Below are 111788 nucleotides of genomic sequence, written 5' to 3' on the forward strand. Positions count from 1 at the left end.
CACCCTTTGCAAAACATACCATACCTACCATACAGTACAGACAAATCGATATACAGACAATCCCAGATATTATTATTACACACCTTACCATACTCTACAGACCAGACAGAAAATGCAATACATACTAGAGCAGAGAGTAATCCCAACACCGACGATACATACAAGTCACGGCAGTAAAACAGATACAAAAATATGACAAGAAAAAAAGATGAAGACGGTCTACACTTAAACCAAGATCCTCAAAAATAAAATGTCTGACATGCATTTCTTAAGGTCTTTCTCAATTTGAATCTCAGGAAGGGAGAAGAAAAATTTTATGTTTATTCAGGAGCACTCTAAGCAGCCCTTACATCATCAGGTAGCTATTTGCCTTCCCCTCTCACAGTCAGAACTACTTACTAGCATTTAATTAAGATCTTAATGCTTAAATCCTGCTCTGTTACTACTGAAAGGCTGTCGAAAAGAAAAATTCTAATCCAGAATGCACTTATTATTGCTGTTTCCTGTATTTCAGCTGCTTCCACAGTGAGTTACGCACCAGCCACACAAAACACAGGTTTTGGCCTTATCAGCCCCTGTTTCAGCAAGACAACATACTTAATCTCAGTATGTTTAGACAAAAATATTACACAGCAAATAAACATTTCAACTGCGTTTCAACATCAAGATCCTTCGAAGAGATTTTACTTAGTTGTTGTTTCACATCCACATTCTGGTCTAGATTGTGCTGAGACTGTTTCCCACTAATAAAGAAGAGAAGATGCTTTTGTTCTTAAGCAGCAAGCAAGCTTTGCCCCAAAACTTCATAAATTAATATTTACACCTTGAACTCGTTTCCTTTGTTACTTTCCTCACACTCCTGAACTCTGCCATTATAAAGGAGAGAAGCCATGGAAAGAAAGTTCTAGAACACATGCTTCCCATTTCTTCAGCTACCAATTCAACTCGGTTCCTATAGTAAGAAATACCAATACTCAGTCAACAGTGGACTCCACACTCCACCAGGCTCTTGTGGTGATGCACTCAAAGATAAACTTGGTGATGAAGCACTGCTGAAGAGACCTACAGGGAAGCTCCCCAAACAGCCCAGGTGGGGAATCACTCACCTCAGAGCACCAGGCCGTGAAGGAACCACAAACAGCCAGACAGCGAAGGACTCTAGAACAGCTGGCGCTGAACTGCTCCTCCAGGGCCACGGGGTGATGCGCTCCCCACACGCTTCAAAACTGTCTTGGGTGGTCCTAGAAAACAGCAGTGAAATAGTTATTTGCATTCTCATGCGGAAATTCCCAGACAACACCTGCACAGCATTCCTGTCACTTTTCCAGAGACAGTAATTCCCAGCAAGCTGCATGAAAGCTCTTGAATCCATCCCAAGTCATCGCCTCCCAGGGCTCCCTGAGAAATTCCCTGTTTCTCACTGCTTCCGCTGGGCTAAAGAACCACACGGCACATTCCCACAATGGAAATGCTGCCTGTGTTTAGACGGACTACACCCGATGGATATGTTACTGATTTTATTAACAACTGAAATTGTGTTTGATTTTAAAATAAGCATAGAATTAAGAGATATTTTAGTAAAAATCATTTTACATTTATTGTATTTTGAATCTAGCAACAGACTGCTACTCTAAAATCCCCTGTACAGCCCCGTACCAAGGCCGAAGGGATTGGTCATAATTGTTTAATAGGAACGGTTAGAACCTAGGTAACAAAACACGAGGTGATTTGTAAACTGATTTATAATACATACATAGGACTAGAAGAATGCAAGTAGTTGTCAAGGTCCAGGATTAATGGGAACTGAGGGAAGTAACCGTAACAGCTTGCAGGTACCTGCCAAGAAAACCGTGTCCTTAAGCAAAAGGTAATTCTGGCAGGGGGAGATCGTGACCACCGACTCATGGACCACCTACTCACATTACACCCCAGACCCATTTCTAGACATTTCTAATCTCTACTGCGCAGATTCAGAAATAGGAGGAGAATATGTTAATGATTTCTTAGAAGTTGTGTGTTTACGTATGAAGACTTCATGAATATGTATGAGTAAGTTCTATATAAGGTGTATGATTCTAGTGCTCAGCACGTGTTGTTGGTGAGAGCACTCCCCTACACGTCCGGCCGTCAATAAAGAAGCGTCTGCTTATCTGCATCAAATTGGTGTCGATAAGTTATTTTTATCCCGGATTTCGGTGACAGTTTCTGGCACCCCAGATGGGACCTCGCTGAGAGACCGGAGGAGTTGGGGACCTGATTGGTTCCAGCCGGCACCAGGGATTTCTCGGGGATATCCATCAATCCCCGATCCATAAGGCTCTTCGCGACGTCCCCTGGATTTTGGTAAGACACTTCACATTCTTAATGTCTTGTTGTAGCAAGTGGGTTCGAGTCCCACTAGTGTAAGTCTGCCTGTCAGATGTGGCGAAAGCTGCGCAGGGTTGGACTAAGTGTAATAGCGAAAGTCTGCCTGTCAGATGCGGTGAAAGCTGCGCAAGTTTGGACCAGAGGATCCTAGGGTAAAGTGTAAGCCTAGGCGTCTGCCCGTAAGACATAAGCGAAAGCTATTGCAGGGTTGGACAACAGCGTAGACAAGGGAACCTATATGCTATAGAGTTCTCAAAGGTAGTGCCTCTAACGAAAAGTTAGAAGTTTTTTTATGCACTTTATTGTGGTACTGTTTATTTCCTTGATTGAGTATTGTGTGGTAATTAAGAACTGTGTTATATTGTGTGACATACCTTTATTTACGGTAATAATTGTGGAAAGGTGTGAGTGTGTTTGTAAGTGTGAGACGTGCAATTGAGCACGAAGCGAGTGCGGAGTTCGGATCCGCGCTTCTGTTATCCTGCGAAGGGTGCAGCCGGAGAAGAATGAAGTGGAAAGCCTGAGTGATTGTATATTGTGTTACAAAGTAACTGAACCATGGCATCTAAGCCAACTCATTTGTTTAAAAGTAAAAGTATGTGTAATCTGGCTGCAAATGACAAAGTTCTGAAAACTTCCCTGTTAGGATGTTTGTTAGCACACTGGGGAGATTTGCAGGATGATTTGCGAAAGAGTCAGGTGACTGAATATCGTAATCACTGGTGGCCTCTGTATACTTTGGATGATCAGGAAAAATGGCCCATGAATGGGACACTGAATTATAATACCATTTTGCAGTTAATGCTGTTTTGTAGAAGAGAAGAAAAATGAAGTGCCATATGTTGGTTTATTTTTCTATTTAAGACAAAAGAGGATTGGCAGAAGGAATGTGAGTTGATTAGTAGGGATAATTTAGTAATGGCTATAACTTCTGACGATAAAAAGGTGAAAAAGTGTTGTTCAACATGTGAACTTGGAAAAGATTGTTTAAAGGAAAGAATTGCTTCTACTGAAAAGGATGAAGGGCCAGAATTAGATATATCCCCTCCGCAGAGAGAACGGCAGCGGGGGCGAGAACATAGAGAACAGGTAGAGGAACCTGAGAGTAGTGGAATAGAGGATGGGGAGGAAGGGCCGTCTGAGGTTGTAATTCATACCCCTGTTTCTCGAAGAACTCAGCAGCAGGTACAAACCATAGCTCCCCTGCGGCAGGGAGTTGACAATGATGGGCAGGTGTATGTGAAAGTGCCTTTTTCAGTGACGGATTTGAGGGCTTAGAAGCAGGCAGCAGGAGTTCCTGAGAAAACAGGCAGAGTAGTAGATACTAGCATCAGAACACAGAATATGGATTGAAGTGATTTACAGGTGATTTTAGCTAATTTGTTAAATGATACGGAAAAACAGATGGTATTAAAGGCTGGCAAAGCACAGGCAGAAGGGACTGTATTGAGTGGGACAGCAGGTGGAATATTAGAGCAGCATTTTCCGTCGGGGGATCCACAGTGGGGATCCAAATAATGTGGAGCACAGAGAAAGACTGAGTCGGTATCAGAAATTGATTTTATATGGAGTTAAACATGCCATGCCTAGGTTTCTGAACTGGTCTAAATTGTATGAGGTGAGACAAGATAAGAATGAATCTCACTACAGCGTTTCTGGAAAGAATAAAGAAGCTGCCAAAAAAACAAAAAACAACAACAACAAACCAAAACGGATTTGAGAGTAGAAACTGAGGCAGCTCAGATATAATTGGCTTTGATTTTTATAGGACAATTGGTACCAGATATAAGAAAGAAACTGACTGATAAATTTTTGAAGTATAAAATCTTGGAGGAGTGTGAATCTGAGTATAACACTCTCATTCTACCAGTCAGAAAACCATCGGGTGAATATAGGTTAGTGCAAGACTTAAGAGCAGTGAATCAAATAGTTAAGGATATATATCCTGTAGCAGCAAATCCTTACACGCTGTTAACAGCTTTAAAGGAGACTTATCAGTGGTTTACAGTGCTTGATTTAAAAGATGCTTTCTTTTGTATACCTTTGGAGAAGGAAAACAGAAAATTGTTTGCTTTTGAGTGGGAAAATCCACAAACAGGACGAAAGATGCAGCTGACATAGACAAGACTACCCCAAGGATTTAAAAATAGCCCGACGATCTTTGGAAATCAGCTGGTAAAGGAGCTTGAAACACGGAAACAGGACAAACCAAAACCTGGACATTTGCTTTTACAGTATGTGAATGACACACTGATTGCTACAGAAGGAAGATTTACCTACATACAGGTAACAATAGATCCTTCTAATTTTCTGGCACTGAATGGGTACAAGGTACCCAAGGGGAAAAGAGAGGGGGGAAAAAAAAAAAAAAAAAGCCCAAATAGCATGTCAGACTGTGATATATTTGGACTTTGAGATTTCAAAAGGGCAGCAGCAATTAGGAACAGAACACTGAGAAGCCATGTGAGCCGAAAAATATTCCTGAACTCAGAGCATTCTTAGGAATGACAGGGTGGTGCCGCCTCTGGATCATGAGTTATGGTCTAATAGCTAAACTGCTATATGAGGCCCAAAAGAACTCTCCTTTTACATGGGGCCCACAGCAACAACGAGCTGACACAGAATTGAAACGCTTTAATGTCTGCACCTGCCTTAGGACTTCTGGACATAACCAAAGACTTTCAGCTGCTTGTTCACGAAAGACAACGCCTGGCACTAGGTGTGCTGACCCAGAAGATGGGAAGCTGGAAACGACCTGTCGGATACTTCTCTAAACAACTGGACACAGTGAATAAAGGGTGGCCAAACTGCCTTCGAGCTGTGGCTGCAACAGTGATGCTCATACAGGAAGCTCGGAAATTGACTTTGGGAAGCACAATAACAGTCTGTGTCCCACACATGGTGGTAACTCGTTTAGAACAAAAGGGGGGACATTGGCTATCTCTGAGCTGAATGATGAAGTACCAGGTAGTACTGACTGAACAAGATGACATAATTCTGAAAACAACTAACCTGGTAAATCCTGCAATGTTTTTAAGTTCCACACCAGAAGAAGAGCAACTGGAGCAGGACTGCTTGGCTACTATGGAGTATGTTTATTCCAGTCGAGAAGATCTGAAGGATGTACCATTGGAGCAACCAGACTGGGAATTGTATACAGATGGCAGCAGCTTTATGGAGCAAGGAGTTTGATATATTGGATATGCAGTAATAACAGACACGACAGTTATAGAAACAAAGGCACCGACGAGTACCACATCAGCTCAGAAAGCAGAACTTACTGCTTTGATTTGAGCCTTAGAACTAAGTGAAAAGAAGAAAGTAAATATTTGGACAGACTCAAAGTATGCTTTTGGGGTGGTACATGTCCATGGAGCTTTGTGGAAAGAAAGGGGATTATTGTCCTCTCAGGGATCAAATATTAAGCATCAAAATTAAATTTTACAATTATTACAAGCAGTTCAAAAACTAAATCAGGTAGCAATCATGCACTGTAAAGCACACCGAATTAGGAATACAAAAGAAATTGCTAGAAGTAATTTGGCCAACCGGACAGCAAGAAAACGAGTATTCCAAATGGCATTAATTCCCTCCAAAACAGTAACCCCTCATAGACGAGTAGCAGTTCCACCTTTGTTAATAAAAGAAATAATGCAAACCAAACATCAAGGTTGTCACTGGGGAGCAGAAGCTTTAGTAACTTCTTTACAAAAACAAGTTATATCTGTCAAGATGATAGACATGGCTAAATTAATAACTGCAAAATGTAAAGTATGTTTGAAAAACAATCCAGTAACCAAGAAAAGAGTTCAAATGGGTAGATTAAAATCTGGTACAGAAACTGGAGATTATTGGCAAGTAGATTTTTCAGAATTACCTAGACAAAATGGGTACCGATACATCCTGGTGGGGGTTGATACTTTTACAGGATGGCCAGAAGCTTTTCCCTGCCGCACCACACAAGCCAATGAAGTAGTAAAGTGGTTACTACGAGAAATAATTCCAAGATTTAGAGTTCCTATTGGAATTTTGTCTGACAGAGGTCCACACTTTGTTGCAGAAATAGTTCAAAACGTTAGCAAAATTCTGGGTATCACTTGGGATTTGCATACTCCACGGAGGCCACAATCCAGTGGAAAAGTAGAAAGAATGAACCAGACTTTAAAAAGGCAAATAAGTAAGATCTGCCAAGAGACCAATTTAAAGTGGCCTCAAGCACTTCCATTGGCATTATTACGAAGCAGAGTACAACCAAAGAGTGGAACCTCAGTCAGTCCTTATGAATTGCTGTATGGAAAATCTTATGAGTCCCCAGAACCAAATCCAAACATGCATGTAAAAGGAAAACAGGATGTGTATAACTATTTGCTTTCTTTAGGAAAAACACTGACTGCGATTCGGAGTGCAGTGGTGTGGAAGAGACCATTATCCCTGGAAACTCCGGTGCATGACTTTCGACCAGGAGATGATGTCTATGTAAAAATGCGGACTTCCGAACCTTTGCAGGAGCGTTGAAAAGGACCTTTCCAGATACTGTTAACCACCTTCATGGCTATCAGGATTGCAGAATCAGATGCTTGGATACACTATACCCGAGTGAAGAAAGCACCTACTCCATGGAAAATTATAAGCTGTGACCCAAAGACTTTAAAACTGACTTTAAAACATGTTTAATATTTCATATCCATTTGTGATTGTTCTCCTTATATTGGCTTGGAAGGTGACGCTGGTGGAATCATGGGTTGATTTGGTGGCTAGGAACAAAAGGCAATCAAATACAGAGCAATTAACATTCCTAAAGGAATGCTTGAAGAAAATTTGATGTTAGTATTGATTAAGGGATTTGCCAACTTGCAGAATGTTACGCAAATTACTGCCTGTTTACCAATACCAAAAGCAGTAGGTGAATCTATTCCTTGGGGAATCTTAACTATAAATTTGACCAATTTGGAACATGAAAACAAGACTACTTATTGCAAACAAAAGTCAGGATTCAATGGTGTAAACAAGTGAAGGTTATTAGGAAACAATGGAAATCACCGGGAGGAAAAAAAAAAAAAAAAAAAGACTGTGACAAACTACTAAATTACGACTTTGTAACAGGGTCTCAACCTAGTGCTTTGGATCGAGTTCCCCTCACAGGAGGCCCAAAACCTAATCTGGGATGGTGTTCATATGATGAACAAATTAAAAACAATGTGAGCAGGAGCATCATGGAATGGCAGTGTAACAAAACTGGGCAAAGTACCCCAAAACAGGCACAGTGAGACTCTGTATGGTCTATGTCTATATTCTCACGGTTTCAGTACATGGCCAGAACCCCTTGGTGTTTTACTTGGGACAGTACCTGGATTAATAGAGTGTTTGCAATCCTTCCCTCGATAGTAGATAAAGGCACTACCCGACTTAAAAAGGAACATGTAGTTCCATGGTGGAAATGTGAAAAGGTATAGGATTGCAACAATGCAGATTTAATAATAGAAGAATTCTTCATTGGGCAGCTGCTTTGAAGTTTGGTTGTTATTTTCGAGGTTTTTATAATAACCTCACCATGACTAGCATCTTTACACCCAGAAGAGGATACTTTTTAGTTGTAAGAAATTTACCATTCAGAGTCCAGGACATTTAGTTTGGGCATTAAGTGATGGCACCTGGACAACCCACTTAGCAGTAGATGGTAAGGTGAAACAACTTACTTTAGGCCTGCCAACATTGTGTCCAATTTAGAAGAAATCACCATTCAAGGGATCCCTGGAAAATTTAAAATTACAACGAATTAAAAGGTCTGAAACAGATGAACCATCAACAGGAGTAAAAATTGGCTGGGCTTTAGAGTCTCTTTTAAACCCAGTAGCGTCCTATAGGAATAGAGAATGGCTTTATCACTTAACAGGACAAGTAGAAAAATTGGCCAGTGTTACAAGAAAAGGATTTAAAGAACTAAACATCCAATCACAGACAACTCCCTGAACAATACTTTAAAATTGGATGGCATTAGATATGCTTCTGTTAAAGGAGCATGGAGTGTGTGGATATCATTAGGACAGATTAGATCATTGCTGCATTCATATTCCAAATGTTACACAGGATGTAGAACATGATTTAAATCTGTTAGGCAAAATCGAAAAGAAACAGAAACAATTTGAGAAGGTATGTCAGAAGATTGGCTAAGAAAAATTTTTAGTGGATTAGGCTAGAACTTAAACTCTTGGCTTAAATCCCTAATCAAAACTCCATTTTTGCTACTAATTGTCCTTTTGATGATTATGTTGGTGTATGCCTGCCTTAAAAGACAGTTTACTAATAGGCTTGCAATACATCATAGAATTATGAGAGAAGTACCCACTATGCCACCAGACTACAGCCCGCCACCACCATCATCTGGCAAGACAAACTTTGGCTTCAAAGATGAAAATGAGGAAAAGTGTGAAAGTATTGAAATGATTTTCAACACTTTCAAAGGGGGGAAATGTTACTGATTTTATTAACAACTGAAATTAAATTGTGTTGGTTTTAATATAAGTATAGAATTAAGAGATATTTTAGTAAAAATCATTTTACATTTATTGTATTTTGAATCTAGCAACAGACTGCTACTCTAAAATCCCCTGTACAGCCCCGTACCAAGGCCGAAGGGATTGGTCATAATTGTTTAATAGGAACGGTTAGAACCTAGGTAACAAAACACGAGGTGATTTGTAAACTGATTTATAATACATACATAGGACTAGAAGAATGCAAGTAGTTGTCAAGGTCCAGGATTAATGGGAACTGAGGGAAGTAACCGTAACAGCTTGAAGGTACCTGCCAAGAAAACCGTGTCCTTAAGCAAAAGGTAATTCCGGCAGGGGGAGATCGTGACCACCGACTCATGGACCACCTACTCACATTACACCCCAGACCCATTTCTAGACATTTCTAAACTTTACTGCGCAGATTTGGAAATAGAAGGAGAATATGTTAATGATTTCTTAGAAGTTGTGTGTTTACTTATGAAGACTTCATGAATATGTATGAGTAAGTTCTACATAAGGTGTATGATTCTAGTGCTCAGCACGTGTTGTTGGTGAGAGCACTCCCCTACACGTCCGGCCGTCAATAAAGAAGCGTCTGCTTATCTGCATCAAATTGGTGTCGATAAGTTATTTTTATCCCGGATTTCGGTGACAGATACACAAACGCCCCACCTCCCCCCAGACCCTGCTATCGCACAGGGCTCACTCAACTCTGGGGCCACCCTCTCCTAACGCTTCTCAGAGAGCTGCCATCCCTCACAGGTGGCACCTGCGCAGGGGCACAACCCGCTGCTCGGCCTGTGAACAAACCTGCAGCTCACAAGTTGCCCTTTGTGGCCCAGATACAAGGTGGCCCCCAAAACATTCCCCTCAGCCCCTTCACATGACCCCCCCGCACAGCTCCTATTTCACCCGGGAGACACTTCTCTGCTCCTCTGGTCACTCTCCCCTCACCTTCGCTCTTTGCCCACTACACAACAGATACACAAGCAGCACAAATTCCACACCTGTGTCAGCTTGGGAGACTCTTCTGAGCTCCCGGGATGAAGCACAAGACATTCACACAGCAGAGACTCTGCACACGGACAAAAGGCTTTCGACTGTTTCTCATTCTCCAGCTGTAGGCTGAATAGAACATGACAGCGTATTTACTGCCCACGCTCGGAAAAGTTCTGCTGGGGTTTTTGTATCTGTGAGCGGGGCATTAACAAGAGAGCACCTGGTTTACACCTTGCTTAGCTGAAGCTCCAGTCATGTTTACATCTGATGGAGATAGCACATACTCTACACACAGAACAAGTCCTGCATTGCCTGAGTGAGGCCATTTTTGTCTGGCTGGATATAAAATACACACAGCTAGGGCACCATCCGGATAGATCTACTCATGCAGAATCTACACAGAAAACATGCAGCAAGTATCTACAGACTCTACAGGGACAGACACACAGAGATACATCTAAAGATGTCTGTCAAGTATCCACACACACCCTGACACAGTCTATACAGGCACTAACTACTCTGTCTCTGGCAAGAGAAGCCTCAGTTGATCTCACCTCTCTGAGGCCTTTCTCCCCTCTGTGTTCAGAAGATACATTATCTGTGCGTAAAAAAGGAAACAGCCCCAGGAAGCACAACCATGTCCTTCTACTTGTGGATGCACTCTGCACACAGAACACACACACGCTTTGCACATGGCACGCACGCTACAGAAAGCAGACAGACAGGTGAGGGGACGCTACGCTTCTCTGCCTTGCGGTTCAATAGATACAATCTCTGCATGGAACACAGGCACTCTCAAGGCCATGGCAGGAAGGGCATTCCTTTCTGTGGGTGCAGTGTATCCCGGCTGCACTCGGGACACGTGCCCGTCCATACACACACTTTACACGCAGGCGTACACAGAGCGAGAGGCAAGGCATTGCTTTTCTGGCTGGACGGAGCACAGGGACTGTCTGCACACAGGCTACAGCCATTCCGTACGCAGAGTAGACACAAACAGGTGAGGCAGGTTGTCTCTGCTTACAGAAGACAGCCTCTTTCTCAAGAAGACAGACCCGTACGGCAGCACTCTTCTGTCCGTACACAGAAGCGATCCGAGTCACAAAACACCGACAGGGCTGAAAACAGGATCACGTTTGTCTCTACAGAACACACTCTGGGTGCAGCACGTGCGCAGAGAGGAGAGGAAGGCTCTTCAGCCCATAAAGCACACAGCCTACCCATCTGAGGAACGTACACAGGCAAGGTGACCAGAGGCTTTGCTGTCTGCAGAGACAATAGAGGGGCTAAACAGAGACACCCCTAGAAAAGCCGTGCCTCACCTATCTCTGCATTTAGTATCTACCATCTGTGTCGGCACGACACACCAACTACACGGGGAGGCTTTTCTATCACTGGACAGAATACATACTGGCTTCCTCAAGACGACACCTGCACAGGCAAAGCCAGCCACGGTATGTAGCTCGTAAGAGGATATACTCTGCCTATAGAAAAGAGATGGTGAGGCTTTTGTCTCTGGGGTTAGGCTACGTTCCATCTGTACATGGACTGTACACAGGCAAAACACACCTTCTCTGTCTAGTCACAGGCTAGATACTGCCAAGGCAGGGCTTTATGGACTGCTTATACAGTGCACACTGGCTGTACAGAGAACAGAAAACACCAGGAGGGTGAGGCGGGGCAACACCTTCCAGTCACCATACAGACTATAAAAGGGCTGCACGGAGAATACACGTGGAGGGCACCGCGCGCCACTTTCCTGTCAGGACGCAGAATGAGTTCTGGTTACAGAGCAGAGATGGGCCAGGCAAGGCAGGGCTTCTCCACCCACCTCCAGGGGAAACCTGGGCAGACTGAGGGTGAAGGGGGACTCTCTGCACATCAGGCCCACAGAAGCACACAAACGGGGGAGGCGAGGCTTCCCTCTTTGCAGAGCAAAGACTTGGTGCACAGAGGTAGTGTAGGGTTCTCCCGCATGCCTGTGGAACACAGGCTGCCTATAGACCAGAGGGACGGCTCTGGACTCAGAACACACACGGCTCATCTCTACCACAGACCCGCAGAGTCTGGGGAAAGCGGGGCGCTCCTGCCCATACACTGCCAAGACCGTCTTTGCAGAGCACAGGCAGAGGGGCGAGGCAAGGCAAGACTCCTATCTCCATTTGCAGAATACACCCTGAGGGACTGGGGGAAGCACTACAGCCTTCCGCAACCCTTGCACAGGCCTGCAGGGAGCTTCTAACACAACCACCTCCTGCTGTGCTTTCCTCAAGTCCCCCACCCATCTCCCAGGCACCCAGATGGACACCAAGGACCAGTAACATCATCCCTTTCTCTGCAGGCAACAGGCTGATCTCGGAATAGGGACCAATGATGATGAAATGCACTGAGTGCAAGGGATTCTTCTCTTACCAATTCCTACTGCTGAGCCAGGAAGTGATGCTTTTCACAGAATCACCTAGGTTGGAAAAAACCTTGAACATCACACAGTCCAACCATTTTCAAAGCAATGGGGATTCTACAATAACCTGAGGTGCTGCTAAATTTCTCCATTTTGCACGTCCGGGTGCACAGACCTGTCAGACAGGCACCAGGGGTCAGGTGCCGCTACTCGGAGGATACGCACACAGGACCAGGGAGAACAGGCTACTCGTGGCTTCAGGCCAAGGCATCAAACAGCCAGCTTTGAAGGGCCAAGCGTAGCTCGGTGTGAACACCAGCTACCGCTACGCCAGCTTCTGAAATCCCAAGAAAGCAACGAGCAAGCCAGGGCACTTGAGCCCACACCCCACAAGACTTTCACACTCAGGAGGCCAGGGGGGCCTCTCTGAAAGCGAGTCCCCTCTCCCCCTGCCAGCAGCAGGGATGGAAGAGCAACGGGCACCCGCCCCACGAGCAAAGGCACACTGGTGAGGCTGCTCTGCAGAGAGGGCTCCGCACCACCTTTCCAGCCAAGCCCCAGGAAGCTGGCCAGCGCCGGATTAACCCTCCTGCTTGCTTCGGGGGTGATGCCCGTGGCCAGTGCCCAAGCCAGGACCCTTCTCCCCACGGCCAGCACAGAGAGGCTGGAGCTCCCCAAGCACAGAGCCCCTGGCTGGCCTCTGCCCCCCCCACTCCCCACAGGTGCAGCTCAGGGCTTGAGCCAGCCTGCGTTTATCCCGCACCAGTAACTCTGCCTGACAGACAGGCTGCAACGGGCTTCTGTGTAGGAATCTACGGACCGGCCCCTGTGTCAAAAAGCCACCAGCAGCTCTGGCAGTGCCGGGGCAGGGGCTGTCCCCATCTCTGCTGGGGGTGAGGGCCGACACCCGAGCTGCCCAGCCCCCGACCGCACGGCTCAGCCTCTGACCCGGAGGGACCTCACAGCAGGGCCGGCCACGGGCTCCGGACCGCCAGGCGGGCTGCCCGCCGACGGCTGCCTGGGGAAAGGGGCTTTGTCCCCTCACCGGAGCCTTGCACACGGGGCCGCGTCCCCAGCCGCCGTCCTCCTCCAAAGCGCCGCCGCCGCCCTCCTCCTCGCCCTTCCCCGCTTTCCCCTCACGGCGGCAGCGCCGCTCCAGCCGCCGCAGCTCCCGGCGCCGCCGCCGCCTCCAGCGGCCGCTCGCTCGAGCCGTTACCGCCCAACTGCCAGCGGCGCGAGCAACCGCCGCCTCGCGGGGCGGGGCCTGCGGGGACAGGTGCATTCTCAGCTGGCAGGGGCGGGGCCTCGGCGGAGGGACGCGGGCTGTAGGCAAGGAGGCGTGGCCTGGGCGGAGACAGAGACGCCCGGGGGCCAGAGAGGCAGCCCCGGGGACCAAGGGGGCGGGACAAAGGGGCAACGCCACCGACCTCAGCACGAGGCAAACGGGCATGGGCGAGGGCCAATGGGGGCGGTGCCAGAGGCCAAAGGGGGCGGCGCCATAGGACAACAGGGCGGTGCCGCCTGCTAAATGGGCAGCTCCACAGGCCAAACGGGATTTGCCCATTTGCAGAATGTCCCTCGGATTACTGCTTGTTTACCACTACCAAGAGCAGCAGGTGAATCTGTTCCATGGGGAATCTTAACCAAGAATCTGAGGTTTCCTACATCTCAGCCAAAAGTGATGCTTTTTGGAATCACAGAATCACCTAGGTTGGAAAAAGCGTTGAATATCACACAGTCCAACCATTTTCAAAGCAACGGGGATTCTACAATAACCTGAGGTGCTGCTAAATTCCTCCATTTTGCACGTCCGGGTGCAAACAGACCTGTCAGACAGGCACCAGGGGTCAGGTGCCGCTACTCGGAGGATACGCACACAGGACCAGGGAGAACAGGCTACTCGTGGCTTCAGGCCAAGGCATCAAACAGCCAGCTTTGAAGGGCCAAGCGTAGCTCAGTGTGAACACCACCTACCGCTACGCCAGCTTCTGGAATCCTAAGAAAGCAACGACCAAGCCAGGGCACTTGAGCCCACACCCCACAAGACTTTCACACTCAGGAGGCCAGGGGGGCCTCTCTGAAAGCGAGTCCCCTCTCCCCCTGCCAGCAGCAGGGATGGAAGAGCAACGGGCACCCGCCCCACGAGCAAAGGCACACTGGTGAGGCTGCTCTGCAGAGAGGGCTCCGCACCACCTTTCCAGCCAAGCCCCAGGAAGTTGGCCAGCGCTGGATTAACCCTCCTGCTTGCTTCGGGGGGTGATGCCCGTGGCCAGTGCCCAAGCCAGGACCCTTCTCCCCACGGCCAGCACAGAGAGGCTGGAGCTCCCCGAGCACAGAGCCCCTGGCTGGCCTCTGCCCCCCCACCCCACCCCCCCCACCCCACAGGTGCAGCTCAGGGCAGGAGCCAGCCTGCGCTTATCCTGCACCAGTAACTCTGCCTGACAGACAGGCTGCAACGGGCTTCTGTGTAGGAATCTACGGACCGGCCCCTGTGTCAAAAAGCCACCAGCAGCTCTGGCAGTGCCGGGGGCAGGGGCTGTCCCCATCTCTGCTGGGGGTGAGGGCCGACACCCGAGCTGCCCAGCCCCCGACCGCACGGCTCAGCCTCTGACCCGGAGGGACCTCACAGCAGGGCCGGCCACGGGCTCCGGACCGCCAGGCGGGCTGCCCGCCGACGGCTGCCTGGGGAAAGGGGCTTTGTCCCCTCACCGGAGCCTTGCACACGGGGCCGCGTCCCCAGCCGCCGTCCTCCTCCAAAGCGCCGCCGCCGCCCTCCTCCTCGCCCTTCCCCGCTTTCCCCTCACGGCGGCAGCGCCGCTCCAGCCGCCGCAGCTACAGGCGCAGCGCCCGGCGCCGCCTCCAGCGGCCGCTCGCTCGAGCCGTTACCGCCCAACTGCCAGCGGCGCGAGCAACCGCCGCCTCGCGGGGCGGGGCCGCGAGGGGAGGGGGCGGGGCCTGCGGGGACAGGTGCATTCTCAGCTGGCAGGGGCGGGGCCTCGGCGGAGGGGCGGGGGCTGTAGGCAAGGGGGCGTGGCCTGAGCGGAGACAGAGCTGCGCGGGGGCCAAAGAGGCAGCCCCGGGGACCAAGGGGGCGGGACAAAGGGGCAACGCCACCGACCTCAGCACGGGGCAAACGGGCATGGGCGAGGACCAATGGGGGCGGTGCCGGAGACCAAAGGGGGCGGTGCCATAGGACAACAGGGCGGTGCCGCCTGCTAAATGGGCAGCTCCACAGGCCAAACGGGATTTGCCCATTTGCAGAATGTCCCTCGGATTACTGCTTGTTTACCACTACCAAGAGCAGCAGGTGAATCTGTTCCATGGGGAATCTTAACCAAGAATCTGAGGTTTCCTACATCTCAGCCAAAAGTGATGCTTTTTGGAATCACAGAATCACCTAGGTTGGAAAAAGCGTTGAATATCACACAGTCCAACCATTTTCAAAGCAACGGGGATTCTACAATAACCTGAGGTGCTGCTAAATTCCTCCATTTTGCACGTCCGGGTGCAAACAGACCTGTCAGACAGGCACCAGGGGTCAGGTGCCGCTACTCGGAGGATACGCACACAGGACCAGGGAGAACAGGCTACTCGTGGCTTCAGGCCAAGGCATCAAACAGCCAGCTTTGAAGGGCCAAGCGTAGCTCAGTGTGAACACCAGCTACCGCTACGCCAGCTTCTGGAATCCCAAGAAAGCAACGAGCAAGCCAGGGCACTTGAGCCCACACCCCACAAGACTTTCACACTCAGGAGGCCAGGGGGGCCTCTCTGAAAGCGAGTCCCCTCTCCCCCTGCCAGCAGCAGGGATGGAAGAGCAACGGGCACCCGCCCCACGAGCAAAGGCACACTGGTGAGGCTGCTCTGCAGAGAGGGCTCCGCACCCCCTTTCCAGCCAAGCCCCAGGAAGCTGGCCAGCGCCGGATTAACCCTCCTGCTTGCTTCGGGGGTGATGCCCGTGGCCAGTGCCCAAGCCAGGACCCTTCTCCCCACGGCCAGCACAGAGCCCCTGGCTGGCCTCTGCCCCCCCCACTCCCCACAGGTGCAGCTCAGGGCAGGAGCCAGCCTGCATTTATCCCGCACCAGTAACTCTGCCTGACAGACAGGCTGCAACGGGCTTCTGTGTAGGAATCTACGGACCGGCCCCTGTGTCAAAAAGCCACCAGCAGCTCTGGCAGTGCCGGGGGCAGGGGCTGTCCCCATCTCTGCTGGGGGTGAGGGCCGACACCCGAGCTGCCCAGCCCCCGACCGCACGGCTCAGCCTCTGACCCGGAGGGACCTCACAGCAGGGCCGGCCACGGGCTCCGGACCGCCAGGCGGGCTGCCCGCCGACGGCTGCCTGGGGAAAGGGGCTTTGTCCCCTCACCGGAGCCTTGCACACGGGGCCGCGCCCCCAGCCGCCGTCCTCCTCCAAAGCGCCGCCGCCGCCGCCGCCCTCCTCCTCGCCCTTCCCCGCTTTCCCCTCACGGCGGCAGCGCCGCTCCAGCCGCCGCAGCTCCAGGCGCAGCGCCCGGCGCCGCCGCCGCCTCCAGCGGCCGCTCGCTCGAGCCGTTACCGCCCAACTGCCAGCGGCGCGAGCAACCGCCGCCTCGCGGGGCGGGGCCGCGAGGGGAGGGGGCGGGGCCGCGAGGGGAGGGGGCGGGGCCTGCGGGGACAGGTGCATTGTCAGCTGGCAGGGGCGGGGCCTCGGCGGAGGGACGCGGGCTGTAGGCAAGGGGGCGTGGCCTGGGCGGAGACAGAGGCGCCAGCAGGGACTGAGGCCGGGCCAGTATGGAAGAGGCGTGGCCGGGAGGGAAGCGGGCAGAGCACGCAGCTCTGGCAGGAAAGAGCCGCTGGGATATAAAGTGGTGTCCGATGCAGATCCTTCCTCGCGGGCAAAGGCTGGTCGTGATACCGAAAAGCTGGTTGAAGAAAAACTTCCTAAGACTCAGAATCAGAGCTTTAGAAAGCAGGCATTCTTTATTGAAGCACTGGGTGCACGGAGCATCGCTCCTCCACAAGCGTGCACACCAAGCCCCTTAGATTTACCACTTAAATGCAGGTACCTTATACATATTCATAGCATTGCACAACACAAACATACATATTTACTATTAAGGTGTGGTTAGTCAAAAAACTTTATCAGCAGTTTTAAAACAATCGTGTCACTCTTGTACCTGCGCATTGCCTCCAGGTGGCGGTCTTCGGGGGTCTTCAGGAGGAAGGCCAGTAGTCTTCCTCATCACCTTTTCCTCAATTTTGACATAGCCAGCCCCTAAAAGCCGGACCCCTCTGACTAAATCCTTCGTCGCTCACCTTATCTGAAGTGTGATGTCCGTTATCTTCTGTTGCCATTGTTCCACATCTTCTGTCCTTGGGGCCTTCATCTATGTTTATGTTAGTTTCTTTCTTTGTTCCTACAGCTTAGAAACTCCTTAGCTTCAACAGACAACTCTTAGGCCTACTACTACTAACCATCTTACTAGTTACGTGCCAAATTCTTTAACATTTCATATAGCAGTCAGGCAGCACTTGACTGCCATGGCCTGGCCAGGCTCAGTCCCACCCGTAGGCCAGCCCCAGCCCTGCGGCACAGGCCAGCTCTCCTCTGGCAGGATGGGATGGGCTGTGACTCGCCACTGCGAGCGGAGCTTCCCCCGGGGAGCCCCGTCACAGCAGCCCCAGCTGCCCACGGAGAGGCCCCAGCCTCCCTGCCCCAGGGCAGGGCCAGCAGCGGTGCCCCTGGTGCCTGCCCCGGCCTCTCCCTCTACGGGCTGGCCACCGCTGGGCGTGTGTCACGGTCCACTCGGTGGACTTGTGATGGTTCGTTTGTTATGATCTCAAAAGTGCAAAATTAAGGTGACCAACACCAAAGGGGATAGCAGTAATAAAACAGTGAAACTTTATTGTGTTGCCCGTGAAGCGGCACGCGATAGAGACGGGTGAAAGAGAGAAGTAAAGTTTTAGAGAGAGAGGGGAGAGAGAGTTTATAGCTACCACTGCTGATCTCATGACGTCCTAATGGTCCCGGGTCCAGCTGATGCTGCGTCGTCGATCATCGTGGTCCTTGGTGGGGAAGCTTCCAATTTTCGTTGTCCAGAAGTCATCCTTTTATGCTCAGTAACACACCTTGCTCCACCTCCGCCTCGGGGGTCTCCGCCCTTCTCGAGCGAGGCCATCGCACATGTGCAGGGAGGGGCATCCAAGGCGTGGTCAGTCTTGGAGGCGGGTAGCCTTCCACCAGGAGGTGTGTTTTGGTATTATAATGAAGCAAATTTCGTCTAAGGTTCATGATTTCTTCATCCATGTTATGGCAACAGTCGCAATCCATCTTTTTTGACAGTGGCTATGCGATTATCTCTAACAGCTCTGGCTAGGCCCAGGCACGGAATAGCACAGCACTCTTTGTACTGCACGGCTCAGGCACTGCAGAACAGCCCAGCACTGCCTGCACCACACAGGTCAGTGCTCAGGAGAACAGTACAGCTCTCGCTGTGCCACACAGTTCTGCATTCAGGAGCCTTGGCACCACGTTCCACTCCAGGGATCGACAAGGCCAAGCAGGCCGTTGTCAGGTACCTCACTGTCCATGTCCCTGATGACAATGTTGAGACAATGCTGATCTTCTGACTGACTCTTACAGCGTGTGACAACGGGGAGCACCCTGGATCCCCTCGCAGTCCCCGGTCAGTCCCTGTCTGCCCCCTTCAGCAGCACCGGGCCGCTGCCGCTGCCCACACAGCCCCGACACGGGGCAAGCAGGAGGGCTCAGGGCTGCAGGGAGGTCTGCGGCCACGCACAGCTTGGGGCAGGAGGGGCAAGGACCAGCCCATGCCAGGTTTGGTTCCCCCTCAGCTCTACCCCGAGAGGAGCCTGTTCACAAGACGACATACGAGCTGGTCAAAAAATACAGGAGGGGTGTTGTAGAGGGCACCAGGTCCACGACATCCTCCTCCCTGTTTACCAGGAGCCAGAGAGGACAGTGGCACTTTCACCCTGCTGCAGAGGGAGGGCATTCAGCAACCCCTGTAATGGTCTTCCACATCAGTATCAACAACAGTCATGTTGACTCCCTTGAGCAAAAACATAAAGGGACAAATTTGGGTTAAACTTGTGAAAATTCCTTAGTTGAGCACACAGAAATCTCTTCTTGCCCCGTGCAGACACAACTTTGGTTTGTCACAGCATGTTAGCAAAGAATTAAGAGTCAAGAGAAGCAACGAAAAATTAAACTAAATTGAAAATTCATTAATTTAAAACTTAAATCACATCATTTTAACTAAAGAGTTACATTTCAATTCCCACTCAAAGGCAGTCATTATTCCAAAGTTCCTGTGTGTTCAGGCAACCTCAACAAAAAATGAGAACAGAGGGTCCTGTGTGAAAGGAACAACAAACCTGTTTCCTTCTCTGACAGTGTAACACCCTGTCAAGGGTGGGTACTTGGATGTGACCCCCAGAAAGACCCCACACCCTCCCCTGATGCTCCCATAAACAGGCTGACAGGTCTGTCTCCATCACATCACTGATGGAAAACTGCCCCCAGGAGCACGGCTGGGCTGGGATCTCCTGGTAATTCTCAGCTGAAATGGTGCCCGTTTGTGGGGATCATCCTTCAGGAAGGATACACACCAATTAGGCAGCACCCAGGGACTACCACTAAGGAGGATGGGGGTGTCAGGTGACACAGTCTCAGACGATCATTCATAAGGTGAATGGACTTGTTTAACATCAGGAAGAGAAGGCAGGAGAGAGCTGGGTGAGGGCCTTTCACCATGGAAAAGGATGCTGCAGACAAAACGGGAATTAACTTCTCCCCCTGCCCCAAGTTGCAGGCGAGGAGGAGCAGGCTTTAAGTGATGCAAAGGAAATTAATTTGAGGTGCTATGGAAACAGAATGCAGACATGGTTTGAGAAATATGTGGTACCCTGAGTGAGAAGGAGGAATTACCCTTTGCACCTCCTAATGCAAGGAACAGAGAGCTCCCACATCTTGGCCATCTTACATAACAGATGGGTACCCTCTAAGGTGACAGCTGAAGCAAAGCACTTATTCACGTCATTTGAAGTGCAGCATTTCAAAATATTTTTTCGGGAGGAGGTGAAGATTCCACCAGTCTGTTTTTTTCAGAGCTAGTGAGGATGTATTATGGATTAATGTGTTGCAGACACCACATGGTGAAACGTTAAACTCTGTCTTTCAGAGGCAACTGGCATAGATGGTCAGAATGTGCCTTTTATTATTTCACTAATATATTTACAGCATAAACTACAGCCAGAGTGTGTGTGATCATAGGACTATCTCCAGACTCAGCCCACTAACTTGTAGTGCATCCCCAATTCAGTGAAAAAATATTGGGCAACTTGACATTTGAAGGTCTGCCAAGTGTCTGGGTAGTCTCATCTGTACCTCAGAGACGTTTCAATCAATATTCCAACATTATGGAGTTACAAGCTCATCCCTCCAGAGGAATAAAAATATATCCTGCTGTTAAGAATACAAGGAAATACACTCAAAACAGAGTTACTTCAATCTACCAGCACAGAGCAGCTCAATTACAGCTCTGACTTTCCCAGAGTGCTGCTTTGGTCATACATAATTTTTTCAGTCCTGATATATCAGTAATAAAACTTAGCCTGTCACGCAAAACCAAGAATTACTTCTAAATTTACTTTTGCGATTAGATGGCTTATAAAAGCCATTTCTACTTTCAAAGCAAAGGCTAGTAGCTCCTGAGAGCAGCTTAGGCATTCACAAGATAACGCTACAATACAGAATGCTTCAGTCTGAGTAAGGTTACAGTATCAGAAATCCTCAAGCGCTGTGAAAAACACCAACTAGATTCTTTCTGTAGGAAATAAGTTTAGCAAACAGTAAACCACTGGCTAACAGAAGCAGATGTTTTCCAAACTTGGAACAGTTGCCTATTGTGAATCTTTATATTTTCAGTATCTACAGTTTTTGAGAGAAGCCTCTGACACAGAACTGGCAAAAGACAACCCTGCATCCAAGAGCAGTCCAAGGCCAGTTTGCAGCAATGCCCATTTTATTTGAAGCAGAGAACATTTTGCCACCCTGCTGAAAAGCCTGAAAGTATTTGGATGTCTATTTTCCACCTTGACTTGGCAGATATTCCCAGGGGAGCCAGAGCCACACAAGCATGCTTTCCTTGCTGACTTTCAGGATTGTGTCCCAAAAAGTGCCCAATTCACACGGGTCCAAGCATCTGTCCTAAAACACATCGAAACTTTTTAACTTACTTTCTTGAAAGCTCAGGGAAGTTGTGAACACACTGAAGGAAACTCTGCCACCAAGTCTTTAGAAATTACAGACACAAAACCACGTTTTTCCCACAGTATGGTACAAGTTTAATTGTGCAAAAAGACAGTCATCAAGACTTCAGCTTCTTGTGAACTGAACACAGTTCCAGTGATGTTCAGGCAAGGAAAGAGGTACTACTGTAATTACAGCAGATACAGCATAATTGTTGTTGAGACAACCAAGCAGTTCGATACACTGAGATGCTGTTCTCAAGTGATTTAGACTACCTGTCTTTAACTACTGTACATCAACAGAATCAAAGAAATGACACCTAAAAGGAAAGCTAGTAGCAGACTGCACTAACTCTAAAGAACATTAAAAAAGGGTTTAGATGGTTTCCCCAGTGATGGCCAAGAATTAGTCTGCGGTACTGTAGGCGCACAGTGCAACTCCTCTGTTCAACACAGTACATATCGTGTTTCAGCAAAACAAAAGGCTTTCCCAATGCCAACATTTCTTTCAAGCACAGGAAGACAAAGCATTAACAACCTTTAAAATTGCATTTCAAACTATGACACACCAATGGTGTTGCAAAAGAAACAGATGAGATATAAAAAAACCCTAAAAACAACAACTTCCAGAGCTCAATGCTCTGGCTCCACCACTTAATAAAACAAAAACCCCTCCCAAAATAATACTTATAGAAAAGAAAGGCATTGCTGAATCCCCTTGTCCCATTAAAATCTTCCTGTAGTGTCTACATCACTGGGGGGGAAAAAAACCCCAACACAACAGTTTTCAAAGCAAATCCTCTCCTGGCGCATCCATGTTCTAACACACCCAGATAGATCATTTGCAATATTGTTCCCTGCAGCTACTTTTTGGTCTTCACAAATTTACGTGCTTCTTGCAAAAGCATTTCAACATCTTCATTATCCTTGTCTTCTGAACTGGGTTCCCAGTCAGAGTCTTCATCAGTAGGTTCGCACTCATCTTCCTCATCATCTATAAAGCCACCGTTAAGGTCATATTCATTTGGTTCATCATCATTGGCACCATCTTTCTCCACAGCCATTTTTCCTGTAGGGACAAGAAGATCATATATTCATGAACCATAAATACAGAAAGAAAGAGACTTTCCAGAGACCACCTGGTTAGTCCCTGTCCTCAAGAGGAGAAAGAACCAACTAAAGTCCTTCCAGCACTTAGAAAACATTATCAGGCCTCCTCTGATAACAACTTCTGATATTAGAAGAGAACAGTATCAGGTAACATCTTCTGATAACTCTCCTCTCCTTAAGGAGTGGCACACACAATTTTCCTAGTCATCTTCCTGCTACTTCTGAACCTAAACAATATACCTGTCTTGCTGTTTGCTATTGCCAGGTGGTTATTTTGACCCTGGATTTTCTGCCTTCATCCATACATACTTCCTCAGGGCTATTTTATACTCATACCCTCTGCAATCTGACATGGCTTTTCATTTCCATTCACTTCTTTCCTGAGCTTCAGATGAAAGAAGGAATCTGCTAGATCACTTGCCTCCTACGTTCTCAGTTGGGATCCCTGCTGGATAGTCTGTGTTTCCTTTCTGAACACGGATTTAGGAAACAACAACTACTGAACGCTTCCCTGAGCTGGGTGCAGTCTACCTGTTTTCCAGTTCAGTCTATTCTGTCACACTGCTTGCTAACCTGCTGTCCATCCATTTTCTTCACAACTTACATTTTGTGATCAAATTGTTGTCTGCCTTCATAGTATTTCACAATACTCTGTCTTGCCAGGAATCAAAGACTCAGAAACCTCTATTTACAAGAAATGGATGCTGTTCACAGCATGTTCCTAAACATTTTAGACAGCTTGTCTCGCAGTATTCTTTTAATTGCTCAAATAAGTTGGCACATTTAAACCAATTCCCAGAAGCAGGGTAACTGCTATCTGAAGAAGCCTGACTGGTAGTGTCTATACAAAGCTCCTGCCATGGCAGCTTTGCTTTCTCCTTTTATTGATCAGTAGCTGTGAACCTTTAACAAGTTTATTTCCCCTGCTTCCTGATTTTGCAAATGTGTGTAATCCTTGCTCCACAAGCCTATGCTATCTCCCTTTTTCTTACATGTCCACAATTCCTAAGTAGCCAGAGTCTGCTAATATTCCAATCATGGTTTTGTGCCCTTAAGTCATACTTCTGCATAAACACATATTCATTCCTCTTCTTCCCAGCCTCCAATTTTTGCATTCTTATCTCCTCTAGAGGTAACCTGACAATGACCTCATACAGAGAATTTATCTGTTGAGCAGTTCTTATCATCTTTCATATGAAACTATAAACATGTTTTTTTTTCTGAGCTGTACATAATCAGTCCAAATCACCAACATTTATACTAACCATAAGCATTTCTTAGCAACCTCTTGAAAACCCTGCTCAGAGCTCCAGGCACTCAAGCCATGCATGAGGTGAGGAAACAAGAACACCAGTACCTCATGTAGTCAGATCAATCCTCCACCAGTTACATTTTTCTACTCGTGGGAACGTTACTATTCCAGAATTATCTTATGGTCTGATTAACATTTTGTATTCTATAGCAACTCTCAGCCAAGGTTTTCAAAAGCACTTACAGCATTAGTTAAGTTTCTCAAAGATACACCACCTTATGAGTGAATTGTGCTACAGAGGCACCGAATGACCTCCTAGAATAATGTCAGCCACATGTGAGACAGACAATAATATAACTGAAAACATCCTATGGCTGCCAATTGATATTCTTTGAAGGACTGACTGTGCACCACCTAGCAGAAAATCCTGAAAATGCCAACTGTCAATTTGAGCTGTAATCTGCTATTAAACTTGCTAGTTTATTGCTTACCAGATTTCAGAGGAAATTAAATCACGTCCATGTTAACCCATACCAGCAGAATTTCTTATAGGAATCACAGATTATGGTCCTGCAGAATGAATTATGTCTTGGAGGGAAGAGGTCAAAACAAAGATGCTAAATGCAGTAAGAACAAAATCTCACTTCTCAGACTAAGCTTGTGAGAATAATAACCTCAAGATCCACTTAGCAAAGAAAAGCTCTTCACTTGCACAGCACTGTGGGTCATATTTTACAACAGAAGTTGGAATTCTGGCAAAATACTGATTAATTCCATATTCTTCTTACAAATCCATGAGGAATATACTATGGTTTTGCTCCCTGTACATCAATGCTTTTAGATTTCAGCAGTAAATGATGCACTTTTTTCCATGTCTTCCCACTCCACCTCTCTGCCATAGTTTAATTCAGCCCCATGGCCTTTAAAGCTGCTCATTAAGCACAATTCTGCCTTTTCCCTAGTACCATATTTATAAAGATGACCTTGAAACTTCCACTGAAATTATCTCCTTCATGGGGTGAGAAAGAGCTTGCTGACCACCTTTTCAAAGAGTTGTATTTGGAAGTGAGCTCAGCAGCTTGCTAGAAAACCTACAAGGAAGTGTGTAGGAGAATCCTTCATAATGAATAGTCCCAGCAGGTCATTCATCTAAGTAGCAACAATGTAGTGAGGTCATTCAGTAGTGACAATTTAATGACAGCATAACTGACTTTTTTCCTTTTTCTTTTTCTTCCTTCCCTACAACTATTCCCCTAGTAATTAGCCTTAGATTATTTCTCAGAACATGAACCACATTCTCTACAGGCAATCTGCAATCCCTCTGGTAGGAATTAGACTACAAGTGTCAAAAACTAAACATGTCAAATGTCATGTAGATGGTATCCTTTTTTTTCTTGGCTGGTGGAGTTTAAATACACTTGTACGGAAATTAACCCTGCTGTATGTAACGGTGAGTTGTGCCAAACAGCACGAAACAAAGGTTAACAGAGCCCTGAGTGGCTGTGTGACCTTGCATGGCTCGGTATCACTGCCTCAGATATGAAATTGCTGAGCCCAACCTTCTACAAGCTTTGCCCTCGAGAGAGCTAAGCAAGCCAGTTAACAAGACACTGGGGAAAAAAAAAAAAAAAAAACAAACACACAAAACACACCCCATCAAATATTATTTAATTAATTACTTCCCTGCTTTCCCCTGTGCATGGAATATCAATTCTTCCCTGGTTTGTTCTTAGTAAGAGGAGTTGATTTGACAGATTGACTTTCACTTTGGTGTTGGGAGTTTTACACACTCGCAAGAGAATTGCTTTTACATCCACAGTTGCGCTTGGCTGACCACCTGCCACGAGCTGCACACATGGGATCCACCATCCAGGTAAGGAAGGTGTTCGTATGAAAGGCACAGCTACAATTTAAAACCTTCAAGATTAGATTTAGACTGCAGATATGCACACAGTCCAGACTTCTTCATTATAAAATCTTAACTGCTCACTGCTCTTACTGTGCTGCTCACAATCCTCACCACACTGTAATACACATTTCAACAAGGGAGCAGGGACCAAGATGGGGCTAGTACTTGCATCATGGGATGAAACAAAGCATACAGGTAACAAACATACCTCAGAATATGCTAGCACACAGATACAACCATATCAGGCATTCAGTGATAGCAAAAGTGCACACGTACGTGATAAGGAAATGGGAAAGAAATTTCTCAGCAGAAAGTATAAAAGCAATCTCTTGCATCTACCCACAACAGAAATGGAGGTCAAAACGCTTCGCCTAGAAAATTAACTACAGCTACATGCACTCTTACTTGTTTTCTTTATAAGGCAGATCTCTCTATTTTGAGGATTTCTTTAGGAAATGCCCAGCCACAACTTGGTGATCTCAGCCAGTTCCCACTTCTACCTGAGACACAGCAGTTCCACATCCTCATGCCTTGTTCAGGTCAGTGAAAGTGGCGTATCATCGGATTTCAGACTGCTCTTTAAAGCTTGCTTTTAAATTATTTTAGAAGGAACAGGAAGATTCACATTTGGAAGCTGAGACTTAAATGATATTTAAAACTGGAGTCTATGCACCCGCTAAGTTAACACTGCTGGCAGCAGCAAAGCAAACTAGGTGTGCCACTGGTAACTGGAGGAGATATTCACACACAGTATTACAATTTACATCATCAAGAGAGACTACAGCTTGCCTGTAATCCTCACTGACAACCAGAAACTAAAGAAAGAAGGATACATATGCAGTCTACTGTGAAAACTGACCCTAACTCGAAGGCATTAACCTTCTTCTACACTTTAGTCCTAACAAACCAGTATCTTACCTGAAACATAGATATCTCATAGCAAGTATAAGAAAAGCTCATCAGCTCATGCACAGACATCACTTGAAAGTTATTTAAAGGTCAGTGTAATGCAGAAGGAGTATCTCAATGTTTCAAAAGCAATTATCTTTACAGGGCAACCTTAACTAGCTGTGGATGAAACACTGGATTCCTTTCATCCTGTTATGACTCCTGTGCAAGAAAGGAAGAATTGATTTAGCCATCTCTCCCTAAAACATTTGTTTGTTTTCTTGTCCACTTCCAGACAAGGACAGGTATGCTCATCCAGGAAGTGTGGCACAAATTCTATTTCAGCACTATTATTTGTAGAAAAGCAAACGGGGTTTTACTAAAATAACAACTACTTTCTCCTCAGTAAGTATTATCAAACATCTCCAGCACTACCAAATGCCCAAAAAGCAAAGCAGATCAGTTGCATCCTGTGCTGACATGCCCATTCATAACGTAAGAATATGCTCACCATTCTTTGAAGTTTGTTGTCGGGTTCTTCTTTCAGTTACTAAAGAAAGAAAAGTTATTAGTCAGGACAGAGTACAACCTACCATAATTGTTGCTACAATAAAAGACTGACCTATTAAAATAAATGCTGCAATGATTATGTATGTATTTACAATTGCAAGAACTACTCTCCTGCCCCTCAAAATCCCTTTTTTTTGTATTGAATAATTCCTGGGAGATTACCCAGATGAACTGTTCTTACAGTGTGTAGACCAATGTCATCAATACTGTTTGTTGGGGTTTTCTTAAAGCAGAAAATTGGAACATTTCAAAGTATTTAAATAATTTACATCGATTCCATAAATGTAATTTCTCCTTAATAATGTCTAATCCTGATTCTTTAAAGATACACTATATTGTCATTACATTTCCACAACTGAAGTATTGTTTATTGCACTGGGATTCCAAGTGGAAAAAACCTCCAAGTCCAATAATCAAGAAAAAGCACGAAAAAATGCAAAATACCTCTTTGAATTCTTTAAGAACAAAATGTAAAGAGTGCACCCCCCTGTGTTTTTCAACAGTGTAGTTAGTGGAGTATAAAAGACTAGCAATTTTTAGACTAGAAACTCAGATTCAGTTTTAATTATATTCCTCCAAGCTTCAAGAGAACAGACAAAATTATTCTCTCAGTAAGAAAATCACTGGTCAAACAAAATTTGAAATAAAATAAAAAAGATGACAGATGTGCTTGTGATGTTTGTTTTAGAGCATCACAAGACTTTAAAACTGTATGTTACATGAGGATTTCCTATCAAAATAAAAATAAGAAAAAAGTAAGTATGAAGTCTTAAGATATAAATCTACACAGTTAAAACATAAAACGTTTCTGTGTACACATTTTGCTGTGGGGACAGGAAAAAAAAGCTATAGAAATAATTTACTGCAGTATCCATTTGAAATGTTGATGAATACTTCAGTTAACACCTAAATATATTCCCTGTTTTCATTGTAATACTCCAGCTCTGAATGGGGGAATAGAGATCTGGTACTACTACGCTACACCATGTTCCATTTTCAAAAATTAACCTATTAAACTCACGAAAATAGCCACTTGCAGCATTTTCATCAATACGTAAGATACAAAACAGACAAACTCTATCAATGTCTGACCTAGCCCATCTCAATTCAGTTGAAAAACATTTGAAAAAGTGAGTGACTGTTTACAGCGGCCAAGTAACCTTCCTTATCACAGACAAGGACGAGACCTCGAGCTGAAGAGCAGCAAGGGCACAGGGCAGTACAGAGTAAGCTGCAAATGCAGTGTTACTCACTTACAGCAGCTGAAAGCAATTCAGTTCAAATTTTTGGTATTTATTCCTGGGGTTTGTGGGTTTTTTTCCCCTCAACACTTTGAGCTATAGTGAACAAGTTGGCTTACCTGGAGGTGCACTGTGCTTATATTCTAGCTTGTGCTGTGGATTCTTCCTACAAAGAAGAAAACAGTAAAAGCTTGATTTGCCACCTTGTTCCACACTTAACAAGCCCTGAACTCCTTTGTATTTCATGGTTAATTTTCATTTATTTTTAAAATAAAATTCTGTGACCAGTACCTTACTGCAGTGTCTCATCTTATAGAATGTAGGGTGGAAAAAAAAATCTGGTTAAATAAGAGTTCCACTTGCTTCAGCATTTAAAAAAAAAAAAATAGATGGTTGGTCAAAACCAGGGATGAGATAGTTTCCAAAGTTGCATGATAAGATGCATTTGCTCAGTGTAATAAGTAGTGATCCAATTATTTACTCAGACTAAAAATGAAACTAAAACATAACTTCTGGTGCACAAGTACAATGTATGCACAGTGCATCACAGGTCTGAGGTACTCAGGCATAGCATCCATATTCTGCAATGTAAGGCTACAAAATTAAATAGTTTGGGAAAATTAAAGAATTTTGAAAGCACTGCTTTTTTCAAAGGATCACAGAGAGAGGCTACAGATTGATTCTTCAGAGAGATTACTCATTTCTGCAGTACACTGCTGCAATCCAGCAAATTCAATTTACAAGTTTGTATGTCTTCTGTAAAAAAATAGCATCAAAGCAGTGAAAGAAAATTTAAAGTCAACATATTCTTGGATCTGCAAGACCTGTTCCCCTCCCTCATTCTGGCTGTGATTAACACGCTGATTTATCCACCCATACCCCCCTGTTACTCAAAACTGTTGCAACTCAATTTATTTTTGTGTAGAAAAATTTTTAAAATTCTGACTTTGGAAGAAGACCAGTTCAGTTGTCCTCATTTTTGCTTCTGAAAATAAGCAACAATTAAAGCCCACTATTTAAGAATGACATACCATGTGACATTGCCTGAAACTTGAGGCGAATTTCTGCAACTGCAGAAGTTTTTGTGTATTTTACAAAGTACCCTTGCTGTGAAGACTGCCTTGTAAAATCAGTTGCTTATTTAGGTTTTCTTATTTTTCGAAGAACAGAGTAATGCAGTGAGTCTTAAGTAGAAAAATCTTATTTTTATGTCAAATAATTTGTGACAAATTCACACACTTGAAGTTGATTTACAATTCTATAGCTACTGCTATTCTGAAGTACATTATGTGTGCATTAGAAGTGACAGTTACCTGAATAAAAAATGGAAATAGTTTCCTATTAAAAATACTGTACTGAAACAGTATATTTAATCGCTATTTCTGTGTTTTACTACTATCAGCAGCATCAGACCATGTGATCCCAACTCAAGGCACAGCATTTAGATCATTCAGCTACGTTCCCTTCAAGTAGTAGCCAAGAGATAAAGACAACAGAAAAACCACTAAAACCCTTCAAATTGTATCTGTTGCTTCATTAAAAGAATTACCATTGCTTCATGGATGCCTTCTTTCCTCTACCCCAAAGAATGAAACACAGATTAAGAAATTATCAACTAACACAGCACAGAGGTTGTCTTAGCTGAAAGAAGAGACAGTTTGGCTTTTGGGTAAAGCATCCATTGTACTCCTGAGAAGCATGTTGGCAATTTCACCACCAGTATAAATCCAGATTTCTGATCCTAAAATGAGAAATTAATCTCATAGATGTTTTTTAGAAGAGAAACACTTTTTCTGCATTAGCTGAATATAACATGGCTTTTTCTTAAAAGCTACCCTCATTTTGTTATATTTCATAGAGAACACGCTCTTTAGGATCACCACACTTTCCAGGAGAGAGAAGAAAAAGTTTCTACTCAGACACAATCTAGCAGGCATTAATTCCAATATGCCCATACAGAAGTGCTACTGCTTCAAAATATATCCTTTAGTGCATTGTTTCAATTACACAGCAGGCATTAAACTCTGCTAAATAAAAATGTAAAACCTAGACATTGAGAAACAAAATGTAATAAAATAATCTTTTGAAAAAAATCAACAGTGCTTAAAAGAAACTGTACTAGTCAGCCATAAACTGAATTTTACTGCTGTTACTTAAATTATACTTTCTCACAAATCAAATACCAATTAAAATATTTTTTATAAAATCTCAACAAATTTTAAAACTTAAACTAAGATTCACATATCTAAGATGTACATATCTACACTACTAAATCAAAATTTAAATTTACATATAAAGGACAACATCTGACAATAAATTACTCTTTTATATAAAGAAGAACAGTTTACTACATGCTGACAAGCAAAAAGGCATTGATCTCTAGGCCACTGAATAGGTTCCAAAAGACAAGTTTTCAGGTTCGCCCGCTGAAATCACTAACAAATATTTTGCACAGACTTTGATGCTTTATAGGTAGCAGTCTGTCCACAGTGCATTTCAGAAGGCTATGGCCCAGATTTAGTACCAAGAATTACCCATTATTCTATTGTAATTTTGCAGCTCTAGGGGCGAACATGCTTAACCTGTAAAACAAGAAAAGCCACTTTGTACAGTGTTTCTCACCTATAACAGGCCGTTCCATACGGACATTCAGGCCGGTTATCACTGTCATCCTGAGTTACTCTCTCTGTTTCATGATAATCATCATCATTAGGGTGACTGAACTGCTCAAAGTGAATGGGATTCTTCCTGCAAAATACAAAGAATATATTGAGAACTGACTGTTCCATCTGAACATGAGAAGTGGAAATCAGGTGTTACTGAATCTGTGATAACTCATTTTTATATGGAGGAGCTTTTAACGTTTAACTTTATGCAGAATGTAAGACCTACTTTCAGGATAACAGAAAAAAGTTTTGTCTCAGCACATGTGCAAAAAAGGCTAAACCAAGAATTTTCCTATTTGCCACCGGCTTTTAAGTTTCGGACCTCCAACACATACAGAACCTCCTGATGCAGTTGTATAGCATGAATCTTACTCTGTAGCCAACTCACTCAGTTATGACTCCCTCTGGAGCTATCAAAGTGTTAGAGAAACCACTACCAAAATCTTAAGCTCAAACTGGAAGGGCCAACACATGGCAGCTGAACAACTGCAGTATTAAAGACTCCCCACACCCTCAGGTGATGGCCTATTAGCTTCAGGCAATATACCTCAATTACTATTTCTGTTCTAAATGCCAGTTACTACTCACTTGAATGCTTCAAATGCCAGCATATTACTCCAGATGGAGCAACCTACTGGACATTACATTGATTATACTGTGAAATTTGCCTTGGCTATCATGACATTTTATTTGAAATACCAAATTACAACAATGACATGAAGTTGTACCGTAAGACTTAACAGCTCTGTACATAGCTGAGTCAACCAACGTTAGGCATGAGAGCACGTTACTAGCATCCATGACTTTTTGCTCTACAACACTTACGCATCTGAATCCAAGGTGAGCAAATAGTGAATACAAATATATGCATCACTGAAAGAATAGTTCTACTCCTTCTAGGCAACAGGTTTGCATAAACACCATACAAGACAAGGCAGCAATAAACAACATCACTTAGAGAAGAGTTTGCTTTATAAAACTTAAGTGATGTCAAAAAGAACACAGAAAAACATGTTACAGCTTCAGAAGAGATTTATGACAGATTGAAACATACAACAAAAAATTATGTCAAAGTGAACATTAGTAGTACCAAAAGCAAACCTTTTTCCCTATGATTTCTTTTAGAGACAATTTATTCAAGCATATTTAAAAGCAAGAAATGCAATTATTTTAATAAATTATTTTCCAAAGACATCTACAAAATATTTCAATGATTTACCACACTAATTCCCAGAGTACATAGTCTTTAATGTGTTTGTGCAAATTACAAAAGTGAACTGCTTGCCTCAAGCAAGAGGAATGACAGATTTAAACTACAGAATGATTAGCGCTTTATAATTCTTACAGCTGCATTTGGAAACACAATGCCAGAAATGTGTATGTAGCTAGCTACACGTACAACAGCTTCCTCACTGATCACAGGCATTATTTCCTTTAAATTCACAACTACCTCTTATGAACTTTATAGGGAACAGTCAATATTAATTTCAGCATTTCAACTACCACCAGAAGAAAATAAAGCTTTCGTTACAGCTTTTGCAAAATGATCACTTAAGTGCCATGAACCCTACTAGCCATTCAAGCCCCCTTTTAGGCATTTGAAAAAGTTTATTTAGTATAAACATTTTAAATCTCCATTTGCCTGGTATCTTTCATTGCAAGGTTGCATTTACCAATCTTTTATTCTACAAGAAGTTCTCAGGAAACATCACTTCTTACACCAAATTCAGACAGGCTGCCGCCTACTTTTCCCATTTCAAAGTAAATGGAACGAAAACAAGTCATTTTAGAGGGTACTTGCTTTGTTTTCCAAATGCACAGAGCTACCTGACTAGCAATATTAGCAAGAATTTTCAGTCATTTGCAACACAAATCATCTTCTCAAAGGGACACAAAAGCAACTGTTCTGTGAAATTACTATTTATTCCTACAGTAAGATACATGTAGCATCATAGTCACCAAGGAAAGAAAGCCTTATAGCTGTCGATTAGCCAACCTCTTGTATTTTAGGAGACATCCATTTCCTTTCAAAAATTTACTTCAAAACCTACTTGGACAACAAACCACCCTTATTGGAGGGAAAAAAAAAAAAAAAAAGGAGGAGGAATAGAAACAAAAGGCTCTTGATGTATGTATGCTCCCTATCACTAGGCTTCGGGATTCTTTGGGCCAGTGGATGATGCTCCTCAAATTATACATTACCTGTGAAGCACCTTAAATTCTATGCATTGTGCAACAATATCCAACAAAATAGAATTTTCAAACAGAAAAGTGCATAGCTTATATTAAGCAAACATTTTCCCTTTCAAAAATCTGAAGCTGCTTCCTTTTTTTAGGGTTTGAGTTGTTTGAAGGAGGTTAGGGGTTTTTTTAGACAGAAGAGGTTTGAATTGCAAGAGCACAACATCGATCATGCTGTAAGTTGCACTCCAAAGTTAGTTTCACAACAAAACCTCACTGCATTTGATCAAAACAAAATCATCAAGCTTTACTTAACCTATTAAAAGCCTATTTTAAGAATAAAGCTTTACGAGAGCTGCCTTCTCATAGTTACTGCAACTTTGCTATCACAGAAGCTCTGAATTTGTGTACTCACACTTCATGATGCAGAAAATGATGCAAATAAAACACAAAGTTTTACAGAATCAATGCAGTCATCTTAAGCAGAAGTTAAGTTGTGCTCAGTGAAATTTTTAAGACAGTTTTTCCATCTGTGCAGCTATTAAAAGCAAAAACCTTTTTCTAAAGCAAGTTTCACTGATTAGCTCAAAATCCCTGGCTCTCTATAATTGCATGCAGAAGGCCCTTGTCATCTCAAGGGCTTATTTTCTCAGCTACTTAAGTAACTGGTAGTAAAAATTTAGCGAATTACCAGCACTAGTTATAAAGCTATAGATTTCAAGCCTGAAGTTATGCCACAACTGCTTGTAAGCAGTGTTTGTAAATTCCAAGTTGGAAGTCTTACTAGAAGACAGGACTCAAAAAAGGCAGATCTCTAGCTGCCAGATTTACAAGGTTAAGGTGAAAGGAAAAATACTTATTTTCATAAACAAAGAGCAAAGTATTTAGAAGAATACACACACAAATCCAAAGGTTGGTTTGAGCATGCCCTGCCTTAAGAGCTATGGAAAAGAGATTTACACACATGCAGTCAGCAGAGAACTGTATCGCAGACTGATAAAAGGACAGAATTGTGGGCAAAATTTGTGAGATACACTTTTAGAGATCAAAGTTCAGGTCTACAGCACTCCCTTCCATGCAGCCCTTGAAAAGGGGGGTTGAGCTTGGATTTATTTTTATTTTTAATTCCCTAGTCTTCTAACTTTGGAAAAACAAGCAGCAGACAGGAAAACGAATACAGGACAGTATTCAAAGAGTAAGTTCCTTGACAACAAACATAGTCAGATATAACATTCACAGAGCACTTTGCCTCCTGGTGCTAATCACAGTTTCTTTCAATTCAGCAATGCTTCAGGCTACCTCAGAAAGAAAATCTGAGGCTGAAGGTTGATGACAAGAAGAATCCCTGGAGCAAGAGGTGTGCATCAAGACTGATCCTTTCAAAAGCAGTGTTTGCAAATTCATAAGTGAACAAACTGAACTATGGGTTACAAAGTTACTTCCTCAATGTTTAAGATAGGCGTTAGAGAAATCTAATAAAATTAATAGAAGTAATATCTTTTCAATTCATGCTGTTTTACCAGGCACCTACCAAAGGTGCCAAAACCATATCCAGAAGATGAGTATCTCTTAATAGGAGTTTTTAAAACAAAGATCAGAACACTGAAGAGCATTTAGTTATCAGATAAATGATATTTTATGAATAAGAAACCTCACCTAGCAAAAAACTTTAAGGAACTGTTACAGTTCCTTAACGCAGTACTCATTTAAGATGTTGACTCCTACAGCACACCTTGTCAGAAGACATTTCATAAGGTTAAAGTAATGAAGGAGCAGGAAACCAGCTACCCACTGTACCAAAGCAGCTATTCTTCCTTACAACTCTAAAAATTGGATTTTTGCTCACCACAGAATGAAAAACTGAATATGCTACTAATGTGTTCTTTCAGAGTGTCCACTCACACCACAGTTAGGTACATGTTCTGTTAAAAATATGGGTAACTGCAATGACCTGCTTTAACATAGCTATCCCATTGATGCAGAGACTACTTGGTGATCTTGTATTAAAAGCAAACACTAAGACTAAAAAGCATATTTCTTTTGCTGTAAACAAGCAGGTTTAGTCTCATGACATTTCCCGCAGATCAAAGCTGATGGTTTTGATACTTCACGTTTACAAAGTTCTCCAACAGAAGACTGTTATATGTTATTCCAAAGCATTATTTTTTCTCATGTAACAATACTTTTGAAAAGTACCTGCCAAAATTTTTAGAATAAAGGCCCAAGAACAAATGTGCGCATACAGACTCCTATTCCACATTACATGTAACTAAAATTTGCCTTTCTAAACATTAGGAATCCTTCAGCATACCGGAGCATTAAATCAGCTTGACCCCCATACAGGGGATAACTTGTCTTAGCAAAATTACAAGTAGCTGAAGCAAACTAGAGGCTGCATTTGTACTACTGAATCAGCTTAACTGCCTAAAAAAACATGATTTCATCATGTTCATTAAGAGCAAAATTTGAGATATGTGAATAAAGCTACGTGAAAGCTGGAAATCTGATGTGTTCGTTAGTGTACCAGCTTGACACTTTGGATTTACACATCGAACCTAAACAAGAATGCATTTACTTGTGCTTGTTTGTTTTTTCAACAACCTCAATGTTTTCCCTATTGTTTAAGGCCCTTGAACAATAGGGAAAAAAATAAAGGGGGGGCCGAGGGGGGGAATAAAAAAAAAAAATAATCACAGGACTCAGTGTTTCCTGGCTTAGCCTTATCCTTCATGCTTACAGTGTACACAGATTTATCTAAAGCTCAAAGACTTCTCCTAAATGCAGTCGCCAGGTCACTGGTCATTTGTTAGCCTCAAGTCCATCTCTAGATTTATATCTTCCCTTTGCTAGACCAACACACTGCACTCCAGATCTCCTCTGGGCAGAAGAAACTAGCAGGAGGCCAGGCACTCAGCACTGGTGTTTTGGAACTTCATTGGAACATTTGTATCACGCAAAACATTTGTATGACAGCTCTTTCACTATGAAGTGAGAGGATATAAGTAGGAGAAAAAAGAAAAAAAAAAAATTTTTTTAAGTTGTTCTTCACTTAAAGTATTACCAAAGACGCTGACCAGATAGGGGTTAACATGGAGTTTGTAGGTATGCCTTGTTCTGGCTTTGGGGAGGGGGTGAAAGCATAAAAAAAAAAAAAAAAGGCAGACTAGCCAATTTATAATAAAAGTAGTTCTTGACTATTTAGGTATGACAAATAATAAGTATTTTAAATATTCAGATTACTAAGCATGCAATAACTTCAATAAATCATTAACAGTCATCTTACACAAAAGTTTCATCTGCTAATAAAATAAGCCTACAGGGTCTATGTTGGGCATTTCAGTGTTTACATCTCCCTGCTGGTACATGTACTGTACACACAGGTTTTTTATTTCTTTTCTCTTTAAAACAGATCTTTGTTTCTCACATCCTACAACACTCCATCTTTTAATTTGCTGAAGTACTTTATCCCTTGTTTGGGACAGATCAGCAGTGAGCAAAACATCCTGTCTCCTCCCTTTACACCTTTAAAATCCTTGTTATGCCATTTGTTTCTCATCAGTGCCTTGCTTACCAAAAGATTTTTTTCAAATCAAAGCTTGTGATGACTTTACTCTTTCCTCTTTTATAGCTAATACATTACTTCTTAATATAAGCTATCTTAAACTAGTTTTAGTTTGCTTTACCTGTAACAGCCTGTTCCATACATGCAAGGTGTCCTCTTATGCTTGATCTGTTTGGAGCCTTCTGAAGCATCTGCACTTCTGGTTGAATCAGAAATCTCAGTCTCGTAATCCAGATTTGCATCAGGCTCAAGAATCCCTTCCTGGGCACCAAAATATTGGAAAGTCCTGCCCCAGTGAGCTTGTTGGCTTGTAGAACCAGTAATCTGCTCTTTGCTTTCTGTTTTCTCAATTATATTTGTTTTACTGGTGATCTGACCTATTCTTTTAGACCATTTACTATGCAGCTGCCTATCATTTTTTTCCAGAGAACTTCCAGGGTTTTTTGTTCCAGTCTTGACATTTCCTTCCATGTTTCCCATGGTACTCTCAAGAGGAAATCCAGATGTATTCTGTGAAACAAGGTTACATTTTGAAGGACCTGAAAATTTACACTCTTCAGAATTAAAAGCTTCAAGGTTAAACTCTGCCTCATCTCATCATTGCGGTTTCCAAAATCAGAGAATCATAGAACAGCCCAGGTTGGGAGGGACCTCAAAAGTTCAACTGGTCCAGCCTTTAAAATCTTCTACTCCACCTTCCAAACTCAAGTTAGCTGCTAAATACAGCTGCTGAATAAAAGGCTCAAGGTAAGAACACACACACAGACAATTTAAAGAAAAACTTATCCTGGAGCTCCTGTCATCAGCTTCAGTTCCCTCACAACACAGTCAGGCTTCTCTCTCACCACCTCAGTTTGTGAATAGTTCAAGGACTTTAGTTTAAATTACCTTTCAATTAAAAGTCCTGCTCCTGAAAAAATGAATGTGGGTTACGCACGTGAAGATATAGTAGACTCTAGAAGACATATATTTATCTATTAATGGGAGATATATACCTTGAGGTTAATCCTACCCCAGTACATCTTAAATGCTTCAGCTCTAAATCATACAACAGTTTGTCAGTAGACAGCATCAGGCAAAGATTTCACTTTTGATAAATACTGCGTTTTAAATTTTGGAACACATGTACACTTAAAATAAGAGATGTGTGCTTTAAAAAAAGAATACGAGATACATAAACAAGCCAGGAACATTGTCCCACTAGCTGAGACACTGCCTGGAAGCCTACCTATATCGAAGGCTGAACTACTCTGACACACTACAGAACTACTCAAAGGCCTCTACTCTCTAGAGTTTATTATCTAAGTTACCCCCTCCAGTAAATTTATACTCAGTTTACACAGATGTGTTTGACAGAGCTTGAAAATCAGCTGGTGGTTTCCTATTTGATTCCATTCCTTTCAATACAGGTCTTAACAAATTGTTAGCCAAAACCAAAGACAATTACACTTAAGCAGCAATGTGATTAAGAAAGGACAAAGTCAGCATTAGTATCAAATGATCCTGAGAGTAGCGTATTTAGCAAGTCAGCTTGGAGACAGATACGACTCTTCTATTGAGACTCCCAAAATAAGAATCAGTAAACAACTGCAGTTTAGGAAATAAGCCCTCATTCCAAGAAGAAGGGCTAAATTACTTCATCTAATTTGCCTCTCTCACTTGGGACTTCTCTCTACTACATACTTCAACCCATTGCCTAGATTGTATCTAATCAGAGTAAACACTTCCAGTTTTATTGTGTCAACTAGTTAAAAAACAAGCTGCAACCAAGGAAAACTGAAGACTCCAGCACTACTGGCACCAGTTACGACGTGTGCATGACCCCGCTGCCATCTGGCAGCTGCTGCCACTTAGAACAGAGATTCTTTTTACCTCCTACTCTACAGCAAGCTTTCTTAATTGCCTTATATGTGACAGCAGGAGAGTGATTTTGGTTTTAATATCAAAATTCCAATCTTTTAGAGCTCTCTTATTATTCCTTTTGCTTGCACTAACCCATTATTTTTTCTAAAAAGTTCTGAAGGCAATTTTTTACACTGTGCTTGAGATAAAAACGTTTTATGAAATTAGGAGAAAATAAGTAAGGCTTTCATACTTAAAAACTGCAAAATGAAATAATTCATTATGTACTCACTCATCTTGTAACTTGACAAAGAAAAAAATAGCACTGTAGCTGGTGTTAGTGTACCTAGCCAACAAACCTCACCACTCAGAACACTTTCTCAGATTAAAAGGTACCACTGCATCTTATCAAAACTACCCTGAAGAGAATGCTCTCCATGAGTAGATCATTTCAATTAACCTTAAGATTTAATTAAAAATTAAAACCAACCCCCAGTTGTTTTTCATGTCAAAACCAATGCAGCATGCTAAATATTTTTTTATCAGATCCTCAGATCCTGTAACAGATCCAGGCAATTCTAATGCTAGAGACTAGAAACATCTCCCTGGATTGTTCACTCAAAGTCAGTGAAAGCCTCACTTTGCTCTCACCAGCATATGTTTTGTCTTTGATAATGATCCTTCCCATTCCATTACTAGGAGGATGCTATCAGTAAGCATTTAACTGCCTATAAATGCAGCTGTACTTTAAAGACACACAGACACACTGACCAGCTGGACTGAAGTGTCTGTTCACTCATTGCCACTGGTAGTTTTGGATTTCAGACTACTTTGTTTCTTTCCTTTTTCTGACTCAGATTTTGAGGTAGTGGCATAAGCACACCCCCATGCTATCTTTCTTCAAAATGTAGCAGTTGCTAAGCCACATACAGTAATTTTCTGACCACAAAACTTCACCAATTAGAATGGCATTCGCTTGGGCAAAGTCCAGTGTAACGTTAGACCAGTGTCATACCACTACCTACCCCTAAAGGGTTCTTGGAGAAAGAAACCACACACCAAACCACTCTGAGGACCAGCACTTTGGCCCACCTCTTCCAGCCTCTTGCTGTAAAGCTGAACATTTGATATTTCTGTAGAACATTCAGGGCCTAAATCTCAGATCCCAAGAAGGAAGCGCAGAAAATGCAGTCTCTGAGGGCTTCCAGGATCCTTGCTATAGAGTTGTCCAATGGACTGACATTTCAAAACAATTCTTAACACAACAAATCACAAGCAGAACACATAGTTATGTTGCAGACCCAGCCTTCAATGAGACATTGCCAACTGCATTCTCATTTTTCAAAATACCATGGTTCTGCCTTCAGCCAAAAAAATTACCTGAGATGAAGGGACAGGGATGGAAAGACAGCTCCTTTTCCCTTGATCTTGCTCTTCACCTTCAAAATCCTCTATAGTTTCTTCAGAGGCTAATCTTTTTTTCTGTTGCACATTTACTTCTGATTTTAATGACTCCGTATCACTTTCACCCCTTCCTTGGCCTTTTTTCATTCTACTACCTTAAAGAAAAATAGAAGGGTACTTTTTGAATGCAGCTTTTACAGTGAAATCCTGAACCACATTAGAAATCCAAAGCTACCTCAAAGCAGAGCACTGGGCAAAAAGCATGAGAAATAGCAGCAGTTATGCATGTGCTCTTCCCACAACACATTTCTCACTTCCCGCTTATAAGAGTAAAAAGTATGTTTTAGAATGAAACAGATGCTTGAAGGGGAAGTTTGGAGGAAAACAGTAAGTATGTAGCAAAGGATGTTCTTGACTGACTGTATCAGTACAACTGACAATTTCTTTTGCAGAATAGGAGCTGATGAAGTAAACCACACGTCCAAAGAAGACTTTTACCACAGACCTAGCTTTTATTTAAGTATCGCTTCAGATTACCTCTTTAAACGCATAAAGAACAATTACATAGACCACGGCAAAATCAGGGTGTGCCCACTTGCCTAGTGAACCACACCACAGTTGATTATTTCATCAGCCAGTAACCAACAGAAACAAAGTGAATGTTGTGCCTCTTTGGAAAGCTTCACATCTCAGAAAACTCTAAGATCTCTGTACTGACGTACTATTTTCTGGATATACAGCTGGGAGACAGCTAGGGCCCTTGTTCTGGTTTTGTTTTAGCTCCATCTGCTGCAAAATGCATTCAGAAGGAAGATACTTGATGCCATTCTGCAAGACTTCAAAAACTCTCCAGCTTCCAAAAATACTGACATGCCAGAGTCACGTGTATGAAGCAAGGAATTTTTCCAAATTTTCATGTCTGACTTGAAAACCACAAATCAGTGTCACATTTCCAGTAGGAAGACAGACAGAAAAGAATAAAAGGGCAGCCTTTTAGTTTTACTCTCTACCTTTCTACCTTCCCATCCAGTACCACCCTGAAATGATGCAAAACATTTCACAATTCTAAGGAAGTGGTTTAGATTTGCAGAAGAGATTGGTTGTTTTATTAAAACCGCCCATTCTGAACTGGAATTATTACCTTAAGTAATGACTTTTTAAACAGTTCCACAAGTGTTCATCTGTATCCCTAGCTCCCTCAAGGTCAGCGCTTCAACAGCACACAAGATACTCCTTGCCCACACAGCTCCAAATCTCAACACTTAGGTCATCAAAACGTTCAGTCTTTGAAGCAAACATTATATGCACATATACAACAAACATTATAGTGCTTGTGGAGAAAACAAAAAACAAATCAAAAACCCACCCCAAAAAGAACACAAACCCCAAACATAAGAAAACAATAATCACAGTAGTGCAGAACTCAGCACAGCCAGCGGAGTCCTCTGGTACATGCAATTTTTACATCTGAGGGGATAAGCCAGCAGGGAACAGCATAGATTTGGAAAAAAAAAATTTAAAAGTGAAGTTTCTTTTGCTTATTATAATTTTCTCACAATTAGCTTTTGAGGAAAGGAATAGGCAGGGTAGCCAATGGCATACAGCAGAGGTGTTTAAAGCCGTAACTGCCCAGGTCAATCCATCCAGACACCTGCATTTCCTACAAGAGGTAGGAAGCTGTTGGTCAGACACTGCATGAAGCACTTCACAGGCCTGCTCAGGCATCAAGAGCCAAATGTTTCCATCACACCACCTCAGCAGAAATAGCAGGTGGAAAGAGAGGCCTTGCAGAATAGGTGCTGGACACAGAGAAGCGGACATTACACGATGCGTGTGGACACGCCACCACAGTTCATACTCTTAGGCTAGGGAAGGAAACTCAGCAGTTAGCACCCAAATCCCTCACACCCCACCACAGAAGAGCAAGAGGGTGAGGCGTGCTGTCTTCAGCACACAGAGACAGAAACACTGGGGGAGTGTTATTAATGTAGGTAGTCATTTTCCTTCTTGCTTTTCTTTAGTCCTCCAGTTCCATCAATAAAAGTTATCACAGCAATAAATGCTTGCGGCAAGTTTGTCAGAGAATGTCCGATGGATGTTTTTCAAGTCTTTACAAGCTCCCAGGACCAAAGCAGGACATGCTAGAAAATTTTCTTGGGACTGTGCCCATGCAGCGCCCTTGTGTCTCCCACTGATAGTGACTAAACAGTATTCTGCTGCTGTTACTGCTGATACACAGTGGTAGAAGTTTATCATACATTCAGCAATTTCCTTTTGCGGGAAAGATGAGAGGGAATGCAATACTATTTTAGCTCCATATCAGTAAGAAACTACTATACTGTGATGAACTGTTCCTCTTAGGAAGTAACTTGGGACTAAGTGATCACATTTGATTCAGTTACAGTTAAAAACCTAACCACACACCACCACCCAAAGAACCCTAACTTTAAAACCTGTGAAATTATAAGAATCTGAATTTGGAAGGGCAATACATCAGTGACAAACATGGAGAAGGCTCAGAAATAAGGGTACAGAAACTACCTAGAATTCACATATTAAACAAAACAGGTGAGTTTATAGGAAAGGGCTCCAGTACATCAGATATTCAGCTGTCCAAAGAGAGTATATTACCTGGCATTAAAAAAAAAAAGGGGAGGGGGAAAGAAAATCAAGTGATCAGAAAGAGCACTGTCACACCTGTAGGACTGATGACAAAGGCAAAAAGAGAAGTAAGTCTCTGTCAGCTGCCAGGCACGGAGTGTGGAAAGAGAAACAACAAATTAATACTTGATACCACCACCATTATAATTTCAGAAAATTGTATCAAAGCACATAGATGTATGTTGGTATGCAAATCTACTATATTGCAAACCTACCTCCTTTCATTACAGGCTCAGAAATCCTCTGAACCAGGCCATCTCTTTCCAGCATCCAAGATGGAAGCACTCTCTTTCTTTGAACAGATTTTGACTGTTCACTTTCATTATCATCAGAAAGAGGAACCTGAAACAATATTTACTGTTTAGTACCTTTTCTCAGTTACAAAATAGGGGGAAAAATCTAGATCACAAGTTTGTACACAGTTATGTTCTTCAAATGCAGGCAGGATAACTACCTACTTTTTGGATGGTGCCATTTGACTAATTTTTTTTTTTTTTTTTTACAGTTCCTATTCAGAAAAAATAACATCTATACAAATCTTCATGCAGCAGAAAAAAAAAACCAACCCTCCTTTAGACCTTTGGAATAAATATCTAGAAGGTTACAAACTGAAAGTTTCACAAAAGAGTTCTACCAGCCACTTGCTGTAGAGTTTCCACAGAGGTAAGACAAAGAGCAGGTTTAAGAAACAAATGCCTATTTGTCAAAAAAACCCCAGAGAAGTTTTGCTAGCATTCTTTCAATTCCTTTCTCCAGAAAGGAATCACACTCTAAATCTTACCTGTAAAAACAATTTAAATACACCAAAGTCGCATTCAGTACATGCTTATTTACTGAATACTATCATTTGAATCTCTACTTACTAAAAAGTAAGTATCCATCCCAGGAACCTCAGCTACAGCAAAGGCTGACATTTCATTTGTTGTATGTAGTTACCTGCTGTACAATGATGTTGACCAGTGTGTCCCTTTTAGCATCATGTTGCAGGATACACAACAGAAGATCTAAGAAAAAAACCCCTGGCTCCATACACTACTTAGCAGACTGCCTGAAAGCCATTTGACTTGGCAACATTTAAAAAAAGCAAAACATTCTTGCTTTGAAAAATGTTTTGCTGGGCAGCATGCTGACTGCCAGGGGAAAACTGGAGGGTTGTTTGTCTGTGTGTTTGTACGGAACTTGATAACACAACTCCATGATAGCTGTACGATTCAAATGAAATAGGCTGCTAGTACACAGGTATTACAGGTATTACTTAGAGCCAGCACAAGGCATCTACAGTCCAACTACAGGCTCTCCAGATATAAATTTCAGAGGCTTTTAGACTGCTTGAAAGAACAGTCATTCATCCCCCTAGGCCTTCACAGGGATTTATGGGGCAGTTACTGATAGAGACCAGAACTGGACTTTGCTGTGTAGTACTGAACTCAGCTACTATACTATTAGTTCAAAATTCCTGTAGCAATTGTTGTATACTCAAGAGAAAAAGTTACTGCATTAAAATTATCATAAATACACAATAGAAATATGTTTATATAGTTGCATGGCACACAACCCGAATCAATAAAACAACAGATATTTTGAGTACACAACTTTGTCAATTTACTTCCCAGGAAGAAAAAAGTGTTTAGAAAACACACCACCTTTTTAATTTTCAACACATGCTTGCTTACCAGTATTAAATTTAATTAAAAATTAAGCACCCACCAAGTGTCTGGAAGTAGTGTCACTTTTTCTCATTTTTGCGATTTCCTGTATCTCAGTTAGAACATGCTGGTCCTACTAACAACGGGCTATCAAACATCTCAACAGGATGAACAGTTGGTCCTTCTTCTGCATCAGCCTCCTGATTTTTTTCTGAGAAAGCACATTAATTTTTAGCTAGTCAAACTCATCATGAACATAAAAATGCACTTTTCACTTAAACACAGAAGCTGCTATGAACCAATCATTAACACACTTCTACACTGAATGTAACATACTATTTTATCAACTTATAGAGGAAATAAACATGCCTTCCTTTCCATCTGCCACTGAAATTATTTTGAACCAAAGATTTTCCAATTGCTGCTGACCCCTACTGAACTGGTTTTGGTTTTTAAGTACGTAACTTACACTAATCACTGCCATGACAAAACTCTGAGAAAGCTGAAATTACAGTTTAGGATGCGCTTTACTGTGAATCTGGGCAATTTCTCAAAATTTTATTTTATATTACAAGTCACGTAACATTAAGATAGTTTTCAGGATCAGACACCCAATGAGTCCAGCACTTTTTGACAAGTTCTAACTAAAGGCTGCAAGTCTGCAGCTCTGAGGTGACAGCACGTACTCAGGTGCTGGTTTTAAAGGCCTCAGTTCAGAGCCACCATGTCCAAAATGCTTTGCAGTCATGAAAGTGCACCCAAACTGCAACTGTTTTATCTTCAACACTTTGCCTTTCCACTAGTCACAGAATCATCTAAACTGGAAAAGACCTTGAAGATCATCCAGTCCAACCATTAACCTCACACTGACAGTTCCCAACTGCAACAGATCCCTGTGCTGGGTCAACCCGACTCTTCAACCCCTCCAGGGGTGGGGACTCCACCACTGCCCTGGGCAGCCCATTCCAACGCCCACAACCCCTTCTGGAAAGAAATGCTTCCTAATAGCCAGTCTAAACCTTCCCTGGCGCAACTTGAGGCCATTACCTCTTATCCTATCGCTTACTATTTGGTTAAAGAGACTCATCCCCAGCTCTCTGCACCCTCCTTTCAGGGAGCTGTAGAGGGTGATGAGGTCTCCCCTCAGCCTCCTCTTCTCCAGACTAAAACCCCCAGTTCCCTCAGCCACTCCCCATCAGACCTGTGCTCCAGACCCTACACCTGCTTTGTTGCCCTTCTCTGGATCATTCAATGTCCTTTTTGTAGTGAGGGGCCCGAAACTGAACACAGTCACCGAGGTGCGGCCTCACCAGTGCCGAGTACTGGGGTATGATCCCTTCCCTGTCAATTCACCAGCACAAAGAACTCGGGGAAAAAAAGTCTAATTACTGCTGTATTCACTGCCCGGCACCACTCGGGAGTCACTGTCGCCCCTTCTGCAGCTTTCTGCACTAGAGGGAAGGTACAGGCTGACCAGCTGAACCATTCACCACCTCCTAAGGACAAACAAGAGGCCACGCTCTGCACACACACACCCACATTCCGCACGCCTTTTCCGAACAGGCGCCTCCACGTTCGGTTTTGCACGGGCTCCCCCGGTCCTTTTTCCCCCCGACGATAGCGCCGGGGATGCAAGAAGCCCGGCCCCGGGGCTTCAGCGTGTACCCCCCTAAACACAGCGGATCAACACACGAACCCACCCTGCCCTCGGAGGGCGGGGTGCCCGCAGGGGCCGGCGGCGGGGAGCGGCCTCCAGCAGCGCTGGGAGCCGCGCGCGAGCCCTTCCCCTCACGGGAGGCCTGGGGGGGTTGGGGGGGCCGCCAGGCCGCGGCCGGGCCCCTCGGCGCGGGGAGGTACCGGTAACTCGGCGCCCTCAGCGCTGCTTCTTACGGGCGGGACCGGTCTCACCTCAGACGGTACGGCCGCCGCCGCCACCACCGGGGAGGGGGGCGGGAACGGGGGCAGGAACGGGACTCGACTGAGAGCCGCCGGCGCGCGGACGCTGCCTGATGACGTACGACGGCGCACGCCCCCGCCCACAGCGCGGCGGGGCCGCCCCGCCTCTACCGGGCCCGAAAAGCGGAAAGAATCGCCTTAAAAAAAACCCGACATACACCCCAGACACACCCCCACCCGCGCCGTGACGCAGCGGCCCAAAGGCAGGGACATGGCGGCCCCGGGTGCTGCTGCTGCTGCCGCCGCCCGCGGCCGCCCGGAGACGCAGCGGCCGCGGTGATGGGGAGCGCCCGCCCCTCCCCGGGGATGGCGGGGGGGCGAGGAGGAGGCGGCGGCGGCGGGGTCCCGGCCGATTTCGTGGCTGTCCTCCCGCCGGAGGTCAGCTCTCGGATTTTCAGCGACCTGGACGTTGAGAGCTTGTGTCAGGCGGCCGTGACGTGCAAGGGCTGGCACCGCGTCATCGAGAGCAACGAGCGCTTATGGAGGCACCACTGCTTGAGCGTGAGGGCTGTCTGCCAGCGGGAGATCGACTGCGATCGAGGACACGGATATTCCTGGAAGGTAAATTTAACGGCAGTGACGTGATGGCGGCCAGGCTCCAGGGACTGGTACTAGAAATAAGTAAAGACATTCTATCACCTACAGGTGAAGACATTCCATGGGACACCTCAGCTGTCACAGTGTTGGCCAAAAAGCAGATTTCTCGCCCGGTGTGCAATAGGTCAATAATCACACACTCAGGAGAGACCTTGGATATTTATTTTAGGGTTGCGCACACCAAGTTGCTCGGTGGTTTCCCACAAATCAAGCACACCAGTGGGACTTTTTGTACTATATACCCAAAACTTGCAGTTAGTGGTTTTCCAAGTCCATCCTCCTACAGTGATTGGTTAGTAATTTACATACAATTATAATACTGCCGGCACAATACTTCTACCACTGTGTGTGCTCATGGGAAGGGTCTTCACCTGGGCAAGGGTCTTCTTGACCTATAGGTGTGATTTTTAGTGTTATAATGAGAGTAGTTCAGCTAAAGACACATGGACCTTGAGTTTGCTTGTTCTCAAAGTATAACCTTCGACACCAGGCCGATGGGAGAACTGTTGCACTCACAGGGTGGCTCCCCAACAGAAAGATAAAAGCAAGGCTGCCATTTCCTAGCCAGGACCACATCTGGACAGCCTGAACACCCCGTTTAGTCTTCACACACCCCTGCACGGCCTCAGCACTGATGTTCATCGTACCAAAGTATGCACAGCCCTAATGTGGAAGAAAGCATGAGTCCCAGTAGACGGCGGGGGGGAGGCAGGGAGAAGACAACGTACCCCTGCTAGGCAGTGTTTGCTCTTTCATTGTATTTCATGGGAATAGTTCTGGTAAGGAATGACTTCCTGGAAATTCATCCTGGGTAGCTCTGCCTCCATATACCTTGAGCAACATGCATCCAGTAGGATAAAATTGGGGTAGAGAAAAGGAAACAAGCAGGAGCTCTGAGAAGCTGTTTTGAAACTCCCCACACTCCCAGTTACAGCTGCTTTGAGGAGTGAGGAGCTGAACAGGCTGGAAAATCTGACACTGTTAGGTCCAGCCTGCAAGCTGGGGTAGATCACGAAAGGAGTGGTTTCACAGCTACTGTTCTGGACCAGCCAGAGGGTGATCCCCACCTCATTTTAGCTGGTGTGTTTGAGAGCAGGTAGCGGTGGAGGGGTGAAAAGAGAGAAGTAACAGCAGAAAAAAAAAAAAAAAAACCCACCAAAAACCAAACAGTTCTGGACTTTCACATTTCAGTAGAGTTGTTTCGGAATGAGGCAAAGCCATGATAGCGGTTGCCCTTCAAATGTACAAATTTTACTACTCTTGCACAGGAATTTCTAGGGCTCCCTGCACCGATTTTCTATTTTATCTGTATTTTGGAGAGGGGATTTGAAGTAGAAGCAAACACACATCCAAAGTCAGCATTTTTCTTGCACTAAAAGGTTGGCTGAAGAGAAGTATCCAGCCAGGCTGCATTAAGAGCTCAAACGAGTTAAAGGTCGCAAATAACCGAAATAGGAAGGGAAAGTGAGAGGCACCTCTTTTAAGGAGGAAGATGAATACCTGGTTTAGGATTTTCATCTTGACCCTCAAAGAATTGAGGCAAGAAGCGATTCTCCACCCAACCTAGAACAGAGAAGTTGTAAGTAGACCAAGGTCTGCTTCTTGGCAGCAGTGCACCAGGATTCCTGGGCTTAGCATCTAGATTTGCAAATACATGTACCAAATTTTTTTTCTAGCATTACTTTTCCAATGCAAAACTTACTCGCATTGAATGCAACTTAAATTGGTTCATTTCCAAGATTTGAGCTATCTGTTTTTCCATCAGATCACATTACTGAGAAACTACTGGAAAAGCAAAGTGAAGCAGGAATGGCTGAGCGGGAAGTACAGCAACATTCTTTCACAAAACAGCTTGCCAGAGAAGAGCATGTATCCAATGGACGTGGACACATGGGGAGAAATCCTGGAAGCAGAACTTGAGAGGTGAGAAACCAGTGCTGGTTCTTGCAACTCAAGAACCTTCGATCAACAACTCACAGACTTCCAAACTCTAAATATTTTGCCGTTCAAAATCAGTTGTGTCTGCAAACGTAGAATGAAAGCTTCTCAAAAAACAAAAAAAGTCTTTTTTTATTTGCACTTTATCTGACTTTCTGTCAAATTCTAAATTAAATATTCAGTTGTAATTTTATATTTGTAAATTTAATGTTCTGTATTGTCAAAAAGATATTGATTGTACTTTCAGTTTGCACTTTTTATTTTGGAAGGCATTATTTTTAAGAAAAAAAAAAAAAGTGTGTGTGACTTGAAGTGTATCATATCATCAGCACAACATGAGAGCCCACATAGGAAAGCTGAGGAAGGGACAAATCCAGACACTGGACAGAAAAGAGGAAGACATGGCAGTCACCTCAGGATCAGCTGAACATCCCCAATATCCATCCCAAGGGACAGAGCCCTCACAGGATCTTCTCTGAAGCTGTACCCGCAGAGGTATTAGTGCTCAGCAGCACTGCATTTCCACTGCCCAGCTGTGGGATTTCTGGATTAGGACTCACAGATCCAGACATCAGGCCAGACTGAAGCAGCCATGTAACTGACGGCCTCTCTCCCATTAGCTGTGCACTTTAGTCATTTGCATGACGAGAAGTAGTAAATTTTGCTCTACTTTAAACAAAATAACGCAGATAACCATGCGAGATAACACAACTTCATATAGTTTTGTAGTCAAGCTAAAAAAACACATTCAGAAACTTTTTTTTTTCCTACATTATGATCTCACATCACACAGACCCTGCTTTACCAGCACTGATTTTTGGCACTGACTTTAAAAACTGCTGCTAGTAAAAGAGAACACACTATTCTGTGTCACATTACTCAACATAAAAGTGACCACAAAATCAATTTATTACAGTTCCATTTGATTATCACCTTTCCCTACCTACTTTAACACTAAAAAGTGGGAAAATGCTGCAAAAGTCCCTGTTGCTTGAGGTATTCCTACAAAATTGAGTCACCAGTCTGAGACCAGTTATCTATAGGAAGAATTCTACCATGCTTATGAAACTTAGTTAATATGAAGTGATTTCAAATCCACTGCTGTCGACTTTAGCAGAGGACCTTCTGGCAACGTAAGGACAGAAGTGTCCTGTCACAAACGTGAGGTTCAGTGGCACTACATCAGGCCCTATTAGATGCAGGGTTTACTTAAATTAGGTGGAGCCCTTACCTTTAACGGGACCTAATAACACTAGATGGAGCAGTAGAGCAGTTTTGCTCTGAAAATCCAGACCATGGTCCTCTGGGCTAAGCCCCGGTAGCATTTTCTCTTCAATGGTGCTGGTGGTTAAACAAACCATTTGTTTAAACTTGCTTCCAACTTACACATTTTTATTTTCTCACAATTGTTTAACCATTGCAGAATAACTGGTGAAAATACCCAGTATTTTTTTACTCCACTTTATTGCAAGTGTCTGGGCTCACTGGCTGCTTGGTGTAGGTGCCCATTACAGACCAAGGAAGAAACAGAACAGCTCAGTGAAACTGGTAGTTCTAAAATGCTTCCAGGAAGAGTATGTTACCTGATCCCTCTTCTAGTGTAGAGCATTCAACAGATTTTGTCAAAAACTGATCCACTTCCCTCAGCCTCCTACATTTTCCCCGTTAGAACAGATTTTCAGCTCATAAACACAAGTACCTTTTCTAAATTGTGAGTAGTATCTCTAATTGAGACAACTTTCTCATCAACAGCATTGTGTGATGCGATGCAATGACTGGGTATTGTTTCTTACACATCTTTTGCAATTTATTCCTTATAGGTAAGTGTTAGTCCCAGGATCAGGATCCCATTGTACCAGGTTTTACAAAGATGCATAACATCTCCTTTAGTGCCAAAAGAGATGGTGCTGTTCTTGTGGGACAACAACTATGTTAGCCAAAATGGATGCAGCACCCAAAATTAAGAGAAGCTTCTGCTATCACCCTGCTGCTAAATATGGCTGAAGTGTAACTCAGAGTAAAGAACTTTGCTAAGTATAGTGGGTGTAGCACAAAACTCAATGACTTGCAAACACTTCTTCCTTTATTATTAGCTATACTGCTCTAAGATTATGTCTAGTTACCTCAAATTTAAAAAACCCCAAACCACACCCAAGCACAACAGTTTTTCCACTGAAGGTGCTGCCTCACAGTATCTTTTACCCTGACTTTAAGAGAGGTAAAAGTGAAAAAAAGTGCATATAAAGAAGAAAATAATACTAGCAGCACATTCTCATCACCTCAGGAATGCCCAATTTATTAATCGTAAGACAGGAAAAGTGCACAATAGTGGATCTAGTCCCTCACCTTTCTCCTCGCCCAGCCTCTCTAATTCCCAGACATTTATCCTCCTGACTCTGTTCCTGCCCCTCAGCTGTCAGTTCTCATCTGTTTCAAGATACAATTTTTAAATAAAGTAATTATTCTGATAGAAATCCTGAAACAGAGTTGTTTCACCATGCACTTAGCTGTAGCTTTTCTCCATTCTCATACGAGCGTAGGAATCACCAGTATCTATCATGCCTCTATCTCTGTCCAAATCAGGTGTCTGTGCTTCTTTAAACACACAAGAAATTAAACACTCAGCTATACAATTAGACAGGGCCTGGATCTTTAAATCTGGAGTAGCAGTGGTGCAAGTTTCTCATGAAAAATCTGTTACTGAAAGAAGAAAATGTATTTAAGTACAAGTGCTCATGAAAACAAAGCTTGCTTCCCCTCCCCATTCTGAGCCCCTCCTTTAAGGGTTTTAATCCACCCTGAAGATTTCATTACATCAGTTCTGGTCTTTTGTTCTACCTCTCTCTGCCCCTGCACCACCTACTCGGCCTCTCAGCTCGGCTACAGGCTGGATGTGCTCTCCTCCCTTTAAAGACACCCCATCAGCATCCATCACTCCAAACGGTGGCACTTCCCACACCAGCTGGTTTGGGCTCATTGCCTTCCCCTCCTACCTTCGAACAACCACCACTGAAATGCCAGCAACAGGAAGATTGTACTAGTGCCTAAATTAGTGCTAATGCGTAGGTATCCTCCCCAGAGAGCATCCTCAGCAGCTAAGTCAAGCACATGTAAAGCCCACCTACCACACCAAGACACAAGCCAGCTCCTCTCACACCTAGGTGGCTGGTAAAACCCTCTTTCCACTCCACTGCCCAGCTCTCTCACCAGTAAGCTTTTGAGGAAGTGGAAAGTTCTACTTTAGCAAATCCCACTGACCTTCCCAACTGCATTCACATGCCACTTCTACCCTCCTACTCGGAAGGTGTCAGCTGCAGAAAGGTGCCCGAGGCACCTATCGCCCAGGCATCCTTTTAGCCATGCCTTTACCTTCCTGCCTGCCCAGCTTTCCTATGACAGGTTTTTTGAGGGAGCACGTGAAGCTTGTGTGGTGCAGAGCAAAACGGATGTCCTCCACCCACACCCCCCAACTATGCAATGCAGGTTTAAACCAGCCAGGCTTCTGGGATGAAAAAAAGTTTCTCTGCTGCACAAAACGTTCCAAGCTGCTGCACACAGTTGGACATCAAAAAGCCCGGCACTGAAGCTCAACCTGAGGTCCCCCGAGGTCAGTATTTTATTTCTGAATTTCCAAAAATGCTCTGTGGTGTTAGAACCTTGCTTGCAACTACTCAGTACTGCAGTGCTCCATTTCTGAAGGGAGGAGCTGACAGTGTGGCTTTATTTCATCATGGCACAGGATGTGGCTTTGGGCCACTGCCATTAACAGTCAGATTAAATGAAAAAGAAAGCACGAGCTGTTTAATCACCACAGTCATTTCTTCGTTAGGCCACTCAAATTTCAAAGCTCATTTTGTCAAGAGAAGCGTTTGTTCTGATAGGCTGGCACTAATGTTTCATGTTCCTATCCTGGTCATCTCTGGAAGGTACCAAGTGACAGAGTTATCCCAACTGAAAACAGAACAGGTGGGCTCAAGACTGGGGTCAGCTGCTTTGGCCCACCAAAGCTGACAGAAAGGTAATAAAGGCATACTGATAGGGGAATTTGGTGTGTGTGGGGGTATTTACTCTCCAAACAAACTTGGGTAGACCCCTAGCAGGTTCCCAAGAGCATCCTGACAATTTGCGGTTGTTTTTCAGCATATTGCTTGTTCAGAAAAGTCTGTCCCCAAAACCACGGAAGAAATCACCTGTTGTATTGAACGCTGCGAGTCAGCAGCAGCTTCTGATCAGCACAACACTAAGAATTGGGGGTTGGCGGTAGCTTTTCTTTTCCCAGGCCTCAGTGATGAGGACTAGACCCACTTCTACTATTCTGGTAAACCAACAAAACCTGAGCTACAGCTGTGGGTAGAAGTGGGGAGAAAGAGAGAGGTGATGAACAGCAAACTCAGATGAAACCCAAAAGGAAAATTCTGTGTACTGACACAGTTATCCGCAGCCCCTCCCAACTCCTCAGAATCATCCTGTCAAACACTGCCAGTCATATCCAGCAACCGTGGATTTACAAAGCTGGGGAGAATAAAAACCAACCTGCTAGAGCATGCAAATTAGGCACAACATTAGCTTTTTTTGATCCACATTTTAAAATATTGTTAGAACTGCACGTGTTGGTTTTATGTACAGTCCTTAAACTTTTAACAAGCACAGGAGCTGTTGCTTGCCAATATGGGAGTGTTGACTGCGTAAGTTTTGTCAATGAGATGCCAGACAGTTGAAGCTCTACACAGAAACTTCTCCAGATGCCACAGGACACCATTGGCCATGAGATAATGTATTAGCCATAGCAGCTAAATATTGCTTTTAAACATCTTGGTGATCTCAGAACACCAAATACAAAAGGCCATAAGATGCTATCAGCTCCTTATTGGAGGATTCAACTTGAAGGCTGCATTTAAAGTATAAGTTGAGCAAGTTGGGAACAGAAGGAAAACTTCAAGAAAACAAACCAGCCACCTTAAGCCTCTAATCCTAACAGGAGAAAACAGAAAAGTTGACAAAAGCAAATTTTTTTTTTTTTTTTACGCTAATAAATGAAATATGACACTACCCCATCAGAACTTTACCCATCTGTTCAACTGAGGGAATATTTTCAGTAACTTCCAGTATTTTTCCACACAATGCTAAAGAACAAGAGTACTGTACAAATTTATCTAGGAGATCCTAACGCCTAGGTTTCTCAAGATATAGTATATAGCCATTTGACAGTATGACAAATTACAAAAACGTGCCTCAAGTTCCGTTTAGCATAGCTGACCAAACTCACCAGCTTTTACCATGCACCTTTATTTTTAAACACCATGAGTCTGTAGACAATTTTAACACTAAATTATACTGCTCTTTAAAGTCATTCTAAGATGCAAATCTTACCAACACATGGTAACACTGGGGGCTCCTCAAATGCTTAAATAGTAAGGCTAATGGCACTCAGTACCCATAAAGTAACCAAACAATTACACATAGCAGGTAGGTATAAAGAGATGAGAGAATGTTTTTGCTGTTCTAGAGGGGTGACTAAAGACTATGTTGTAGCACATTTAAAATGCCACCAGGCAGGTATGTTCATGTATCTGAGTTCCAGTATATGGGGCCTAAAAAGCAGAGCCACAAGCTCTCTTTTTAGATTAGGAAGTTTAGGTCAAAATAGCTTGAAGAAGAAGAAGGTGGGGTGAGGAGAAGAGGAGAAAGGGGAAACTGAAGATGTAACTTGGGAAAAATAGCCTTTCTTTAAGTACAAATACAAGGCTTTTAAAAAACCCCCAGTAACCTCATTTTACCACCTATGTACCAGAATGATAAATATTTCCTTTTATTAATCAGAAAACTGCATAGGAGTGTTAAAAATCTGATATAAACAATTCCTCTTATTATTCAAAAATACCTCATGCATATGTGTTGATTTTGTTACTGCACTTTCACCATTACATACTAAGGAAACACACAGCAACTTAAGCCTTCAAAAGCAGGACACCTACATACACTCATAGCAAAAGCAATGAAGAACAAAAAAGGTAATTTCTTGGTTTTCTGACTTTTTCTCAGGCACATGAGAAGACTGATTATACATTGATCTCTATAACTGGTACTCTGTCGGTCTGCAATAGGTTGTTCTAGTATATTTGATAAAGGGGCTAATGGCAATACTCTACGAATAAAGTACTCAATGTCCTTTTAATATCTGAGTTTGAGAACATGGGAAGATTGGGGTGACTAATTTGGGATTTTTTTAATTTTTTAAAAATTAAACTAGTTGATTCCCAGCTCCTCCTCCTCTCCCTTGATCATTCTGTTTTATTAATATTCAAGATTTTGGTGAAAGACATACTGAAGGCAAATTTTTTAAAATTACACAATTTCTCTCCCTTTCAACTGCTGGAAACAAAATCCACCAGTTTCATCTGCATTTCCCTTCAATTCTTTTCCTCTCCCCTTCTCAGTCATCTAGTGGGATGGGGAAAGAGAGGGAAACGTGATGCCAGCTTAAAAAAAGGCAAAGTCTATGCAGGGAAGGTGAAGAATCTTACTATACCCTATTACACTTACAATGGAAGTCCAATGAAATATGAAAAGCAGCATTTTCCCCAGCTTTCATACACAGTTTTACTCTCCCTTCAACAAAATTGAAAGGAAAAAGAATTAAGCAATCTATAAGAACCAGAAACAAAGTGTGGAAAGCCACAGTTTTGGTTCTAAATGCAAAGCAGGAAGTCCTATGTTCTAACTGAGAGGAAAAAAAAAATACTTATTTTGAAGCCAAATGAGCAGCTCTATTTCAAGAAGCCTCACGAGTAACAACAAAAGAAGAACCTTGTTTTCAGTCAGAGATTTTTCAAGGGTATTTTTTGTTTGCTTGGCATCACCAACCCACCATTTAAGCAGTTCCTAAATACCTTCAGAAGATGATGAAGTAACCACATTTAAATTATTCTTCATGCATCAGATTCAGACTTCAATTATTTCATCATCCAACACAATAAAAACAACTCGCAGATACAGATGGCGGCTCCCTGCCACATTAATTTTTCAGACTGGCCAGGACTAAGCCTCATTCTCATACTGAAGCTACTTCCAGAGAGCTGGCAAAAGACATTCTCCTCTTTCAGGCTCCAAACAAGTGACTGCTGAAGCCAGGTGGGAGCATTGCAAGGGCTCCACATTGCGACAAGGCTCCCTTGAGCAGCCAAACGACATGTGGTGGGCAGGCAAAGTCCTCTGGAAAGGCACTGATGTTTCACCAGTCAGAACACTAATCCTGCCTCAACCATTTGCTTTTTAAGTTATCTTAAAATATCAATCCCCTACCCAAAGGGCTAGAAAGCAAGACAAGGACCTCTTACTATCAACACTGGTCACAAGAAGCAGGACTGAGATTTCCATCTTGTGTCTTGATATTAAAGAGTAAACATCTGACACTTTATACATGGAGAACTGCTTAGTTTACAGGCTAAATAATATAACCGTGCAATTACTTAATTGTATAATCTGGAAGCACACCTTCAACCAGAGGCTGTGCAAACAGCCCTGCATTTTATTTTAGCCTAGCTTTCAAAAAGAAGCTCTTGCATATTGTGGCTTATTATAAATATATAAGAGCACATATATTCCATTTTATATTTATTTTAGGACAAATTCAGCATAATACATTTAAAAATTATTCAAGTAGGTAGGCTAAAGAGCTTGACACTATTTATTGCATAGCACATGCAGTTTTCTCAGGCTGTCAAACCTATCAGACCCAAAAACTCCTCCAAAAAAGGTGGCTGGTAAGAAGACTAGAGCCCACATCCCTCTGTTAGCCAGCATGGAAGCCAAACAGGAGGCAGAATTTTGAAGCCCATCTTCAGAGTCTTCTACTGCACACAGAAGTTCACACTGAGCACAGTAAAATCTCTGTGCATCAATGAGAAGACCACCGTTCACAAATGAAAATACATGCACTTTTCAAAACGCAAACTGAAGGGACCCACAGAAATACTGACTACTGACAACCAGTTCCTCCTATAGTCTCCTACAGTTTTAAAAGGCACAAACTGAAAAAAAAACCCAACTGAAAAAAACCCACCCTACTAAAATGTTTCTGGCCCTCACCAAAAAGATTAAGGGAAGTTTTCAGGATTCTTAGTTTCGGTGCTACCCAAGCCTGAACTCAGGACAAGCGGAGGCACGTTACAAACAATTAAAAAAGTATATCCAGAGCCCTGTGAAGAAAGTTGTCTAATCATAAAATAATTTCTGAAGTATTTGAGAACAAATTAGGGGGGGAAAGAAAAAGAGGAAATAGTTGGTGCTTAATATTTGTAATAGTGAACTCTAAGACAAAGAAGCGGTATTACCACACTGAAGAATTTACAGTATTGCAAGAACAAATGCAAATAAAAATTTTGTCTAAAAGAGGGATTTCACAGTACACACTAGATCGTACCTCAGAGGCTTTAACTAGTTTTTTGCTCTTTATGAACAAACTTTGATTAAAGATTCCTCAGTAAACTGTTCTATTACTAGAAACACATTTTCAGTAGACCTTTAACACTTTCTGTTAACTGTTCTTTCAAATAAAAAGCAAAGAACAGCACCAAAATAACTACATTTAACAGCAAAATAATACTAACCTTACCCGTCAGAAGAAAGCTGCAGTATAGGGAAAATGAACAGCTTGTGGAAAACACTGGAAAACACATTAAGACAGAACTACCTCCATATGCAGTGTTTATTGGATTATATGAAGTAACACCTGTAGTTGAAAGCTTCTTAGGCAGTTGCAGTCCTCATGGATGTTATTTTTTCAGTGCATGTGTGTGTGGTTTGCCTTGTCCCATTTTCTTTTAAACCAGGGAAGAAGGAGCTCCATGTCTACACGGGTGTTTTTATGGGTGCATGGCTAATAAACGTTCCTGAAAACCTGACTGTAATAAGCACACAGTCAGCATTCCAGGGGAGGGAAAACAGCTCTGTAAGATATGGCAAGTCAAATACAAACCTAAGGGGATCTTTATAGTAGATTATATCATACAAGTCTTACAGTAATTGAAGATTATAAATATAGGCCTTATCCACAATGGTTTATTTTGCTGTCCTTTAGTCTTACGGAAAAAAGACTAATTCATGTTCTAAGTAAAAAAGGAACGGATGTTGATGTTGTAATTGGTGTGTAGAAGTGTTATTTAAATAGTTAGAGGGTGAAAACAGATGGAGGAAGCGTGGCACATAAGGTATGCTCTTCTGTTTTTCCACTTTCAATTAATAGTTCCTTGTTCTAGGCCTGATCTCTTCTCTTGTGCTAATATTCAGGATACATGCCTCTTCCCTTCCACACCTTCTGAAAAATTAAGATGGCCTCATCATCTACGACAGATTTGTAATTGATTTTGAATACTGAATTCCCTTGGATCAGATCTACTTAGTGTCTCTAGAAATTGTAGTGATGCAAAACTAATTTTTTGTTTCTCATACAGACATCTATTACAGTAGTCCTTGCCACCTTGTCTCAACTCCAGTAGCTCTCTCCTTAACGACTTACCTGACTCATTTCAAGGGTCATGACAATTGTCATCCTCGCGTGCACGGTTCCTAGGGTCAGACTGCTGGTGGCATTTATGCACTTGATTTTCAAAAGCACTGACATGAGTTAGGACACCAAGTGTCTTTGAAAACTAGCCCCAAAATAACTCTGGTTGCCAGTTCATCCCTTGTGAAAATCTTATCAGAGAGAAGGGTCTGTGAAATTTTTTTCTTGTCAGGCTGACAAGACTGACTAGAGCACATTCACCCTGGAATGTAAAGCTAATTAATGATGTTAAGAAATGCATGAGAACCTGACTAAAAATAACAACAGTTTGGAGTCACTGCCAGTACCAGTCTCAGGAAAATGACAGCATTTAGAGCAGGAAATGTAGGTAGGGTGGCATCAGACATACACTTCCAATCTTCCCCTTTCTGCTAAGAAGCAGACACACCTACAAACCCTTGTGATCTATCTTCAGAAGAACTACCTATGAAGTTAGAAACCCTGCTGATACAGCCTGGTACAAACATCAGAGCTCTTCCACAAATGCACTTACTAGCATCATCCACCAGAGAAAATACCGTTCATAGGTGGGCAGCTGTACCCTTGACTGGACACAGGGAAAAATGATGATGTCAAAGACTGGTAAAACTTTTTAGTCTTATTAAAAATCAGCAGTTGCATCTCTTCTTTTCTAAGCTGGGCAAGTTTCTGTTGTTTGGTTGTGTGAGGTTTTTTTCCTATTTTCCTGTGCCACAGGGCATTTTTGGGTTAGTGAGCTCTGAAAGCAAAAATAAGCAGCAACCACAAAGCAATTATCAAGGAGGCAGGCTGAGCAAACCGCCTATCTTTTTGCCATGAGCCTTCCTTCCTAGAATGACAGACCAGGCTCTGGCGATCCTGTCAGCTTTCGTGAGATACAGGAAATGCCTGACAGAACCCCATTTCCTCTAGCTGTCTTAAATGGACGTGATGATAAGGTCCCTACCAGCCTGCTGGCCCTGCAGGGATGTGTTTTCTCTATGGTAAGCAATATTAAGGCAAAGGACCTTCAGGCTCATTAGCTCAGGTACAGGCATAATTAACCAGAATTGAAAAGAAGCTTTAACTCCAGATTTATGTTTAGCCTGAAGATATCTGAATAAGAATTCTTAAGAATAAGGCACCTTTTTAGATCTACAAACAGAATTTTAGAAGTTTTTAAGTTTACTTGCTCTCAGAAACATCAGTCTGCAACAGGAGCCATCTCCATGCAGAATCTTACATTAACTTTCAACTCCTGCTTCAAGTTTAAGACTTAGAAGTTCAATACAGTCACACAAAAATATAAAGATTGATGAGGTAAACTGATCCTGTCGAATAACAACGTTTATTTCAGTTACAGCAAGCACAGGGTTTCTTTTATGTTACTAATGCACAGAACCAAGGACCGAGTATGTTGCTGGAGATTAAAAAAGAGAAAGAAAAATCTAAACAAAATCACTTAAAGTAACCAACTCATGGATCCTTCCTCCTCTCCTGCAAGACTCTTAATTCAAATACAGGTCAAGTACATGACACCCTAGCAACTGCTTTGGAGATCTAAATGAAGAGAAACAATGGTCCTAGAGAAGATTCTTGTGGAGAAATTTAGCAAAGGTCAAAATCAGGTGATAAAGAAGTTGAACTGAGATTGCTTCGTGTTTGAAATACCATGGGAGAGACTTTTCCTACAAGGAAGCTCCTACCGCTCTCATTGAGTTGTACTTGCTTTCTGCATGGTGCTTCCATAGTTGTCTGGATTCTTCCCTTCCTTAACACTGAAGAATTATAAAGGAGTGGATTAGGTTTCCAAGTGAGTTGATCTCTTTCCTTAAATCCATGGCATTCCTTGTGCAGGTGAACAAGGCAGTAGAAAGATCACTGGCTGGTAAAGAAGAAAGTGTAAAGTTTCTCTTGGGAAGACTTTGAAATATCTGAAGATACTGAACCACAACACAGGCTGAATGGTAGGTGACTAGCTGAGTTCCTCACAGTTAGTGACGTGACTGTCCTTTGTTAATGGTGAATTCTCATTATCAGCTGTGGCAACAGGGAAAGGTATAAGGTACAGCCTTCCCAAGGGAGACTGATACTCTAAGAAGCACACACTAATACGGCATGTTCTATGCTATAATTTTGTAAAATATTTAGTAAAATATTACCGTAAAACAAGTGGAAAATGTTAGTTTGTTAGTGCCAACTATAAAATTGAAACTTACTATGGACCCTCACCCCCACCCTCAAGCTTTAGGATGCCTTTCTGAATGATTCTGTATTCTCTTGATGAAATGCCAAAATTCCATTTTGTTTTGAGTAATGAATTTCAGTTGTCTGTCTTCTTGCTGGGAGATCATCTTCATTTTCCAGTCCTAGCAACTGCCTGAATTGCTCTGATCCACTCTGTACGCTCTGCAGATGAGGCTGCTTGCAAGTAATAGTGGATTTCATTTGCTGTGATGATTTCAAAGAGGATGTTGTCAACATCATACTTCTTGGCTACAGGAAAGAAATGAGGAAGTCAGCTATGAGAGAATAAAGTCTTGTATTTACAGTGTTTCTTCCCTTACACACTGTAAGGGGATTTCCTTCCTTCCTACAGCTGTGCCTGATCAGGCCTTTGCAAACAGATTGGAAGATTGGGTCCATGAGATAGGTCTCTCTCTTGGAGAAACAACCCATAAATTCTGCACATTTCACCTTCAAGAGTCTCTGGTTAAATAATCTCCAATCATGGAAAGATCTGCAATCCTGCAGACAGGTCATACTCCCCAAACCTTCCCGTGCCTTGCCAGCTACAAAAACAAAGGCTTCAGTTATGTCATATCCAGAATCTCCAGTTCTTTTCATGTCTGCCTACACAGACCTTCTTGCTGGGTATGATAGTCTACCTCTCCTGTGGAGAGGAGAATGCACGAGATGAGTGTTTCTTGTTCCTTGCAGCAATACTTAACCATTGCTGTTCCCACATCTTCTAATTTTGGAAGGGAACAGAATGTGAACAGTAATAATATTTTGGCATAACCATTTCTAACGTAAAGCTTCCATCCCAAAATCTTCAACTAAAAAGAGCAAACTCAGCTTACTTTGTCTAAGGCCAGTTATCCTAACATAGGGATGGCATCATCCTTGTGACAAGTCTTTTCTAAACAACTGACAAAACACAAGATTCCCCATCGCTACCTTTACCACAGTATCCTCCCTCCTCCAGTAATTGAGACAGCAATAGAGAGACTAGTTACTAGAAGAATTACTGAACCATCACACATAGATTGCTTTTAAGTAAAAGCCACTTGCAATTTCAGGCAGATTGAAAGATTGTACCAAAAACCTTATGCAGTATGGTTCCTTACAGTCTGGCATATCTTCCACTGCTGTCACCACGCAGCCTCTCAAGTGAATTGCTCCTAGTGGTTCTTCTCCCTGGTGAGGATGTGAAATCAAGATGAAATGCAACACTTCTGAAACTGTTCACGTGTTAATATCTGGCTACAACTCAAGAATGAAAATAAAAATATTTGCTGACTTAGTATGTCACCTGGGAAACCTCAGGGGATCCTCAGTCTGTGTGTGACATGGAGGGTGGGGGGTGTGGTAGGGGGGCAACCTGAAAATAAATAGGAAATCTCTTTTGGGATTTAGAATTCAGGATTTGCAGAGTATTTTAGCATGTCCTGAACAAAGGTATAAGAAGAATATAAGCCTGTGCCAACTATAACCTTCCTTTTGATTTCACAGTGAATAGAAAAAAAGATGAGAGAGAAAATGAGTTGATCTTAGAAGCATTCTTGCCAAGTAGCAGGAGCAGCTACACCCTTATTTACAATGTGGCCTCTTGTGCACTTCAGGACTGCGATAGTCAAAGAATGAGTGAAGACAGAGTTTTATTGGCGTATGTTTCAAAGGAGCAGTCCCTATAAGCTGACACCTCAGCCCTTTGGGAGAGGAAAGGCAAGCTGTGACCACAGAGGTCCAAAACCCCTCAGTGTTGATTCTCCAGCATCTCTAGGCTGCCTCTGCCAAGGGGGACAGGCACAGCGTAAAGCACCTGTAACCCACAGCGGCACAGCTCCTGTAGCAATGTAGGATGAAATAAAACCTGTGAGCTGAATCTACCTGAATGCCAGCTTGTGGGGGGCAGGTTTTGCCTGTGGCAATGCTCCTTCCTTTCTTAGGGCAGAATTTGGCCCATTAGCATTACACAAGAAATGAAACACCATGCCTCATCCTAACACAGAAAATACCTCAATTATAAACTGCAAAATGTCTGTATTGTGTTCATTTGCACTTATAACCTTGTTCATTTTAATCAAGTGAGAGCACACATTAATTCTAATCAATCACAGATAAGAGGTGAGAGCACAATTCGGTGTTAGCTGCTCCCAGGTAGCCTCAGAAACCAGCCTTCATTCTGCTTTTCCAGAGGATGGCTAGGCCACATGAGCACAAACAGCCCCGCTGTCCTGCGTGGTCTTCCCTATCACACATTCCCATGCAAATACTCCATTCAGATATTTCTACAAAGCGTTGGCTTTAAAACAAACAGGGAAATAAACCAAATGTCTCTTACACCGGCAGGATCATAGTAGTGAAGATATGCAGGGTCCTCTCTCAAAACAAACTTTCTCACTTTCCAGTTCTTCCTCCGATGTCCCTAGGAAAATTCAAAACCAGGAATGTCGTGAACTCCTTTGCCTGCAAGTGCTTACAGTCAGCTTACCCACACATGAGAGAACAGGCAAATACAAAAGAGAAAAAGATTAATATTTTGGACAGGAAATATTCACTGGAGTAGGACTTGAACGTAGCCTTTCTGCATACCACTCTTTACACAAGTGGGCTATCACATGGGTTCCTATTTTTAATTTTTGTACAAGGCAGAACAGCTTCAATATGTGAGATTCCCTTAAACACATCTCATAGTCTGGTAGTTATGATGTTCACATGAGGTCTGGCAGAACGAGGTTTAAATGTTTGCCAGAAAACATGGCTGCAAAATTTCTTTCAGGACCTTGAACTATTGGCAGGAATGAGCTGAAGGTTCTTCTATACCTGTGAAGACAACAACAAAAAAAGGTTTATCTGGCTTAAGCACTTAGAGAGGGTTCACAGCTGAGAAGCTCAAGCAGAAATAACACCAACTTCCGATATGGATGTAGATGCCTCATTGTCTATTTTCAAGACTGAAATGATGGGTGGGGAAAATCTAGATCTGATGAAAGCATCCTCAGTAGAAGCAGTGACGCTTCCAAGCAGTGATCACATCTGGTCACTGAGGGTGACCAAATCCAGACTAACACTGGTGGAATGACATGAATCACTTCCTCCCAGCATTTCAAAATATTGATTTCTCAATTAGTTGTGCTGGTCACAAGAAAGCTTTTACTAAATAGGCAGATGGTAAATGTGACAGGGTAAAAGTTAGCAGAAAGTTGTGTGTCTAATTTCTTCCATTGCTTTTGAGTAGTCTGAGCAAAAGAAAGACAAGTGAGCACCACCAAAAAGTTCTTAGGAACTCCTAAGGAATATTTTAACAGTGGAGTTTTAGACTTGATATTAGGGAGCATTTCTTTACAGAGAGAGTGGTCACACACTGGAATAGGCTTCCTAGAGGCACAGTCAATGGCCCAAGCCCATTAGTGTTTAAGAGGCATTTGAACAATGCACTTTAACCTTTGGTCAGCCCTAAAGTGGTCAGGCAGTTGGACTAGACAGATGATCATTGCAGGTCCCTCCAACTGAACTATTCTATTCATTGAACAATCCTGGTCTTGCCTTCAGCTCACTAATATCTGCTTGTGATGGCCTCAAAAAGTAAGGATCTTACCATTATGTTCACCATATCACTTAAAGTTTTGCTGGAAAGGTATACAGTTATCTTCCGTCTTACAGATAGAACAGGATCAGACATGAGTGACTGAAAGGAGACTCTTTTGCTCAGGTATGCTGAAAAAGCCTGTGAAAACCGGCCACTACCCAGTTGTGTGGCTAGAGGGACACTGGATGGGCAGCCTTTTTATCTGAGTTCAGTTCTGCATTGTATCAATGACTTGTCACATCTCCTGCTCTAGCAGTCTTTCCTAATTAAAACTATAAACTGTCTTATTTCATAGCAAGAGCAAAAACCTTGCAACATTGGGCAAAAGCCCTGCTGTCACGCTACAGCAGGTGTTCTTTGTGCAAAGACAAGAGGGACAGACATGAAACCTGTCTAGTGTGGAGACAGCATAGGCTAGTTTCTCTCTTTAAAGCTTTTTGGTGTAAATGAGTAATCTTGTACCCATGCAATGTCAACCCAGTGACAGGATGGAACATGAACAATACTGACCTGTTTCAGCAGGCATCCTTGTTTGACTACTATGCCTCTGAATTCTTCTTTCAGGACCACATCATCATCACTGGAATTTCCCTCGCAGAAAAAACCACTGTCTGGCTGCGTGACCACAAGAGAAAATTCAGAAGTTACACAGCTGCTTCATGTTTATGTACACATACAGATCTGGCTTCTCTTTGGCTTGCTTCCACCCTTTTTTTTGCCACCCAAAAATTCAACCCTTTTACTGGAAAAGTCTCCCAGTAAGTTGAGAAGCGCTCCAAGTCACCATGGAAGCCTTTCAGTGTGAGGTAGGACAACACCAATGGGTCTCAGGGCATCTGAAGAGAGCTGGAGCATCTGTGTATATCTCAGAGCCTCCATTCTCCATGATTCTCGGTGTCACATTTCCTCCACAATGGAAGGCTGCCTCAATCCCATGACGTCACAGGTTTTTAAATGCACAGACAGCAGTTCATATGAAGCCATATCAGCACAGCGTAGCCATCCCTGCACCCAACACACCCTTCCTCTTCCTCCATCCATCACAACCATCTGGAATTTGGGGAGAAGAAATGCTCCATCCAGGATGTCTTCTCCAACAAGAACTGCCCCTAGTTTATGAAATTTACAATTTTTTTTTTACAGCTGTGATGTTGTGATGTGTGCACTGAACCCAGGCTGTCTCAGGATCCATGCATCACATCCATTCCACACCAGATAACTGTGATGCTACTTACTGAAACCATACACTGTTCCAGTGATGTAAATGCAGGTTACCATTTGTATGGCTTAGAGTAAATGTCTGTGCTGCCTACTTATATGATAGCAAGTTGGACATTGACCTGCTGTGGCCTTCTGCACCACATTGGTATTGAATCAAACTGAAAACAAGCTGAAAACAAGAAGAGCACACATGGGCTGCTAGGAGAAGTGTACCAGGTAGCCAGGAACTGGGATGGCCACACAACTGCCTTCACCAGCAGTGGCTCTGCTTCCATTGCTGCACAGGTAAAGTCTGTGGGGCATATTCTAGGAAAACAAATGAAGTAATGGGAGACTCATTTTGCTGAAGCTGAGTGATTCTATGTGGTAAATAGAAACAGAATTGTAATATTTATGCATTTTACTTGACAGAAGGCATACTTAGTTGTTAGCATAAGTTCATAAAACAAATATCTTTAAAACAGTATTTGATTGTGACTGTGATATGGCAAGTTCTTCAAGTCAAATCTTCTACAGAATAAGAAGCAATAAATTGAAAAGGTTAAATAAGCTACCCAGGACAGGTATTATTGTCAGATAGCAAAAACTTTTGCTTCTCTGCTCACAGGCAAGCTCTGTGTGTGTGTGTACACACACACACTGAGTCAGATTTGATGGCTCTGCACAAAAATGGGTTTGTAGCTTGTGCCACTCTGAAAAGCCCTATGATAATGAAGTCTCTTCCCTTCCACTGAACCATCAGGGGAACTGATGGCTAAATTCTGGTCACTGGTGAAATTCCCAAGAACAAAGTCTAATTTTAAAACAACCCAGCTTGATGTCAGCACTCAGTTCACACTTAGAAGGGTTCCAGAAAAAAAAAAAAAAAAAGTCCTGCTTACAAATATTAAGTGAGACAGTTCATTCCAAGCATCATGTAGAGACAGACAATTCACATGGATCTCTCCATTTCTGTACAACCTTTCCTCCACAACTTAGGAAACACAACAAGAAGCCTGAGAAAACCAGATCATCAGCAAGTCTGGGATGATTAAAAAAACAGAATACAACACTCACAAAGTAATAGTAGGCATCGCTGAGATCTAAGAAGGGGGTGTCTGACAGTCCCTCAGCAGCAGCCTTGGACGTATCCCCTGCAGGCTGCAGGTAGCCTTCACTCAAGAGGGAAGAGGCAAGCATGAGACCTTCTTTGCGATTTCGGATGGAGTTGCTAGACACCAGCCAGTCAATCACAGAGGTGCCTGATTACAAAGGAATAAACAGTATCAGCCACAAACCAAGACAAACACAAAGAAGCCTAAAAATACACAGGCAACAGGCCGACTCCATCTATTCATCAGTCTCCTGAAAGATGTCCTTAGTGACAATGCAGAGAGCTGATCTGGAAAGGTGCCTAGGTCATCCAGTGAGGTATAGCCAATCCACCTGATGGCAGGGGCCAGTACATCTTCAACACTGTACCTGAGGGAGAAAAGAGCTGGGAGGGGATGCAGGGCTGAGCTGGGAAGACTCAGGGACTGTAGAAGTACAAAGGACAGCCAAGCCTGGAGAAAGCAGTCTTCCAGGCTGCTATGTTACTAACGTAGTGCTGTTGAAACAGGGTGGATTTTGACTCTAGCACCCACAGATTTGATTTGGAGAAGGACAGGAGTTACAATGTGACATGGTTTGTTGATGAAAAATTCAGGAATTAATGATTTTTCTGGAGTTAAATGTTTCATGCAACTTTCTACAAAGATCTACTTCAATCTTTCTGGCACCGGTTAAATGTCTTCCTCCTCTCTTGCTTACCATGGCCATAGCAGAACACTTTTTCAAGCGTCATCCTTTAAGCACCCCCTGTGTTGGTCAAGAAAACTTCTGTCAGGCTTCTTCTCAAACTTCTCTGTGCTCTACAAAGCTTAGAGCTGTTTTATCTATCTTTAGCCTCTCAGCCCTGTGCTCCCTTTATTGTAAGGAAAAGAAGGACAAGAGCTCCTTACCTGTAAAGCAGTGATTGAACACTTTTTTATCTTTTTCCAGCTTCAATTCCTTTATTCCCTTTTCAGGATCCTTCATTGAGAGGTACAAAGCACTGTGCATACAAAGAATCATGGAAACTGTTAGCAAATAAAAAGATTTAGCCAGTTCATATAATAACACTGTTGTCATTCACGGGGTCTTCATGTTTTTCTGGTATAATTACTCTCTCTGCAGAGTTATAGCATGGCTTAGTTTAATCTCTTGAAAAATGTACGTTGCAAAGCCTGGAGGCCTCACTACATCACTGTCACAGTTGCAGGAGCAGATGTGGGGAGCGCACAAACAGCTCACCACAGCCCCATATTTTGAGAATGGAACGACTTGTGGTGACTGTAGTGTGAACAGAGGAACACTCACTGCTGAGGCATTTTCACAGGGCCCCACAGCCTCAGTGCCAATAGAGGAGCTCACTGCCTTGCACTATGTTTCCCCAAAGGTCTTTGACCAAGCATAAAAACTTGTCACTGTGACATCTCCAAAGCCTGCATGGTCTCAGAGGCCCTAAGTAACCTCAGTGAACTCTGGTGTGACTTCCTTCCTCCCACTTGCTTTTCACTTGCTCAGAACTCTAATTCCTTGGAGCTCTGGAATAACAAGAAGGATGAATATTAAATGTCACAGGCTAAGTCCTTTGGTCTGTTAGTCAGGGTGATCCTCTGCTGAAGCCTGTGAAGTCAGATTTAGTAGGATCTTGGCCCTGTGCAGTTATACTGTCTTGTAAGCAGCACTGCAGGCTCATTTGTATCTTGGTATTTACTGCTCAGAGGAAAAAAAAACAAAAAAAAAGTTGTCCTTAATTTTTTAAAAGTACTGGCAAACAGATAGTTTCCTGTGTATGCCCTTTTCTTCTCCTTTTGCCAGTTCCAAGTTCTTTGGCAGGCATCACTGTCCCCTCACCATCCAAAAACTAGGCTAACATCAGTGTTTCTTTGGAGAGCAAACAAAAGGTTTAAGAAATTTTTGTAATAAATTATATACTGTATAAAAATGCCTCCCGTGGAAGAATCACACTTTGGCTGGGATCCCCTCTTGCACTTCAGTGTGTGCAGAAATCTCCTTATCAGCAAAAACCTTTGATAAATAAGCATTCTTTGGTAAAAGAAGATGTATTAAAAATGATCTTCCCAGTTCTTATGGCTAGCTCATTTCTTTCACCTTCTATGCTCTGAAACTCTTAGTCATGCAGAAAGGACTCTGAGTGAAACCAGAGAGGTAGCATGGACAGACATGCTCATAGCTCTCCTAGACTGAGGTTACATATCTGGCACACAGCCTGCAGATGGAAGTAAATGGAGGAGCAGAGCTATGACAACAAACCTCAGGTTGATTGTTTCAGGCAGTCTGATAGACTTTCTTGTGGATTTTCTGGCAAACCTTTGGCCTCCATCTATGCAACGAATTGCTTTCTTGATATCTCGTACCCAGGCATCTCTCTCCTCCAGGTAGGCAGCTTGAAAAAAGTGGTCCTGCTGCTTGGCCACAGTGAGCTTGAAGACAAACTGGAATGATAAATTGTGGTTTTTTAAAAGTTACTGTGGTGTAGCCAGTTGGGCACGATTAACGTCGTACCACCATGACATACAGCCCACCTGTGCCTAAGGGACTGTGGTAAGTGCCTTAGAACCACAGTTAAATTAAAAAAACTCTGAAGAGAAACATGAACAGGCAGTGTAAATAACTGACTCCTTTTGTTATTTCCCTTTGAGAGATCCTGACATTGTCAGTACAGCCAAGGTGAGTGGCACTGATATAGCTGCTGATTTTAACTTTTGCTGGAAAGTTCAACACAGCTGAAAGACTGAAGTGCCCAGCCCCTGCAGGATTACAGGGGGCATAAATCTTTTTATAGAGATGTGGTCAGTCTGAAGGAGGAAAAAAAACCCCACATCATGTTGCTCAGCTACTGATTCACAAGGTGAGAAAAGGTCACAGTCACATTGGAGAGTATCTGAACACAATTGCAGCCTAGCAAACCTTTAAGGGCTTGGTAGGGAGGTGATGAATCCAACCCTTGGCTACACCTTATGACCACTACCTATCTAAACACACCAGTAACAATGGAAAGACTGTGTTTCCCAAAAATAAGAAAAGATCTTTTAAAGGTAGTTCTAAACAGAAAAAAATAACACCAACCTGAAAAAAAAAAAAAAAAAGCAAAAACCACAAAGTTCACACTGTTTGATCTCATTTTCATCCAGTGACCTTATGGATGGAAAATCTGGATCTAATACTCAGGCAAGAGGGTTTCCACTTCCTCTAAAATACAGTTCCCCATAAGTGGAACTGTCATTTGTTCTGTAGTTGTATTAGAATAAATACAACAGGTTCTCACTCAGCATGCATCTAAAAATGACAGGCTAATTAACAAGCAAACAACATGGCTTTTTGAGAGCAAGTAAAGCAGACACTAGTGTCAAAGAGCAAAGTGTGGTGAATCTACAGCAATGAAATCAAAACACTGAATGAGTCTACTGAAGCCTGTGTCAAAAATGGCACATGAACATCCCTAAGACGTATCTTCCAGACTGTTGCCAATAGGAAAAATTCTGGCACCCTGAAATTGCCCAGAAGTTCCACTGATTTTTAAGGAAGACAGATTTCAAACTTAGAAAGCAGTGGGTCCTCAAAAATCCATTTCAGACAGAAAAGTAACCATTTCTTATCTGATACTCTTCATATTTCCAGCAATACCAACATTTTCTATTATGCAGTAAAGAGCTACATCCTGAAAATCAATGTACAGTGCATGTGAAAAGCAGACAGATCTCTCCAAATCCCAGTATCCAAGACCCAAGAGTCATGCTAGCACACCAGATTAATAGAATGAACTAGCAAATCATTAAACCAAGCTTTTACCAAAGGGAAAATCAGCATTCTCCAAGTGCAAGAGCTGAGAAGCAACATACAGTGAAATGCTCAAGAAGAGTTTTCATTTCCAGTACACAAAGGAGACTGGGAAAGCTCTTTCTCTTAACTTAAGCTGTTAGAAATCTAGGCCACTAAGCTAGACATCCAGGCTTCCTCTGAAACTGGTGAAGATGTTGGGTCTTCAGTCCTAGAATTGACCGAGTCTCCCTCTGATCATGTGTATCTATTTGTGCTGTGAGAAAATCAGACCATTTGACTGAACTAAACACCAACATCTTAAATAGTTTAAGTTAGGACAAATGAATCTGACTATGAGCTACCATACATAATAATGCTATCTACAGGAAAGCCACGGGGAAAGCACAGAAAGCACAAGTATAGCAGAATTAACATCACATTAAGGAATGATCAAACTTCAGATCAAGAACAGCAAACAGTGGTGAATGCATTTGGAAATAAAATCTCAAAATACGCAGTTGCAGCCTTGTCTGAACAGGCTGTATCTCTGTTTAACAAATCCAAGATTGCTTCCTTTCCCCTCAGTACCTGCTTTTTGCAACTGATTTTGTAAACAAAGTGTATTGGTGATGTGCCCTGGGGTTTCAAGCTAAACCCCGATGCAGATACACAAGCCAATTCAGAAAGCTGAAATCTAATCAGATGAACATAGAAGTCTGCTCATGGCTCAATAGTCCTTGCTCCAAACTTATCGCAGGTAAGTAAGACTGGACTTAAAACTGACTTAATAAGAATTATCCCACTTTTCATCCTACAGAACTCCTGTCCTAAAAATATACTTTCATTTTTAGCTATATGAAGTAAATGTATGCAAACCAAGAAGAACCAGAATAGATCCCATAACAGGAAGAACTGTATATTTTGGCACATAACCAATGAGACAAATCAGGATGGAATGGAGAGGCATTGGATTCAGAAGTATAGTAAAGCTGAAAAATGTATGATACAGAAATCAAGATACCACATTTTCAAGGAATACATGTAGAAAATCAGATTTAATCATATTGGGCAGTAACTACTTGTAAGGACAATCCCAGTAATGGCATTGCTTACATGAATGAGCATGTTGCAGTTTTGAATGTTCAAAGAGTGCAAATTTTAGGAGAAAATATGTCTCCAGGGCTATTTGTCTATGAACTTGAAGAACTATCTCACCAGCTCAATAAGGAGGATCTGCTCCAACACTTGCTGCAGTCATTTGGATCACTTCCACTGACTTCAGCAAACTCTGCATCAGATCTTAGTTATGAAAAAGTGTTTTGGGTGCCTCAACCCCCAGGTCTGAGATCCTTCTTTTTTATTTATTCTCCCTCAGAAAAGGCCCCAGTAAACTCATAACGTAAAATGAAGCATAATGTAAAACTCATTGCAGTCAAAAAAACAATCCTCAAAGACTTTATCACCCTTCCATACAGATGCAATGCATCTTCTGCAAACTGGTACACCCTTGTTACTGATTTTGCTATCAACTGAAATTAAGTTACATTTGATTTTAATATGAGTATAGTATTAAGAGGTATTTTAGTAAAATAATTTGTTCACATTTATTGCATTTTTCACCAGAAACCAACTGCTACTTTAAAATCCCCTGTACAGTTCTGTACCAAGGCTGAAGGGAGTGGTCATAATTAGCTAGTGGAAACAGTTAGGACTTAAGTAACAAAGCACAAAATGATTTGTAAACAGATTTATGATGCATACATAGGACTAGAAGAACGCAAGTAGTTGTCAAGGTCCAGGATTAATGGGAACTGAGGGAAGTGACCATAACAACCTGCAAGTACCTGCCAAGAAACCATGAACTTTAGCAAAAGGTAATTCCGGCAGGGGGAGATTGCAACCACCAACTCATGGACCACCTATTCAGATTTCTAGACATTTCTAGACATTTCTAGCTTTCACTGTGCATAATCGAAAATAGGAGGAGAATATGTTAATGATTTCTTAGAGATTGTATGTTTATGTATGAATACTTAATGAATATGTATGAGTAAGTCCTATATAAGGTGTATGATTCTGGTGCTTGGTGTGTGTTGTTGGTGAAATGACTCCCCTGCGCACCCGGCTGTTAATAAAGAAGTGTCTGTCTGCTTATCTACATCACATTGATGTCAATAAGTTTTTATCCTGGTTTTCGGTGACATTCTCAGGCAGCCCTTTGGGCAGGTGAGGATTCCTCTCACTGCCTTCTACAGACATCTGATACTTCAGACCTCTCTGCCTATTTTGTAGAATGCATGTGCACTGCTGAATTATCTTTTCACTATCATTAAACGTGTTAATGACATTTCCAAACAACTACAATAGACCAATACCGATGTCAGTGCCTCTGTGGGAGTTAAAAATAAGACACAAACAATCTTCCCATGCAACTGTTTGGAATGTTTTGTGAGAAAAACTTCATTTCTACCATTATAATGTAAGATCTGTGATACTCTTGAACATAGTACCCTTCTCCCATGCATTATACCTCATGTATAGAGTAAGGAGTGCTGTGCTGAGACTTGTTAATTAGATAATGTAGGAACATGGTTTCAAATCAGCAGAATTAGAACCAGATGTATGCAAATATATTTAATTTCTGTTCCTTTATTTGGTTATTTAATGTTCCCGCCCCATGCTCTAGTCTCTAGATGTAATTATGCTTCACCTTTATTATTCATGGTTTGCAAAAGATGTAAAGCCAAGTGCTGTAGCAAAGAGATCCCAGGCAGTGCCCCGAGATGCAACCCATGCTGGCTGAAGCAGAAGGTCAGATCCGAAGCCGCAGGGGTTAAACAGTAAGATTTGCCCAGCCCTGCCCAAGGGTGGCTCAGGCAGGAGCCTTTAGCAATAAGGAAGAGTAAATGGGCTTGCCCAGCAATCAGTCTCAAACCCTTCTGAATCAGTTGGACAATCGCCCTTGTCAGCTCAGGGATCAAAAAACCTGTGATGGGCATGAGGTGGGAATGCATGCTCATACAATTCTTCCAGGCATGCTAATACAATCTCCTTCTGTGGACAACTCCCAGTACCTAGAGAGATCCAGGAAGAGCAAGCAGCTCTTGAAGATCCTGGTCTGGGTGAGATATCCAAGGTAATGGTCCTCTAAAACCTTTTGTTCCCAAGAGAAGCAGCCATCTACAACTTCTTTGACCCAGCACAGGATTGACAGCAACCTTTATTCTCTGCCCCATCCTTTTATTGTACTGCCTCAAAGAGAGCTTTTAAGTTAAAAGCTACATTTTCTTAATAGATCTAAGTCTAAAATGACTCTATAAGAATCGATTTATTTTTTTTTTACATGTAAATACGGAGTCTGCACAAAGAGGGAAAAAAAAAAAAAAAAAAAGAAAGAAGAAAAGAAAAGAAGGAAGGAAAAAAAGGAAAGCCAGCAAGTCCAAACCTGGGGGATTGGATGTCAGGGGATGCTGACTCCACTTACCACAAAACCTAAGGACAAGTATAATTCTCCTCACTTTACTCATACAAGAAAGTGACACTTGCTCTCTCATGTGCTCTCTTACACTTTCTTTCTACTTTTCTAACGCTCTCAGAGACTTCTATCTTTAGTCACACATCCTTGCGGTAAATTTGTTTAAACTGTAATTGGATAATATTTCATATTCTGAGGGAACCCTTTATCAAAGGAATTCCTGCGGGTATAATGCTTACGTGATGAAACTGAGTTGTTGAAATAACAAATGACTGATTAAAGGTATCATTCTTCACTCATACTAGAAATCTTGTTTTACCAACAACTATTTTTTGGGAACCCTGTATCAAAATATGTATGCTTGTACATTTATCTTTTTGTATCTTATTTTGTGTCGAATAAGATTCTGAATTTGTGTCAAATAAGATTCTGAATTTGTGATCTGTGTGTTTCACTGTGAACTTACTACCCTCAACCTTAGAGATCCCAAATGTGTAGACAACATTTGGACTACTTTCCCTAAATTAGTTTTGGTTTTTGCTCTCTCTCTGAGTGTAGATGTGACTCTTAGTCACTTGCAAAAGCCCTACAAGTAACAATGCAGTGTGTGATTAATACAGATTGCATGAATGTGAAGTGTATGGGGTCAGATAGTTACCAAATGGTAATAAAAAGGTTTGGAATTACATCTTTACTTGGGCATCTGTGTCACAGCAGTTATCTCCTTCCTGTCTGAGCAAGCCAATTGTTGCTCTTTGATAATAAGTAAATGTTTCCACTGCTCATGAAATAGTTTCCCACACCTTTATTCTGTGGCAGCTACATTTATATTTAATACAGGAGTTGCACCATTCCAGCTAAGTAGACTCACAACAATATAATTTAGCTCTGCTCTCTGACAGACTCAGATATTAAAAAAAAAAAAAAAAAGTAAAAAAAAGGAAACGAAACACTTCAAGAGGAGCAATTCAGAAAGTATCCCGATTTTTTCCTGAGCAGTCAAACTTTTCAAATACTACACAAGTCCAAGCCTGTTTGTGACCTTCTAAAGACAAGTGAGTGTTGCCACTAGGATGAGTGTAAGGTATCTATAACCACCAGCCTTTTGCCCCTTCAGTACCTCCAGGAGTGTAAGTATATTGTCAGTCATCGTTATTAAAAAAGTACTTACCATTCTTTTGCCAAAATCTTGGCATGGGCTGTTAACAGAGCTTCCTTTTAGTGGGACCATCCCTTTGGGGCTGTTGTCAGCCTTCCGCTTGTAGAATTCAATTCCATCTTCTAAGAGCACAACCCACATTGGCTTCCAGGTATTAAACATGCTGCCCTGCATCAATAAACCACTGTGTATATTATGCTCAATAAATCACTCTTCACATGATAACCACTGAAGATATGACCTTCCAGGGAGTGTCTGACTGACACTAAAATAACTACAGTTAGTGTCTCAAGGGGAACATAACCCAACTGCACACATCTTACTATGCAGTTAAAAAAAAATTGTTGTTATTCTTCTGATGACCATTAATTTCCCCTTGTAGTCACCCCAGCCATAAGTTTTTTCAAAATCCCATTGCCTCCCCTAGCAAGCGTTTCTTTTTAGTATCAATTAGTCCCAACCACTGGCTTCAAGATGACATAGTGGCAGTATTATGAATAATCCTCAAAATTTCTGGATGTGAACTGCCACATTAGGACTGCCTCATTAACTTGGGTACCCTGTGCTGTATTTAGGACTTGATGCCACAATACAGTCAGTCATTAAGACTCGATTGTCTGATAAGAAAGCACACATCTCAGAGGATTTCTAGACATATAAGAACAAACTGTAAGAGTAATGAATGGCTTAAGGGTCTGAGGCTGCAGATCTCCAGCTGCTGTGGTGAGGAATCAAAGTGCTTCATTTAATCTTTTAAAGCTTTTACTTCCTAATCCTGAAACACAGATGTTAGATGAAAGAAATACAGAGATAAAGACAGGGCTGGATCCAATGTACAATGAAACACAAAAGCAAAACTTTCAGGGACTCAGAGAGGAACAATCTGCTTCTCAATGATTAACTGCTAAAATTACTAAGACTGCTGCACTCTAGCTAGACAACCTCTTTGGTCCTGCCTGCAACCAGCTTCAAAAGTGGTCACAGTCCCAGATATCCAAGTGATTTACAGCTCAGCCAAATCAACATTTAGATGTACTGAATACCAGCAGTTCTTCTGATGAGTTACCAAAGCACAACCAACATTTGTGAGCCCCAAATAAGAGGCCATCCTTCAAAAATATTAGTTTCCCTTGCTCTTTCTGTTACAAAGAGAGACCTAAATTTATCCTCCCCCTTCTACAACTCCACCCACAGCATCCCTGTCCTACTCAGACCATGGTGGCTGAGTAGGGCTAAAGCTGCAGACAGAAGGAAGGCAGCCACCATTGTGCTGTGTAAATGGCTTGTTTTGATTTGTTAAACCAGAGAACTGGGCACAGTCAGTAACATTTGCATTTTGTAATTCTGCAAAAGTGAATAGAATAAAAATATGCTGAGTCTTCTTTTTTTTTTTTTTTTTTCCCAAATGAACCCTTTGTCTGTCACATCCTTTTTTGCTGCCTTAGCTTTCAAGAAAGGCCCTTTTCACTCTGAATCAGACCCTGTGTTCAATTACAGGGTGAGGAGGGAAACCTGTCAGCAGAGATCTTATTAAGAGCAGCCATCACTGAAAGCAGAAGGTGCCCCACAAAGTAATACTACCTTCCCAAGGAAAGTCACAGTGCTAGGGGCTCTCTGGAAACCCAGCTAAACAGGGAACTACAAGTAAGAGTGTCACCTGGGTACCACATATGGGTTGACTGCTACTTTCTTTTGATTTTTTTTTTTTTTAATTAAACCATGAAAATTTACCATTTTTTTGAGAGCCCAAATTGACCCACTGGTTGATTTTCTGCTAAGAAATCAATTAAGATGATGAGCCAAGACAAGAACTGTTGAAATTTCCTTTTGTTTGTGGGCTTACAATACTTCTACTCATAAACAAGCAAGTCCAGTACTTTCTGAACACCAGACTCTGACAGCTCAGCCAATGGAAGCCATCACAGTGTTAAGACTGGCAGTCTCAGATCCACACTATCAGCAAATCCAAACATGGTGACATTGGTCTCATCTAAAACATTTCATGAAAGACAAGCAAGAAGGATGCTGGATTTGATCTTCCTGGATTAAAAATCAAATTGTCACACCTACAACAAAGACTGCAGATGTAGATGGGCGTTCCCTGAATTACTCTCTGAAATCATTAGCCATTTTAAAAACACACAACTTCCCTTCAGTAGAACAACTTCTTTTTATAAGATCTGCAGCACTACAAGATTAGAAAATTAGTTCTTTCTTATGCTCAAAAGATGACACAAAGGCCCCAATATATACTAATAGACATTTAAGCTGACCTAAATCAGCACTGAGGTCTGAACCCACATTCACTGGGGGTCACATCGTCCCAGCTAAAGCACTGACCCCCAAGCACAACACTGTTCCCCAGCCTAATGTAAATATCTCTGCAAAGAGAGCTGTATCAAATCAAATTCTTGGTTTCACTTTACATAAAGGAGAGGAGAAGAGTACATAATTAGCAGGTAAGGTTAATCAGGAGCATGCCTGGCCTTGCTGAAAGCTGATTGTGGAATTTATAGCAACCTCACTGATGGATCAAACAACTGGTACCTGTCTGATTTGTATCTTCTTCTCCTTTTGCCCTCCAGCCCTTCCTCTAGTACACCGCTGCTCCTCACCACCAGCATAAACCCACTTCTGTAAGGACAGAGCCACCTATGAGGCTGTTCTAGGAAATGGGCACAATTTCCACTTCCCTGTTGCCATTGCAGCAGCACCCAACAGCAACTTTAGTAGTACCTGCACAGAGAGAGTTTTTGGGAACCCAGCAACCCCAAGAATCTGAGGGAATGACACTGCCACATCTGTATGCATGTTTTCCCCAGCATACCCAGCCAGGCACACAGTTTGGGATTGTCCCAGTGTCTAAATTTCCAGCCATTCCCCTGTCATGGATGAATACAGATCATGAGTCACTCGCTCTCTATATCAGGCCATTGGAACTAGAGACCTGCAAACTGCACAGCATGAATTTGGCTCTTTCCTTCCACATGACAGCATTACTGCAGCTTTACAATTACTCTCTTCCTTCCAGTGTCAGTGGAAACAAGACTGAAGAGCAGCCTCTTCACAACACTGGCCCCAGACTAAAGATCCCTCCGGCCAGCTGTTCTAATGAGTGACATTCTCATTTTGATGAGCAGAGACACCACAAGAGAGAGCTCCTCTCTTGCTCCAGGACTGACACTGTTTCGTTAGGCTGCTTTAAGCCAGACCGATCTCACAAAGGATTTAAATGAAAGTCAAGGCCTTACCCTACAGGCTCTACCACAAAAGACTCCAGAGCAGAGGTTGCTGTAGGGCTACTGCCTTCCCAAAGAACGGAAGTGCCTGTGGCCCCACACACTGTTTCCAGGCCAAGGTGACCTGACCTCTTTAATGTCACGATGCTTCCTTCATGTTTAACTCAGCAATTAAGTGCAATGGAGCAGGCTGTGGCCATTTCAAGCTGTGGCCTGTTTTGCCAAGCTTCCAGTAAGGGCATTAGGTTACTTAATAAAAATATAAATCTTTTGATCCAAAGGTACATCTGAGGTATATGCAAAATACCTTATGAAGTATATTGACAAGATATAACCTCTATCAAGTACCTCTATAATCACTAACACCACTTTGTTTTACTGCTCAAGGAATTCTGTTCATTTGCCTATTCTTCTGGAAGAAATTATTTTTTTTTTAAAAAATGAAGTGTGTTCCCCTACACCTCCCCAACATGTTCAAAGTTAGCTTCCTCCTCCATGCAGTCCAAAACTGCCCACTTACCTTCTTAACCAAGTAGCCCTCCCTTATGCGCATTGGTTCTCGCTCCATGTCTCAGGCAATCCTGCTCTCAGGTCTATCAGCGCTGGCAGTTAAGTTCCTCTGGCAGCAAAGTCCGTGGGCTGGCGTTTTTACAGTACAGCTGTGTCACTTTCACAAGTTCCTCTGCCTGCTAATCACATGAAAACAAGCCCATTTCCTCTTACAGAGTAAGAGATAGGGAAACGCAGAGGCACGTGTTTATTTATAGTTTACCTCTGACAGAACAGGCTACAGCCTGACAAAATGCATAACTGTATCAAATACAGCCAGCCTTGATGACAGAGTCTGGGGAAACTAAATAAGCATATTAGTGCCCATTCCCAAGAACTTAGGCCCACTCTGCAAACACATGAACTCTAGCAAAACAACAAACAGGGCGGCATGCTGTGTTGCTGCTTGGTGCATGCCAAAAGGATCTCAGAGACAGGTTTCCAACTCACCGGTTCTGTCACTTCATCTCGTCTTTGAAGACTCAGTGGGTGAGCACCTGGGGCCTGGCAGGGAGCTGGAGGGCCCTCACTTAAAGATGATGCGCCCTCTGCTGATAAGAGAAATTTGTTTATCGGACTTAATCAGGTTTTGGAGTTCGATGCTGGGGCCTCCCAAAGAGGTTAGCTGTCAAACAGGCATAAATGGACTAGACCAGCACACTACATAAAGTGTCGCAGAATGTCACTTTCTATGAGCATCTCTGACTTGCTGCAGAGTTCATTTGGCTACAGTTGGTGTGAGTTTCAATAAGGCTAAATGCAGGGTTCTGTGCTTTGGCCACAACAACCCCCAGCAGCGCTACAGGCTTGGGGAGGAGTGGCTGGAGAGCTGCCAGTCAGAGAGGGACCTGGGGGGGTTGACTGACAGCCGGCTGAACAGGAGCCAGCAGTGTGCCCAGGTGGCCAAGAAGGCCAATGGCATCCTGGCTTGTGTCAGCAATAGCGTGGCCAGCAGGGACAAGGAAGGGATCTTACCCCTGTACTCGGCACTGGTGAGGCCGCACCTCGATTCCTGTGTTCAGTTTTGGGCCCCTCACTCCAAAAAGGCCATTGAATGACTCGAGCGTGTCCAGAGGAGGGCAACGGAGCTGGTGCAGGGTCTGGAGCACAGGTCTGATGGGGAGCGGCTGATGGAACTGGGGGGGTTTAGTCTGGAGGAGGCTGAGGGGAGACCTCATCGCCCTCTACAGCTCCCTGAAAGGAGGGTGCAGAGAGCTGGGGATGAGTCTCTTGAACCAAGTAACAAGAGATAGGACAAGCAGGAATGGCCTCAAGCTTACCAGGGAAGGTTTAGACTGGCTATTAGGAACCATTTCTTTCCAGAAGGGGTTGTGGGGGTTGGAATGGGCTGCCCAGGGCAGTGGTGGAGTCCCCATCCCTGGAGGGGTTTAAGAGTCAGGCTGACCCAGCGCTGAGGGATCTGGTGGAGTTGAGAACAGTCAGTGTGAAGTTAATGGTTGGACTGGATGATCTTCAATGTCTTTTCCAATCTAGATGATTCTGTGATTCTGTAAAAGATAAGACAAAGCCATAGTCTTCCAAAAGTTGATATATACCAGAGACACAGTTCCTCTTCCCCATATAGAAGGAAGAGTGGTGGTACACAGGAGGCAATAAGGAGGCTTCTGCATTGCCAATAGCAAAATAATCTCCCATGTACAAGACTCCAACTCACTTCTACAGCTGAGCCCATTCAGATATGGGTTGAGCCCAGGGTTACTCCTTCTGTCACCTCTGCCACTGGTAAAGATCCCCAAACAGGGACTTTTCCACAGACAGAAATTCCTGCTCTCTATTTGACTCTCTTTGTCTCAGCCCTTACTCAGAAGTATGCAGAAGTCTAACAAGGTCTGTGATAGAGGATCAGAGGATAAGAAGAGCCCTCAGAGACTTTCTCTGGCCATTCCTTGCTGATGCCTATTTAGGGGTTCTCCCAGATGAGACTCCACTCCTTTCTTGGTTACCTGTATTAGTGCTTCACTATCCCAACTGCTGAATGTTTCTCTTCACTGTCTGAATTCAGCTATTCCATTCCAGACCTTTCTCAGCTAGCTGCTGCTTAAATGACCCCTCCAGTCTCATCTTCAGGCAGAGCACCTGTCTGTAGCAGCAGTCTCAGGCTATACACTTTGCAGTGCATTCTGCCCAAAGCACACCTTTTCATGATGATTTTATGTATTATTAGGTCATTTGGATTTTGTTTCTAGAACCTACAGAGTCTCAGTACATTGTTCCTTTACTCCTGTAAATCATGCTATTGCTGTAAGGGCCCTAGTTGCTGACCAATCCAGTCACCCATTAGACCGTTTGAAAATCAAAGATTCAATACATGCTTTCCAATTCTCTGGCTGTCAAGTGTACTTGACATCAGCCAACAGATTCTAAATCTATTAGAGAGACAGTAACTCACACCTAGCTAATAAAAGCTTCACGCTCTTTGGAAACAAAGCTAAAAAGTGATCACTAAAGTTTTATCACTAAAAAGTGATCAGAAAGCTTTGTGCCACATTTACAGTAAAGAATCTGCCTACCAGTCCCAGGGCCTGGAATGAACTGAAGACACATCCCAAAGTTGAGATGATCTAACTGAGTTTCCGTTTCTGTGAAGGCTCCCTTCACTTCCCATAAGCCTTAAAATGATGCCTAATAAACTCAGGAGCTTGTAGGCTCCTCCTATATAATGTCTTCTTTGGTCAGTAATTCCTTTTGCTTTAAGAAGGTGAATTATTTCCTTCTCTTCCCTTTCATTCCAGTGGTTCTGTCTTTGGGAACAGGTACATATTTTTTTTTACTCTGATTGGATAACGCAAAAATACAGGTCATAGACAACAACAACTCAAATTAAATACCTTTCACTATAGTTAAAGTATCCCTTTTTTAGCTGCCTTGAGGCCATAATGCTACAGAGCCTGGTCAAGCATTAGAGACAAAGAAGTTGCTCACAGTTAGTTCTTCCTTCTGTCTCTACCTTGCAGCCCCTCAGACCTGCGGAAAGGAAACCCCTTCCCCAGCTGGAAGTGCTTATGGGGAAAAAAGACAAAAGAATCTGCCAGCATTTTCCTCCCTGCAGGCAGCCTTTCCACATCTTTTCCTGCTCATCTGCTCCTGCTGATTTGTGCTGAGTCAGGATGACAGGGCCCTGCATAATTAATCGATGATATGAAATGTCCAGGGACAGATCCTCTTCAACTGAACATCTATATAACCTTATACTAAAAAGTAGTTTAATCTGAACAGAAAAGGATGCTGACTCCACACTTTCACAAAGCTCAGTTTCTTATTTACCTGCATGAAGAGCCCTTGGAAGTGTGAAATGCAATTCTAGACACAGTGGCACCAAGCCAATGACTCCAGAATTTACCATTAGCTACTTAAGGATCTCAGTGTCAAAGCATAAAATTACCTCCATCCAATATTAGCTGGAAACAACTACTTTTATAACACTTCTTTCCTCTATATTGTTTCCATTTCATCTTCAAAACTCAGCTATTCCTTTCACCCTTCTACCTTACATGTCTGAAATAATCCTTTTTCTTTTAACACTGAGGCTTGGTTTCATTTATCACAGGTCACCACCGGGGAATCAGCACTTCCTCTTGCCCCAGGCAGAAATGTGCTGATCAGCGAAATCATTCATGTGAAGCAAAATGTTCCTTAACCATACAGTGGCCACGGCAGGTATGAGGGATGGCCTGGACTGCTCATGCATGTCTTCTTTATGCAGACATTCCTAAAGAGCAGCACCAGGCATGAGAGCAGAAAAGCTGTATTTCTTCTAGCTCTCCACAGAGCAGAGGATAGAGCTTTGTCTAGCAGAAAGTAACCTGCATTGTGGAAACCTGCCATCACTCACACTGTTCTCCCCATTTCTGTCCTTAGTAGGTAAAGGTGTGTGATGCTGGATTAGCAACATTTGTCACAATAGCACAATCTGCAATAGAGCTCAGTATCTTAGTTCAGTTTGCTGGTAAGTGATCTGTTCTTGTACAGGAGATCTTGCTGCCGTATTTCCTCCAAAATTCTGGTTTTTTTCTGCCACCTCAAGGTCCACTCCTGCAAGCATTTAAAAAAAAAAAAACAAACAAAGTGATCAACCACATTTATCTGAGCAAGGGATCTAGCTGAGAGACTGATGGGCATTTATACCGAAAACTGGAACCATATCTTTGCAAATAAACACGTCATCTGCAAGGAAGACAGGCAGTTTCTCAGCTTTTTACTTCAGCTTCACTGCTCTCTCAAGCCTTTGCACAGCTGCTCTTCAAACATGTTTGCTGCGTTGTAAATGCCATAAGCCCGCTCCATCTGTAACACAGCACGTGAGTTCTCCATAAATATGCATCTCTCCAGCAAATCAAGCTGCATTTCCAGCAGAAATTAAATCAAAAGCCCGATGTTCAAAATGATTGGCTACACGGGAAAAAATAATATGCAGAAGTGGTTTGCAAAGGTGATAGACTCAGTCCAGCTTATAGTTCAGTAAAACCCTTTCTCGCTTCTGCGCAGAGGCAGAGGTCTCAAAAGAATTACAGTATTAATTGGAGAGCTGGCAGGTGCCAGTCTCAGCACAATTCACTCCATACGGAATCACACATATGGCTATTTTTAGCAAGTGAAAGATTGTGGCTTTGGATCCACTTCTCAGAAAGAAACCCAAACCCGGAACATTTCCAAATTTAGCACTATGTAAGGAAAGGAATCAAAGAGGGGCAAGCATGAAAAGACTATTACAGGTATTGTCCATGTCACCTTGGAATCTAAATGCTGTGGGCTGGCTGCCATAAATGAACCATCTTGTTCTGCCTCAGGCACATTTTATATATTTAATTATTGTAGAGTTACACAGCAGGATTAGTGCATTAACTCTAAGTGGGAAGGCCTGCATTAACGATAATACTGAAACGTTTATGCAGTTGACATATTATGCATAGAGAGATTACATTGAGTGGATGCAGTCAAGAAACCAAATTGATTTCTCCAGAATGTTTTCCAGACAGATTGGACCAGCACAAAGCATAGGCCATGACTTATCTGCATATTAACTCTGGCTTTTCATTGGATGCATCCTACCTCACCTGTGATGCACTCACTTCTCCCCTGCAGTAGTCCCCCATCAGTGATACATGCAGGTAATGTAGCTGCAGCAGGGAAGTCCTAGGCACAAGAGAGAGGTCTTGGAGGATGACGCTGCAGTGTGAGAAGACTTTCCTAGTTCTGGGAAGAAAAAGAGAAATGAGAATAGCTGTGCATGCTGGCTGCAGCTCACTTGAGGGTGGTCACCACTCCCTTCAAAAGCACTAAGGGGTTCAAAACATAAGACGTTATCAGATCAATGAAAAGCAAAGCAATAGCTGTGTTTAAAATTCCTTCTTCATAGAAGTTCTGCTCTCACCACTGTTTCACTTTCACATGGTAAAACAGTTACTCAGCCTATGCACACATAATCCATAATATGATGCTTTTTTAGTGTTCTCCCTCATGTTTGCCACTTTGCTATAGTGACCTGGAATAAAGTCACAGCCTGATCTGTGTCCAGACAAAGATGATCATTCAGTCAGAAATAATAAGGGAAAAAACCTCGTTATAGATCTGACCTCTCGTGTACTTGGGAAACTAATTGCAATCAATGTTTTCAGCTACACACAATTTACTACAACATGATATGTCTGGCCCATGAGAAGAGTAAAACTGATCCCTTACAATAGCCATTATTCTTCACACACCGCTTTAAGTGGTACTATCAGATTCCCCATGTGTAAGGCCTCTGTGATTTCATACTGAATTACATTGAAACTTACAGAAGTGGCAGTTGCTGCAAGGAAAACTTTCAACAAGCCACAAAGTGCAGCAGTTTCAGCAGAATATAATGAAAAATGGGAATTCTTTTGCTATGAGCAAAAAAGATAGGGAGAAACATGAATGTGGTCTTTTGTTATGAGATACATGTCTGTATATAGCAGCTGCTTCCTCATCTGAAAACCTGTGCATACCCCTTGACTATCTAATAACTTCAAAGATATTTTCAAGCCCATTCATTGTTGACCTCAACAATGCTTAGAGGGATTAATTTTACCTAGCTTTTGGTGGACTGCTTTTGAGGACCTTTAAAGTCAGCAAAGATCATTGCAACGAATCTAAGGAGTTCAGTGTATGATTTGTGATCAAACGTTGACCCCCCCCACTATGGGCTGAGTTGCTCCTGCAACTTACTACTTGATTAGATGCAACTACTCTCTGACTAGGTGCCCTTTGACAATACAAGTCTTAGGTGACTCACCAAGCCCAAAAGATTCTCCTTAGACATCAGCATTGATAATGCCACTACCTCACCATACACAGGGAAGTTAGGGTTTTTTTAATAGCATTTGTTTCACTTTTGACTGTTCGGGGGAGAAGCAATGACTGCATCGTGTAACAACTTCCCTATAGGGGAGTCCCTGCTGCTAGTGACTGCTATTGAAGGTATGATGTTACTTACAAAGCTCATCACATACACAGTTCTGAGAGGCAGGGATCTTGCCTTGCCCTTATCTTTGGGGAAATCTGGCTGTCTGGACACATTAGGAAGTCTATTCTTATCTAGATACCTAACCAAGGTAAATATGAGAGGTTTGGGTGGGTTTGGGGTTTTTTTTCAGAGGTTGTTTTCAACAGAATGTATTCTTTTGCTTAACGTTCACAATAAAATTAATTCCCTAATTAACTTGCATGCACTAAGAAATGCAGCTAGGTAATGCTGTATCTTCCATTTGGCTTAGCAATACTATGTTTTCCCACCACGTGTACATCCTAGCTTTAGGAAAACAAAGAAAAGGTCAGGTACAGTGCAATATGTAGCTGTGAAATTCTCCTAACAAAATAATTAATTCTACCATAACATTTAATCAAACAAAAAATATATCTGTAGTCCAAGTCCCATATCAGACATAAGAATGTTGCAGTTTTAACAGCAAACAAGAACAAATGCAAAAGAATGGGAAGGATGCACAAACCTGCTCCTGGGTTAAAAGCAATCTGTTAGGTGTGAATGAGACCTGTAGAGAGTTGAATTATGGTACGACTTGCAGTTTCAAAGGTCCTTCTCCTTGCAGAAGTGGTACCAGCCATAGATAAAGAGTAGTATTAGATTTAAAGAAATAAGATTCTGATCTGATCCTGCAATTAGAAAAGGCTTTTCTCCTATTAAAATAAGAAGATTGCAATAAAGTGATTTTTAAAAAATCTCAACAGAAACCCTGGACCAAATATTGATGTTGGCTTCAGAGAGCAAGAAACTGACCCTCAGTCTAGGCATGCTAACTCACAAAAACCTTTCTGCCGTACAAGAGAGAAAGAGCCTCCAAACCCTATCTTTGCTCTCCGCCCTCCCCTCCCTCTCGGGCACTTTGGCTGTCGTATGCCGCCAGGCGGATGCTTCAGCCCAGCCCCGAGGGCTCGATCAGCCCGCGGGGGACGGCTCCCGGCGGCGAGGCGCCCAGAGGTGCGGCTGGGAGGAGGCTTCCCCCCGGGGGGGCGGTTGGGAGTGGCGTCCCCCCGCGGTGGGGCGGTTGGGAGGGGGCTGCCCCCGGCGCGCTGCCCGCCGGCGGAGGAGCCCGGCGGGTCTCTCCCGCCCCGCCCTCGCCGCTGTCCGTGGTGCTGAACGGCGGCGGCCGCCCCGCCCGGTCCTGGCCGGCCCGGGGCTCCCGCGCTCGCTGCGGGGAGAACGGCGGGATTAAGGCTACAGTAATCGGGGCCGGATTAACTCCCTGGAAACCGACTGTTATCTGAGCAGCTGCAAATGTCCCCCAACCCGGGAGATCGGGGAGGATGGGGGGTGGGGTGCATCCGCCGCCCAGATGCTGCGCCGCGATTAGGGGGAGGGAAAAACCAAATAGATCATCTGCTGCTTTTGGGAAGGGCAGGGCTGGGCTGGCTGGGATCCGGCAGCCCCTCCTCTTCCTCCTCCCTCCCTCCTCTTCCTCTCCCTCGCAGCCTCGCTCTCCTGTCCCGGCCAGCCGCCTTCCCGCGGAGGGGGCGAGACGAGAGCAAAGCCCGCGCCCCCCCCGCCCCGGCGACAAGCGATGGGCGACATCCCCGGCCTCGTGAAAATCAGCGTCTCCCTCAAAATCCAGCCCAACGACGGGGCGGTGTATTTCAAGGTGGATGGGCAGCGCTTCGGCCAGAACCGCACCATCAAGCTGCTGACTGGGGCCAAGTACAAGATCGAGGTGGCCCTGCGGCCCGGCACAGTCCAGGCCACGTAAGTGCAGCCTCCCCGCTCGGGGCGGCTCCCCGCGTCCGCTCTTCCCCACTCCTTTAGATTTTAGAGGTTTAATATTTTTTCCCGACAGGCTGATAGCACGGGGTTTCCGTGATTTTTCGCTCCCCGCCCCTTTTGGTTCCGTGGCCCCGTTTTTAGGTCCGTGGCCAGCTGTTCCCGCGGCTCTGCCGCGTTTGGGAGCTGCTCCCTTGCCCACCTTCCCCCGGAGCCCCTTTTCACCCCCCCTCATCCGCGGTTTGCCCTAGAGGCAGAGGGAAGAGGCCCCTCCGGCTGCAGCCCAAGCCCTGCTGCAGCACAGCAAAGCAGAGGCTGGCACCAGGGAGGATTGCAACTGGGGAACCAGCTCTGGGTGGAGGGGCGGCCCTGGAGAAGAGCTTCAAAAACCTCTCCCCCGCTACCTCCAGACCAGATACCTCCCGCCTTTCCTTCCGACACCTTCCCTGGGTGACTGCAGAGCCCTGACATTTTTCAGGAGCCCCAGTGAGTCAGCAGCAGCTGCAGGGCTGCTGAAATCCCCTGAAGCATCCCCCAGCAGAGAGGCTGCCAGGCTGCCAGCCAGCGTGCTGGCTCCAAGCTGCCAGGAAAGGGGGGTGCAGGGCTGCTGAAAGGCTGGATCCCCTCTCTTTGCAGGACAATGGGCATCGGTGGCGTCAATGTCCCCCTGGAAGAGAAATCAAGGGATGCACAGGTGGCCTCTTACACAGGCATCTACGACACAGAAGGGGTGCCCCATACCAAGAGCGGGGAGAGACAGCCCATCCAAGTCAACATGCAGGTACGTGGTTCCTCCAGCCTGGCACGGGGAGACAAGGGGAGTGGGGGTTGGGGTGTGACAACTGGAGAGAAGTGTGGAGGTCAAATATTCCAGGGCAAGGTCTGATCACAGCTGCTGCCCTCCTCCCTCTTTGCTTTGCACTGGTAAGACTGCTGGTGGGAGCGTACCTGGAAAACACAAGCCCTGCTTCCCCAGGGGAATTCACGAGAGTAGCAAGGGCCTCAAAGGAGTAGGGGGATTTTCTAAAGACCTGCAAAGCCCTTGGGGTGCTGCAATAGAAAGAAATGAGTGCTGAACCCTTCGCCTCTTCTGCAAGATTTATTACAGACTTCAGGCAACATCCACCAAGGTCCCAGGCTAGGAATCCAAGCCCAAACCCTCGGCATACAGGGACCCCCCTTTTGCCTGCCAGCACAGCCAGGTTTTTGGAGCAGAGCACACCCGAAGCATAAGGGGTGACTACCTTCCCCTTCCACCTGTCACCTTTGGGATGCCTGAGGGCCTGCCAGAGGCTGAAAGCACAAGCACACCTCCACAGCCCCCCAAAGGCTGTCTTCTCCCCTTTTTTCCCCATACCCTTCAATTTTTCACATTATCTCTGCATTCACCAACCTAAGGTCTTATTCAAGTGGCTCCTCACCCCAACCTTAAAGAGAAGCTCCAAGGGCCAGAATCAATATATGCCATGGCCCCAAAGTGAGATGACAAAAGCTCCAGCCCATAAGGCAGCAGAGCTGACAGAAGACAGGAAGAGCAGCAGGCAGATTTCCATGCACCCTCTGGGTGGTGCGCTTAGGGTGCAGAAGGAGATTAGTTCTGGCTTTGGTTTGGCTGTTTGGGTTTTTTCCCCTCTCCTGATTACAGCTGTGAGGGATTCCTGCTGCTTATTCTGTGCCTCCTGCACCAAAAGGGGAAATGAGGCAGTAAGCCATCTTCATCTGAAGCGTTCTTAAGGGTGTGTTCCAACTTTTACAAGCTTAGGGCCTTGCCAAGCCCACCAGATTTCAGCTTTTTCTCACATTTGTTCACTGCACACAAGATTTCATCTTTATCTTCACTCCTTTTTCCCAGAATCATCATTTAGTACGACAATCCCCTTCTGAATAAGAACTGTTAACATCTCCATTGGAGTTTCTAATAATTACAGCATGTGTAACAATTTTAGAGACCCACATCGCATTAACAGTTACCACTTCATAATCTTAGCTTAATAAGACTACCTTGAAGTATTTGCCCATGTTAATCACTTTACTATACAGTCAACTCCCAGGAAAACCAAATGCCCAGTATGACTTCTCAACCAGCACAACAGGGCTGCTGGATGCCACTGTTGAGTACTGCAGTTACATTTCACAATGTCCTTATACCAGGAGGTGAAAGGGCAGAGCTCCCAAAAAACCAGTCACTTTCACTATGGCATCCCTGTTTTGGCACCTTTACCCTTAAGCGTAGCACTGATGGGAACTCTGAAAATCTGGTATTTTAACTTTTCTTATGGAGAAAACCAAGTCAAATTATAAATTAAATAATTCCAAGAAATGCAAGGAGGGTCTGATTTTCAGAAAGAAGCTCTGAAATGGTTTGTTGCAGCATCTGAATGAGTAGCCACAATATTTGTCCAAACAGTTGTTTTCACAGATCAAGTCTTTGGATATTAACCAGGAAGCTAAGAGAATTTTCAAGCATTAAGCAGGTGTCCTCAACACCTTTTAGGATTTGATTTGATAGATAGGTTCTTCAGTACAGACTTAGACATCCACAACTGATACTTTTAAGTATTAAATATAGGCAACTCAACAGGGGTTTACATGTTTAACTCACAGCTAGACAGAGCCATAACAGATTTAGGGAACCAGCCCAAGATATCCCAGTCTGAAAACTGAATCTTCAAAACTGGACTTGCTGCATACAGCTTTAAATTTTCCTGTTTCATTCAACATGAGGAATTTCTGCCTCCAATTCCTTTTCTAGAACAGGCAGGATCCTTATGCATCCTAGGGAGATAAGGACACTAAGGCATAAAATCTGAACTCATATTAGAAATAATTAGATTGTGAGGTCAGTCCTGCAGTTAAAAATTGGTCTGAGACTGCCAATCTAATGCCTGAAAGACAGAAGGTCCATAAAGGTCTTCATAAAAGAATTTATTTCCCATCTGCTTTAAAACATTAAACAAACAATTCTTTGTGCTCCTACTTTAACTGACTAGTAGACATCTGACCTGTTAAAGCCATAGTTTATACATGTAAAACAACAATTCTGATTCTGAATTCCAGAATCTGAGGATGCATTTCTGTTACCTGAATGCTCAATTATGCACATTATCCAGAAACTGCTAAACTGTCTAGCAAATGGTGTAAACAAAGTTTGAAACCTCTTGGTCTCATTTTATTCTTGGTCAGACTAGACTAAGATTGAATAAAGAAGCTAGACCTCTATTCCCAGTAATAAAGAGCCCACAAATCATCCGAGCATGCAAATTCAGAGAGAGTGATTAAATAACTATTCATGCCTATAGCACCGTGTGACAGAAGAGCAGACAGGGAAATAGGCTTCTAAGCCTGTCCAACAAAGGGTAGGGCCATTCCTCCTCCCTGGGACAGTCCATATGCAGGCCCAGTGGAGGAGCCACAGGAATTAAGGGGAGCTCTGAGAATGCAGAATGCTCATTATGCCACAGAGCTCCTGCAGCCACTAAGTACAGGGCTGGGGCGGGGGGGGCGGGAAGGCACATGGTTGTAGAAAAGCTCTGCAATTAATTCTTTCCTTCTGGAAATCCATAGCAGTCAAACTACTCAGGGTAGCTCAGCAAACTGGGTCACTGGAGGAAGATAGAATTTTTCTTCCTCTATCTTGTTGAAATTTAGATCCTCCATATATTAATGAACTTAAATACTGCTCTTGTATGATATTACCTTCTACAAATGCTGTTAAAATGCCTTTTCTTTCTGTTTCCACACTGAGGGTGGGCTGACACTATGCTCTTCAGTTTCTCTTTGTAGACTGTGCACTGTAATATCCAATGTGCTTAACCTTTACTGTCTTGCATCATGAGTGTGTCAGGATTACTATCAAAGACGATTAATTAAAAAATTTTCTTAATTAAGATTTTAGTTACTAGGAGAGAGAAAATAGCCTGTACACTTGATTGTCTTTTTGTCAAAGGAAGCAGCAGAAATATTTCAGTTCCTTCTTTAAGATGAGACTTGGAACTGGAGCCAAATAAAAACCTTTCACTAACAGCACACAATCCTGCTGTTGTCAAGTCTAAATTTAAGTTAACACAGTGGGCTGGGGGAAAGTTTAAAGCAATGTCCATTATGCAGCAGCAGCTTACAAACCGCATCTTGAACTAAAAAAACCCAATGTGTCTTTCTGAGAAAACTGGATACAGAAGGCTCTGCTTACAACTCAGGAAGAGTCACTGTGTAAAAGGGCTTTCATACTGACTTTGCAAGTGTGATCATAATAGGCAGATGATCAGAGGTCATATCCCAGGCACATGATGGGAATGGAAAACAGTCAAGTGAAGAAGCTGTCATTAAAATGAGTGATGGAAATATTTAAAAGGAAGAAATGTTGAAGAACAGTGCTGTTCAGTAGTGCTGAATCCACTATCTAGTATCTTCTAACAACATACACAAGCCTTATTACTGGGACCAGCAGCAATACATACAGGCTTCACACCCACACTTAAGATTCTCTGCAGGGTCTCAAGGCACAGGAATTAGAATTTTACACCACCATAATTGCAATCATAATCTATCCTTGAAAGCCTCACTCATAGCTGTCTAGCTGTGGCTTAAAAAAATAGATTTTCTTCTACAGAACTTGGTATAGTCATAGTCTCATTCACTTCAAAGTTGCAAGCACAGACAACTTACAGTCAATGTCTCACTACTCCTTCACTGTATTAGATACTTGCTAAATTTGGTGATTATCTCCTTCCTAGCTTTTGTCACTCATAATCTAAGTTTGAAAAACTGCACTATCACAGTATAACTAGTAAAGAAATGCACAAAGAACTTCTGCTTAAGTTTCATGTCAAATATGAAACAGAATCCCAGGGAAGGAGTAAGTGGTCTAATAGCAGCATGTCTCAGTCAAGACACTGCAAACACAAGGCTACAAAACACAGGGACCTTAAAGATTTCGGACTGTGCAAAACAAGGGATCTTCCCAATCCTAACTGCAGCCTCCACGTATGGTATAAAGGTGAAGTGATGGCCTTTATCACTAAAGATCACTGCTACAAGGGCTACAGTACAATAAGCTTTGAGATCATTGGGCCAGCTACTGCTGTGTCATCTTCAGAATGATTATAGCTTTGATTCTTGCTGTTCGTAACATTTATCCATATGGGAACTTGAACATTTTTACTCCCTTGCCTTTCACAGATATAAGTACAAGAGGACAGTGTATGGAGAATCTGATCCTTCATGTTTTATGTATGCCTAAGCATAAAAGACTTTGTGACTGCTAGAGCAGGCTTTACAAATCTTTGATTTATTGACTGGAGAAACAATAACCCTTGCATCAGCTGTTTTCCATACTTTCATTAGAGTGTTGTTCCTCATTAAGAGAGAAACCAACAAAATTATCAACTCACTAACACTGATACTTTCTCTTCCTCGCAGTTTACTGACATTGGTGTTTTTGAAACGGTCTGGCAAGTCAAATTCTACAACTACCACAAACGGGATCATTGCCAATGGGGAAACAGTTTTGGCAGTATTGAGTACGAATGCAAACCAAATGAAACGCGCAGTCTTATGTGGATCAATAAAGAGACCTTCCACTGAAGAGATGTGAAACCAATACTGCTGGACAATCTCTCGAATGAAAAATCTACCTTTTTAAACCAGCAAGAAGCCTTAACAAAGGCATACTGTAATGTTGCTTTGTTGCGTAAGGTTCCAACAACTGCGTTGTATGTACAGGTGGTGCCACTAAAATCTTTGCCTATTATTGTATTTTAAGTTTACCATGGCATCTGCAACATTCTTTATCTGACACCCTGAGAATACTGAAAAGTTCATGATAAAGAATATTTGACAGCTGGGTAGAAAGTCATACCATCATAATACTGTCATAAGTATTTGGATTATTCCCTATTCCCACTAAACAGTTCCACTAGATGTAACAACTTTTGTGAAGTGTTTTGCTTTATTGCTTAGAATTTGGATGCAACGTCACATCAGTGATTTCTGTATTTTTATTTGTGTTTGCTCCTAAATTGATGTGATCCTTCAAGCATTTTGTCGTACATGTCAACCCAGTGGACAGCAAAAAGTGCAAATTACGGATATTTGTAGGTTTAGCTAAATGGCAGCTACTGCACTGTTGATATTGTGCTTCCATACCAGGGGATTTGGCCACTCATTCTTCCTTTTGTTAAGTGCTATAAAATATTCTGTGAAAGTTTTGCTTATTCACCAAATCTCTCAAAATTAAGATTCTTTGTTGTTAAGTTTCCCAGTCTCTGAAATAGCATCAGGCAATGGTATAAAACATGCTAACGTGAATGAAGGAAAAGCAATAAATCAGTTGTGCTTTCAAAGACCTCTAACAACATGGTTAATATCTTAAGATCATACAGTATTCTTGAAAGATATAGCAGCCATAGTTAATTTAGTTCTTAGAGTAAGAGTTCTGATAGTAATCTCCATTTTTGTTTTAATGACACATTGCTCAAATCAGTAAAATCCTACAAATCAACTTTTCCAAGCCGGACCACTGTATTGTACGAAAATCAACAGGATTTCTGACCAACAAATAGTAGTGTGAAGAGAGTAGAGATCCAAGTGCATGTTTATACATGCACTGCACTCTTTCAAGTAAAGATAAGCATGTAAACATTTGCATGGTTATGACTAAAGGTGCTACATAAACACTAGATCAGTGTTTAACACATACAGACAATGAAAAACAAACATCTCTTAGTAAATAAAGCAGGGAAACATACACTGTCCCATCCCCAACTTGGGCTGAAGTAAGCTGTCAGTTCTTGCATATCTGTTACTCCTTTTGTGAATAATTTGTAAATTGTGTATGTAAATGGTAACCATGACTTTTGATCTTTGTAATAAAGGACTTAAACAATTTCTTCTCTAGTATGACCATCTAAATGAGTTGAAAATACTCTATCAAAAAAGGCAGTGGTTTTAGGAAGTCAGACAGCAGAGGGTGAGTAGTGCTTTCTGAGAATCCAGTCAAGTACCAGAATGTGCTTTACCCACTGCTAGTGTTTCCAGGAAATACAGATCCAATGTAGCAGAACGCAGACAGTTCATGTGGTAACACTCAGTAGAGCTTACTGATCAAATTCAACTGCATTTTGTTGCCCTAACATAGTGTGGAAAGCAGAGGCTTCGGACAGAAGTGAAATATAAAAGAAATACTTTATTCCTTTGAGTTATTAATCAAAAAGCTTGACTGTTTTCAGATTTCTACAGACAAAAGAGCCTGACAGAAGCACTGCTGTAATACACCACTGGAACAGTGAGCTAGCCAGCTGCATCTCTACTCTGAGGCAATATTACACAGGCAAATTTCACTGCGATGAAATTCTAGAAAGTATCTTCTGCATTACCTTCTGCCCTAGACTCTTCCTAGACTACAGAAAGAATTCTTCTAAATGAGAAAACTGAACTGAGCAAATTCAAATTAAATCTGCACTTCAGACAGAAGTGTTATCACCAGCAGTTTAGCAGAAGATTCCGATAACAGTCTTCAAGGATAAACTTCCAGCTGTCAATCAATTCCATCTCTGCACTACTATAAAGCAATTTTATTCTGCAACTGGCACACTTTGGTTTATTTTGTTAGTACATATGAACTGAAAGCACATCAGCAAGAAATAGGTATGATACATAAGTTAACAGAGAAACTTCTGCCCTAGTAAAATTTAAATGTGTAATACAGACCTTCACTTTGAGTTCAGCTTCTAGGAAATCCTTGGCCCACAATGTCTGTTCTCCAGCATTTAAGAAATGTTACAGTGAATAAATCTGGCCTATCCTGGCACAGGAGGGCTGTTACTCTCAGCTAGCTGGAAGCACATCTGTCCCAAGGTAAATACTCATGCCCATATTAATGTCAAATAGGACAGCTCTTTTCTTACATCCTAGCAAGTCCTGTAGCAATTCAGTTCAGAGGGCAGTCAAGAAAGAGCCTGCAGATGGAGTGAGAAAAGGAAGGAGAAAACAGCCAGACCAACTGTGTCTTGCAGGCTCCATATCGAAAGACTGAACACTGCTGCCCAGAATTGCAGCACTTTTACAGATGGTGGCAGTGATAAAAAGGATGAGAACTGGTTAATAGCTTATCTTGGGGAAGGTGTAAATGTAATTTATCAGCTGTTATGTCCTTCTCCCCTAGATAAGGTTTACATACACAGAAATGGGGCTTGATGGCCTTGCATTATTCCTAAACAGAAGAATAGTCACATGGTGTTTACTGAGTATCCACACCACCAGCACTGACACTCCGCACATAGCAAAGCAAAATAGTCCCATCAATTTCCCCTTGCTCAGGAAGTGCTTTGCTAACAAAGCAAACACTTGTTCCTAGTAAAGGAGACCCAAGACTTCAGCAGTTCCCTGGAAAGTAATGTTCTGAATTGCTTTCACCCAGGACAACTCTGGTAAATATTCATAAAGCTTGAGTCACTAAGAAACTGTTGCTGTGACCATTTGATGCAGTATTCAATCAGTGGCATTTAATCTCTAGACAAGTTTGTGCTTTACACAGCTTTTTCTAATTAATATTTCCATTTTTGTACAGAACTCCAAAATTCAGAACAGGACACAATACACTAAGCTTTAATTTATATTTTTATCCATTACAGTGTCAGAAAATGCTGACAATATGCCAATCCAGCTGAAGCCACACAGCACTCATATCTGAAGGTTTCATACATGAGACACTTCAAGATTTTTCTCATGAACTGTCCAGCCTTTGTTTTCATAAGGGAGATTGAAACAAATATATGTAACCTTTTGGAGTAACTTTTTAATCTCTATTTAGGTAGCAGTTAGCACTTTCAGACTGCTGAGTAAAAGTATCTAAAAGCAAATTATTAGTCATGATTACTACAGTCGCAATCCTGCATTAGATCATTAGAGTTTGCACAAGGCTTTGTGTTTAACACAGCTACTACAGGCTTCTGTATCTCCTACTATCTGACTGTATCTGAAAAAAAGAAATAATACTGTTAAAGTCTCTATGCCCTACTAACACAAGTTAGGGAGGTTTCACTGGCTTCAGTTGAGGCTCTGTCCATCCATTTGCAGATGCAATGACCCTTACTTATTCCAGACTAGCAGAGTATCAGAAAACCTCGTTTATTACATTCTCCCTATAAAAAAATATGTGAAGAGAACTTCTGTATTGAAGCTGCAAGTGTTTTAATACAAGGCTTTTACATGCCAACAGAGGTTGGTTTCCATTTGGTTAAGAGCCACCTGCCTCATTCACTATGTAAAATTTTGACACATATGCTATGTTAAACAGTTCTATTCTTCTAGGGTCTCTGTGTGAAGCTTTGATTAAATAAGGCTGTGGCACACTGTAAATGCTAACCTCTTTTTGAGATCCAAAACAAGTGCTGCAGTTTTCAGAATTCAAAGCATTGAGCACTGCCTTAATAGCTGTGTCAACCCTGAAGCACAAAGCAGCAGTATAACACTGTCAGCATTCATGTTTTCCCTTAGCCCTACAAAGCTCACAAGCTATGACTGGAAAGTCCCCTTAGTTCAGATAATCTAGATCTTGGGCTGGGAGAGACAGGTACTGCTGCCCACAGGCCTTCCCTGCTGCATGCTTGGCAGCTTTCACCAGCATTCCTTGGACTGCTTCCTTTTCCCTTCTCCCTGAGATCAGCATTTGCGGCTTCATATCCCTGTGAGCCCTGGCTTTCTGCCTTAGGAAGGCAAGGCTGCACCAACCCAGGAAGAGCCAAACTAGTTCTCTCCGCTTCATTTTCTCTGTCCCTACCTCAGTGTTGTTGATTATTTCTTTTATTAGTTGGCACAGCTTAGTTCAGTGCACTCAGGAAGGGCAATCCCATTATCCATTACATATAACCTTCAATCTCCCTTATACATTACATACAGCCTTTTCTGCCTCTTCCTGCAGAAGAAATTCACAGGGATTCCAACTGTATCCCAACTCTAAATAAGAAAAAAATGACCAGCCACCAAAAAGATAAACAAGTGAAGTAGGACTACAGAAAGCACTGCTGATGGTCGGTGGTGGAGGTTCTGCAGCATCTGCCATTACAGTGCTGGAGAACTCAGACAACCACACAGATTGTATCCACGATGCTCTAATACTCACTGAATTTCTCTGTATTATAAGATATGCAAAAGTGAAGAATCATAAGATTCTGTGAGCTCTCCCACTGCAATCATTGAAGTTTGCAATCTTTTGACCTGCAGTGAGTTGCACCACTCAGGTATGAGTATATAGTTACAAAGAGACCTTCACTGGAAGCAAGGCCTAAAAGCAATGACAGCTTTTCTATCTATGTTGATACTAAAAAATCTTAAATTAAAAAAATAATTCATAACAGCACATCTGCATTGACCAAGCGTAAGGCTTTGATATTCTGTTTTTCTCATTTGGACAAACTTGAGTCTCAATGCTGCCATATACAAGTGCTTCCATAAGTATGCTATCCATAACATCTTTGTCTCCCTCCCCCAGAGAACAAACACTCCTGCTCCCTTTATCCCACATAGTAAGGAACAGCCTGGTATCCCATCCAGTAACTTCCGCAGCCTTTGAACAATCCTGAGAGAAGCAATAATAAATAGCTGATGATGATGAAGTCAAGAACCATATGACTGCTGGAGCTAAGATGGCCCTTCTGCCCATTCTCAGCATGCTAATCCCAAGGGTTGGTGCCATCCTGCTGTTATGGGAGTGACTGGGATAACGTCCTCGGTAATATCTACATTAAGCTACAGTGTGTGTGCTACAGGGACCAAGGTGTTCTCAGAAGCCTGAACTGAATCATTCTGAGTTTAATGTGAACCCCAGTGGGCCTTGTCCGCATGAAGTGGCAGTAGCATGCACTAACATCACAACATATACTATTTTTTAACTATGATGCCACTCTTCCACTCAGTCTAAGTTGCTATGCCAACAGATTCACCTAAGATACTTCCATATTTCAAATCTATTGTAGAGAACAAGCCCCGGGCAACTTTATGTTTAGAATATATAGCCTAAAATTGGTGCTTTTCTGTTTTGTTTAGGTTTTTTTTTTTGTTTGCTTTTAATTAACTGTATTATTTTTACTTCCCTGCCTAAATACTACACTACAGGCAAGCTGAGCAAATGCAAGAAATGCCACTGTGTGAAAATACAACTGCAGTCATCCCTGTTCTGTATGGAAACTATGTGACAGCACTCCAAAGATTTAAAAGCTTTAAAACAAAATTTAAAAATGGCATCATGTGTCTTTCAGTTCTGTCACAGACTGAACACCATTCAAGAGGCTTGCAATATTTTGTCTATCAGAACAAGGCAGTCATATATAAATGTGCTGATTTCTCATTTTCAAATGCACAATGTTTACACTGAACTTTGCTACCCTTGAGGTGGGTAGTTAAGAAACCAAGAAAAGGTGCCAAATGCCTTCATGGCACAAAAATCCCCCAGAACATATGGAGTTAACATGAGGGAAAAATTTGCCCCAATATCCTAAAATGTGGATTAACTGCCCTTGCTTAAACCAGAACTGTAAGAATTTAGACCTAACCATTTTAATACAAGAAAAGATTTCCTCTACAGATCATTTGCCCTATCTTAGATTTTTTTTTTTTTCTCTCTAGGGATCAAGAACTAACATTTGTGCTTGCATACAGGTACAGAATCAGTTACATAATGAGCTAGCAGAGCTGAAAAATTTCCTGCAAGTTTTTTCTTGTTTTTAAAATAAAACCAACTATCAATTCTTATTTCCTTCAGCTTTGGCCCTGCACTGCCAGCAGGAGCAGCAGCCCTCAAGCACAAATAAACAAGCAAGCAAGGAATACTGCCACAGACTTAGGTCCAGGGCTCAGATATGATCCAAACAGCACAGGAAAGGGAGATTATGAGCCACCTCTCAGTCCTCCTATAGTCTTTATTCTTTGAGAACAGTGACTAGTACAGGTAAGTACATTTTTTTCTATGCACTCCATTCTACAAATTGACAAGTGAGCATGTCTTATCTGAGGCACTAGCTTCTGCCCACATCTAAAGGGAAAACAGTGGAGGAGCATGAGCTTGGAGTCATGGTACTACAGAAACAGCAAGAGAGAGAGGAGACTCTCAGAGCATATTCAAAGACACTGAGCTTTTGACCCACAGGCAGCAGGGGAAACAGTCACTAGTAGTCTTCGCATGAAAATATAACAATACCAGAGAACCCTCCCAAAAATTATTTTGGTTGTCTTCCATCACAGTCACCTCTAATACCCCTTCCAGGTTCTTACTAGAAAGACTGCTCCTAGCCTCAAAAGTCGCTTACAGAACTTCCAATGGTTTTTACTGGTAAATAGCTTTAAGCTTCTGGCTTACTAAGCTCAGTGTCAGTAACTTTCCACACATTGCATACCAATCTCAAAACTTTTCAGATTTCACTAGAGCATTCTCCAAGCAGTCAGTAGTTGCTAGTGAGTACTATCATAGCTCACCTGCCATCCTCTAATGTCCCATCTCATCTTTCACCCATAATGGAGAGACAGAAAAGACTCTCCTCTCACCATTTGTTGTTCAATCAACAATCAAACTCATTTGCCTTGAAGGCTCTGCAGTAAGTAGCTACTTACAAAACTTGTAAGGCCCCCAGTCATTCAATAACTTTTAATGTAATAATCCAAGGGGGCGGGGGAAGCAGCACTATATTCTGTATTATGGGATGTGCAAGGAAGCCCTTACACCTCCTTACAGAGAGGGGTGTACCAAGTAAGTACATTAACACCCTGTGGAGCAGCACTAGAGATACTAGGAAGCACTCAAAGCAGAAGTCAGCACAGCCTGGCCAGGCAGGGTTCATTGCTCTGGTTTTGTGCCACTTCCTACTCAAGTAGCACCACTGCAGTCTGAGCTGCATTCCTGTGAGGCACCGCCGCAACAAAAAAGAACAAGTAGCTACAGGAATCGGAGAGCACTTCTCAGTTCCCAGGTCAGGGCACATGCCCTGCCTGAAACCAAATTCAACACCAGGATAAAATGTAGGCATGCTGCATCCCACCTTCCCACATAAATGAAACCTTGGTGAACAGTCCAGGTGTAAATCAAGACCAAGGGATACATAGATATATACAGGGAACCCTGGATAGAACATCGTGTTAACCTGCATCACGCCATGGCCAGGCTAGCCTTGTAGTAACTCTCACCCATCTTTATTCTAATCAAAACACCAAAATCTAGACATTAACCGTGTTACCATCACAGCCTCACCTGCTCTGTCACTACTGATTCTCTTGAAGAGCAGACTACGAAGATGATAACTTTACACTGGGAGAAGAGGCACAGATTCTCCCCAGTTAGCACACATTACCTGGTTTCACTTCTCTGTCTCTAAAGACAAATCTAAACTGTTTAGCAATCCACCTTCTGACAAGTTCTTCATGCAAGCTATGCTTGGCTGTGAAAAAAATCAGGAAACTGGAATCCTAAGATCCAGACTGATTATTTCTGCAGAAAGCATCATTTTCACATTGTTCTCCCTCCAGAAAGGAAGTGTTGTCTCTGTCAAGACAGTGTAAGGTAGCCCAGGAAAGCTCACAGGCAAATTTCACTGTCACTGTTCCTATTTACTTGTTCTAAAGACTGGAGTAATTTTCTTTTTATTTTTCAGATTCTTAAATCCTGCATGCTACAAATCTTGATGTAAGCTAATAATTTGTGTGGACAAACAATGCAATTACTTAAATAGCCACCTGGGTTTCTCTTTTACAGTATATCTGGTAAAAAAAAGTGTTTATCAGTTCTTACTTTCTGGAGAGAAAAATGACAAGAACTCACATATTCATATGTATATTCACACACACAAAGAAGTGTTTTAAATGTGTTGAACGTTAGCCCCGATTTTAAAGATTAGTTACAAATAAGAAGGGCCAAAAACCAAGTTAACAGCAAGTTCAAGTGTCAAATCTAGGAAATCTTTCTCCTTTATATGCTCATTACATGCATCATGCAAACACCTTCCATTCCATGAGATTCAAGTTTGTGTTACTCCACATTTTATTTGATATTGGAGAACTTCAATTGAGGAGAAAAAAGGTAGAATCAATTTTAGTCCTTCTCCTACTTTCCTTCTGGGTTTTTATTGAAGTCATAGAAATGCAAGATTAAATGAGGTAATATTCCTTAGGATGCTGTGAAAAAGGAGGCTGGCTCTATCATATATCAGATCACTTATAAAAATTACCTGCTGTGTAGCCCCTTTGATGCACAATTCCTGGAGGAGGACAAGGCATTAGTGCAATCTGCATCAGGTAATCCAAACCAGTGCTTTAAATTACTGCAAAACCACCAGAACATCTCTCTGCAGTTCTGTTTCATTCATGGTCTAAAAAATCTTCACAAATTTTTCACTTCATTTAAAGTGAGCAGGTATAAAGAAAATATATAATAAAAAATAAGTGCCCAGCTCTGGTAAGTTTTCTCCTCTGTATTTTTATCATTATTTCAATTCTGATGGCTCCAGTAAAAGAAAATTAACTGCCGAGGATTCAGGGATTTTAAGTAATGTTCTTCCAGCTCACAGTTCCTTCACAGAAATCACTAAAAACACAGTAAAACTTTTACTTGCCTTTCATTCTCAGTAGTATATCTCAGTGAACTACGGAACTTTTGGAGACTAATTTCCTGTCCACCTCCCGTGGATTCTCTGGTGTTTTAATATTATGGTTCAAATCATATAGCAGCTCCTCTGTCATTATGGACACTAATTTCAATCACTGTACTCTGTTCAGATATGTAATTTCATAAGCAACTCAGATTCTCTTTCAATTTTCGTGAAAAACATTTAACGTTGGGGGTAGAGGCATGCAGAGGAGAAAGAGTAAGGCAGAGTGTGCTCAACACAATCTTCAGTTTCTTAAGAAACCAGACTAAAACTGCCAGAGGGAAAAAAGCAGCGATCAAAAATACTCCAGGCAATCACTAGATGGTGCTACTAAGAGGAAATATGTACCATGAAGAAACTTTAAAAACCCCGGAGCCATCTGTAAGCCACATGAAAAAGACTCCCCATCCCATTTGTAACTGTGTAGGCCAATTTCTCCCACGCAAACACACTACAATCTTGCAGAACCTAGAGCAAGTACTTAAAGGCAGAAAGGATTCCCCTTCACTACTGCTGAGGTTTTTTTAATTCAAATTGGCACCTGAAGAGCAGCAGCCACTGAGTGCTCTGTGGTCCAGATGGAGAGCAGAGACAGACAGAGGTGCAGGTTGCTCAGACAGTACTGAACCTCCCTAACAGGGCACCTCTGCCAGCATCCCTCATTACCCTGACTTTGGCCATCGTTGCATGCAGTCTCATGAGAAGTTTCTGCTTTCCCACAGGTTCAGGAGCTTGCATTTCTTGACATGCACAATCATAAGGACTATTCATCCAAGCTACAGGACCCTCACAGTTCTTAGAAATAAGGATACTACTTCCTGAATAGAGCAACTACTGCCCGGTTTAAAGATAACTCCAAACTACATAAAAATGAGCAGGTACACCATAAATTTCTAAAGACAGAACCAATCTCACTTCATATCACGAAGAATGTGCCAAATCAAATGCTTCTGTAACCAAAGTTACATCCGTGTTGCTGTGTGCCACAAGCTAGAACCCAGCTGGCTCTGAACAAGATCCTAATTTAGCATTTTGCCAATTAACAGGATCCCAACACCCAACCTAAACACAGCATTTTTCTGCAGTAGGTCAGCACACTCTGTGCTGTCTCAGTCCTCTACCTGGCAGTGAATCCGAGTTGATAAATTTAAATCTCCACTGTAATGCTAAATGATCTCTCTCCCCACCCCCTTCGAAGTGCTTCATTCTCAGGGGAATAACATTAGCATTTATGGAAGTAAACGCCTCAGGGTTTTGGTAACGTGGTAATGAGCTAGAGCCTTCCACCTTCAGATCACAAGCATGAATCCTATTCAGCTCAAAGGTAAAAATACTAGCAGAAATTTGATATTAAGATGAGTTCTAGTTCCAGCTCCCCCATCACAAATCCATCTTTATGCTTTCTGTGTAGTTGTATTTTTCAAGTCAGATAGGGCTTTGAACTCATCAGAGCCTTCTACCAAGGACCCCCAATTGCAGCAAGATCCAAAATAATTTTGATGCAGATCTTCAGGATATACAGAACAGATAATCACACTTAGAAAAGGGAAAAATAAAAATAATTTTAAAAGTAATGTGAGTTCTACAAACTGGAATTCACAGAAGTGCCCAAAATACTGAGTTTTTTTCAGAAAAGAGCTACAGAAAGCAAAATCTGTATAAATATCCACTGGTTTAGAACCCTTTAACACTAAAGATTCTACTGTAGCCACATTATTTAAACTATCCAGTTTTGCTTACACACAAACAGCTCTAACTGATATACATTTTTAGAAAGAAGTCACACAAAATCTGAAGAATTTACTTTGGGAAAAATAACAGGGAACAGGGTTTTGAATTCCAGCATTTGCAACCTCCTGCAGGGCTTGTGCCCCCTTCTTTTTTCTGCTAATTTAAAATCGCAGTTTTATGCCCTAACGTTGCTCTGAGTCACTGCAGAGGTTCCTCTCTTCCACAGGAGGGAGCTTTTCTCTTGCAAAGATGACTGAATCTCTTTCCCAGCTCTCATTTTGGAAACGTGTAGGAGCTCTCAACAGTTCTAGCGTGCCCCACGCCTGGCAGCTTCCACATAGGATTAGCAAGGAAGATTCAGAAAATGAAGGAAAAAAAACCCGCAAACCCACACCACAAAAAACAGAAAACGAAAGATCAAGCATTTATAAGCAAAACCATTCTTGGACCCTTGTGTTATATCCCACAATTACGGCTCCCCACCCCTAATGCAATTACTCACAGAGGAGAAAAATGTGAGAATGTCAAGTCCAACACCATTTATGTCCAGACATATCTGACACATATAAATTTCATTCATGTGACTGAGGGTATCAGCTAGCCAGACAATACTAGAAGAACAATAAATCACAGTAATTCAAAGAACATAACATCTTGAGAAGAAATCCGGCCTAACAGCTGAAAGAAATACTGAATAGAAATTTTAAAATATATTTTAAAGGACAAAAATGAAAGCAATCCTCTCTGGACAACCATTTATTAATCCAGCAAGTGACAGTCAGCTTTTACTAGGGTTAACCTGAATGGGTGCTTTTTTCCAGAAAAACAGCTCACTTACACCATTCAAAATTCTGTGCCACACTTATCTGCAGCTCTGAGCTGCAGTTTCTACTAAGGTAGCACTGTGCTATCATCACATTTCACAGCTGCTACTTCCACTACTGCTTCTTTAGAAGAAAAAAAAAAAAAAAAAAAAAAATCACAAAATGCAGAGCCAAGTGGGAACGATGCTTAAGCTGTGCTGTTCTCACTATTTAATAGCTAAAGAATTTCATATTCCCTGCTGTCTAAATTCTAGTCAAACGGGTATATCCTCCTCCTGATGTGTACAGCTAATCCCCATCATCAACAGTGGGAATAACACATGCACACAAAGGGGAGAATTGAGCCCTTGAGGCCTGTTGTAATAAATTCAAAATATCAGGGTAAACATATTTTGCATGTGATGGGTAATAAGCCTGGACACCAGCTTCTGTGCTTGCAAATGCATTATGGGTTTGCACACTCAGAGCACTACAGATACCTTACTCACCTAGTTTCGAGCTTTGTATGAGTTTCAAGAAACAGTTCTGCTATGAATAACTAATTGCTATATACAAAGATCTATACATACAGATCTAATCACAGATCAAAGCTCTGTGGAGCAAAATGGACAGAAAGGATTAAGTGAAATACTTCTGCTGTAAATGTCTTACAATCTTGAATTATGACTAGCCACATAAATAGCACATGCTGCTCAGGACTCTTTCCTCCTATTATAGTAGTAACTTAAAAAAATATTACAAGTCTTCCCTGTCTTCAATACTTGATACTACTTCAAAGCCAACTAAGGTATAAGCATGTGGCTGTGTTTTGGCTTACACATAATGAACACTAGTAAAGACAGATTCAGCTGCAGGCCATGGTCAGCTAAACAGAAGGCTAAATATTGTCAGAGAAGCTATCTCTGGTGTGACAACTTAGGGGTGTTAAATTTTCTTTAATCAAAGCCCTATCTAACATTTTAGGAAAAAAAAAATACATCCAAACAATCTGCAGACCACATCAGATCACACTCTATGCTCAGGGTAATTTTTCAGAACAAAACTTTTCCTGTTCACAGGTAATTAATCCTGAAAAATTATCATGCTATATGGTAAATGTAAATTGCTAACAGAATATTAATAATGAAACAAAATAGGCCAGGCAGCATAGTTTGAGAAAAGACCGCAAGTCCCAATACAAGCAAAGGGAACCAGAGTGTCTTGTTTGTGTAACACTTAATAAGTCCCAGAGGGAAAAGAGACAGCTGTGTAACACTGCCTTGGTTGTCCCTTTTTTCTCATCATAATTACATCTGTTAGTGATGTTTCATAAAATGAAATGTCAGAGAGTGTCCTGAAAGTTGTGTGAATACTGACAAAGCCTGAAAGTTGTGTGAATACTGACAAAGCCTGAAAGTATAAAAATAAGAAATTAAATTAAAAATAAAAATGAAAAGTAGATGAAAAAGCATCCTCAATGATACGTTTTAGAAAGCAGCCAAGATCATCCTGGAAGGTTAAATCTTAGGTCAAGTAAAAATCTTTACCGAGGAACACTATATTTTCAGCACTCATTTAACTTATTTTAAGTACAAGGACTTAAAGTGAACTTGACATTAAGTTTCCCAGTAGGACTTGTAGCTTACAAAGTCAGTCAATATTTACACTTATTCCATGACTACTATATCTTTAAGTAGATTCCCCTCCTCACCTTTGAAAAGAAATTATGGACTTCTTAAGGATCCTGAAAAAAAATCACTCTCTTACATGGTGAAACTGCAACTGAGAAACACAAAACACTGGAGTAGATTTTACTCCAAGATAAAAAGGCAAAGGTCAGAGTACAAAGAAGGTAATTAGAATTCAAGTCTGGGAAACAAGAATTACTTGATTTCACTCCAGTTCCAATAATCACTCTTATAAACTGATCCAAACTGTTTTAACCAAAGCTAGATACCTAGACATATAGCTTGAATTTCAGAATTGCTAACCAGCTATCTGTTTTACTTGAAAGAAGAAGGGACATTAGAGCTGTAAGAATCAGAAAAATCTCAGACAATTCTGAAAAGGGAAAAATTGTCCCTTGTTATTTAAATTACTTCCTAATATTAAAGATCCTTCAAAAATTAGTTACTTTTCAAATAAAGTTTAGAAAAACAAATGCCAAGTAAAACCCTACCAAATAATTTTCAAGCACATTTAGCAGAAATTAAATATTTACACACAAAAAGTTAACTGGATGTTTGGGCTGATTAATTTGTTTGGTATAGTAGCTGGAAATTTTGTAACAGAAAGTCTTCTGCAAAAAACCTGTTTTTCTCTAAAGAGCAATTTCTCCACAAGTAGTTATTTCAAAACTAAGATTGTATATAACTAATGTTATAGACTACTTATCTCTATACCATACCTCTAAAATTACTATGGCACCTAGACATAAGACTGATAAACATCAAGTGTGATGTTCTTTTTCCTTCTAAGTATTGCTTTCTAACAAGTCGAAGGGTTAAAATAATAATTTGGCCCTCTAAGGTTCTCTTGGCCTCAACTCTTTCCTTATTCCAAATTAGCAAAAAATAAATGGTAGGGTATGATCCTTACTAAGCTACATATCTACTTAACCCTGAACATTAATGAGCACTAGATCTTTTATCCCAATATAGTTCCTTTTTGTGCTACTCTTGCATAGGAGGCATACCACAATTTTAACTAAAGGAAAGGGGATGTGACTGGAGAGTCCAACTGCAGTCTCCAGAGAGCATGATTTAACTCCTGCCTGGCAAAGCGGCAATGGGAAAACAGAAAGGTTACCAGAACATTTCTGCTTCAGTTAGACTGCTGTTTAAGTGCGAAACGAACTTGGGCAACTACAGAGCCTCCAGCTTAGGAGCAAAGTCAATACACTGATTTCGAAGCTCACTTTTCTGGAACATGAAACACTCACATGATGTTTGGACATCATTACAACATGTATGAAGCTTAACAGAAGCATTGAATCCTTTTAAAAGTTTTATGATCCATAATGGCTTTATTTATTTGACCTGCCTGGTAAAAGAGAACATTTACAATGTTCTATGTGATACACTGCCATTTCCAAGTAATATGCATCAGTGAAATATCAATGGAAACAAAAGTGTTCTTATTTTTCATACCTTGAGTACAACAATTAAATAAAAGCAGGAGCCTGCAAAAGTGCCTGCATTGTAGAAGAAGTACAGGTAACTGAAAATTAAAATTCTCTTCAAAGATTCCTGATATTTAAGAAAAAGGACTTAAAAAGCATAGGTGTGTCCTCTCATATTGATCATACTGAAGTAGAGGAACCAAAATTGATCCCTTTTTGGTAATTTAGTTCCTCCCTGATACACGAGTAATGGAATTATTCCAAATTGCTTTTAATCATGTCTATAATGGGAAATAATACCAAACCAAAAATAGATCAGCGAAAGTAATTGACAGCAGAAAAAAGGGCCTAGTCTAGTTGTGATAAAAGGTTTCAGATCCCATCAGGTTCACTGGGATTTGAGAGTACACAAACAACACTGAGGCAGGCCATACCTCTATTATATCTCCAATGTTAACACTGTTCTGTGAACTTTTGCACCTAAATTGCAAAATATTTGCAAAACACACCGGAAAGCTAGCAGAATTATCCTCCCAAATACCAGTTGTCTCAGCTTTTCAGGAACTGAAAACTGGGGGAAAGAAATCTGCCCATAGTATCAGAAATAAAGAAGTTTGGTTTCTAGCGTACTAATATTCCATATTTGATTGGTCTTCAGAAAGTTGAGACCTCCAGTTGAAGCTTTTTATACAAGTGGGATAATAAGGTGCTGGTCCTCTATGAATTTTTGGTGTTTTACAAAAATTAGGTTTGTATAATCTCTCCTGTAAGGATAATAGAAAAAAAAAAAAAAAAATCATTCTCCTCTGCTCTGTGGCCTTTCAGAGTATTTTGGAGAATTTTGCTTATCAAATGCAGGTGATCATCACTGCATACACCTTGTTCCTTAAAGGTAGCTAAAAGAGGCTTCTCAAAATGCCAGTGGCAGTAATACTCCCCTTGGCCAGATTTTTGATTTGGTTTGTGGTTTGTCCTTTTTTTTTTTTTAAAACTCAAATAGTTACTGGCATTCACACCAGCAAAGATGCATCTATCTACAAATCTTAAAACAAAAAGGGGTGTGTGGGTGTGAATGTCTAATCCAGATCAGTTACAGCCCTAACGTTAAGCTCCATCGCAGCTCACTGCTAGCATACCTTAACCCTCATCTGGGAGGACCACATTTAGGCTTTATTTCCATTCCCTGGAAGAGCAGCAGGAACTCAAAAGTTCCATCGACAGCATTTTTTTCATCAGCAGTGCCAGAAATGTAATGTGCACAGTTCTTTTAGGAGGCTACCAGATCATTCAGGCTGGCTAATAGATGAAAACCTTGCACAGTACTAACACCACATATGGAGAGATGCAGACTCCAGTTTTCTTACATCTATGTTCTTTTTTAAACAGTACTCGGAACACGCACAAGATGTTTTTATTAGAGCTGCAGTCAAGGAAACATCAGCTATAATGAAACAGTAAAATTTAACTGCTGCCAACAACATTCTGCTTTGGTCTACAGTCAGTCTGAGCTTCTGCCCAACATCCACTTGCTATCAGGCTCCTAGAGAGTGACACTAAGCTGCTTCATCAAGAGTCTTAAAGCTTATTTTGCTTTGACTGCAACTCTTCACTATGCGGTTGCGCAGTAGTAAACATGACCTTAACATCGAGTGGAAGTCTGGCAACAACTTGATTGCAAATGTAATCTACAACAGCCACAGAAGTTAACCAAGCCAAAAGCATAGTTACAGCTTCTAAAAACTCAGACTATAAATGGCTATACAAGATTGCATTTCATGCTGCAGTTTGCTAGCATGATTAACTGTAGTGCTGTGTTACACCTGCAAATCATTTATCTTTTTGCAAATACTTCAGAAGTAATGTAGATGCCCCAGTACCTGACTGTTTTCAAATCAGGTAACAGTACAAGAAGAGAAATAAATCAGTGGTACTGCTTGGAACATACATTGTTAAACAAGTGTGCGTGTCTCCATGGGATCAGGACCTTGGATGGTGAAGTGATGATCTAAAGTGCACTGGAAAATAAAATGGCACCATAATTGTGAAGGCTCAAAATGAAGGCCTGGTTAATGTAGCAGATAAAAAGTAAAAGCCTTCATCAAGTTTTTAAGATAAATGTTTTAATAGCTGAGTCTGTAAAGTTTTGTAGTTATAAAACACATTCTATTGCAATGTTTTATAAGACAGAGGAAGCAGCTGAAAAAGGAATGTCTGAGATTTATTTACAAATAGGCTACAGAAATAGCCCTTGCTGCTGTTAAAAAGAAAGCTGAAGTAAAAAGATGAGGCTTCTCTGAAAGCAATTGTCTAGGTACAGATAAAAAGACAAATCTGAAACTAAAGAGCTGCAGTAAGTTTATTGTAGCAGAGTTCCTAAAGTGAACATTCTGATAAAATACTGCAGCTGCTTTTCAGAGGTCAGCATATGGGAAGGTACATCGTATTTCCAAACTTCTAGCATTTTCCATTCTCAGAACTGCACTTCACTATAGGCAGTAGATATACTTGGCTCAGGAATATACTGCTAAGTCACAAAAACACTTCAAAATTAATACGGGTTAGATCATTTCCTCACTTAAACTGGCTTAACTCCCACCAAATACCTGTTTTTCAACAATTTCAGCTACATCATAGTCAGGCCCTCAACAAGTAGCTTCAGTAGCAGCTTTGTAATCAGCTTAATTTGTAGCCGTCTTTCCCCACACCTACCACAATCACACGTTCTTGACCCTTCTCCATGCATCTGTAGTGCTCAGCCAGATCAGAAGGATGATTTCGTGTACACTAATTTTTGGGGTTCTTTTTCAGTCACACTGTGTCTCCCTGATTCTGCCCTACTTGCAGCCACAGGAATACAAAGAGCATCACAAAGGAGAGGTCAAGAAGGTGTAGCAGGGACTAGCCATGTCTCAACCAAATCTGAAACTGCACTTTCATGCAGGAGTTCAGGCCTTGGCTCACTACAGTATTTGCAACCCTGCTCAGCAAAGCACACTGATTTGAGGCCTCAGTTACTATGGTGATGAACATGGAATAAATGTTTATGTATAATTAGATAAAATCTCCCTTTGAGAAAGCAGTTGTCCTTCTCACAGGCAGCTATTCAATTTTAACTAAACAGATGTAAAAAAAGTATTAAAATTTTAAAGCTTAATGATCACTGTTATTCATTAGTAAGTTAATGATAATTTAAACCTATGGCAAGAATTTTAAAAAAAGAACATGAAAAACTAGTCAATGAGAATCCCATCTCTTCTGAAAACTAAACTGCTAAACTCCCTAGAGATGAAGTTAATGATTGGTTTTACACATTATAGGTTTTTGCTTAAGAAAAACAGGAATGATTAATAAAACTATCTCGTTGTTTAACAAAGCTTAAGAAATACTTATTGAATAAAAAAATGAATGTATGAGTCCTTTTCTTCTTCGCAATCACTAAATTAAATCACCCCACTTGTAAAATATAAGCAGTATTTCCTAACTCTAAGCTTACTGTAAAAGCAGTAAGGTGATATAAAGAAGTTAATTTAGTTGAAATGCTTCGGTCATAAACTCATGAGTGGCTTACTTCCTTTTTCAAAAGATTATGAATCAGTAATTACAGCAGAACCATCTGCCACAAAGATGAATATTCCACTCAGGGTTTTGGGGAACCCTTTGCCACAACATTTACATATAACTTAGACTTTTTTTTTGATTAAGAAAATCCAGTCTTAAAATGTGATCACTAGTCATACTCCTTAGCATCTAAAATTGCTTTAAATGTAAGGAATACTAAATTCAGAGTAGATAAGATGATTTCCTAGGATTGATGACTATAAAAAACTAATGACAAAAAACTTAGCCAAATACTGAATTCCTCCCTGAAGAAAAACAAATAATTGGCAAAATGCAGCAGAAACATCGCCAGCTGATGAGCTGCCTCATTCTTTCCACTATGATGCCATCTGTTGCCAGCTCTTCCCTGTCCACATGCGCTATACTCCCTCCAACTCTCAGCCTGACACAGATCGGGCCCTGGTCTCAAGTCTCATAATGAAATCCAGCTTCACCCACCCAATGCGTGTCAGTAGCTACACCTGTAGTTGGAGGTGGTGCTCTGGTGACACTGGACAAGTAAATCAGCTTCTACTCCCAGCCACCTATTACAGCTCTTTCACTGAAATTTTTCTCCCTTCTCCCCAGTCTGCCAACATAACTGTGTATTTGCTCCCCAGCCCAATTGTCAGATTAATTCAATTTAGAAAAACTTCAACTACACAAAGTGTTGAAGCTAAGAGGGATAATATTTTAAGTACTGAGCTAGGAAGTAGCCACATGCAGGTTTGTGCAAGTAGATCATATGTGAGAAGCTTCCAGTATGAAGGGCAAAATCAACAGTGTATACTCTTCTTTTTGTGCAGCACAGCAGGAGCCAGTGTACACACCTGGCATCTATCCATAAAAGAACAGTGATATCTTAACCC

The 111788-nt window shown here is 42.4% G+C and overlaps 4 protein-coding genes across 11 annotated transcripts; 2 read left to right on the plus strand and 2 right to left on the minus strand.

Moving 5' to 3' along the window:
- Positions 1 to 21611: 21611 nt before the first annotated feature.
- On the minus strand, positions 21612 to 46632 carry APLF (aprataxin and PNKP like factor). Its single transcript, XM_074900160.1, is given in 12 exon segments — positions 21612 to 22600; positions 27202 to 27240; positions 28621 to 28667; positions 31124 to 31249; positions 37032 to 37420; positions 40133 to 40311; positions 43033 to 43159; positions 44525 to 44591; positions 44593 to 44674; positions 45999 to 46132; positions 46372 to 46526; positions 46591 to 46632. Coding segments are annotated over 12 exon segments (1593 nt in total). The 3' UTR covers positions 21612 to 22394.
- On the plus strand, positions 46468 to 49200 carry FBXO48 (F-box protein 48). The gene is made up of 2 exons (XM_074919496.1): positions 46468 to 46980; positions 48782 to 49200. Exons 1-2 carry the CDS (start codon positions 46699 to 46701, stop codon positions 48941 to 48943), a joined length of 444 nt encoding a protein of 147 aa, XP_074775597.1. The 5' UTR covers positions 46468 to 46698; the 3' UTR covers positions 48944 to 49200.
- Positions 49201 to 59812: 10612 nt separating this feature from the next.
- PLEK (pleckstrin) lies at positions 59813 to 86182 on the minus strand. Of its 8 annotated transcripts, none has more exons than XM_074919881.1 (15): positions 85776 to 86182; positions 83859 to 83997; positions 83004 to 83088; positions 82637 to 82836; positions 80064 to 80291; positions 79234 to 79334; positions 78755 to 78923; positions 75008 to 75163; positions 68853 to 69034; positions 67496 to 67587; positions 66570 to 66754; positions 64803 to 64907; positions 63045 to 63128; positions 61828 to 61897; positions 59813 to 60973 (listed from the first exon to the last, which is right to left on the minus strand). In XM_074919881.1, the coding sequence occupies exons 7-15, from the start codon at positions 78800 to 78802 to the stop codon at positions 60834 to 60836; spliced, it is 1062 nt and encodes a 353-aa protein (XP_074775982.1). In that variant the 5' UTR covers positions 78803 to 78923; positions 79234 to 79334; positions 80064 to 80291; positions 82637 to 82836; positions 83004 to 83088; positions 83859 to 83997; positions 85776 to 86182; the 3' UTR covers positions 59813 to 60833. The 8 variants fall into 8 exon arrangements, with proteins under 8 accessions (XP_074775982.1, XP_074775811.1, XP_074776073.1 ...); XM_074919710.1 differs by having other exon boundaries at positions 82930 to 83088; XM_074919972.1 differs by lacking the exon at positions 83004 to 83088 and having other exon boundaries at positions 83874 to 83997.
- Positions 86183 to 86754: 572 nt separating this feature from the next.
- CNRIP1 (cannabinoid receptor interacting protein 1) lies at positions 86755 to 93914 on the plus strand. Its single transcript, XM_074920346.1, has 3 exons — positions 86755 to 87022; positions 87674 to 87818; positions 92456 to 93914. The coding sequence occupies exons 1-3, from the start codon at positions 86844 to 86846 to the stop codon at positions 92618 to 92620; spliced, it is 489 nt and encodes a 162-aa protein (XP_074776447.1). The 5' UTR covers positions 86755 to 86843; the 3' UTR covers positions 92621 to 93914.
- Positions 93915 to 111788: the final 17874 nt, after the last annotated feature.

This window comes from Athene noctua, chromosome 1, assembly GCF_965140245.1.
Source record: "Athene noctua chromosome 1, bAthNoc1.hap1.1, whole genome shotgun sequence".
NCBI lineage: Eukaryota > Metazoa > Chordata > Aves > Strigiformes > Strigidae > Athene > Athene noctua.

Excerpts from the sequence above, each read along its gene's own strand:
- PLEK (XM_074919972.1), bottom strand. The coding sequence starts at position 78,802 with ATGGAGCGAGAACCAATGCGCATAAGGGAGGGCTACTTGGTTAAGAAG. Across the intron at positions 67,588-68,852 it reads CCTGAAACAATCAACCTGAG|TGCTTTGTACCTCTCAATGA; the intron begins GTTTGTTGTCAT and ends TTGTATGCACAG. Across the intron at positions 63,129-64,802 it reads AAGGATGCCTGCTGAAACAG|GGACATCGGAGGAAGAACTG; the intron begins GTCAGTATTGTT and ends GAATTTTCCTAG.
- CNRIP1 (XM_074920346.1), top strand. The coding sequence starts at position 86,844 with ATGGGCGACATCCCCGGCCTCGTGAAAATCAGCGTCTCCCTCAAAATC. Across the intron at positions 87,023-87,673 it reads CCCGGCACAGTCCAGGCCAC|GACAATGGGCATCGGTGGCG; the intron begins GTAAGTGCAGCC and ends CTCTCTTTGCAG. Across the intron at positions 87,819-92,455 it reads CCATCCAAGTCAACATGCAG|TTTACTGACATTGGTGTTTT; the intron begins GTACGTGGTTCC and ends TCTTCCTCGCAG.
- FBXO48 (XM_074919496.1), top strand. The coding sequence starts at position 46,699 with ATGGGGAGCGCCCGCCCCTCCCCGGGGATGGCGGGGGGGCGAGGAGGA. Across the intron at positions 46,981-48,781 it reads GACACGGATATTCCTGGAAG|ATCACATTACTGAGAAACTA; the intron begins GTAAATTTAACG and ends TTTTTCCATCAG.